Source organism: Labeo rohita, chromosome 5 (assembly GCF_022985175.1).
Source record: "Labeo rohita strain BAU-BD-2019 chromosome 5, IGBB_LRoh.1.0, whole genome shotgun sequence".
NCBI lineage: Eukaryota > Metazoa > Chordata > Actinopteri > Cypriniformes > Cyprinidae > Labeo > Labeo rohita.
This window is the reverse complement of record NC_066873.1, coordinates 27110654-27233545: the sequence shown is the minus strand read 5'-3', so window position 1 is coordinate 27233545 and position 122892 is coordinate 27110654. Positions and strand designations below refer to the sequence as shown.

At 35.6% G+C, this 122892-nt stretch overlaps 8 protein-coding genes across 16 annotated transcripts; 6 read left to right on the top strand and 2 right to left on the bottom strand.

Annotated features, from left to right (window-relative positions):
• The first annotated feature begins 1208 nt into the window (after positions 1-1208).
• On the top strand, positions 1209-4801 carry ungb (uracil DNA glycosylase b). The gene is made up of 8 exons (XM_051110410.1): positions 1209-1257; positions 1510-1599; positions 1817-1986; positions 2084-2179; positions 2262-2359; positions 2474-2562; positions 3501-3679; positions 4320-4801. The coding sequence occupies exons 2-8, from the start codon at positions 1590-1592 to the stop codon at positions 4458-4460; spliced, it is 783 nt and encodes a 260-aa protein (XP_050966367.1). The 5' UTR covers positions 1209-1257; positions 1510-1589; the 3' UTR covers positions 4461-4801.
• Positions 4802-5165: 364 nt separating this feature from the next.
• Positions 5166-27746, top strand: myo1hb (myosin IHb). 3 transcript variants are annotated; one of them, XM_051110359.1, is made up of 32 exons: positions 5166-5349; positions 14725-14886; positions 15321-15436; positions 16717-16915; positions 17043-17123; positions 17200-17379; positions 17459-17557; positions 17659-17772; positions 17944-18015; positions 18629-18748; positions 18858-18925; positions 19336-19441; positions 19596-19676; positions 19754-19845; positions 21750-21844; positions 21932-21978; positions 22084-22164; positions 22806-22911; positions 23007-23124; positions 23301-23414; positions 23520-23596; positions 23715-23783; positions 23859-23943; positions 24663-24825; positions 24931-25014; positions 25097-25190; positions 25310-25365; positions 25591-25726; positions 25994-26064; positions 26248-26345; positions 26460-26559; positions 26722-27746. In XM_051110359.1, exons 1-32 carry the CDS (start codon positions 5329-5331, stop codon positions 26746-26748), a joined length of 3132 nt encoding a protein of 1043 aa, XP_050966316.1. In that variant the 5' UTR covers positions 5166-5328; the 3' UTR covers positions 26749-27746. The 3 variants fall into 3 exon arrangements, with proteins under 3 accessions (XP_050966316.1, XP_050966317.1, XP_050966318.1); XM_051110360.1 differs by lacking the exon at positions 5166-5349 and adding an exon at positions 6486-6515; XM_051110361.1 differs by lacking the exon at positions 5166-5349 and adding an exon at positions 12279-12341.
• A 377-nt stretch (positions 27747-28123) lies between these two features.
• Positions 28124-32712, top strand: ppp6c (protein phosphatase 6, catalytic subunit). Its single transcript, XM_051110407.1, has 7 exons — positions 28124-28244; positions 28846-28941; positions 29052-29117; positions 29251-29392; positions 29486-29565; positions 30641-30850; positions 31767-32712. The coding sequence occupies exons 1-7, from the start codon at positions 28170-28172 to the stop codon at positions 32013-32015; spliced, it is 918 nt and encodes a 305-aa protein (XP_050966364.1). The 5' UTR covers positions 28124-28169; the 3' UTR covers positions 32016-32712.
• A 237-nt stretch (positions 32713-32949) lies between these two features.
• scai (suppressor of cancer cell invasion) lies at positions 32950-67389 on the top strand. 5 transcript variants are annotated; one of them, XM_051110366.1, is made up of 18 exons: positions 32950-33208; positions 33597-33668; positions 45989-46100; positions 53904-53999; positions 54210-54296; positions 54392-54490; positions 54650-54746; positions 55108-55206; positions 57033-57185; positions 57366-57506; positions 57655-57756; positions 60349-60427; positions 61618-61717; positions 61827-61908; positions 62309-62381; positions 62548-62721; positions 62815-62915; positions 64577-67389. In XM_051110366.1, the coding sequence occupies exons 3-18, from the start codon at positions 45994-45996 to the stop codon at positions 64721-64723; spliced, it is 1737 nt and encodes a 578-aa protein (XP_050966323.1). In that variant the 5' UTR covers positions 32950-33208; positions 33597-33668; positions 45989-45993; the 3' UTR covers positions 64724-67389. The 5 variants fall into 5 exon arrangements, with proteins under 5 accessions (XP_050966323.1, XP_050966327.1, XP_050966322.1 ...); XM_051110370.1 differs by having other exon boundaries at positions 45986-46100; positions 57366-57467; XM_051110365.1 differs by having other exon boundaries at positions 45986-46100.
• A 3146-nt stretch (positions 67390-70535) lies between these two features.
• On the bottom strand, positions 70536-76209 carry arpc5lb (actin related protein 2/3 complex, subunit 5-like, b). Of its 2 annotated transcripts, XM_051110420.1 has the most exons (4): positions 75837-76205; positions 71569-71641; positions 71299-71475; positions 70536-71203 (listed from the first exon to the last, which is right to left on the bottom strand). In XM_051110420.1, exons 1-4 carry the CDS (start codon positions 75974-75976, stop codon positions 71141-71143), a joined length of 453 nt encoding a protein of 150 aa, XP_050966377.1. In that variant the 5' UTR covers positions 75977-76205; the 3' UTR covers positions 70536-71140. The 2 variants fall into 2 exon arrangements, with proteins under 2 accessions (XP_050966377.1, XP_050966376.1); XM_051110419.1 differs by having other exon boundaries at positions 71299-71641; positions 75837-76209.
• Positions 76210-78772: 2563 nt separating this feature from the next.
• Positions 78773-82860, top strand: zmat5 (zinc finger, matrin-type 5). Its single transcript, XM_051110421.1, has 5 exons — positions 78773-79061; positions 79149-79211; positions 79321-79401; positions 79587-79698; positions 80195-82860. The coding sequence occupies exons 1-5, from the start codon at positions 78935-78937 to the stop codon at positions 80334-80336; spliced, it is 525 nt and encodes a 174-aa protein (XP_050966378.1). The 5' UTR covers positions 78773-78934; the 3' UTR covers positions 80337-82860.
• Positions 82861-84002: 1142 nt separating this feature from the next.
• On the bottom strand, positions 84003-92946 carry cabp7b (calcium binding protein 7b). 2 transcript variants are annotated; one of them, XM_051110416.1, is made up of 6 exons: positions 91959-92946; positions 90559-90702; positions 90086-90198; positions 89551-89698; positions 85626-85799; positions 84003-85243 (listed from the first exon to the last, which is right to left on the bottom strand). In XM_051110416.1, exons 1-5 carry the CDS (start codon positions 92065-92067, stop codon positions 85672-85674), a joined length of 642 nt encoding a protein of 213 aa, XP_050966373.1. In that variant the 5' UTR covers positions 92068-92946; the 3' UTR covers positions 84003-85243; positions 85626-85671. The 2 variants fall into 2 exon arrangements, with proteins under 2 accessions (XP_050966373.1, XP_050966372.1); XM_051110415.1 differs by having other exon boundaries at positions 84003-85799.
• Positions 92947-115321: 22375 nt separating this feature from the next.
• On the top strand, positions 115322-121326 carry tescb (tescalcin b). The gene is made up of 8 exons (XM_051110414.1): positions 115322-115605; positions 116424-116493; positions 116780-116860; positions 117852-117991; positions 118108-118169; positions 118281-118388; positions 119722-119769; positions 120370-121326. Exons 1-8 carry the CDS (start codon positions 115542-115544, stop codon positions 120445-120447), a joined length of 651 nt encoding a protein of 216 aa, XP_050966371.1. The 5' UTR covers positions 115322-115541; the 3' UTR covers positions 120448-121326.
• The last annotated feature ends 1566 nt before the right edge of the window (positions 121327-122892 follow it).

Sequence of the window (122892 nt, the reverse complement as noted above, 5' to 3'; positions counted from 1 at the left end):
TCATTTAATTAAGTTTTCCAGAGGTATACACACACTTTACCAGTTATTCTATGTCCAAACAGGACATAAATACTGTAAATGAGAAGATTCAAGCACCACAGAAGTAGCATAAAACAACTATGGTAATAGTTATGCATGGTAGCCATATACAGCTACGTGAAAAAAAAAAAAAAATCAAGGTGGGTGAAAGAAATAGTGTCTTCCCTGTTGAAAAAGAAAACAGCATATGTTGGTTAGGAGTATTTTGAAGCATGGCAGCTGGTTTGAGCTGGTTTAAGCTGGTCCTTAGTTGGTCATGAGCAACTAGCTCCTGCTCAGGACCAGCTTAAACCATGCTTCAAAACATACACTACCAGTCAAAAGTTTGTAATGCAAGATTTTTATTTGTTTATTTATTTTTTTCTTAAAGAATTCTTTTCTGCTCACCAAGCCTGCATTTATTTGAGCAGTAATATTGTAAAATGTTTTTGCTATTTAAAACACCTGCTTTCTATTTAAATGAATTTTAAAATGTAATTTATTCCTGTGATCAAAGCTTAATTTTCAGCATCATTACTTCAGTCTTCAGTGTCACATGATCCTTCAGAAATCATTCTAATATGCTGATTTGCTGTTTAATAAATATTTTTTATTACTATTATTAATATTTAAAAGAGTTGAGTACATTTTTTAAGATTTTTTGATGAACAGAAAGACCCAAAGATCAGCATTTATCTGAAATAAAAAGCTTTTGTAACATTATACACTATACCATTTAAATAGAAATCAATACTTTTTATTTAGCAAGGATGATTTAAATTGATCAAAAGTGATGATAAAGACATTTATAATGCTGCAAAAGTTTCCTATTTCTGATAAATTCTACTTCTGAAAATTATATCAGAATGATTTCTGAATGATCATGTGACTGGAGTAATGCTGCTAAATCGTTAAAATGAAATCGCAGGAATAAATTACATTTTAGAATATATTCAATTTAAATAGAAAAAATATTTCAAAATGTTACTATTTTTGCTGTACTTCGGATCGAATAAATGCAGGCTTGGAGACCAGAAGAAAAAAAAAAAACATAAAACACCTTTTGACTGGTAGTGTAGCATATGCTGTCCCAACATGCTTTCCAAGCAGGATTAAATCCTAAATCCATTTTTTTTTTCTCTCTTGCTTTCACTTTGAATATTTTTGTGGAAGGGGGCCTTTCAAACATTTTCCTGGATAATAGGCCTTTGAGTCAAAAAGGATAAACTAGGGTCAAAGGTGAAGTAAATTTCTTTTTTTTTTCTTTACCTTATGTTAATATGTCAGAAATGTTAATGTTTAAATAATATCTATAGCTAAATAAATCACAAAGGAAATACCACCATATTTAAAACTTAGTAATCAACACAAGATCATGTCATATCTCTGGTTAAACGTTAACGGTTACAGTTACAGTCATGGTTTAGAGTTGAAGTTTCGCTTTCAATTTTGCTCATAGTTGAGCAAAGCTGCATTTGCATGACATGGCAGGATAACGGTGATGCAGCAGTATTTGTGAAGTGGTCTCAGAAACAACAACCAACACATACACATCTTTTCTTACTTTGGAGATGTCAAAAGGTAAGTCACGTTTTTTAATACTTTTAACAAGTTCTGCATTTATCTGTCTCTTTTAGGTAATTACTGTAAAAAAATAATATATTTTCAAACTTTTCTTGCATTTCCTGGTATTTCACTATGTGCCATACTTAATACAGTCATTTCATAAACAGTCCGGAATATAAGTGTATGTTATTCCTATGATTTCTTCTCTTAAATGATAATGCATCCTGCAAAGAGCAAGTTAGCGGTGAGAACATGCAGCTCAGTGAGGAACAGCTGCATCAGATAGAGCAAAACAGACGCGCTGCACTGGAACGACTGGCCAAACGAAATGTACCTGTACCCGTTGGTGAAAGCTGGCGAAAAAAAATTGGGACTGAATTTACGAAACCTTATTTTACAAAAGTAAGTGGTACTCAGTGAGACATCATCAAAATGAAAATAAAAAGATGAAGTTAACTAAAAAAAAAAAAAAACTTCCTGTATTGCTTCTTTTTTCCAGCTAATGTCTTTTGTTACAATGGAGAGGAAATGCTTTACTGTGTATCCCAGCCCTGAGCAGGTGTTTCATTGTACAACTCTGTGTGCAATTGAAGATGTAAGTTCCTTAATATGTAAAAAGGAAGAGATATGAGAGATTAGCGCATTTAAATATACTCAGTTTGTATTTGTGTTGACAGGTAAAAGTGGTCATTCTTGGACAAGACCCCTATCACCATCCAGGTCAGGCTCATGGTTTGGCCTTCAGTGTGCTGAGGCCTAAACCTCCTCCTCCTAGGTACCACATTGTACTGAACTGTGAAAATATCTATCTATTGTTTATCACACGACAGTGATATCTTACAGTACTCTAATGACAACTCTGTATGTTCACCTGCTTTACTTATTGCAGTTTGGAAAACATATTTATGGAGCTGAAAGAAGATATTGTTGGCTTCCGGCACCCAGGTCATGGAGACCTCACAGGATGGGCTAAACAGGGTAGACAATCAACATAACATTACTATTCAAATGTTTGGGGACACTAAGTTTTTTTTAAGAAATCAAAACTTTTATTCAGCAAGACATTCATATTATTAAAAGAAATGACATTTCAAATAAATACTGTTCTTTTGAACTTTCTATTCATAAAAGAATCTTAAAAAAAGGTGTCACACTGGAGCTCAACTGTTTCTAACATTGATAATAAAAATGATTTATGAAAGATCATGTGAAACAAGGCTGAAGCCGTCACACGTATAAATGCTGGTCACATTTATACGCTGATCCTTCATAAATAGCACAAAACCAGTCTCAAGTAGCACGGGTATATTTGTAGCAATAGCCAACAAAACATTGTGTGGGTCAAAATTATTTTCCTTTTGTGCCAAAAATCATTAGGATATTAAGTAAAGATCATGTTCCATGAAGATATTTTGTAAATTTCCTACTGTAAATATATCAAAACTTAATTTTTGATTAGTGCATTGCTTGAACTTCAATTGGACAACTTTAAAGGCCATTTTCTCAACATTTTGACTTTTTTGCACCCTCAGATTCCAGATTTTCAAATAGTTGTATCTCGGCCAAATATTGTCGTATCCTAACAAACCATAAATCAGTGGAAAGCTTATTTATTTACTTATGTGTAAATTTCAGGACTTTTAGGAGTGGTTTTGTGGTCCAGGGTCACACATTTTATTTTAATATACTATTTAAATAGAAAACAGGTATTTTAAATTGTAACAGTATTTCACAAAATATCAATTTATTGTATTTTTGATCAAATAAATACATAGAGTTCTTCAAAAAAATCTTACTGACCCCAACCTTTTGAACAGTAGTGCATGTATATAAGTGATTCATCAAGGTTTTATGAGTTATCATTGTAAAGCTACCTGTTTAATTATGTTTAATGTCAGTGTTTTTTCTATTGTCAGGTGTTCTGCTGCTGAATTCTGTGTTAACAGTGAGGGCTCATCAACCCACCTCTCATGAGGGTCAAGGCTGGGAGATCTTCACAGATGCTGTGGTCCTGTGGCTCAGCAGGAACCTCAATGGCCTGGTCTTTCTGCTTTGGGGCTCTTATGCTCAGAGGAAAGGCAGAGTGATTGACAGAGTAGGTTAATAGAGACAGAATTATGAACTGTAAATATATTTCTGTCATTACATCTCTCAGAGTATGTACATGAAATAACCCCCATATAGCAAACATGAATCACCTTGTAGCAGATCTAAACAGGTGGAGCTGGGGAAGGTGAAGGGTTTCTAAAGCACGCTGCAACTGCTACAGCAAGCACTAGTCATTTATTTGAATGTTGAACAGTGAGCTCATTGGCTACCGATACAGGAGAGAACCAGTCAGCTGTGCCATGTGATAATGATGTCATCATGCCAGATTGAGTTAGACCTATCAGATTGCGCCATCTAGAGTTTCATGCCAGAACTTTGTATTTATCAGTAATAAAGGTGCACTTAGTATTTTTTTGACTAAAGCTTACACAAGAGATAAATAGAACATTTAAAAAGTATGTTAACATTCATGTAGATTCACTGAAACATTAAAGCAGTTTTATTTTACATAGAGCAGATGTCTTGTGAGGGCCACTGTATTTTTGTAATCAGAACGTTACTGTTATTTGACACTTGTGTGCTAGTGGTAAGAATAATCATGATTACTGTAAATATTGCAACTAAAAAATGCACCTTATGATACGGTAGTTAAAAAAATATATGATGGTCTGTTTTTTCTTTTCCAGAAACGTCATCGTGTCCTTGAGACTTCACATCCATCACATTACTCAGCACATTTAGGCTTCTTTGGATGCAGGCACTTCTCTAAAACTAACACGCTACTTAAAGCATCCGGAAAGAAGCCGATTGATTGGACAGCTCTCTGACATTATGTTATTTATTTTTTTAAACTCTTTTTTTTTTTGTAAAACAGAGAGGCTGTGAAAATTAAATATTATACATTAAATGTTTTGTATTGCATAGTGCAGTTATGGTGCAAATGGGTCACAGCCACCGGCTGAACTTGAAATCATCTATGTTGTTATATCTACATGTTGACCTTGTAAACATGTTGTGAAATATATTCATAAACGGTATTCATATTCATTCATTGTACACCACATATTTCAGCTAAACGTTAAAAACTAAAAAGTGTTGTTTGATCATTTTAGAACTATAAGTTAAGAACTAGCGACATTAATCCCTTTAAAGAGGTTTAAACTACTGCCACAAATCTGTGAATGTGATTTTAGGTAATTTTGCACAGATAGAAGTAGTACAGTGTAGAGAAATATGTAATATTATTAAGCACAGCCCTCAAGTAAAGTTTAAAATGACAGCACAATCCTGATTTACAATTAATTAATTTGACTTTTACAAAAATAAATTAATAAAATAAAATGAATTACAAAATGACACTGTATATTTAGATTACAACACTGTGTAGTCTGCCTTGAGCATTTGGGAATGAGGCCAATCTCAAACTAAAAAAAGAAAAGAAAAATAGGACACTACGACAGCCCATGTAGAGCATGTTTCATAGTGGGATGTCCATAAATCCAGGTGATGCAGCCATAATAAGCAGTGTCCCACTTCAACTCTTCTTGGACCTTGCCTTTTTTCTAATGCTGGACACCAGCGCACATACAGTGCTCTACCCCTCTCTGCACCACTGGCACTGCCCCATTCTCTCTCGGGACTCCCAATTGAAACAAACCAAACAGGACGCAAATTTTGTCTTGCTCTCATCAAAACATGTACTGCCTGAACTCAAAGGTAAGATCTATCAACTGTGCCTAGTAATGATTTTGCTCTGGAGACAGTTTGCAGCTTATTTCTTGACGCTGGGCTGTTGACCTTTACCTATATTGGATAAGTTATACATAATAATTTGTTCAGTAATGCATAATTAAAATTATATTGGTTTGTTATTATATGTGATTATATCTATCTATATACTGTCAAACTAATAATTTTAATATTGCTAACAGCATGGCATTTGCACTTGTAAGTTAAATTACAAATGTAAAATACAAATGAACAGTTCTTAAAGTCGTGGAGGTTATATAATTCTTGAAAACTAAATAATTTCTTCCAATGTTTATATTATAGTCTAATAAAACTTTAAGCTGTGTAACACCTTGTAATCTTTGAGGGTCTTGAGGGTCAGTTTAGTTCCTTTTTATCTTGAGTATGTTGTGTTTGGTTACACGAGGTCATCTGTTTTAGCACTGTATCGACTTGCACCACTAACGTATAAATTAGGTTAAAGGTGTAGTCGGGGACACTAATTAGGGCTATGAATATTAACATGGGCATTTTGTGCTGCTGTGGAATTTCCGATCTCTTGGGCTGTGCTGTGATTCCACGGATCATTTTACACCATGATGTATATTTCAGAATTAATTTTTCATAACTATCTGTGTGTCTTTTTCACGTCATCTGTTCTTTTATATTTAGTCTTTTATTTATTTAAAGGAAATTAACTAATCAGCGTTGTGTAAAGCTAAATGATTAGTAATCAGACCAAGATTGTGGGATGTTATAGTTTACCTTTGGAATCTTGTCTACTGCGCAGTCATTGGAGAAGTCTTGCTTAAAACTCCGAACAAAATTATGAATTTAAAATAACAAAGACTGTGTATGGTATAAATCGCCCAACGCTGCAACGTCAGTTTAACCAATGGCGTGAGCTCTGGGGTGGGACTATCTATTGGCTTGCTTGAGATGATCAGGAAACTTTTTTTTCTTTTCTTTTTTGGAAACATGTTTGGAAACAGGCAGGACTTAGGACTGCAGTTGTGTTTGCTGGTGCTATATTGACACAAAAACTACAAATTTTATTATTTTTTTTTAAAGAAAACTTGATAGATAGATGCTTGATAGGAATCTGGCTGATTTGGAATTCACAAAGAAGGGCAAAATGGATGATATGGCGCTTCGTAAGTAAATATGATTTAATATGTATGGTACAAATACATGTAACACATGGAATGAAAGTCTGATTATTGTCTGCAAACCAGTTAAAATTGGTTTATTAATCAGTTATTTTAACTTCTTCACATAATTCTGACAACATTCATGAGAACAAAACACAAATGTTGTTAAGATTCTTGCTGAAAATCCTGGTTTAGTTTGGGCAACTGCAAATGCCTTTTGTTCCTCGGACAGTTTTTTTTTGCACTCTTCTCCTTGATTTGTTATAACTTTTGGCAGTCTATATTACTCCAAATATTTTCTCAGTCAGACTGATTAGTACAGCCCAAAACATGACAATAATTGATCATTTTCAGCAGCAATAATTGGCAAAATTTGCAAGTTACATTTGGTTCAGTGGCAGTGTTTACATTCTGTGCTGCCAATATGGCCGACTGATGATGCGTTATGAAAACACTCAGTCAGTTACATGATTTCCTTTAGAATCTTTGGATGTAGGCACTTCTCTAAAACTAACACACTACTTAAAGCATCAGGAAAGAAGGCAGTTGATTGGACAGCTCTGAAATTACATCAAATGAAAAAAAAAAAAAAAAAAAAAAAAGCTGTGAAAATTAAATATTATACATTAAATGTTTTGTTTTGCATAGTGAGATTATGCTGCAAATGGGTCACAGCTGCCCTCTGCTGAACTTGAAACATCTATGTTGTTATATCTACATGCTGACCTTGTAAACAAACTGTTGTGAAATTCATTATTAACTGTATTCATCTTCATTCACTGTACACCACATATTTAAGCTAAAAGTTAAAAACTGTGTTTTTTAAAAGTGTTGTTTGATCATTATCTAATCATAGGTTAAAAACTAGCGACATTATTAATTATTGTCCGCAAACCAGTTCTTTTAGACGTTTTGATTAAGCGAACCAGTTAAAATTGGTTTATTAACCAGTTATATTTATTGCACTAAGTTCGAACTGTTTTAAAAGACTTAGTCAGCTTTGGTCAACTGGTTCAACTGGTTCAATGAAAAAAAAAAACGGTTCAAAAGAACGATTCGTTCATGAATTAGACTGTTTACGCAATGGCATTGACAATAGAGGGTTTGCACTTACCTCAATTACTTGGATGTGCGGCCATATTGGAGATACTCAGATGTAAACAACAGCATGGATTGCACGGTTAATGTACTACTTTTGACAAACTTAAGCTAATAGGTGGTAAAGATGCGTACGAGCGGTATTAATTAAGATATTAGCTGATTTCACCTACCTGACCAGAAATGATAAGAACAAACATGAATGTTGTTAAGATTCTTGCCCTGAAAATCCTGGCTTAGTCTGGCCAACCACAAATGCCACAGTCCTCAAAATGTTTTTCCCGGCCCAATTAGTACAGCCCAAAACATAGTTTTTAGCTTTAGACCATTTCCAGCAGCAGAAATCAACAAAATTTGCAAGTTCTGTTCAGTTCAGAGAGATTGTTTACATTTTGTGCCACCAATATGGCCGACTGATGACGCGTCCTGTAAACACTCAATTACATGATTTCCCTTTAGATTCAGCTGATTAATGGAAATATATCTCAAGACATGAAAGTTGAAACTAAGATTACATGAGTGAAGAAAGTGGGGCAGCTGAACCTATACATTACCTGAGGAAGGCTAGTACTTACACACCTTTACAGTAATAAGGTAAACATCCGCTGACTCAGGTTCCATCAGTCAAAGTGATTACACATCTATCAGTTTGTAAAAATAAAATAGAGGCAATTTTACACCAAATGGGCTAAGAGCCACGGGCCTCGTATTGGTGAGTGGGTAGTAATTAGCAGAAAACAGATCCACCTAATCAAAGATCAGTAACTAGACTCCAACAATGTAATTTTGTGCAGAAGAAGACAGGTAGGAAGGGAGGGAGTAGGGTGTTAGCTCAGGTTTCCACAGCCTTGTGTTACACATGGTGGGGCAGCGGCCTCTAAGGAGAGGCGCTGAATGAGATCTTCTCTTGCTGCCCCTCCATGAATCATTCAGCATCTTGGAGCAGACCATAAGCCGAGTTTAGTAGTGGTGCTTAAACTGAAATAAATTCATGAGAACAAGGGATAGAAACATGTGCGATAGAGACGAAGAGTGAGAAAGAAAAAAAGAGTTGAATTGATCAGGACCGAATGTGAAGTGGATCCGTCATGCCAGCGCAAACTGGACGCTAAAGGCCCTTTAAACTTCTAAACCCTGGACAAATAGTAGGAAAATTATAATTCGTCCCTTCTGGAAAAGCAATGGATGCTGAGGTAATTCAGGAATATTTTATTTGCTTCTTTGTCTGCATTTGTCATGTGTTTAAACTTTAAATACTTATAACCTGTGCAGATTTTTGTCTGATTTGGCCTAGCACACACACACACACACACACATTTATATATATATGAAGAGTTCAGATGCAAAACCAGCTAAAAGCCATCTCGGTCAAAAATGAGATAATGATACTGAGTGAATGCTCGCGACACATATTATACGTCCATCAAATATTTTTTCTTTAAACTCGCTAAAATACCAGCCTCAGCCCAATCAGAAGTACCGGTACTTACATAGAAACCTATGTATCTGAGCCTGATAAAAATGCATTTTTTAAAGAAAGACGTCAGATGGATTTAGCTGGTTTTGCATCTGAACTCTTCATATATATATATATATATATATATATATAGTTTGAATCAGATAATAAACAGAAAAACTTAGACAATATCAGAAGCATATTTTATACTTATAATTAATTATAATAATATTACTTATAATACACAAACTGACAAAAAGTGTTATATATATTTTTATGCTATATATTTATGTATAGTATATATATTATACTTATATATTTATATTTATTCCTCTTTGTTTAAAAAACAGATTTATGAAATTTTATGAAAATAGGACTCAAAATGGGACTACAAAATGAAATTTGTCAGATTTGTGAGATTGGACAGATTTTTTAATTAATTAATTAATTAATTTCCTTTTTGGAAAAAGTTAAATTGTTGTTTTGCAGAAAAATTGAATTCTCTCAAAGACTTTAAAATTTAAAATATTAAAAATAGAGCAGATAATTAAAGATAAAAGGCATAAATAGTAGAGGTTCAAGAAGGTAAATTCAGATTTAGCTTTTATACAGCAAATATTTGTCAGGTCTTTGTGTAGTGGCCGTTATAAAAGAATGTGGGCCAGTGACCAATGATGAGCTCCTGCTCTTTCCGAAGTCTCAAGCCATATTGTGAGCTGAGCACTGGGATCCTGTGACATACCGGAGTTTTGGGACAATAGAATGGCCTCTCAGATGATGGTCAGTTAGCCAGATAGACTTTCCTTCTCGGTTAAAATCAGCTTTAATGTCTCAGTGACTCACTTGGAAATACAGCAGGATGTATCTAATAACAGTGACACCAAAGTGGAAATCTAAGTCATCATGGAAATTAACCTTTTGGGTTTTTTTTTTCTAATTCAGACCTGATCGGTTTTAATTATAAGAACTCTACACAATGATAGTAAGAATAATATGTTTATACATAATATATAATGCATCATATTGTGTGTGTGTATTATTATATTCAATTATTATGATATACGTTATATTGTAGTTTAATAGTTTTTGCAGTTTATATACATATTCTGATGCAGCTAACTAATGGTAAAGCTAAAAAAGTGTGTCAGTTGGGTATCTGTAACAAGAAATGTCCTAAAGTTTAAAGTTGAGATCATGATTGTCTTTTAAACGGATGCACTACATGACATACTGTGTGTAATGAGAGAAGAACATTGACAGACTGCCAGAGACTTGGCATCCCCTCTTGGCTTTAGTTTGAGCGCTCTATGCCAGCTGATAGACAGGACTCAAGTGTAATGCCAGCTTTATCTTTCAGAGCATTTCCTTGTCTTTGCACTTTCGCTTTTGTGGTGCACAACTGACTGACAGCTAACTTAAAGCGTTTTATCTTAGTAATGTTGTCAATAACTGTTTAACCCTCTAAAGCCTGACATAGAATTTTTTTTCCATTGAACAGTTTGTTGAACATTTAGACCAAATACTTACTAATACATAATATACCAGTAAATTGTATATACCATAATATACAAGCCTGCATTTATTTGATCCAAAGTACAGCAAAAACAGTACAATTTTGAAATATTTTTACTATTTAAAATAACTGTTTTCTATTTGAATATATTTTAAAATGTAATTTATTCCTGTGATCAAAGCTGCATTTTCAAACAGTTGAGTACATTTTTTCAGGATTCTTTGATAAATAGAAAGATCAAAAGATCATTTTTTGTAACATTATACACTATGCCTTTCAAAAGCTTGGAGTAAGTTTCATTTTTTTTCTTTTGGGAAAGAAATTATAGAAATTAATACTTTTATTTAGCAAGGATGCTTTAAATTGATCAAAAGTGATAATAAAGACATTTATAATGTTACAAAAGATTTCTGTTTCAGATAAATGCTGTTCTTCTGAACTTTCTATTCATCAAAGAAACCTGGAAAAATTCTGCTCAGCTGTTTTCAACATAATAATAATAATAAATGTTTTTTTGAGCAGAATACTAGAATGATTTCTGAAGGATCATGTGACTGGAGAAATGATTCAGAAATAATTCTGCTTTGAAATCACAAGAATAATTTACATTTTAAAATATATTCAAATAGAAAACAGTTATTTTAAATAATAAAATATTTCACAATTTTACTGTTGTTGCTGTACTTTGGATCAAATAAATGCAGGCTTGGTGAGCAGAAGAGACTAATTAAAAAAACATTTAAAATCTACTGTTTAAAAACTTTTGACTGGCACTGTATATATTTAAAAAGAAAGTAAAATAAAGGTTGATATTATATTTGATACATCAGGCTTTTATGGATCATATAGTATGATGTAGGAGAACATAGATTTCTTACTCAAGTTGAAAAAAAAACTGGTTTGTTTAATTCATAGGCCCAAACTAAACAAAGCTTTGCCATTTGGTGCATTTGCTCATTTCTATATGGCCAAAAAGTAAGATGAAATTTCAGTAACTTGTAATGTAAATCAATGAGATCTTTAGATCTTTAAAATGAGGTCTTTAAAACAATATAGCTAACTACTTGAAATGCATTTAATATACTGTAGGTTGTCACTCTATATTTCCAATTAATGTCTTAGTAAAATGATATTTAAATGTTACGTGATGATTTAGAAATGTACAAATAAGAATTCCCTAGATGGTCATTTCTGTATCAAGTATGATTCAGTATGGCTTTACAAGTAATCCCAACTGGTCAGTTTTATGAGGTATTATTAGTCATATTTGTGTGTGTGAGTAATAAAGAGAGAGGGAGAGTATGTTTGCCATCTGTTCTTAGAGGTAAATCAAGCATCGGTATCACCAGACAGGAATAGTTCATTTATTGGGAGTTTTTGTATGTCCGTGACCTTGGCCCAAATTCCATCCCATGACAGGAACAGAGAGGAACCGTGTAATCTTGGATAGAAATAGATTTGCCCTGAGGTTTAAGGGAACTAAGATAGGACAAACCTATGCTGAGCCGAGCTTTTCAGGATGCTAGACAATAAATCCATAACGATTTCTGTTTCGGACAGATGTTTCTCGACACACACATGCACACAGTCCCCCGCTTCCTTAGCAAACTTTTTATTAATGACTTCCCATGGTGGAAGTGGTGAGTGTGATATGACATTGTTTCCTGTTGTACTTGAAATAATCACAGATGCTCTTTACAAAACTGGATAAGATCACACAATTCCCACATCAGTACACAGAGAAACATTCACTGCACTAAAGGTAAGGGCTCTCACTTTACTTTGTGTAAACTATCTTTTAAAAACCTTTTAAAAAATATTCCAGGTCCAAAAATGACCTATAATACAAGAGAAAGCAAAATGTACACATTTTGTTTGTGTAAAATATAATGCAGATGTTGATGTAAATTTATTCTTGTAGTGATACTGATTAAAGCATGTTGATGCAGCTGGACTAATGGTGATATGATGTGCCTCTCAGCAAATTAACTCCGTAACTGTCTCTCAGTTTTTTTATGTAACAGTTAAGAAGTAGAATGACTCAGGAACAGAGTGTCAAACTGAGAATTACAGTGTTTCAGCAGCTAAAATGTATACTTTTCTTTAAAGGAGAAGTCCACTTCCAGAACAACAATTTACAAATAATTTACTCACTCCCTTGTCATCCAAAATGTTCATGTCTTTCTGTCTTCAGTCGTAAAGAAATTATGGTTTTTGAGAAGAGCATTTCAGGATTTTTCCTCCATATAATGGTATGGTGATATGGTGATAAGTTTGAACTTCCAAAATGCAGTTAAATGCAGCTTCAAAAGGCTCTAAACAATCCCAGCTGAGGAAAAAGGGTCTTATCTAGCGAAACAATCTGTAAATTTTTTTAAAAAATAAAAATTTGTATACTTTTTAAGCAAAAGCTTGTGTAGCCACTAGGCAGAACCTGATTTTACCAAGTACAACGTGTTCCTGGATCAACATATTTGTTGACCCTGGAACAACATTGTGATTAACAAATCAGATTTGAAAAAACTGTTTATAATTTTTGTGAAGTTTAGGCTTACAAGCAGTGTTTAGTGGTTGTACATCAGTGTCATTCATCTATCATTTCCTCTGATTTTAGGGATTACTCATAGGTAAGTTTAGGTTTAGGTGTAGGGATGTGGTCAAGATTAAAATTTTGGATTAAAATGTTGTTCCAGGGTCAACAAAATATGTTGACCCAGGAACACATCTAACTCAGCAAAATCAGGACGTGCATATAACTAGCTCTGGGATGCGTGTTCATGACGCTACGAATCACGTCTAAGTTAGGTAGATTATGGCGAAAAACCTCCATCTTATTTTCTTCTACAACTTCAGAATCGTCCGACATCGTTGTACCTTTTTTTGTTTGTAAACAGCGTTTGACTTACTTGCACTCTTTGCACGTTCGCTTTGTAAACACTGGGTCTGTAGTCCTGCCACGTTCCGCGTGACCTTTCGACGTGATTCAATAGTACGTAGTGTTGTGGACGTGCATCCCAGAGCTAGTGCTACACAAGCTTTTGTGCTTGAAAAGTATACAGTTTATTTTTTATTTTTTGAAAAAAATGAGTGATCATTTTGCTAGATAAGACCCTTCTTCCTCGGCTGGGATCGTTTAGAGCCCTTTGATGCTGCATTTAAACTACATTTTGGAAGTTCAAAATCGGGGGATCAATGAAGACCATTATATGGAGAAAAATCCTGAAATGCTTTCCTCAAAAAACATAATTTCAGAACAGACAGAAAGACATAAACATCTTGGTTGACAAGGGGGTGAGTGAATTATTGGAAATTGTTGTTCTGGAAGTGGACTTCTCCTTTAACAAAACTTTTTTTCTTTGGTTAATTTTTTTTTTAATTATTTAGACTTTGAATGTATTGTTAACACTTGCAATATTTGTACAATATATAAAAAAATCCCATAACATTTTCATGGCCATTTATATGATAATAGTATGGTTATAGTTTAATAGTTTTTGCTTCCAAAACCATACATTTCTAAAATATTTGACAGTAAAAATTTCACCAAATATGTTAAGGTATGGTTAGGTAACCACAAAAAAAAATCCTGTAAAAATTACATTTTTTGTTTAGGTGATTATAATTTATATTATGTTAATTTTTAGGGCTATTTACTACTTTCAAAAAACTTTTCAGAGGACTTATGATTTTATCAACACACAAAAATAATATCCTTCCTGTTTGTCAGCCAGGGTGGACCCTGCCGTTCTTAGTCTTGATTGATGAATGTCCCTTTCGACGGACTGTGCAGACAGAAAAACATTTTAGATTAGATAAGTAAGGCTGGCTCAGATAGTTCATGACGTATTGTTGACAGGATTTGTTCAAGGCCACATCTAAAATTATATATTACTGGATGTAGGGTGATGTAATAAAGCCGGAGTAAAAGAAAGTTGGTGATGTTTGTGAGTGATTACTGTTAATCAAATACAATTACAAGACTTTTTATTGTGATATTTTGAAAAATATAAAAAGATCAAATAAGTAAAACAAAAAGGTGTGTATTTTTTAAATATGAAGAACTTGTTTCAGCCAACTTCGAGTGAATTTCTGGACAAAAAAAAAAATCAACTCCTTCCTTTATTTTTCATGTTTGTGATTAACAGAGTTTAGAGGAGCGCTGCCAGCGGATCCTGCAGGGGATGGAGGGGTCTTTGACGGCTCGGGATCGGGTGGGCATTCAGGACTTTGTCCTCCTGGACGCCTACACCAGTGAGACAGCATTTATGGACAACCTCAGAAAGCGGTTTAATGAGAACCTCATATATGTGAGTCCTGCATCCACTCATATGACCTCTTAGAATAGACTTTGAAAAAGGCAGGCAATGCAATATCCAGTATCACTGTTACTTTCATTATTGAGATGGGGGAGAGAATAATGTGGACTCCCATGCTGACCACAGGTCAGTGCACACAGGTAGGCTACTAAGGGAAAATGTTCTCTATACATCTAATTTGCCTTGTCGCAATGACTGGAAACTCACTTTGCTGATGATTCAGCACAGAGAATGTTTTGTTAAAGGTTATCAAGGGCACCTTACAGGGATAAACCTCCTAACTGAAACTGCTGAGACAGTTGTATTTCTTTATGATCCTTGTTTAACCTATGATAGTTCATATTTGTAACTCAGTACTCTGTTGAGGGAAAATACTGGCTTTTAGCTTTTTTCTGAAATGTTCTTTTCTTTGTTATTTCTGTTAGACCTACATTGGGACCCTCCTGGTGTCAGTTAATCCATATAAGGAGTTGGGTATCTATACCAAGAAACAAATGGACATTTATATGGGAGTCAACTTTTTTGAGCTGCCTCCTCATATGTAAGTTTGCATATATGCACCAGAAGTGACTCTGGACCACAAAACCAGTTGTAAGTTTTTTTTAAAATTGAGATTTATGCATCATATGAATGCTGAATAAATATGCTTTTTTTATGTATGGTTTGTTAGGATAGGACAATATTTGGCTGAGACACAACTATTTGAAAATCTGGAATCTGAGGGTGAAAAAAAAAAGTTGTCCAAACGAACTTCTTAGCAATCTGTATTACTAATCAAAAATTAAGTTTTGATGTATTTAGGGTATGAAATTTATAAAATATCTTCATGGAACATGATCTTTACTTAATATTCGAATGATTTTTGGAATAAAAGAAAAATCGATAATTTTTACCCATACAATGTATTTTGGGCTATTGCTACAAATATACCTGTGCAACTTAAGACTGGTTTTGTGGTCCATGGTCACATATACACTGTAGTTCAAAAGTTGTTGTTTTTTTTAATTACTTTTATTCAGCAAAGATGCATTAAAATGATCAAAAGTGACAGTAAAGACATTTATAGTGTTACAAAAGAATTCTATTTTAAAGAAATGCTGTTTTCTAAAATAGAAATGTTATTTTTATTTATAATAATATTTCATGTTTATATTCATATTTCAGTTTTTCTGTATTTTTAAATACATTCTTTTTTTAATGTTCAAAAACATAAAAAAAAACGTACTGACCCAAAGCTTTTGAATGGCACTGTTTACGTACACTGTTTATTCCCATTTACTTTTTTTTCTTGTTTATGTTCTTTTTTAAAGAACATTGATATAGATACATTTTACATTTTTATATTTATTTTACGTTTTACATATGTGAACCTGGACCACAAAACCAGTCTTATGTTGCACAGGAATATTTGTAACAATAGCCAAAAATACATCGGATGGGTCAAATTTATCGATTTTTCTTTTTTGCCAAAAATCATTAGGATATTAAGTAAAGATCATGTTCCATTAAGATATTTTGTGAATTTCCCACTGTAAATATATCAAAGCTTAATTTTGATTAGTAATATGCAATTCTATGAACTTCGTTTGGACAACTTTAAAGGCGATTTTCTCAGTATTTGGATTTTTTTGCACCATCAGATTCCAAATATCGTCCTTTCCTAACAAACCATACATAAATGGAAAGCTTATTTATTCAGCTTTCAGATTATGCATAAATCTCAATTTCAAGAAATCTACACTTATGACTGGTTTTGTGGTCCAGGGTCACATATATGTTTATTTTACATGGAGTTTAAGCATTATTTTTCTGCCCTCTCAGCTTTGCACTTGCTGACAATGTTTACCGGACAATGATTAGTGAAACCAACAACCACTTCATCCTCATCTCTGGTGAAAGTGGTGCTGGCAAGACGGAGGCCTCCAAGAAAGTCCTGCAGTTTTATGCAGTGTGCTGTCCCAGCACTAGACTCCTGGACAACGTGAGAGATCGTCTTCTTCTTTCCAATCCGGTGTTGGAGGTCAGAATTCAAGCTTTTTGTCTGGAATGAGCTATTGAAAACATTAGTACCTTCTGAAAGCACATGTTTAAAGTGTAGCACAGTATCAAGTAAAAGAATGTTAATGCTGAGCGTTTTATATCAACAGGCTTTTGGTAATGCCAAAACCCTGAAAAATGACAACTCAAGTCGATTTGGAAAGTACATGGACATACAGTTTGACCATCAGGTAAAGTCAGCTTTAAACAGAAGTAGAAGAGCGGAAAGCATTTGTTGCAAATGTAAATAAATACTTTTTCTTTCAGGGAGCAGCAGTTGGTGGCCACATCTTAAGCTACTTACTGGAGAAGTCAAGGGTGGTCCACCAAAATCATGGAGAGAGGAACTTCCACATTTTCTATCAGTTAGTTGAGGGAGGGGAGGATGAGCTTCTCCGTTGGCTTGGTTTGGAGCGAAACTGTCAGAACTACCGTTACCTTATTCAGGTAAGAAGCGCAGATATTTCTTTGTACTTTTTGAAATTAAAATAAATGCATAGACATATCAGAGCTGTTTTCTGGACAGGGAGAATGTGCCAAAGTGAGCTCCATTAATGACAAGAGTGACTGGAAAACTGTACAGAAAGCTCTTACTATCATTGAGTTTAGTGAAAAGGATATAGAGGTAAGATGCTTTCAGATTAATTGGAGTTAGAGCATGTTGATTGGAGTTTTGTTGCTATTTAGAAAGAGAAATCAGTGTTTAATATGTTTGGTCTTTTTTAGCATCTGTTTGCAATCATTGCCAGTGTCCTTCATCTCGGCAATGTTCACTTTGAGGCCAGTGCTATGGGTTATGCCAAATTAAACAGCAATGCAGAAGTACACTGGCTGTCAAAGGTACTTTCAACTGACACTTCGGTCAAGTTTTCGAATAGTTATGTGTTAGACGTTTTATGGTTTACACTGTAATGCAAATATTGACCTCTTCGTCTTATTTTATTGTTGTTTGTTGTTGTTCTTGCAACCCATTTCTTCTCTCCTTCTTTTCTTTATTCTTTTTCGTGTTAGTTATTGGGCATCCCCTCAAACATGTTACAGGAGGGTTTAACTCACAGAAAGATTGAAGCCAAAGCAGAAGAGGTGAGACTTGTATGACACATTAGTTGTTACATAAAAAGCATGTTTTACATTGCTGTACAGTATGCGTTTTTTGGACAATTAGTATTAAATGGTAAATAAAATTATAGTTTTGTCATTAATTACTCACCCTCACATTGTTCCAAACCCGTAAGACCTTTGTTCATCTTCCTGCATAGACAGCAACGTTCAAGGCCCATAAAGGTAGTAAGGACATTAATGAAATCATCAGTGGTTCAACTGTAATGTGAAAACAAAAATAAAAATTCTTGTGAACGCATGTCAAAGACTGACACGGAAGAGAAGTAACTGTTGAATAAAGTCATTAGTTTTGTTTTCTTTGCATATAAAAGGTATTCTTGTAGCTTCATAAAAAAACGGTTGAACCACTGTTGTCACTTGGACTATTTTAACAATATCCTTACTACCTTTCTGGGCCTTGAACGTGTCAGTTGCGTTGCTGTCTATGCAGGGTCAGAGAGCATTTTGGGTGAACAATACTTTTACATTTACAATGATTTTAGAGTTGTTTTAGAGACGAAATACAAAGTATGATTTTTTTCAACATTTCCTGTACGTTAGAAATCCATGAATATGTAGTATTTATCATTTTCAGGTTCTAAGCCCTTTCACCGCTGAACATGCAAAGTATGCCAGGGATGCACTAGCCAAAGCCATCTATGGCCGCACGTTCTCATGGCTTGTTAATAAGATTAATGAATCATTGGCAAACAAGGTATGCATGGTTACATGGAATTTACAAATTTTGCTTTTTATAGTGGTTTATAAAAATACATGAATTAATTGATGGATTATTGGCTTATCAGTCTATATTATCAATGTAGGATTCAACCAGAAAGACGGTGATCGGACTGCTTGACATCTATGGATTTGAAGTGTTTGATGTGAATAGGTGACCCTGAAGCACTGCAGTCATACACACTCACTAAATACATTTATTGTAATGATTTCCTTCAAGAGAACTGTTAAAAGGGGTTAATGAGTTAACAAAACCAATTAGTAACCTTTTTATCACTTTAGTGTCAGAACAAGCCCTCTAGACATGTCTAGACACAAATAAATGGGCCATCTATCATTTAAAAGGGGTCAGTAAGGTTGCATTAATTTGATTGTAAAAGACAGTAAAGTCATAATGTTCCAGAAAAGTAGAGTTTTTTTAACTTTCTGTTCATCAAAAATGTGTCACCATTTCCACAAAAAATTAAGCAGCACAGCTGTTTTCAACATTGATAAAAATAGGAGTGCTAGATAGACATATGTTTTGATGAACTGGTATTAACCATGTGTATTATTACTCCTCAGTTTTGAACAGTTCTGCATAAACTTCTGCAATGAGAAGCTGCAGCAGCTTTTCATCCAGCTCACCCTCAAATCAGAGCAGGAGGAGTATGAGATGGAGGGAATCGAGGTGAATATTTTCAGTACATACAGCATTTATCAACAGCATGTCCTTACCTTTAGATAGTAATGTTTTGAAAGTGCTTTGGGACACAGATCTGCCTCACCTTGTGTTTTAGCATATTTTCATTAATAAACATTTTTTTCATGTTGGCATTTTTCAGTGGGAGCCAGTGCCATACTTCAACAACAAGATCATCTGTGATCTTGTGGAGGAGAAACATAGAGGCATCATATCAGTACTGGTGAGTGGAACTGATTCAAGCTGGCAAACACATCAAGACATCATAAAGACTTTATGTCATAAATCCTGCAATTAAAGGATGAAGAATGTTTGCGTCCTGGAGAAGCTACAGATTTTACATTCCTGGAGAAGTTAGAGGAGAAGATGTCGGGTCACCCTCATTTTGTCACGTGGGTAGCTTTTCACTTTACACTGATAGTTCACCCAAAAATGAAAATTCTGTTGATAATTACTATCTTAATTTGTGTTCTGAAGATGAAGGTCTTACAGGTTTGAAACGATATGAGGGTGAGTAATTGACAGAATTTTAGTTTTTGGGTGAACTCACCCTTTTAATACCAGTATTTCAATGCTATCATAGTACTAGATGATTTTATTCATTTTATTATTCTGCTGTAAGCATTAAAACAGGGGTGTCCAATCCTGTTCCTGAAGGACCATCTTCCAGCAAAGTTTAGGTTAAGGTCTCCCGGATCACTAGAAACTTCCAAGCTGGTGTGTTGGAACCGAACTCTGCAGGAAGGTGACCCTCCAGGAGTGGAAATGGACACCACTGCGTTAAAATAAATTACTAAAAATAATAATACCTAATTTTGTAGATCCTGAATGTAGATTACTTCCATTTCTGTGGATTTTACAATCATAGGCCTTAGCTAAAAATTTCTGGACCCAGAAAAATGTTTACAGTTTTGATCACAAGTACATTTAAAGGAGTGCTATTATGCTTTTTTTACTTTTTGAACTTTAGTCAGTGTGTGGTGTGTATCTTTGGGCATAAAAAAGATCTACAAAGTTACAAATCTCAAAGTCCACTCCAAAAGGAGATATTTTGTTTTTAAAAAATCCCTTTTCAAGAACTACAATGAGCGGCTCCTTTGGACTACAACGTTTGTTTTCCGCATGCAATGATATTACAGCGCAGTTCATTAGAATATCATTAAATTAAATCCAACGGAAATTCAAATTGTTGGAGGGAGGGTAGGGATGAGGTGGGGGATTAGCCTAACTTTAGCAATGCAGCACTGAGAATCACTTCAACAAGCATTGACTAGAGTAGCTGCTTCAGAGCAGTAACGTGCCGCAGACGTGTGCAGTACAGGGGGCGAAACACATGCCGAAGCTGTGATACTCCGGTTGCCGTGTCGGAGCCGTAACGCACCGCAGACGTGTGCAGTGTGTGGTAAGAGATTTATTCATCATACAGTGTAGATAGCTTCACTTATAACGCGAGTGTTTTTTAAAATGCATAAACTTGCACGAAAATAGGCTAGGCTAAACAGTGATGCTGTTCTTTGATAATGTTAGGCTGCTTTTAGCCTTATGCTGGAGCTGGTTTCAGGCAATGAAACTAAGCATGTAAATAATTAAATACATTAGAGCGATAATATCATGTATCGGCGATTTCACACCCAACACTACTGTAGCGTATTATTTACTCACCCTCCAGGCATCCTAGGTGTATATGACTTCCTTATTTCAGATGAATACAATCAGAGTTATATTAAAATTTGTACTGGCACTCCCAAGCTTTAGAATGGCATAGACGGGTGTTTCTCCTCATCAGTCCAAAACAAGTCCAATACTATGCATCCATCCATAATGAAAAAAGTGCCTCACACGGCTTTGGGGGTTTAATAAAGGCCTCCTGTAGTGAATCGATGCGTTTCTGTAAGAAAAATATCCATATTTAAAAACTCAAGAATCACTTTAATCTAGTTTGCGCTAATAATTGTACACGGAACTTGCTTCTTTGACAAGGTGGTTGCCAATCGCAACGCAGTGGGAGAGCTAACCAATCACAACACATTTCATTTTTCGGATGGCGGGCCTTCATCAAACCCGGAACTAATCGAGCCTTATGTGCCAGGCTGGGAGAGATGTATTGTAATCATGTAAATTATGTTAAAAATAATGTGTTTTTCGAACCACCAAGCATGAAAGCATGTTCTAGTACACCCCCAAAACAAAATCAAGACTTTGTAAAAGAGCATAATAGCACCCCTTTAAAGAATCTTTTATAAAGTTGCTGCAAGGCATTGCATTTACTTATTAATCAAATTCACTTTAAATTCAGGCACAAATTGGCTGACCAGAAAACACGCAAGACCCTTGAACGAGGAGATTTTCGACTCCTACACTATGCCGGAGAGGTTACTTACTCAGTTGTTGGTAAGTTACTAAATGCAAACAGTTTGAAGATGAATACTGTTTTGAAAACAACTGCTTATGTTGACTGATTTGATTTTCTCATATCAGGATTTCTCGACAAAAATAATGATCTTCTGTACAGAAACATAAAAGAGGTAGGAGGTTTTACCACAACATGCATTCTCTTGGCCTGCTATCTCTGAAAAAATGATGACTATGAAATAGACATAAATGCAGAAGTTGTTTTGTTGTTGTTTAAGGTCATGCGACAGTCTAAGAACAGTATTATACAGCATTGCTTCCATACTATCGAACCTGACGGCAAGAAAAGACCTGAGACGGTACACTCTCTCTCTCTTAAAGAATTCTGTTCTGCTCACTGAGCCTGCATTTATATGATTCAGCATACAGCAAGTATTATAGTAATATTGTGAAATATTTTTATACTATTTAAAATAACTGCTTTCTATTTGAGTATTGTAAAATGTAATTTATTCCTGTGATCAAAGCTAAATTTTTAGCATCATTACTCCAGTCCTCAGTGTCACATGGTCTTACAGAAATCATTCTAATATGCTGATTTGCTGTTCAGGAAACATTTTTTAATTAAAGATCAGCATTTATCTGAAATAAAAAGATTTTGTAACATTATACAGTATTCCATTCAAAATCTTGGAGTCAGTATAATTTTTTGACAGAAAAAGGGATGATAGAAATGCTTTAAATTGATCAAAAGTGATGATAAAGACATTGATGATGCTAAAAAGTCAGCTTTGATATCACAGGAATAAATGTAAAAATACATTTAAATAGAAAACAGTTATTTTAAATAGTAAAAATATTTCAACATTTTACTGTTTTTGCTGTAATTTTAGTATAGTATCATTATAGCTGATAACCTGTGAGCAACTCATGACCTTTATTATAACTTTACCTGCATTTAAGCTACTGACCTGTTATTTATTTATTTTTTTTGTAACAGGTAGCCACCCAGTTTAAGAGCAGCCTTGCAGGCCTCACTGAAATCCTCATGACCAAGGAGCCATGGTATGTGCGGTGCCTGAAACCCAACCACTGCAAGCAGCCAGGTGAGCCTTTCACTTCACACCTCTCGTTGGTGGTTTTGTCTGCTGAATGTTTTACAAGACTGCCAGTGACCTCTCTCTCACTCGTCTAACCTCAGACCGCTTTGATGATGTCATGGTGAGACACCAAGTCAAGTACCTGGGGTTAATGGAGCACCTGAGAGTCAGGCGTGCTGGATTTGCTTATAGGAGAAGATACGAGGTCTTCCTGAAAAGGTGTGTTTGCATTGTGTGTGTTTTCAATGGTCTTATTCAGTTTCATGCACTTGCCAGATCTAAAGTTACAGTGCATTTAGTTAGTGTTACTTTGAGCTTATCTTCTCTATCAGGCGCTGCTTCTCACTACTTCTCACCTGCGAACATCTGACGAACCTCAATGCTTATCTTTGCAGATATAAGCCTCTATGTCCTGACACATGGCCACACTGGAAGGGGACACCGGCAGAGGGAGTGCAGAGACTCATCAAACACCTTGGCTACAAACCAGACGAGTACAAGATGGGAAGGTACAAACTGTACAGGCTACTCCTGTGATACTTCTAGGACCAGAAAGGACCCCTTTTCTCCTAGTGTTTCTCGAAGTATGTATTCTTATCCTCTTATTTCTTAAGGACAAAAATCTTCATTCGCCATCCCAGGACCCTTTTTGCCACTGAAGATGCGTTTGAGATCTGCAAGCATGAATTGGGTAAGGCACCAGTAACATCTGACAAAAGAAGCCTGGCATTCCTTTAAGGTGTCGTGATGATTCTTGCAACGCCAGCTTTGCCCTGATTGGCTGGTATCTCAAATCTCTTTTGTTACAGCCACAAGAATCCAGGCCAAATATAAAGGCTACAGAGTGAAAGGAGAATACCAGAGGCAGAGGGAAGCAGGTATTGAACCTTTCTGGTAGAATACAAGAGATACTTTGGAAAAAACATACATCATTCTTATTTCATTTTTAACAGCTACCAAGATTGAGACATGTTGGCGGGGCCTTCAGGCCAGAAAAGAGAGGGAAAGGAGAGCCTGGGCTGTCAAAGTCATCAAGAAGTGAGACAATTATCATGTCAGACACTTCACTGTCAGTTACTTTTGCTTTTCATACAGACACTGAATATTGATTTCAATATTTTATGTAAATGTACACTATTGTTCAAAAGTAAGTCAGTAAGTACTTTTATTCAGAAACTATGCATTAATTTGATCGAAAGTGACCGGGAAGACATTTATAATGTTACTAATGATTTCCATTCCAAATAAATGTTTTTTAAAATAAATTTCGCTTCATCAAAGAATCCTGAAAAAAAAATGTGTTACAGTTTCCACAAAAAATATCAAAGGAATAGTTCACCCAAAAATGAACATTCTGTCATCATTTACTCATTTACATCATGTACATTTAATGTGGTTTCCACATTCTTCAAAATAAATCTTTTGTGTTTTTATTTTTGGGTGAACTATTTCTTTAAGTGTTTTTCAACTTTGGTTTTCAGCTTTGACAACAGTAAGAAATTCTTGAGCAGCAAATCAGCATATTAGAATGAATTTTGAAAGATCATGTGACACTGAAGACTGGAGTAATGGCTGCTGAAAATACAGCTTTGCCATCAAAGGAACAAATTAGGTTTTTTTAAATAAAATAGAAAACAGTTATTTTCAATTGTACTAATTTTTCACAATATTACTGAGTTTAACTGTATTTTTGGAGCAGGTAAAGGCAAATTGTATGATATTTGAGTTGTAAGAGATTTTTTTTTCCAATCCTGCAGGTTTATTAAGGGGTTCATGAACAGGAATCAGCCTGTCAGCATGGACAACTCTGAATATCTGGCCTTTGTCAGACAGAGCTACCTCACTCGACTCCAAGAGAATCTGCCAAAGTCAGTACTGGACAAAACCACCTGGCTAACTCCTCCACCCATAATGCAAGAGGTAGTGCATATATTCTTGGATCGTTTATCATTAAAACCATGCAAAGTTTTGTTTTAAAGCAGAAATTAAAATGATTTTTCACTGTAATGAAATTGAAATTTCTAGGCCTCTGTGCTTTTGCGTGAGTTGCACACACGTCTCCTCGTACGGAAGTATGTCCGAGGGATCACTGCACAACAGAAATTGCAGGTAAAATTGTTATTTCACCTCTCCCTTATCTGAATGTTTATTGGCCGGCTGGAATCCATTTACAGTTCAAATTTATTTTCAGCTGCAAATTAAAGCACTGACCAGTGACATATTCAAAGGCAGAAAAGAGAGCTACCCTCAGAGTGTATGCCAACCCTTCGCTGACACTAGGATAAGTAAGAGTTTATGAATTTTCTTGATATTCTGCAGTTTCAGTAGACCCTTCAGTGTGTAAATGCAAAGATGAGGTTATGAATAAATATTACCGCACTTTATTCATTCTTTGTCTATTAAGGTGAACAAGACATAAACATCAAAGTCTTGCAGCTGATTTGTCCTGAGGGCATTAAGGTACATGAAGCTAAGAGTGGTTTAATCCCTTTAAACAATAAAGGCCATATATATATATATATATATATATAATATGTGTGTGTGTGTGTGTGTGTGTGTGTGTATATTATTTTGCTCGTATAACTAAGAGTACAGTAGATCTGTCTGAGCTTTATTTTTCAGTCAGACAGATGTTTATATCACTGGCATGCACAGGAAACTGATGTGATATCTCCCTCTATACAGTACAGTGTTCCAGTGATTAAGTATGACAGGAATGGCTTCCGGCCACGTTTCAGACAGCTGATCTTCACTCAGGCTGCTGCATATCTGGTGGAAGAGGCCAAAATCAAACAGAGGGTGAATTACAGCTCACTCAAAGGTGAAATCTCAGTTGCCAATAACTAAATTGAGTCTGACTGTGTGAAATTTGCCATCAAGTTAGATTTACACAGGCATCTTTATGTAAAATAATATTTTTATATAGTATATGCACTACTATAAATGATCCCGTTTCATCAAAAACAGTTAACAGTTACCTTTTCTTTTAAAATCTCTTGTTACAGACCATTACTAAATTAGTCAAGTTGAGTCCAGTTCCATATAATACCATACCTTGTTTACATGAGCAATATTTGCTTTTTTACAGGGGTGTCTGTTAGCAATTTAAGTGACAACTTCCTGATTCTCCATGTCACCTGTGAGGACACAAAGCAAAAAGTAGGTGTTGAACAAATATTCTTGTCAGGAGTTTCTATATGAAATTACTGTCACGTGGTAAATTGGAAGAACTTTTGTTTACATATGTGTATGAAGTTTCTTTATGATGTTTCTGCCGAACTGTATTTGAACAACCTATCACTGAAATATATACATATATGATTGTTATATATTCTGTATTAGGGGGACCTGGTCTTGCAGTGCAGCTATCTATTTGAGGCATTGACAAAAATTTGTGTAGTGACAAAAAACCACAACCTCATCAAAGTTGTTCAAGGGAGGTAAGAAGTAATTCTATCTGAACAGCCTTGGATACTCAGTCCTGCTCACAGAGACTGTCTGTCGTATTCAACAAGAATGCATTATACATATACTGAATTGTTGTCATTTTGTAGTGTGAGGTTTGACATCCAGCCTGGCAAAGAGGGCTTTGTTGATTTTAAGAGCAGCAGTGAATCCATGGTCTACAGAGCCAAGAATGGACACTTGATGGTGGTGGGTTCTCACAATAAAATGCATGCAGCAAAATGAATACATTGGAAACAAAATGTTTAAAGTGTAATTGTAAACCACTGTATTACTATCAAAATGATACTAATGTAACTCATCTCCTGTATTTACATTTATTTTGAAGCCATTTATATTTTTATTTTGCAGGAATCTGCACGGACAAAATCTCGATGATGAAGTTTTACCTCACAAACCTTCTCAACAATGGCCTAATTAATGTACTTCAGTCAAGTTTTATTAAACACTATAACTTGCCCCAAAAGAACCTATAGAACAATGTTTTCCGAATGCATAACTTATCAAACATGCCTCATTCAACTCATCAGCTCATTAGTAGAGACTCTAAGACCTGAAATGAGTGAAAAAGTGTACTTTTGGGCAACTCCAGAACCTGGGTTGGGTGAAAAAGTGTGAATTTAAGGGACAAAACATAAAATATCACTGTAATTTATTTACCAAGATAAAATGAAAACAAGTCCAGCTGATGTATTAAAGCTGAAATTTTACTTGTTTTCTTTGTATATTACATTTAAATTCTGTATCTTAGTCTGTGTATTTGTAAAACTATGTTTTATTATAAATATATTCAATGTGTCATGAAAATGAGTGTCTTGAATCTTGCTCACTGTGCATTTTTTTTCATCTTTGAAAATCTTAAACAGTAACTGTTCATCAAAAGCTTGCGTGTTCATCATAAATTTTGTTGTCTCCCATAATGCCAAAACCTTACAACATACTGCATGCCATTTTTTGCTTCACACTGACAAACATACTAAAGATGGCTATGTATACCCAGAACACATGAACAAAACAGTGTAAACATACACAACATTGGTATATACATTGAAATATAAAATGCCATTTGATATGAGACACAGAACCTGTCATACATGTAAAATCTGTATTAAAGCTCTAATAATCATAATTTCTCAACATCCTAATGTGTGTAGCTGTTGTGGTGGTGAAATACAGCAAACATTAGCATCTGTATGCTCAATGTAATCAAGACAGTGATTATGTAGTCTGTTAATTATTTCCCTCATGCAAATTCAGTTCAGCCATTGTGTAAACTATATTTGTATTATTAATGCAGTTGTAATCAGAAGTAAATACAGTGATTCATTATTGTAGTATTTAGTGGACATTTAACATGATTTGCTGATTTTTTTTTTTTTTTTTTAAATAAAAGCTTAACAATAAACGAATATATGATGATTAATACATGTTCTGTTTTAAGTATGTGTCCCGAATTTAGTTTGGATTTTATTAAACAGTAACTTTATGTTGCCACCTCGTGGTGAATGAATGGAGGATGATTTTAATAAGTGACTTGGATGTCGACCCGCAAACTACTTAAACATTTATTCAAGTTTTTTTCTTTATATATATATATACTCGTACGCCTCTATTTATTGCTCAACGACTTTTTCAAGTTTATTTCGAGAGCGTGATGACCACCGAAACTATTCACTCTGCAAGTGGCGCTCAAGACCGTATCTAAGTACTGATTGGCCGATCCCCACGTCAATCATTACCTCCCTGCATGACGTAGAGAGACTTCCTCTTTGCTTCTTCTATCGACTGTTGTTCTTAAAATGGCGCCGTTGGACCTAGATAAGTATGTGGAAATTGCGAGACAGTGCAAATACCTTCCAGAGAACGACTTAAAGGTAATTATTATCAGCAATTCTATTTTTTCCTCAGGATATTAAACATAATAGATGTCGATGTATTTATCAAGTCATGTGGCTCGCGGTAAAGGCTGGTAAACTAGCAGTGTGTCAGTGCAATGCAGTCGTTAGCGCTGCGTATGAATCCAGTCACTGTGTTCCGGGATTTATTTTACACTTTGTATCAGAAATAACAGGATATATGACCATAAAGCAGTTAGTCCTAATAAAGGTGTATAACAGGCGTATATTTCATGTAGATACCTGGGGTGGCTAACTTATGTTGTTGCTATCAAGCGCACTAATTTGAAACGCCCATCTAGTTTTCATCATCAACCTTTTAGTTAATCTTATTTTATGTTATTTGCTTATTAGCTGTTTTTAGTCTTGACTAACATCCGTCATTCTCTTAAGACAGAGCTTATGTGCGTAAACAACTACGCTTCTGAATTAGCCCTTTATATAGCAATGCAGTTCATAACAGTATCAACCAAGCCACTAATGTGTGATATTGAAAAAATGTGAATTAAATGAAATTATGCCTGTAGATCTGTCATATTCAGTGATGTCATTTTCTTTGCAACCTTGATTGCTTTGACAGAGATTGTGTGACTATGTATGTGACCTGCTGCTTGAAGAGTCAAATGTACAGCCAGTATCCACTCCAGTCACTGTATGCGGGGATATTCATGGACAGGTGGGAGCAGGCCCTGTGAATGCATCTCTGTTATGCACAGATGTTGTGACAATGTCCTTTTTTGATATAACAACATGCATATTGACCTAAACCTTTTTTTAAATCTCTAGTTTTATGACTTATGTGAACTCTTCAGAACTGGGGGCCAAGTACCAGACACAAATTACATTTTCATGGTATTGTATACATAGATTTATATTATAAATCATAATATTGTTTTGTAATTCATATTTGGTAATTCACTGCAAACAAAATGTTTTCCTCCGAAGCGTATATTGAGGAGACTTTGGTATGTTTTCTTTTCTCTAGGGTGACTTTGTTGACCGAGGATACTACAGCTTAGAAACGTTCACATATTTGCTAGCACTTAAAGCAAAGTGGCCTGACCGCATCACACTGTTGCGTGGCAATCACGAGAGCAGGCAGATCACACAAGTCTATGGCTTTTATGGTGAGACTGCAGAAATCGAATGCATGTGTATCATAATATACTTTTTGTGTTGTTGTATTGATTTTCATTTCCATTCTGTTCCTCCATTTATAGATGAGTGCCAAACAAAATATGGAAATGCAAATGCCTGGCGATACTGCACTAAAGTATTTGACATGCTCACTGTTGCTGCCGTAAGTATTGTCTTTAGAATGTAATTTATATACATTTTTAATAGTAATGATGTTTTTTTTATTGTTTGTATAATTTATGTATACAAATAATGCTGTACATATATTAATCCATTATGTCGGTAATAAAATCAACATGAAATGTTTTCTTCAGATATTTTTAATGTGTGTTTATATATAATGCTTAGTCATTCGGATTGGCACTATATAACTGTCTAAAAGACTCTTTAAAGGAGTAGTTCACTTTCAGAACAAAAATTTACAGATAATGTACTTAACCCATTGTCATCCAAGATGATCTTACTTTTTACGTCGTAAAGAAATTATGTTTTTTGAGGAAAACATTTCAGGAATTCTCTCCATATAGTGGACTTCTATGGTGCCTGTGAGTTTGAACTTTCATAATACAGTTTAAATGCAGCTTCAAAGGGCTCTTAATGATCCCAGCCAAAGAATTAGGGTCTTATCTAGCAAAACGAAAAAAAAAAAACCTTTAACCTCAAATGCTCGTCTTGTCTAGCTCTGCCATGGGTATGCGTAGTCTGTGTATTCTGGTTTAAGATGGAAAAAACTTCCATCTCATTTTCCTCCCCCAACTTCAAAATCATCCTGCATCACCCTACAATGATTTTGAAGTTAGGGGAGAAAATGAGATGGGGAGTTTTTTGACATTTTGAATTGGAATGCATAGAATACACACAAAAATATGAGACGAGCGTTTGGGGTTAAAAAAATAAATTTTATTTATTTATTTATTTTTTTTAAAGAAAATATCTGATTGTTTCGCTAGATAAGACCCGTCTTTCTCGTCTGGGATCATTTAGAGCTATTTAAAGCTGCTTTGCATTTTGGAAGTTCAAACTTGCGGAGAAGTCCATAGAAGTCCAATATATGGAGAGAATTCCTGAAATGTTTTCCTCAATTTTTTTTATAACTAAATAAAGAAAGACATGAACATCTTGGATGACAAGGGGGTGAGTAAATTATCTGTGAATTTTTGTTCTGGAAGTGAACTTCTCCTTTAAGGTTACCTTTTTCTTCTACTTTACTTATTGCAATGTTGTGATTTCTCCCGCAGTTGATAGATGAGCAAATCCTTTGTGTACATGGTGGCCTTTCACCTGACATCAAAACTCTGGACCAGATACGCACCATTGAACGCAATCAGGAAATCCCTCACAAGGGAGCATTTTGTGATCTTGTCTGGTCCGATCCAGAGGATGTGGACACCTGGGCTATCAGCCCAAGGGGTGCTGGCTGGCTGTTTGGTGCTAAGGTTACCAATGAGGTAAGAGCATTCTCTGAATGTACAGCCAGTTTTGTATAGGTAATGTGTTTAACACTTAGTCCGATAAACAGAGTGTAAACAACACTTCTGCATTTCTGTAATTACAAGTGAAAATGTGACCCTGGACCACAAAACCAATTGTAAGTAGCATGGGTATATTTTTAACAATAGTCTACAATAAATTGTATGGCTTAAAATTATAAATTTTTCTTTTATGCCAAAAATCATTAGGATATTGAGTAAATGTCATGTTCCATGAAGATATTTTGTAAATGTCTTAACGTAATGTTACAACTTAATTTTTGATTAGTAATATGCCTTGCTACGAACTTCATTCGGACAACTTTAAAGGCAATTATCTCAATATTGAACATTTTTTGCACACTCAGATTGCAGATTTTTAAATAATTGTATCTCAGCCAAATATCGTCCTATCCTTACAAACCACACATCAATGGAAAGCTTATTTATCAGCTTTTTATATGACGTCTAAATCTTAATTTCGAAAAAATTAACTTATGACTTGGTTATGACTGGTTTTGTGGTCTAGGGTCTCAAATTTGCATTTTGTCTCTCATTGTATGATTTGAAATGGTGGTGTAGTTGTTGGCATCCTAATATACTTTACTAATGCAGTGAAGTTTCACAAAAATGTGTGTTAATCAAGAGCTAGAATAAGATTAATGTATTTGTATTTAGTTTTGTGCCTTCTGGATTTTCTTGGATGGATTAAATTTTGGTTAAACATGCTGTGAGCTAAATATTAGTCTGACAATGAAGTAAGCAATTAATTAAAATATTTAATTCAGCATATTAGCTGTTTGATAAAAGTATGACATGCTAGTAAAACTTTTAGCAAATGTTGCTATTCATGCAAAACCTAAATTGTTTCTTTCCCACTCTCTTTCCATTAAAGTTTGTTCACATCAACAACTTGAAGTTGATTTGCCGTGCACATCAGTTGGTTCACGAGGGCTACAAATTCATGTTCGATGAAAAGCTGGTGACCGTCTGGTCGGCCCCAAATTACTGCTACCGCTGCGGTAACATTGCATCCATCATGGTCTTCAAAGATGTGAACACACGGGAGCCCAAGTTATTCCGAGCCGTTCCTGATTCGGAAAGGGTCATACCACCTAGAACGACAACTCCCTACTTCCTCTGAGGTCTTCAATGTCGCCTGCGTCCAGCCCTCTCGTTTTCATTGTTCCGTCAAGCGCTCTTCTATGGTCTTTAATTTCTCAGTGTTGCATCTTTTTTTTTTTTTTTTTTTTTTTTTAAACAAATATTTTTGTAAAGATCGAAATGCTCTCCAGAATAACAACCGTAAACTATGGTCAGGATTATGAACTCTTTTGACTGTGTTTAAATGGGTCATTATTTGGTCAGTACAACCTTGTTGATGTGAGCATGTGACCGTAATAAGTGGACGTCCTCATGCTGTTCTCAAAGCCGCTCTTCTTACAGGGCTTTAAATGTAGATCCAACAGACCATTTAATGATAAAAGTTTATGGTGTAACAACTCGCCTGATCAGATCAATGTGATGTTTGTTTTTCAGAGAACAAATCAGAGAGAGAGTCACTTACACATCTGTGTGCTGGTCAGTCTGCTCCTAATTTCTCCAAAACAAAGACACTGTTTGTTTGTTTGTTTTTTTTCCGTTGCTTTTGAGATGTAGGAAAGGGTTGAGGCGATGACCAGACAACAGGAAAGAGAAGGCTGTGATTATTTTGTACATTAATATAATTGTATTGATTTAATCTTCTTTTTCTCAGATTTGTTGTATTTTATTATTGTAGAAAACGGCAGCCCATTTACCAATTAAATATTGAAAATAAACGCCTTTATTATTAAGTTACATTTCTGGTGTTGTCTCCTAATCAATGGAATCATGAAAATGTTACTTCTTTCACAAGACCACTACAATAAAACGCCGCAGAGCGGCGCACGTCTCTTTTAAATCCATCGGCCTGTGCCATAGATGGCAGTACTACGCTAGTCCCGCCTCTATGAGTAAGTTGTAGCCTGACTGACACCGCAGCCAACCAATGGAATTATCAAACGTCACTAACACTCCGGTGGGGAGCTGACAAGCATGTTAGTTTGAGGGTTGCCACAACAGTCAATGAAAATTCAACTGGCCAGACTGAACCGTCGACCGCAGTAGATGCCGAATGGCAGATACTCCCTGCTCTTCCCTGGGAGGGTGATTTGAATGAGCTGGATGTAAATGACGGTGCGCCACCGCACTGGACGTCTAGATTTGTGTCGGGGCGAGATTCACAGGCGACCTGGAAACGCGGTTCTTGAGGAGCTGAAACGGAAGATAGCTGCACTAAACTACACCAGTGCTCAGGTTGGGTCTCAAATCAGTGACTTTTTGACAGATATTGCTCAGTGGTGTATGCGTTAGGCAAAAGAGAAACACGACTTGAGTTAACACGTCTTAGATAGTCAAGCATCAGTCAGACACACCATCACAATGATTTTAATTCTGCAGCTTTCATAGAAAGGTGTACGTGTATCATCCCCGTATGTGTGTATGTATATGTAAAATAAGTCTAACGGAGCATATCAAATCCATTCAATCACAGCTTCTGCTAAAGCCACAGTTTTGTCAACTCTGATGGTCATTTTGAGGACAAGAACGCTCTTGCTCTCTGAACGCACTAAAAGCGTGTTACCACAGCTCTGTCGCCTCAATTGCCGTTACACCATCCAACCTACAGTTTCATCTTTGACAGAGTCACACAGAGTTGTCGTGTATTACCGCATCCTGATCTGAGAGAGAGAGAGAGACAGCCGTCGTGCGAGAGGTAAGTCATTATAGATGAGATGCACTTGAGTAAATGCATTTAGCTGTGCTGGATGGCTTAATGGTGTGAAGTGTCAGAGAAATGACGGTCGTTGTTCTTCACACTGATAATTGATGTAGAACAACAGCGATCAGTCAATCAGTCCGCGTTCCTGGTCAATGAACGGAACGAGCGCTATTACGCAGAGATGCACGCTGCCAAGCGCTTTACGTTTAGTTTGGATTTTCACCCTTTGTCTATTGTTCATTTTAGTCCACCCAGATGTTCGAATCGGGGGTGATATTGTGAATGGAACCCGAGCCAATAAGCATCCCTGTATCATTATTGAATGAAGACGGTTGAAAAATCATTGGCTGTCGCAAGAATTACTGTATGTGCAGCCCGGGTTCATTCTGTCCTGCAACAGCACGGGATTGAATTTTGCAGAGCGCTCGCTGTCTGCTCCTTTTTATTGTTCACGATCAGACTGCATCGGCCGTGCGTGCATAATCTAACTGTAAGGGCAAGTGCGAATTGTGTAATATTGTGTAGGAAGCTTATAATGACTGTCTTATGAATATGCATTGAACTTCAAATGAGGTCCTACAATAATCATGCGAGAATGAATGACACACAACAAAAGGAGATTTGTTGCAGGCAAGTATGTTTTCTCGGCAGCAGCTCTCACACACATCATCTGTGAAAAGAGCCACCAGGTTGCTTAGTTGAAATGACGTCATACAGACTGGCTTGTTATGGAAGAATGAGCTTGTGGGAGAGAATTCTTCTTCTGATACTATAGGTAATAGCATATGGGTATTTTCTTATTCAGCTGTCGGCAATTATACGTGTAGTTTATTTTAAAATCGTAATTTTATTTTGATTTTAGTTGTCTGCACCCCATTTATCAGTCACGACCGTGATTCGGGTACCTCAGGTAGTGTTGACACTGAGTACAACACTTTGAGTCTTAAAGTCCACATGAAGTCCAGATTGACCCCATTTACTGTGTTAGGCACTGGGCACAACAACTTTAACAGCTCCCCTCAAATTGCTAACCTGCTGCGATCCAGAGACGCCATAGAGGTGTGATTAAAATCAAGCCACTCCCACTATTTTTTCCATTCAGTATTGTGTTTCACTTGGGAATGCATCATAATAGTGAATTCGGTCAAAACTTGTGGTTCATATGGACTTGAAATCACAGTTAGTTTGTGTGTTTTTTCCGCCAGTGAAAATGGTCTGGAACAGCATATGTGAGTGTAGCAGAGAGATGGTGATTTTTCCCTCCAATGCTCAAAACGTTTTGTGGGATTTTCACAAAACTAATGGTGCATTCCACTTTGCTCTTAGACAAACACTCATGAACTTTCCTAAGCACTTGACGCATGGGAAACCCATCGCTTTTTTTGAAGGGTGTTTTACTTTGTCAGGTGGTTGATGGAAGTTTATAGATCAATTCGTTGTTGTGGGCGGAGCCTATCTGGAGGCAGAAAATGACAGTTTTTAAGTGGCAGTCCATGGAAACCACAGAATAAAGGAATTAAAAATTATAAGTTTGAGTTTATATTTTAAAATTCTGACTTTATTGCAATTCTGAGATTATATCTCTCAATTCTAATTAAAAAAATCAACGTGTCATTCTCTTTTTTGAGTTTATATCCCACACTTTTGGCTTTTATTCCCACAGAATGGACCAACTTGCTATTGTTGCGTTAAAAAAAGTCAGAAATATGAGCTGTGAATGTGCATTTGTGAGAAAAAAAAAGTCAGAATTGTGAGATAAAATATGTAAATGTAAAGTGTTATAGGTTGAATAGTATTTCATGCTGTAACTGTAGGGCTAATATTATGTTCCCTATTAACTGCGTATGTGAATATTATGTAGACCTATTATTTTGCGTATGTGAATATTATGTAGACCTATAAACTTATGCTTTAAAAGTAGAATAATCATGGAAGGTTTCATCCATTAGCCTGTCCGTTTAAACGTCAAATGGCATATTTGCATTTGCAAAATGATTTGCATTCCGATTCTGACATCCAAAGTCACAACAATAGATTTGATCCTTTATTCCGTGTTTTTTCCTGTTTCACTCCACTTGTTACCAGTGTTTGTCTGCCACCACAATGCACCCGCAGCTGCAAATGGTGTAACTGTGATGTCTACTCCAAATTTGTCTGTATGAACTTGTATGTAAACTTCAGGTAGCCTGATATATCTCAGAGCAACACAACTGTGACGTTACAGCAGATTGTGCTTAATTTACCCACACCTCACAAAACTCCGGTGTATGATATATTATTTATTTTGGGATTTAACCATAAAATATTCATTTACACATTAAGCTGTCTGTTAGTTACACACAATCATAATTTATTATATTGATATGTTCTTAATTTGTGTAATTGTATATTGTAATTGTTTTGTATTTTATATATTTTCTCTCATTCCAAGTGATCCAGGGCTTAGGGTGTTCCATTTAAACCCAATGCAGGACTTTCCTCTGTCATATGCAACATGACGTACATCCGAGTCAATAGCTGCGTTTCCATTACCCTTCAAATTGCGCAAATTGAAGTTGCAAATTAAAAAAATATGCCTAATGGAGACGTGCCAATTTCATAAAAACTCCCATATATCGCAAAAAAGTTTTTATGCTTGTATGATGTGATTTTTCAGGCAATTTGAAAAAGGAATATTTTGCAAAACTGCAATGGAAATGTTTTTTTGTTTTGTTTTTTCGCATTTACAGGTCACATGGCATATGTAAAAAGACATATGATTATTCTTCAACATACTATAACCTTCAAGAAACACTTCACACGTGGCCGCTCTCAAGTATAAGGCGCTTTCCCTGGCATTAATTTTATAAAGATACCATCATACGTCTCCTTCAGTTAAATTTTTTTCAAAATTCCCACCAAAATCCATTACTATGACTTATCGCGAGAGTAAAAAAAATGTTTTAGTCATATAACATGGGTTAACGGAAACTCTGTCATTTCGGTATACTTTTTTGCAAATATGTAATAGAAATGCGTCTACTAGCTGTGTTTCCATTACCCTTTAAATTGCGCAAATTGAAATTGAGAATTGAAAATACACCTAATGGAATCACGCCAATTTCGCAAAAACTCCCATATATCTCATAAAAGTTTTTACACTTGTATGAGGTGGTTTTTCATGCAATTCGAAAAAGGAATATTTCACAAAATGGCAATGGATGTTTTGCATAGCTTTTTCGCATTTACAGGTCACCTTGCGTACGTGAAAATCACATGATCATTCTTTAATGTACTGTAACCTCCAAGAAACACGTCATATGTGGTCGCTCACAAGTATAAGGGGCTTTCCTTGCCATTAATGCTTGAATAACCCCTTATGTACACTGCACACATCTGCAGTGCATTACAGCTGCAACACAGCCACCGGAGGTGATCGCGGCCACTCTAGTGAATGTTTGTGTTTATACCAGCCGCGCCGCAGTTTCAGAAGCGCGCCAGAAGCAGCTCTTTACAATACAAAAATTTGCACAGATCTGTAATAGAAATGCTCCTAATGAGATGGAGGGACATTAGAGAAGGAATAGGGGAAAAAAACAAAGTGGCATTCAGCCTAGTAGCGAGAGAAACCCTGCTCAAAGCGATCATAGTGTGTCCTGTCAGCCAATCAAATGTGTGGACTGGAACTAACTGTTGCGTGAAGCACAATGAAAGTTATTTTGTTTTTAGGTAGGGGAGGACTGCAAGCTAGTTCATAAGCATAGGAAAGGCTCTTGCTCCCTCTGTTTGTGTCCTGTGTTATATAGGACACCTGTCCTATTTTCTTCTGCGTTTACTTCTTACTTCTTACTTCATTCCTGTGAGGATCTGAATACCTTTAGGGAGACTTGGGCTCTTTAACCACCAAGTCCATCAAGTTTTCATCCCTAACTCGCTTCACTCTGTTCAGTCCTGACATTTCACAGTGACTGTATTCCATTAACATGAGCAGTCATGTAGTCCTTTGCGTTAAGGTTAGATGCATTAGTCAGCATATGTGTTTGTGTGACCTCTTTAGCTGAGAGAGAGATTGCAGATTGTGGCTTTAATTTCATGTAATGACTGATCTTTTGTAGTATTATTTGTTTTTATTTGGACTGTGTGTATCCAAGTAGGCTGGTCTTTTAATACTATTTTTAACATAATATTTTAGTGTGTCAGTGAAAGTCATTACTATTAATAGAATGTCTTTGGTGATGCAGTGAGTGCAAAAAAAGTGATATTTAATAGGATATTGATTTAGCATAGATTTTCTGTTGCATGCGTAGGTTACATACAGGACATACATACACATACTGCCTCATCCTGCAGTTCTTTTGCTGCAGATGCATAGCTCATGCATTTTTATGGAAGGAAAGGATATGTGGGTCAAGCACACATCTCTGTGCAGAAGCCTTTTACCACTGCTGGCTTTACAGAAAGAGCATGCATGCGTTTCTTTCATGAGACAAGGAGATCGTTCTTGTACATGCCTCCACATCCTCTCATCATCAATTCTCTAAAGCCCATCTTCCATTCATTCCTAGATTGCATCCATGGGGTCTTAGTGGACAAGTTGTTTTGTTTAGCGTGTGATCTCACATCCTTTGGTCTGAGTCTGTGTCTTTATATGTACATCCTGATCATTTCAATTACCACTTGTTACAATCAGAAAATAGAGCTCTTTCAAGCTCTGTGTCAGTATTGATCTGGGTATTGATCAGCAACAGTTATTTTAATGTACTTGCTTATTCTCAATGGGTGCCAGTTGTTGTTTGAATGTTATATAAATGCAGTTTGTCTGTTGAGCATCATCTGGCCAAGATGAAGGTATATAAAAACCTGTTTAATTAAGCTTTTAGAATACCTTTGTTAAATGAATACTTGGATTTGTGGTTCAGAATTTTCATATTTAATAATACTACTAATAATAGATCAATAGAACACTTATGTAAAATTTCTAGAATGCATTTTGCAATTGAAAATAACAGTTTTCTGTTTAAATATATTTTAAAATGTATTTTTTTTTCTTTAATGTCAAAGCTGAAGTTTTAGCCCCCATTACGGTGTCACATCATCCTTCAGAAATCATTCTAATATGCTGATTTGCTGCTCAGGAAACATTTTTATTATTGTGTTGAAAGCAGTTGTACTGCTGCTTAATATTCTTGTGGAAACTATTAATTCTTCAGTATTCTTTGATTTAAAAGGAATTTCAAAAGAACAGTATTTATTTTAAATAGAAATGTCAATTTAATGCACCCTTGCTGAATAAAAGTATGAATTTCTTTAAAAAAAAAAAAACAACAACACACAAACAAAAAAAACTTATTGACCCCAAACTTTTGAATGGAAATGTGACATTTTCCTTTCCTTTTTTTTTTTTTAAGGAACACATCACACACTCATTTACAATCCTTAATCTACTCAAATAAAAAGAAATAAAAACACATAAAAATCAACCTTTATGCTAAAAATGTTTAATTTTGCCCAACTACAAATCAAATAATTTAATACCTTTGTATTAACACAGTTAATATTTTCATTGGCCTGTCAGTCGAAAATGTTGAATCTAATTAATTACATGATGTGTTGAATAATTAATCAAATTAATGGCAAAATAAATGTTTTATAAGGTTTTTCTGCGGGAGGGCCAAAGAACCCTGGGTTGGGATTCGAACCCAGGTCGGCCGGCACTATCTGACATTGCAGTAATAGTAGTAGTAGTAGTAGTATTGTTATATATATATATATATATATATAAAATTTTATTTTATTTTATTTTTTTTTTTTATAAAATTATACTCTAAATAAGAATCTGCCAGCAGGTGCTGGTAAATGTCTTTATGAGTTATTCACTCATATTCACATTTAAGTAAATATGACTCACAAAAATCACATTTAAGCTCTTGATAGATCGGGACAAAATTAACACTTTGTCTCTTGTCATATTGTTCTTGCTGCCCCTGTAATATCGTGTGATAGGCTGTGTGATATAAATATGAGACACACACAGCGGCATTTTTTTGCACCAGTATTTTAAATTTCAGGGCAAAACTGCATTTATGGAGTTGTTCTACAAGAACTTGCATAAGGTTATTTTAATATTAAAAACATTTTTCTGGATTTTCTTGTATTTTCCTGTTCTCCTGGCACATGGCAGCTAGTATCTATCTCATGCTGAAAAAAAGAGGATGAATTCAGTTGAGAATCACTGCAGACTTGAATGAATGGCAGCCTCTTGTAAAACAATGTGTACGACAGACAGCTTTTCCATTCAACAGATTTCTGTTTTGTATGCAGAGGCTGTGTAACAGTAAACAACTATGCTATGAAACGCTGAATGTGCTTCCTTAATACAACCATATTCAAAAGTTAGGTGTCACGTAAAGTGAAGATGCACACATTCTTGTAACATCTGTGTGCACAATGTGTCCTTTTATTAAGTATCTCACATTCCTGTGATCTATCATGCATGCATGTCACACTAAAAGTATTTATTAGAGTTATTCTTTTTGATGTATCAACTAATGAGAAATGCTTGTTGACACTTGACTGTTATTTCGTTTGGACTGTGGTTGAGTCAAGAAGGATTATAATACCTGTAGAAATCTATGGAAAGCTTAGGAGCTTAATTTAGCTGATTTTTTTTTTTTAATAATAGATCTACAGAGAATTATCTGCTAATAAAGTAAAATATTAGCAATATATGTCATAAATGCATACAAAAGAAACATTTTGTCAGAATACACTGCTGATTTTCAAATGCCCCTATTATGGATTTTTGAAAATTACCTATCATACAGTGTGTACCGACCCAGTGTTTACAAAGAGAACATGTAAGGAGGGTCAAACACCCAAAAAAAGAGCGAAAAACAGCGATGTAGGACAATTTTGAAGTTGACATACCCTAACTGTCTTGAAACAGTGCAGTGATCACATGCGCATCGCAGAGCTAGACAAGACGAGCGCTTATGGCTAAAAAGTTTATAAATATAATTTTTTGCTAGATAAGACCCTTATTTTTCAACTGGGATCGTTTTGAGCCCTTTGAAGCTGCATTGAAACTGCATTTTTAACCTTCAATTCGTTGAACACCACTAAAGTCCACTATATGGAGAAAAATCCGTTCCGTTTTTGACATGCGCTGCACGCAGTAGGCCAATCACAACAGACTGGGTCATTGGACCAATCGCCACAGATTACTTTCACGCAAAGGAGAAAATGAATCGCTGAGCAAACCGTTTGGGAGTCGTTGAGCAAATAAGGTAAAAATAAATGCATATTATAAGATAATAGAAGTGATTTTTGACCCTGCATGCATGTCAAACTGTTGTTGGGGACTCCCAAAAACAAAATATGAATTTTTCGTAATCCATAGTAGGAGCTAGTGTTGCGAAATACTCAATTTTCATATTGTCCTATCGTCAGCCTGTGAGATCGCCAATACATGATATTATTGTACTAATTAATTTAATTATTTACTTAATTATTTTCATTTCCGGCAAATGAACAAACACCAGCACAATGCTGAAAGCAGCCTAATGTTTTCAATATGACTTAATTTGTGTTTAACATAATAACAATTTAATGGAAACATTGTAAGTTACTAATGCTTACATTTCCTTAGTTATTCAAAAAGCAGCTACAGAAAACGTGCAAAGAACATTTACATCATTGAAGAGCATCATCACTGACTAGCCTAGCCTAATCTAGTGCGAGTTTATGCACTCTTATAAAACCCTTCCGGTACCATAAGTGAATACAATGCAGTTACATCACTGTTTGATGAATATATTTCTTACCCTTTATTTACTTTAGTCACTGCGCCTCCCTTTTCCATCCTCTCCCCTCCTTGCTGAATGGGATCGATTTTGAAAGTGAAAGTAAAAGCGGAAAAACAGTGCACATAAAGCAATTGCACGCTTTCGTAAGCGTCAGCAACTGCAGGCAATTACAAATTGCATGCTTCCCACCAGAAACACCCCCTCCCACTCACCCTGATTTGTGCTATCTCTGGCAAGTTTCTGAAGTGCCCCAGAAGCGGATCTCTGCACTGCATTGCTAAAGTTAAGCACCTAGTCTATTTTTGACAGATAATAATAATAATAATCATCTTGCTATCGTCAAAGGCATCAGCAACAGGCGATATCTCTGACTGTCGTTGATACGCAATACTATCGGCACAACCCTAGGGGCACTTTAAAAGGCTATGGTGCTTTTTAGAACCAGATGGTGTCATTACCAGCAGGAGATAACAGGGCTTTGGTAACTAGCTAAATCGTAACCCCTTGGGTAGAGTTGCATCCCCCCCCCCATTTGTACGCTAAACTAAATTCAGCATCTTAACATCAGCGCTTTACAAATTTGAGCTGCTTTCCGTTGCGATGTTCTTTTTTTTGATAGAGTATGCACTATATTGTATATTATATTATTTTTTTGTATTTTGTCCAGTCTAAGAAAAATAAGGGCTTGCTACTGTGCTAATAATTTAATTATTAGTTGTTTTAATCTGGACATTCTTTTTTGTTGATGAAAATGAAATATCGCCAAATATTCTCTGAATCTGTCAACAGCACTTGAAAGGTGGGCTGAAACGGTCCATACGTGGACCATGGTGAGCCATCTGGAAGCTGAGCAGGGGTGATGGACATGCTCAGGTCTTTTCCATTCAGGCCACCTTGGACTGACAGCTGAATGTTTGTCTTACTACCCACTGGGCCTGACCACATGCATGCACGCGCACACACACACACACACAAGCTGACATTGTACACCGTTTCAGGCAATAAATGATGTTTCTCCCTGCAGAGGCTTCCAATGTCAGCGCAATACATCATATGTTACTCTTATTGGTGAGAATAGGACTTCAACATATCACTTTTCCATTCACTCTTACAAAGCCTTTCATGTATATAGACATGATGCTTCATTCAAGATCATCTGTAAAGTTGAAGTGTTGATTACATTGAGTCAAGGCTATTCAAGTTTCTTAACAGTTACTAAACAAACTTGCACTTCCTAGTTTTTCACAAATAAATTCATGCTTTGAGTTTACATATACATTATGGATATTTTTCAACGTTCATCCTCTTGTTTGGGTCTCTTCCCCACTCTGTCCTCAGCTGGTCCGATTTAACATCTGATCCGGGCAGTAAACACTGCACATTCAGCCTTAGGCATGTGTTTGTCACACTCCCCCTTTCTTACTGCGCCTTTGACGTCCCTTGCTCAAATTCCCCCCCCCAATCCACCCCACAGACACACACACACACACACACAGTGCCCGGTTCCTCTTGGTGCAGCCAGAAGAGGTGCACATGTCCTCCCTATGACACATCTACACCACATGAGTTTATCTCTTGCCACCACAGAGAGGCCATGTGTGGTGTTGTTTGGTTTGGTTGACACCATATAGTCTCACACAAACACACAAGCTAAGCCATATTCACAAAATAATGTGTAAATACACAAATGGAAATTGTGCTGTAATGTTCAGCATTTAAGAGTAGTGAATTCATATTTTTCTTGTTGGTTAATGTGAAAACATACAGATTAATTGGCCCTCTGTAAGAGCCGACCTTCTTCTGTTTGCACAAAGTAGACTATATGCTGTCTTTATAGTCCATTAAAGCTTTGAGCTTGTTTCTGAACAGGAGAAGCCTTTGAGATATCCCATTCTTCAGCCAGAAAAGATCAGTGGGTGATGGCATATGTAGCAGGCAGTTGGCAGGACTTGAACCTCCTCTGTCCTTTAGCGGTTTATTTATTTATAGTGGTAAGCAAATGAAATGAAGACTTAAAAGTCTGCATGAAATCAAAATAGATCTTACTTTCTACGTTCTTAGTCTTCAAATCATTTTAAATGCTATACATGAATTTATATGCTATAATGTACAGTAAGAAAAATAGCTGTTCATTTTGAGGTTTAAGATTACATTTCAGTGTTATTAAATTATTAGCATTTAAAAGATTAACTTAACACTGTGTTCTAATCAAATACATTGCGATAAGATTCAAGCAACACACGATTTTTCTTTCCACACCATATGCATCACAGCTACAAGATGTGACAAAATTAATCACAAAACACAGCCAATGAGTGGGCTGTTTCTGCAAATGAATTAAAGGGGTCAGTTCACCTTTACATGCTGTTTGAACATTAATGTATGTTGGCAGTGTATGTACAAATCTACCCTGTAATGATAAAAATCCATGCAGTGTTTTTTAATTAATCTGTAAAAATAATATCCCCTTTTTCAAATCGAGCCATTCTCAGATGCCTGTCGTTGTTGCGTCACACCCACAGAGGCCGCTCCCACGATAGTTGATTGACATGAGCGTCTTATCTCAGATCTGTTGTAACAGTCCAACCTCCATGTTTTGATGCCAGAGCAGGGATGTAAGAAAAGAATTGAACGATTGAGGTGTTGTGTTGCTGGATGAAGTAATGAATGTAGTGGTTGTCATTTAGTCCCGACATCTGAGCTGCTGAAGATGCAGTGGGTTACGTTTGTTTGTGAAGGGAATGCGGCTCCCGATCTACGAAAATCCCGAAAATCTTCGATTTTTAAAAATCCTTGATTGCGTTTTGCCCATGTCTAGTAATCGGCAAAATACCAGAAGTAGTGCAGTCCACATATTAAACCCATTTAAAAATCATAATAAAGCAACAATTCAATTAAATAAATATATGCGGTGCAGGTTTAATATATCTGCTTTAATTATTTACATGTGTGTAGGTTACGTATGTGCATCTCAGAGCGGCTCCGTTCACAGTAAATGCTGCTCCACACAAACTGTTATCATTTACATGTGTGGAGCGTCCCAAACGCCATCTCTGCTTCTTGTTGCGCTATTTCATCAGATTTGTAAGGTAAATTATTTTTTAAACCTAAGCAAACAAAGGAGAATACATCATTATCTTTCTCAATATGCTAACTGTTTGTCGCGATTTCAAAATAAAAGCTCAAACCTTCACTCTGAGTTTACACATTTTGATGTCCACATATTCAAGAAATTACGATGGCTGTTGCTTTAAGATTAAGTGGACATTTTAAATTAAATGTTAATGAGTCAGTATTAAACACGGTTAGATTGCACACACAATCGTGCAATCGTGCAGCCTTCTGCAGGCTTGCATTATGTAGATTAGCTCTGTTTATAATACATTATGTATTTTAACAGTTTTGTTTAATAAAACCATATGATTTCTTGCTTTTGGTACTTTATTTGAACTCATTATTATTGCCTCGTTACTATTATATATGTACTTTAAATAATTTTAAAGGCTATTGTTCACTTGGGTCTATTTGTATTACTACAAAAATTGTTTATAATTGTTCATAATTAATTTTAAATTAATTCAAAAACAAATTGCATCAAAAATAGATTAAAATAATCCGATTACTCAATTAATCATCAGAATAATTGACAGATTACTCGATTACCAAAATAATCGTTAGTGACAGCCCTAGTGCTAACTGTCACACACGTGTTCACCAGAAAGTGGCGGAGTTCCAGCGGAAGACGTAGGCATAGCATAAGCTCTGGTGAGAATATGCTAGTCTCACGAGAGCCAAGTTTTGTTTACCACAAAGGAAAACCAGTCTCCTCTTGGCTTATATCAAAATCCGTAAACATTTTTCTTTACAAATCCTCATTTTGCACTTCTAATTCGTGACCTGTGTTTTGTTCTTCTCTCTCCTCTACGCTTCCGTGCTCGTCATTTCTCACTGGAGCTTCTTCTTAGCCTACATCTGACGTCGTCCACTGGAATGCCTATCTCTTGTGAACCCAATGCTGGTCCTGAACAAGTCACAAGGGGTCTTGGAGTCTTTACTGGTGCACTGATGAGTAGTGCTTGATTAGGGAGACATCTAAAATATACAGTTTTGGGGGTACTCCAGGGTCAGGATTGAAACCACTGAATCAACAAAACATAAAAATGACTTCCAGCTAAATATATCTTGGTTTATTCATCTCCATGAAGTTCATAGATTATTGGATTATTTTGAAGGCTTCAGTGAAACTTTTGTTTCAACTCAGATGCAAATTCGTCAGAGCGTGGCAGTTGGTTTGGAGGTGGAATTAGTCAGTTCTCGTCAAAGCTGATTCAACATCTGCCCACGTCACTGATGCAGATTCTTATACCCACAATATGTCAGTTCAGAATTCTGCGGTGCTCTTTTAACTGTGATTCATAAAACTTGCTTCCGCCACTGATGCCTGCTTCAGCAGTGTGCTTGTGCTGACAACTCTGCCGACAGTCTGTTTTCAATTCACTTTTTTGTTTTGTTTTGTTTTGTTTCTAGCAGCTGCCATGACAGGGGTGGGGGCAGAGGATGACATCCCTCTCTGTGAGAGGAAAACTGTCACTGACTTTTGCTATCTCCTGGACAAGTCCAAACAGCTTTTCAATGGCTTAAGGTCAGTCTCTTCTCAGTGTCTAAGCATTTTGCTGTTTATTTGTGGTCTTGTTTGCCTTCCAGATTGCTGTCTGGGTCCAATCCTGCAGTGACCTTATGCACACTTACGCTCAGCTCATCTTTTTCTTTTTTTCCTTTTTTTCTTTTCTTTCTTTTCTTTCTTTCTTTCTTGCCTTTGTTTTTCTTTCTTTCTTTCTTTCTTTCTTTCTTTCTTTCTTTCTTTCTTGCCTTTGTTTTAATTTTCTTGTTTGTTAGCTTTTTGCTCATTCATTGTTTATTTCTTTGTTTTCATACTTTTGCTTTAGTTTTCTTTTTAATGTTTGTTCATTTTTTGCTAATTTGTTGTTCCTTCTTTTTCTAATTTTAAAAAAGTATATGTTGTTTTTCTGTATGTTCATTCTTTCTTGCTTTTGTTTTAATTTTCTTGGTTGTTTTTTTTATTTGCTCACTCATTGTTTGTTTCTTTATTTTCATACTTGCTTTTGATTTCCTTTTCTTTTTTGTTTGTTCATTCTTTCAATTGGTTGTCAGTTTCTTATTGTTTTAATTTTTTTCCTTCTTTCGCTTGTTTTTTGTCTCATGTTTTGTTTTTCTGTAATTGTTCTCTGTTGTTTTTTTAATACCTGTTTTAATTTTCTTGTTTGTTTTTTGCTTATGGTTTGTTTCTTTGTTTTAATACTTGCTTTTGCTTTCATTTTCTTTTTTAATGTTTGTTCATTCTTTTATATTTGTTCCTTTTGTTGTTTTTTTCTGTATGTTCTTGATTTTGTTTTAATTTTTTTGTTTAACTTTTTGCTCATTTATTGTTTCTTTGTTTTCATACTAGCTGTTGCTTTAATTTCCTTTTTAATGTTTGTTCATTCTTTTGTGTATTTGTTGTTTATTTCTTTTTTTGTTGTATTTTTTTTCTTTCTCTCGCTTGTTTGTTTGTTCCTTGTTTTGTTGTTTTTCCGTATGTTCTTTCTTTCGTGCTTTCTTTCTTGCTTTTGTTTTCATTTTCTTGTATGTTTTTTTTTTTTTTTTGCTCATTCATTGTTTGTTTGTTTTCATACTTGCTTTTGCTTCAGTTTACTTTTTTAATGTTTGTTCATTCTTTTGTTAATTGGTTGTTTGTTTCTTATTGTTTTCATTTTTTTCTTTCTCTCACTTGTTTTGTTGTCTCATGTTTTGTTGTTTTTCTGTATTTGTTCTCTTGTTTTTTTTTTTTCTTGCTTTTGTTTTAATTATCTTTTTTTGCTCCTGCATTGTTTATTTATTTCAGTTGAAATTCCTTCCTTCAAATTTTTTTTCATTCATTCTTTCTTTTATTTGTCTTTTTGTTTATCTATTCATTTGTGTTTGGGTAAAAATAAGTCAAACCTATTTTCTATTCTTGCAATAGCCATAAATCACAGCTTTAACCATATAGTGACAGTGACTAATGTAAGTATCAAATATGGTGACTTACGTAACACTGGAATGTCTTATCACAGTTGAGACAACGTTATTTAATAACTAAGTCTAGTCGAGGCGGCCAAATCTTAATTAACCGACAGCAGCTTCAAATGCTTTTTAAATTTACAACAGCATTGAGCACATCGCTTGGATTGCTCTCAGACCACGAAACGGATGGGAGCACAAGGGACAGAATCTAAAACCTTTGGCTGACATAAAGCTCACATTGCCATCACTGTGATTCCCATATGAATAAAAACGCGAACGGCAGTCATGTTTAATGATGTGAAAGAGGATTGTCCACTGCGACCCAGTTTACATAGTGCAGGTTTACTGAAGTATAAAGGGGTAATTCACCCAAAAATAAAAATTCTGTCACCCTTGTGTTGTTGCAAACTTGAATGTCTTTTCGTACATACACTGAAAGTCAGTGGGGTTCGGTATGTTTGGGTGGGTGAGCTATTCGTTTAAGTCAGTGCAGTTTGTAGAATATGGGTGTCACTCTCTTTTATAGCTGAACTGTGTGTGAACGTAACCGCTTTTAGCACTCTAAAACAGGGCTGACTGTATATTGGCATGTATGAACGTAGCCTATTTTGTAGGTATGGTTGATTCTCTGTATCTCTAAATGAGCAGGTTTCTACCATCTCATCTGTGCTGTGCTTTATGTATGTGTTGATGTTTGCCTGTTCATCCGTAGGGAGCTGAGAGCCCTTTATATTTTCCAGTGTCTGGGTGAAGTGAGCTCAGTTTTACATCTGAATGAATCTTCAGCGCTCCTCTTCCACCCCCTCATATCTGCCAGCGTTTGTCTCTGCATTACACACACTCTTAAAAAAATGAATCACGTCACTCCGTGTTTATCACCATTTCTCAGTGGCCAGTAGGTTGCGTTTGAGTTAATCAGTCATTTTTAGCTAAGACTATTTATAGGACAAGTATGTCAGTAGCTGTGGGCTCTATCTCTCTCTCTTTCTCTCTTTCTTCCCCCATTCTTTTTTCTCTCTTTTCTTCTTGTCTTCACAATCTGTATTCCTTCCCTCCTCTCTCATCTCTGTTTCCATGCCCTGTCCTTACGTACAGGGTTTGTGTTTGTTACATTTATATTGCATAAGCGACCGAGACTACTACAGTCCAGGAGGTTCGTTCATAGACTAACCCACACGTTCTGACATTAGTATATTCATGCAGTAGGTTTTTTGCGCATTAAGGAAATTTGTTTGTTAAACTCATCTGTAGCCAAACTGGAAAAAAATAAGGTAAATCTGGAAAAACTATATCATATGAGATGGGACAAAAACGCATACAGGGGCTTTTTTTAGCCTTCGTATCTTGAATATTAGGTAAATAAAACTGCATTCATAAGCTACATCATGTCAGGTCATCATTCTGCATAATGTTCAGGAACTGCGTGCAATGTAAGATAACATGCAATTCTGGGTGGGGCAGGATGCATTAGAATTCGTTAATAATTTTAATGTATAATTTTTCCATAATTACTCACACCAGAATAACACATTAAATCAAAAGCACAGAAAAAAGATGTTTTCTAGCCTTAATGCTTCTAAATTTGATCTGAAACCCCTCTGGAATTGATACGCGATGCACATGTCTTTCCTGCTTTTCGGTTTATGTACCATATTACCAAACAGAATCGGCTAATGCTAAGATAAAATTGCTTCCACTGACTTTTTTCAGCATTAGCATTGTAGTATTAGTCCAAGCATAAGCCCTTAATTACTTGTTACTCCTGCATGGAGGATTCATATTATGCTCAGTACATATATAAATATGCATGTATATTAATTTCTGTGTTTCATACCTTAATGATAGCTTGTGTCTGCCCAAATACAGGACTACATGCTTGTTATGAGGCCACGCCCCCTTGCCCTGTTTCTCCATGCTAATTAGGCTGTCTAACCAGTAGCGGCCTACTTCTGCATTTGACGCTTAGCAACACCCTGTAGAGTTCAGTAATGAAATGGCTATTATTAATTGGTCTCATTTCCTTACCTAATACTTTCACTACTTGGTAGCTCTCACTATCTTTTACCTCTTTGGTATCTCTTTATTAAGCAAGCTTGACTCAGTAGAGACATTTATAGCAGCTTTGACATTTTCATTTTTATATTAACATTCATATTTTTCATCAGCATGTAACAGAGTTAAAAAAAAAATGGTAGCAGTACAGGTAAAAAGTTTAGAGTCAGTAAGAATTTCTTTTTTTTTTTAAAAGAAAGTAATATTTTTATTCAACAAGAGCACATTACGTGGATCAAAAGTAACACTCTCTAAAAATGCTGGGTTAAAAATAACCCAGTGCTAGGTGAAATATAGACAAACCTAGCGAATGGGTTGTAGTTTTTTTTTTTTTTAAGATTTATTTTTGGTGTTTTTATGCCTTTATTTAGATAGGACAGTGTAGATTGACAGGAAGCAAAGTGGGAGAGAGAGATTCGAACTCGGGTCACAGCGCAATGACGCTTTATGTCGACGTGCTAATCACAAGACTATTGGCACCGATGAATAGGTTGTTTTAACACAGCAATTGGGTTTAATGTTTAACCCAAATTTCTGGGTAGTTTTATTTAATTCTGATTAATTGCTTAAAAATGACTATATTTCTTGCTTAAAATGAACCCAAAATTAGTTAATTGGTTAACTAATTTATTAATAAGTTGAATAAAAAATAAAGAAATAATAAACATTTTAATTGCTTATTAATAAATGTTGACCTTTTAATTTTATTGCTGTTGTCTCTAGCAGTTATGTGTATGATTTTTAATTTACAGCTTCTGGATTTATTTTAAGTCAGCCATATAGTAATTTTTAAACAAAAACTGAGTTAAATAAAATTACCTAGAATGCTGGGTTAAACATTTAAACAATTTGCTGGGTCAAAACAACCTAGTCACTGGGTTTGTCCATATTTTATCCAGCGCTTGGTTGTATTTAATCCAATATTTTACTGCAAAATAGTGAAGACGTTTACAGTGTTGTTTCATTTCCAATTTCATATAATTTTATATAAATATCTATTTATTAAAGAAACCTTAAAAAATGTATCATAGTTTCAACTGTATTCAACAATGATAATAATAAGGAAAGTTTCTTGAGCATCAATTCAGCGTATCAGAATGATTTCTGAAGGATCATGTGACACTGAAGACTGGAGTAATGGCTGCTGAAAATTCAGCTTTGCATCACAGGAATATATTATATTTTATAATATAGTACTATAGCATATAGTTGTAATATTTACTGTATTTCTAAAGAAATAAATGCATACTTGGTGAGCATAAGAGACTTATTTTAATACCTAGAAACATACAAAGAATAAGGAGTATATAGGAAAATTATAACAAATTTCAATATTTAAATATTTTAGATAACTAATATTTTCAGATTTAGATTTTTTTTTTCAATAAATAAAAAAATATCAATGTGATTACTTACTGCCTTATAGTGTTAGTAGACTTACCAAAACTTTTGTTTATGTCAGTTCCAGAATATATTCCAGAATAACAGAATCATCCAGCATGCAGGTGTAATATTGTTATGCTACTAAACTACACCACATCTGACCCCATCTGCACACACTCCATCCTAGTTTCCTCCTTTCCTGCCTTCCCTAATTTACAGGTCTGTCCCTGGCTGTGCTCTGCCAGTGAATCTGTCTTGTGGGTATTAATACTGTCAGAGAGGATGGGAAATTAATGGTGCATGTAGTGAAATTAAAGCCCTGCCTAATGACTGCACCTATCTCCTTCCTGACCTTGTCTATCGCAGCCCACAAGGGCACCGGGGTGAACCGTAAATCTCACATATCCGTCTCTATAACCTTAAAGTGTATGTGTGAATGCACTTTATCAATGAAAGCTGTGGAAATAAAAGTGCGCGTTCAGTGCGCTACAGTGCTGGGTTTAACCGAATCTGCATGAATGAAGGGAGGTGTGTCTGTGTGCGGGTATTGCATGATGTGTGTGCGTGTGCATGCATATGTGTATTTGCCAACTCAAGGTTACGCCTGGATATGATTTATTTTTCGGTATTCATGTTTGTCCTCTCGCCTTTCTCTGAATGGCCCGTTTTATGGTTTATAAAAGATGCATCATCTACTGTAATCATGTGTGAGCATGTGTAAATGAGGGCTTTCGCATTTACCTGCTGTATTCGCAACCTCCCTTCCTTCCCCGGTCCCTGCTTCTGTTGTCATAGCAACCCTCTGATGATAACAATAGGGCCTAGAGGTGTTTTGGGAGGGTTCAGGGGGAAAAGGACGGAAAAGGAATAAAGAGAGAAAGAGCGAGTAGAGGCGGAGGAGGCAAAAGAGCTACTTCTCCAGCTGATTGCCATAGCTCATCAAATTCCTTCACATCACCGGCACTATGACTCACCACAGCCCTGCCCAAACACTCTCACCCACTCACACTTTTCTGACTCTCTCTGATTGCTCTGTTTTTGCTGTCTCCCACCACCGATGTCTTCACATCATCGCCGTGATGATGCTAATTAAGTGCATGACAACCATGACCATTTGTATATTTGGAAGGCTCATCTGCTGTTGTCCACATGACGTCCTGCAATAGCAGTGTGTATAGGCAGAAATGGCTTGTGCAGTGATATGTGGGTATCAAGGTTGTAGGGTTGGTTTGAACACAAACTTGATATTATAGTTATTAAAACAAACCGGTGATTAAAGCAATGAGTCACAGGACCTTGATCATATTCACAAAGCAAATTCATCTGCATAGAAGTAAGTCTGGTAATATAGGGAAAATAACACTTACCCCATATCCCAAATTTTCATTTTCTATGTAGTATTAAAAATAAATGGTTTATCCAAAAATGAAAATTGTGGCATTGTTTACTCACTCTCATGTCATTCCAAGCCTGTATGACTTTCTTTTTTCTCTGAAACATAAAAGATATTTTGAGAAATGTCTCAATGGTTGTTTTTTTTGACTCTGCAATGGGAGTCAGTGGTCACCAAAACTGTTTTTGATTATTTACTACATAAATTTGTATCAAATTGCTTGTGACAAGATTTTCAAGTGTTCCAATGACGTTCCAAACCCATAAGATGTTCGGAAATTGAATAAAGTCGTTCATTTAGTTTTCTTTGCGCACAAAAAGTATTCTCGTAGCTTCATAAAGTTAAGGTTGAACCACTGATGTCACCTGGACTATTTTATCGATTTCTATTTTATACTACCTTACATTTAACACATTTAACATAATCAGTACCTGAGATTATCACTGTCATTAGTTAGAATGTTGTTGTTCCAACCGCTAAGTTGCGGAAATAGAAACAGTTTCTAAAATAGAAATTTTACCTGTCGTTGCCATGGCTAGTTAGGACAAAATCTCAGATTAACATGGAAAAGATACCTTTTATTGCGTGTATTTATATAGCAGTTTTTGAAATATGTGACCCTGGACCACAAAACCAGTCATAAGTAGCGCAGGTATATTTGTAGCAATAGACAACAATACGTTGTATGAAAATCATTAGGATATAAGTAAATATCATGTTCCATGAACATGTTTTCTAAATTTCCTACCGTAAATATATTAAGATTTATTTTTAGATTAGTTATATGCATTGCTAAGAACTTCATTTGGACAACTTTAAAGGCAATTTTCTCAACATTTTGATTTTTTTTGCACCCTTCCAGATATCCAAATAGTTGTATCTCAGCCAAATATTGTCCTATCCTAACAAACCATACATCAGTGGAAAGCTTATTTATCGATATTATAAATCTCATTTTAAAAAAATTGACCCTTAAACAAGAAAATAACAGTATTAAGGTTGCAAAGTTCTTTCATTTAGGAATTATATACAATTTCAGCTGTAAAACTGTTATTGTGGTTATACAGCTATCGTGAAGGTCTTGTTTTCAGTTATTCGTTCATATTTTTCTTGTTTGAGACACTTTAAAGTCAGCATGAAATTACATTTCACCACATCTATTTTTTTAACGCATGTTATTCATCTTCAATCAGTTAGTCTGCTTAAACCCAAACCCTTTCTTACAATTAGCTCTTAGCTTACATTCAGACGATCTGCCTCCATCCAATTAACAACTGATGAAAAGAACCAAATCCACCCTACATTTTCTGATTCGGATGTATGTCACAGTATAGAAGTAAAGATCTGTCACTTCTTTCATTACGTTGTGACTTTAAGTTGCCGTATGAACAGGACAATTCCGGAGCCGCTGTTTTCAATCCTAAATACTGACTGTATATGTTGACATATTCCTTAACTGATAAATTAATGCTTGAGTACCAGTGAATGGGGAGAGTGTTTTAATAAACTGAATTTGGCTGTGTTTCTCTTGTTTGTTCTCTCACACTCCTGCAGGGATCTGCCTCAATATGGACACAAGCAGTGGCAGTCCTATTTTGGCCGAACATTTGACGTATACACCAAGCTGTGGAAGTTTCAGCAGCAGCACAGGTCAGCCCTCTAGATGGATCTATTTTTGAACAGAAAGGTCTGTTTTTACCAAAAGCACGAAAAATAAAGCAGGTTTTTTGGCTCAGAACTACATAAGACTGAAGTTTTAACATGCTTGATCAAACTTCCCTCTGATAGCTCGTCTGCACCAATGATGTCAACATTAATGACAGATGATTTCTTATTTGGTTTTGCGTTTCTGGAAAATAGACAAGTCCTGGACAACCGGTATGGTCTCAAGAGGTGGCAGATAGGTGAAGTGGCCTCAAAAATTGGCCAGCTGTACTACCATTACTAGTAAGGTTCTTTTTAACACAGCTCTTTCAAACAGTGTATTTAAGTTTTTTTTTTTTTTTTTGTAAACATTATTATTTTTATTTTATCTTCTTCAGCCTCCGCACTTCAGAAACAAGCTACCTAAATGAAGCCTTTTCCTTTTATTCGGCCATTCGCCAACGATCATATTACCACCAAGTCAACAAAGAAGACAGGTGAAAACAAGCTACAATCAACTGCGATGAGCAAAGTTGATACTTATTTGTTTTTATTTACTATGTTCTGGAAAATAACATACTTTTGAGTGACAAATTTCAGATTTATGTGTTTAACAGTCGTCAGTTTATTAATCTTGCCCCGTGTCCTTTGTGCAGGCCAGAGCTTGTTGTAAAAAAGCTGAGGTATTATGCTCGGTTTATCGTTGTTTGTCTGTTGCTCAACAAGATGGACCTGGTTAAAGTGTTGGTCAAGGTAAGTCATGGACAGCAGACTAAACAGAGCCAGTTACACATTTGTAGTCCATGGCTCACTATTGATATTCAGTTGAGCAGAGGTTCTTGCCAAAAGATCATTCAGCGCAGACAGTCTGTTGGCCACTTATGCAGCTGAAATTAAGACAAAATTCATGCCTCATCAATTTTGGCACCGTTTAAGTAAAATTACACACTGTCAGCCATTACTCATATACATTTTGTAGGGTTTTTTGATGTTATAATTGGTTTTACAAAGGACTAATCCATATACTGCCAACAATGTACTGTTTATGAGAAGAAAAACACAGTGGGGTATATATGGGTGTGTCTGAGACCATCTGTGGTGTCTTTTTCTGCAGGAGCTGTCTGAAGAGATTGAGGACTACACCCAGCGCTTCAACACAGAGGACCAGTTAGAGTGGAACCTGGTGCTGCAGGAAGTTGCTGCTTTTGTGGAGGTGAGGTTATTTTGTTTTTTAAGTCTCTCGCAGCGCATAAAAATGCTCAGTATTGTATGATTAAAGTCACCATGAAACACTAAAGTTCTGGGGAAAATTCTGCGTCTGATTTACTAACAATGCACACATTAAGGAACACAGACGCAGCCAGATCATTTCCATAATGACCAGCGCAATCTTCCAAGAGCAGCGCAAATTACCGCCTGCTTTAAGACGTGCTTTTTTGGGCGTTAAATAATGGTGCAAATGCAATTAATTTGACGTGCACAATTGTTAGTAAATTGTGTTGTGAAATTCATTTTAATACTCTTCTCCCATAAATTTTGTGTCTGAAAGGGAAACACCTACAAATGCATATTCAATAAGGTCAGATGCAAAAATAACTGTCCATGCCTTTTCAGCGCTAATTCTTCACTGTGCGTCTTTAGTAAATCCTGACAGTACTATTTTAACGTCAAAAGACAGTTTGTGTTGACGCAAGCTGTTAGTAAATTTGGCCGTAAAAGTGTTAAATCTGAAATGATTTTAATTACATTACCAGAATATATCTAATTACCAGAATATATCAAATATATCTTAATTTGTGTTTCGCAAATAAACAAAGGTCTTATGGGTTCGGAACGACATGAGGATAAGTAATTAATATTTGAGATATTGTGAAATTGAAGCTTTCTGATCCTGCATAGACAGCAGTGTAATGTCCATGAGCAGTGTTGCCAGTGTCACAGTTTTCCCACACAATTGGGCTATTTTGAAAATGCAGTCGCAGGAATAATTACAGAGCCACAGGTTGCATTTTTTTGGACTACTCTTATAATGTACCACAGCCGCCCCAAGTGTATCTATGGACGTATAAAAATAAAATAGATCTTTTTACTGATGTGTGTTATACTTTCATCCATGTTTTAATATCAAACACTGTTTTGTCGTGCATTATCTTATTTGACAAAAATAAAAATGCAATATTTTAGTTGTAAATTAATTGTTTTATATTATATTATATTATATTATATTTATTATATTAAAAGGTTGATTAAATTGTTAGTTTTATTTACCAGTTTAGTTTACCAGTATTAAATCATAAAACACAAAATAAAATGTGGGGGTGGGGGGAATATAATACATATTATATGTCTATTTATATCTCTCTCTCTATATAATACAGAATATACAGAAATTATACAGAAATATAATACTGTAATGCAGAAAAAGTCTTGCTAAGATTCAAAACATAGAATAAATAAAATCAAAATGTTTTTTTAAAGGACATTAATGGAATAAAGCAGCTGTCCGCTGTGATCAGACAGGGCAAAAATTGGGCTAGTTTTCATTCCTTTTGGGCGGGTTTTGAGTAAGCTTTGGGCTGGAAATTTTTCTGGGACCTGGCAACCCTGTCCATGTGACATCAGTGATTTAACTTTCATTTATAAAGCTTCGACAATACTTTTTGTGCGCAGAGAAAACAGAAATAATGACTTAGCAGCAGAGACTGACACGGAAGAGAAGAAATTGTCAAATAGAGTTATATTTGTTTTCTTTGCGCACAAAAAAGTTTTCTTATAGCTTCATAACATTACGGTTGAACCACTGATGTCACATGGACTATTTTCACAATGTCTTTACTACCTTTCTAGGTCTTGAATGTGTCAATTGTGTTGCTGTCTATGCAGGGTCAGAAAGCTGTCAGATTTCATCAAAAATATCTTAATTTGCGTTCTGAAAATGAACGAAGATCTTACGTGTTTGGAACGACATAAGAGTGAATAATTAATGATTCATGTTTCATATTTTCTTGACATTTGTGTATTATTGTTCTACCTACACAGGCAGATCCCCTTATGGTCCTAAATGATGACAATGCCGTGGTGGTAATATCCAATCGGTTGCAGGAGGGCGGTGTGCCCCCTCTTGAACAGGGCATGGTGGTTGGCCAGCTCACCTTGGCAGATGCGCTCATCGTTGGCAACTGTAACAATCAGGTGGGAGTACAGTACACCAAACACCTAGCAGGCTGAACAAGTTACATAATATGTCAAATTCAAGCAGTGCTTTCTTATGTAAATGATTAGGCACTTCAAACTTGTCATGTAGGTTATAATAACTAAAGTGTTTTATTGTTGTCCGGTTTTTGTAACGGATGGATTTTATCTGGTTCACAGGTGAAGTTTAGCGAGCTGACCATCGATATGTTTCGTATGCTTCAAGCGCTTGAGAGGGAACCAGTGAACCTGGCCACACAAAGCTCCAAGCCAGGGACACTTGTAAGAGAAGACTCTTACACTCTTCCAGTCACTCTCTATGTTGAGTGTTTCTGAGTATTTCCACCCTTCCTCCCTTGCTATTTCAGTACTTCACCTTTTCCAGTGGCTCTCTCACTGTTCTTTCTCACTCCGCCTGCTCCCGGTGTCTCTCTATTCCTCTCTCACTCATTTATCTCTCTCATTATAGGAGCCCAATGAAAAGCCAGCCAAGAGAGAGAACCCTCATAAATATCTCCTCTACAAACCAACCTTCAGCCAGCTCTACACTTTCCTGTCTGCCTCCTTCAAGGTTTGGCTGATGTCATTGCAGTTTTTAGCACCTGTCAATTTATTGTCACTCTAGCCTGTCATTTACGTCCTGGTTCGACTCTATATTGCATCAAGACCTTGTACTAGGCACGATGATTAATCTCAAATCAAATGCGCCGTATATTCTGAGCTAACATACTCCTAAATGACATTTTTACTTTTAGCAAACATTCACTATCGTTCAAAATTAAAATAATTTTTTACTTACATTCATCATGGATGCATTAGATTGATCAGTAAAGACTTTTACGTTGTTTGTTTATTTATTTATTTATTTATTGGTTTATCCACAAAAAAGCAGCACTACTGCTTTCAACATTGATGATAACAGTAGAGAAATATTTCTTTAGCATCAAATTAGCATATTTGATTTCTGAAGGACTGGAGTAACAACTGCAACAAATCATCACAGGAATAAATTACATTTGAAAATGTATTGAAATAGAAGACAGTTATTGCAAATGGTAATAATATTTTACAATATTATTGTTTTTAGTGCATTATTAATCAAATACAGTTGAAGTCAAAAGTTTACATACACCTTGCAGAATCTGCAAAATGTTAATTATTTGAGCAAAATAAGAGGGATTGTACAAAATACATGTTATTTTTTATTTAGTACTGACCTAAATATGTCTTTTATGTGAAATGTCTTTTACGTATAGTCCAGATGAGAAAATAATAGTTGAATTTATAAAAATGACCTTGTTCAAAAGTTTACATACACTTGATTCTTAATACTGTGTTGTTACCAGGATGATCCACAGCTGTTTTTTTGTTTAGTGATAGTTGTTCATGAGTCCCTTGTTTGTCCCGAACAGTTAAACTGCCTGCTGTTCTTCAGAAAAATCCTTCAGGTCCCACCAATTCTTAGGTTTTTCAGCATTTTTATGTATTTGAAACCCTTTCCAACAATGACTGTATGATTTTGAGATGCATCTTTTCACACTGAGAGACCCATATGCAACTATTACAGAAGGTTTAAATGCTCACTGATGCTTCAGAAGGAAACACAATGCATTAAGAACCAGGAGTGTAAACATTTGACCAGAATGAAGATGTGTACATTTTTCTTATTTTGCCTAAATATCTTTTTTTTTTTTTTCATTTAGTCCTGCCCTTCAGAAGCTACAGAAGATACTTAAATGTTTCCCATTAAATTTAGTCTGATCTTTAAATTCAAAAGGTTTTTAAATTCAAATGCATTTTGTTTCCTTAAGAAATATCAGTGAGAGGTTGAACCTTCTGTAATAGTTGCATCCCTCTTATTTTGGTAAAATAACATTTTGCAAATTCTGCAAGGTGTGTGTAAACTTTTGATTTGAACTGTAATTAGCATAAGAGACTTCTTTCAAACCAACCCAAATTTTTAATAATGTACTTATTTAAAATGTAAGTCTTTCTCTTAAGCAAAAACATGGTCAGATTTTATTGTAAAGCCCAGTTCTCACTATTAACTAACTAACTATGCCTCAATAAACTCCTAATTGCTGCTTAATAATAGTTACGTTTAGGTAGTTGATAAGTTTAGATATTGGGTACGATTAGGGATGCAGAATATGGTCATGCAGAATATGTGTCTGGTAAGTACTAGTAAACGGCCAATATGCTAGTAATATGCATGCTAATAAGCAACTCATTTATAGTGATAATTGCTCCCTATACTAAAGTAATTATCTCTTGTACTACACAGATTTATATCCAATCAAAAATGCTCACTCGAATGAGAATGTTACTTCCTCTAAAATGTAAAACTTATAGCTAGGCTAAATCCTTTTGGCTTTTTAAAAGCTATTTAAAAGCCCCTCCATATTCCTCGCCCAAACCTGTTTCAATAGGAAACATGTTAACACAGCTCATCGAATAATTTGATGGGGCTTTTAAAGCCTCAGGATCTCATTACGATTCAAGATTCAAGGGCAAAGATAAATAAAACTGCTGTGTTTCTATGCTGTTGCATTCTGGTTGACTATCCTGTGCACTAGTTTGGGTTCTGTTCTCGAGTGGCATCTCATGTGTGAGTGTGCGTGTGGCAGCATGGCATGCTACCGGGGTGTTAGCGTGTTACTATCTGCTCTGCTGTAGCGTAGCACCTCAAGAGTGTGAGGAAAACCCACACGCACACATGACTCAGATACTTGTGTGCATTTGCTATGCTGCAGTTCATTTTTAACTCTCAGACGCCCCTATTTTTAGGTTGTTTTCTATCTTGCTTCTTGTTTTGTTTAGATAAATAATGACAAGTAATTGTCACAGGCACTTGCATGTGCACGTTTTTTTTTACAATTTCCCGTCATTAGCTGTTCTGTGTGTGTGTTTCTCTATTTGCAAAGATGAATACTACCTCCTGTTATATTTTGAAATGTGTTATTAGTCTTACAAGCGCTACGGAGATGCTCTGGCTGCGTAGCACTTAGCGTGCCACTGAAGTTAATAATTAGCTTGCTATGACACTGCTTTACCATTTGTACTATTGTGAATGTTCTGATTTAATTAGCTGATTTAATGGATTCATTTTTCTGTTCTAGTCATTAAAAGTTTTCTTTTCTTTCTCTGATTCTTTTATTGCTAGGAGCTGCCAGCCAATAGTGTCCTGCTGGTGTATCTCTCTGCCACTGGAGTGTTTCCTACTGGACGCTCAGAGAGTGAAGGTACGCCAATGTGTTTTAGCACACTGCTGTTCTGACTGGAATATTTTTCTCGTAGTATTTACATAAATATCTACTAAATATACACTACCAGTCAAAAGCATTTGAACAGTAAGACGTTTTGTTTTTTTAAAGAAGTCTCTTCTGCTCACCAAGCCTGCATTTATTTGATCCAAAGTACAGTAAAATGTTTAAATATTTTTACTATTTAAAATAACGTTTTTCTATTAGAATGTATTTCAAAATGTAATTTATTCCGGTGATTTCAAGGCTGAAATTTTAGCATAATTACTCCAGTCTTCAGTGTCATATGATCCTTCACAAATAATTCTAATATTCTGATTTGCTGCTCAAAAAAAAAAAAAATATATATATATATATATATATATATATATATATATATATATATATATATATATATATATATATATATAATTACTATTATTATTAAGTAGATTTTTTCAGGTTTCTTTGATGAACAGAAAAAACACATTTATCTAAAAAAAGATTTTTTTGGTTACATTCTAAATGTCTATATCATCACTTTTGATCAATTTAAAGCATCATTGCTTAAAAGTATTCATTTATGTAAAATTTTATGTAAAATTAAAAAAAAATTATACTGACTTTTATACTGACAAGCTTTTGAATGGTATAATGTTACAAAAGCTTTTTATTTCAGTTAAATGCTCATCTTTGGATCTCTCTATTCATCAAAGAATCCTGAAAAAATATTATATTGATAAATATTGATAATAATGATAATAAAAAATGTTTCTTGAACAGCAATCATTAGAATGATTTCTGAAGGATCACGAGACACTGAAGACTGGAGTAAAGATGCAGAAAATGAAGCTTTGATCACAGGAATAAATTACATTTTAAAATATATTCAAATAGAAAACAGTTATTTTAAATAGTAAAAATGTTTCAAAATGTTACGGTTTTTGCTGTACTTTGGATCAAATACATTTCTTAAAAAACATAAAACTTTTGACTGGTAGTGTAAACACTTTTGAAAAGCTCCTCAGATAATCAAACAGAACAGAAGTTGATCCACCTAGAAAAGTAGTCCCAGTGCAAAACCAAGATTTAGACTTCCATTATGCTTCATTTTGATGAATGATCCACACAGGAAGGAATCAGATCTGTCATATCATTATTATTTAACATCTCATTTTCCTTACTTACAGGACCTTATGATTTTGGAGGTGTCTTGACCAATACTAATCGAGATGTGGTAAACGGCGAGATGGTGCAGAAGAGAAACCAGGCACAAAAAGAGATGCACTGGTGAGCTTTCACTGATATCCATTCTGTGTTTGTCTACTGTACATAACACTTGTTTGAGACACTGAGGTGTTATTTAACATGCATGTATGGGCAAATGTGTGTTTTTCAGTCTCCACCCAGGAGACCTTTTCCCCTTCACCAGGAAACCTCTGTTTATCATTGTCGACTCATCCAACAGCACAGCTTATAAGGTGAGACATCAACTCTCCGTCTCCCTTTATTTGTCACACGCTCACATTTCTTCCATCATTGCAGCATTCTGTGACATCATAAGGCCATTTATTATTCAACAGCAGCCATGTGGTTGCTCTATAAATAAGACTTCTTGAATAGAATAAACATGAGAATAGTCAACAGTAGTAGGGACACAGTTGTAGTTTTTGTTTTTACTCACAGGCTGATTTGATCACCCTTTGTTTTCATTTTTTTCCTCCTCAACTGATTTTCTTTATTTGGCTGCTTAGTTCAGTAACGGAGCGCCCCCTTGTGTACATTTGTAACACGTTCGCATTATGTACTACTAGAGCAAATTTACTGTTAAAAATGATTTTTCATGTAACTCTAGTTTAATGACTTTCTGTCTTTCTACAGAATTTCTCCAATCTGTTTGGCCAGCCACTTGTTTGCCTGCTTTCTCCGACAGTGTATCCGAAGAGCATGCAAGGTCTCCTTTTTTTTGTTGTTTTGACACTGTGTTAGCAAACAGAAAACATTTTTAATATTTGCGTAACAATTTTTTTAAACTTTTCTAAGCAGTAGGATTGTCTGTTATTTATATTGAGAATCTATTGTATTTTTATACTGTTGTTTTGTTCTTTACTCACTCGCAGATCAGTGTCAGCGTGGGAGTCTGTTTACTCTTTTCCTTTACAACCCCCTCATGGGCTTCCTGTCTGTGTGTGGACTGAGCAGCATGCGCTTTGGATTGTGGGAAAAGGCCCAGGAACTCCTACGGAAGGTTTTCCATGACATTGGCCAGATGATCACGAGTTCCCGAGCTATAGGTAATGCCAATATGTGCCGTCATCCCCTTTTTACGCTTGCATTAGTTTTCGTACATTATATATGACTCTGTTTTCTTGTTGACTGTCTTCCAGATCAGGCATATCTGCAGTTTTATGGTGATGAATTTCTGCGTTTGCTCATGATCCGTTTCGTGTTCTGCTGCGCCACGCTCCGACTACACAAGCTCTTCCGGGTGAGACTAAACTGAATACATTTTGTCAGTATAATTCAATATAATAAACACAATTTGATTTAATAATGATAATGTTTATCGATAACAGTAATATTTTTCTCACAAATAAATAAATATTAAATATTTATACCTCTTATTTGTGACCCTGGACCACAAAACCAGTCATAAGTAGTGCGGTTTTATTTGTAGCAATAGTCAACAATACATTGTATGGGTCAAAATTATCGATTTTTCTTTTATGTCAAACATCATTAGGATATTAAGTAAAGATCATGTTCCATGAAGATATTTTGTAAATTTCCTACTGTAAATATATCAAAACCTAATTTTTGATTAGTAACTAGAGCTTTATTTGGACAACTTTAAAGGTGATTTTCTTGATATTTTGATTTTTTTGCACCCTCAGATTCCAGATTTCCAAATAATTGTATCTCAGTTAAATATTGTACTATCCTAACAAAGCTTATTTATTCAGCTTTTAGATAATGTATAAATCTTTGACCCTTACAGTTGGTACAGTTGTGGTCCAGGGTCACTTTTTTATTTTTCTTTTAAATATGTGGACTAAAATGATGGTGCACTTATACTGATCAACAGCTATTTGTGCACTGTGTTGTTAGTGTGAACTAAAACTACAACTATTTTTATAATGTTTTCATTACTTGAAATGAAATATAAATAATATATGAAACTTAAAACAAATTAAGTGTAAATTTACAAAATATACGAAAATTTGAAATATGAAAATTAGAAAGTGAAATAAAAGCTGAGGTGCTAAAATTACTAAAATTAAAACTGAAAAGAAAAAAGCTAAATAGAAAAAAAGCACATAAAATGAATAAACAAAAAGTTAAAGCTTTTTCAAGATATTAATGGATATTGTAATAGTATACAAATGATTCTAAAATAAAAAGTTCAAATTCAAATGTTCTTATACAAATAGTACTAAAATAAAACATTTGCATCCCACAATCCCAAATAGTTACAGTGGCATGCAAAAGTAATAGAACCCCTTGCAGAATCTGTAAAAATGTGAATATATTTAACAAAATAAGACAGATCATACAAAATGCATATTATTTTTTATTTAGTACTGTCCTGAATAAGATATTTTACATCAAAGATATTTACATATAGTCCACAAGACAAAAAATGGCTGAAATTATTAAAATAACCCCCTTCAAAAGTTTGGGAACCCTTGATTCTTAATACTGTGTGTGGTTACCTAGATGATCTACAATTGTTTTTTTGTTTGGTTTTGTTTTGTTTTTTTGTTCATGAGTCCCTTGTTTGCTCTGAACAGTTAAACTGAGCACTGTTCTTCAGAAAAATCCACCTGTCCAATGTCGTGCAGATTCTTTGGTTTTCCAGCATCTTTTATGTAAAATATCTTACTCAGGACAGTGATAAATAATAAAAAATAATAATATGCATTTTGTATGATCTCTCTTTTTGTTAAAATTATTAATATTTTCACAGATTCTGCAAGGGGTTCCCAAACTTTTAATTAAAATGTACTTTTTTATGATTTCATGTCGTATATCTCCTGGTTGCACTATACACTCCACAATTTGAGGACCACTGACTGAAAACTGCTACCACATTTACAAGATATTGTCACAAAGCAGCTGGATGAGAATGTTTCTATGTGCATGTTACAGGAAGCAAGGAGCTTTCCAGAATCGTACCCGCCGCTGCCGAAACAGGAGATGGTGGAGAGCAGCCTTCTACAGAAACATGTGCTGGAGCTGGCGGCCATGTTGGACGTGCAAAACCTCTTCTCCGATGGCATGTTGGATAACTATTGACCACATGGTGGCACCATGCCAACCCGCAGACACACACACACACACACATGCTCACGCCCAAACACACGCATACACAAGTTGTAGGTAGTTTCTTCTGAATAAGCTAGTTGTTTAACCTAATCTCATTAGAGCTAGATAGTTTAATAACTACTCAAGAGAAAATATCTCATCTTTGTGGGCAGATATTTACGATTTGTCGAGTTCACATGTATTTTTAGATCTTAAGGAGCTACACACACCCAGCGTCGCTCCCGACATACAGGAAAATTTACTACATGCATGTACCGTATGAGTGTACGAGCGCAGGCACACGGGCGTTCAGACCTGTCGAGGGCAGCTATCGCCGCTTCTGAAGGCGATAAGAGAGCACAAGATGACAATTGAGAAGACTTGGAAACATTTTTTATGCGAATTGGTGTAATTCCAAGGAGATTCTTCCAAAAAAAGATGAGCCTACGGCTTTGGCAAAACGCATTTTGCAGAAGGACGTTTGTTTTCCTTCTCAACACTTTGCCTCTGCAACGTTTACACAACTTTTTCCATAGGGAGCGTGTTGCATGTTTGCATTTTTTTGCTCCGTCTTGGCATTTTGTTTGTTTTCGTTCATTAAAACGTGTTTGTTTTTCAAATTCCGCTGACTTTCGAAGGAGGTCCACCGCGCCGTGCCTCTTCTGGGTTACTTGGGTCATCAGCTAAGCGGTCCTTAATTAATTAACGCTACGTCGACACCTGAATCTCCGTTTTTATCGAGCGTTTCTTCAAAGAGATTCTTTTTAGCATGCCTTGGTAGTGTGGTAAGCCCATACTCGCATAGCTGATGTAATAACCTAATGTCTTATTCCATGTGTGCAGTGGACACCAATAGCCAACAGAGTTCTCTTTTATAGTGTCACAGAGACGTACAGGCGTACTCCTGTATATAAGTACAAATTTGTGTACATATCTATATATAAATCTATATAAATATATGTATAGTTCTATAAGAAGTCAATGTGATGCAGAGAAGTGTGTCCGTCTGGGTTGTTCGTCGTGGCAGATCTGTGAAAAGATGACCCTCTGCATGTGACAGGGGCAGTGTTCTTTTGTCTAATCTGTGAACGGACCATGCCACTGTCTCGACTGCGCACCCTCCCGCTGCTTCACGCGAGTGCAGTCAGCTGACATTCCAAGGATCACGGCATAAGAGCGTCCCTCTTTCGCAACCCCATCTGTCTCAAGGACAAGTGCACTGCGTCGGTCTAATACGAAGTGATGTGATCAGTGTTTCGTTCGTTTCATTTCGTCATGATGTTGATAACGGTTACAATAATAGCCTTGCACTTTACTTGCACTATTTAAGTTTGATTCTGATGTTATTTATTGTGCTGTTGGCAAGAGGCATGTCTGATCATTCCGTTATGTCGTGCTTGGCAAATAGCTTATCATTTCCTCCATCTGTGATCTGTGTTAGAAAACTGATTGATTTTTCAATGTTTACAGACCTTCTCCCCCGAACTGCAGGTTTGATCGTGGCCATTCGAATGGGACCAAAAGATTCTTGCATGTGGAGAGCACAATGTCCCATACAATTCTAGTACCCTGTCATCTCTCTGTCTGTAGTTTAGATATTTTTCGCACATAGCTGCTTCTGCTCGCGTATCTTTTTGAATAATCCTCTTGTATAAAAAAGAAAGAGGTTTGCTATCAAACAAATCACTGCCAAACAGAATCAACCTACACATGGAATATCCACTGCCCGAATTAAGCAGACAACTGAGTTGTCTTTGCTCTCGCAGGCACAAATTGTTTCACAGCCTAGCTTTTTTTTTATTGTGTCGTTTTCGTTTGCCAAAAGGAGAAGGGCTGGATGGAGATGAAGAGGGAAACAGATGGTGGATGTCACTGTTTCCTTTCTGTCTAGTTGTCTGACCTTGACTGGTGGACCGTCGAATGTTTTTGCCTTATTTAATTTGTATTAGTAACTTTCCAGGAACCTATAAATTAACCCTGTAAGTTCTCACTCGGACTGTCCCGGTATAGTGCTGTATTCACACCACACCATTTAGCTGAGAGCACAGGGGTGAATACAGACTTGAAGCACTTACACGTGAAACTTACCGACCTAAAATTTAGGGGGAAATGCAATACCCTTTTTAAAATCATTTTAACAAAGTGCTTTCTTACCAATTGCCCGAATTTCTGTAGTGGATGCATGTTAATTAGCTGATCTGTTATTGTTAATGTCGTTGCCCCCGCTCCATTTTAATGCGATCTGTAAATGCATTAGCGGCCACGATTGGAAGGAACGGAAAGAAAACCAACCGCATTTGTTTTCTATTGTAAACACGGGGCCAGATCTAAGGTGTAGTACGGGTGATTTCTACCAGTTCCTACTGTTGTGGGAGGGAACATTTTCAAAAGTGATGTAATGGTCAGAATACTCTTTCTTTATAAGTTAAGGGGTTCTAGAGTTGCTAGTTGAACATACTTGCATTGTCCAGTTGTCATGTGTTTTTAATCACTAAACTGTTTTGTCTTATCTGTTGCCAAATTATATTTGATGTTTGTTGTTAAATGCAGAAAAAAAGAATACAGAAAAAAAATGTGATGATACCAAAACATGCAAGCTTTTTGTTTTTAAGAATGCTATTTAAGAACATTAAAAAGTTTATGACTGTTTTGCTTAATTCGTGGTGTTCCTTCATCCGTTATATGTGCTAATCGCACTAGAACTGATAGTTTGATTATATTGTGATTACAAAGTGATTACATTGGGGGTGCAATTGACCCTTCGCAAACAGCTTGACTGACATGCGATCTGACCAATCAGAACGCTAAATCCGCCATTTCATCCAAGAATCAAATCAGACAGGAGAGTAGATAAACTTTGGTGGACTTGGAAAATTTTATGTATTGACGTCTTTCCGTGGTTGAAATTAAATATGTTCTGATGTTCATTCATGTTTATTTCGTGCTTTGGTTCAGACGATCGGTTCATGTGTCAATTGATCTAATAAGGCAATACAGTGATCTGTCACGACACATTAAAGAGCCTCAAAATGATATTTATTGTTTGAACTACTTTAAAAAAGCTAGCATTTTAAAGCTGAGACCTTGTTTCATACCAGAAGTAACCTGCTTGTCTTGTCTGTTGTGTGTTGTCAGTTTCCTTTTTGTTCCACAATGTATTTTTCACTGTGTGAGAGCATGATGTGTAGTGTGAGAGTGGCATTGTTTGTCAGACATAGCAACAGTAACTAAGGAGGGTGGGTTTTTGCGTCAATTTGACCCTTCGCAAAGACCCACCCCCCCTTTGTTACTGTTGATATGTCTGACAAACCATAGCACTCTCATGCCACACATTATGTTTCCACAGAGTGAAAAATACATTGCAGAGCAAACAGGACACTGACAATACGCCAACAGACAAAACAGAGTAGGTTACTTTTGGTATGTAATGGTCTTTGCTTTAAAATTGTCATTTTGTAAGAAATTCCAGCAATAAATACTGTTTTGTGGCTGTTTAATGTGACATGAACCAGTCATCTCTTCTTCTTTACTAGTTATAGCACAAAATAAACACGAATGAACATCAGAAGGTACCGTTTCAACTGCGGAAAAAACAATACACACCATTTTACAAGTTGAAATTCACCAATGTTAATCTACTCTCCTGTCTGGCTTGCTTGTTGGACAAAATGACAGATTCGGCGGTATGATCAGATCGCCTGTCAATCAGTCTCCCACAAAGGGTCAATTTAAATATTTTCTTTTTATATTAGGTTATCTTTGCAATCATCCAATGCTCACTTAATGTACCTTTAAATCACTCTAAATATAGGTATAGTACACCCAAAAATGAAAATTCTGTCATTAATTACTCACTCTCATGTCGTTCCAAACCTGTAAGACTTAATTTGTCTTAGGAACACAAATTAAGATATTTTAGATGAAATCTGAGAGCTTTCTAACTCTCCATAGACAGCAAGGATCCTACCACGGTCAAGGCCCAGAAAGGTAGTAAGGACATTGTTAAAGTAGTCCATGGAACATCAGTGGTTCAACTGTAATTTTACGAAGCTACAAGAATACTTTTTGTGTGCAAAGAAAACAAAAATAATGACAGAAGATGAAGAAAGGTATTACGGGTTTGGAACAGAATGAGGGTGAGTAATGACAGTTTGGGTAAACAATCCCTTTAAAGGCTTTTTTTTTTTTTTTTTTTTTTTTTTTTTTTCTTTTTTTTCCTCATCAGATTACATTTTCAATATTAATTTTTAAAAATCCAATTTCCATTATAGTGCGATCAGAGCTGGGTAGATTACTTATAAATTGTAATCAGTTACTGATTCCAAATTACATGACAAAAATTTTAGTTATTAACATAATCCATTACATTTCACATTTTAGGTAATATAATCAGACTACTTTTTAATTACCTAACTCATTCATCACAATTTACACAGGACAAGAGTAAGAAAACACAAGCCATTTGTTGTAATTAACAACATGAAGTGCATTAAACATTATATTACATGAAGGTTTCATAACCTAGGGTTCATAATGGAACTGCAGGGAGTTTGTGAGTTTAATTAGTTAAATAAAAAATAAGTCAAATTAAATAATTTTAAAGTAATCGAAATAAAACATGCTAAAAGATGAAATATTTTGTTTACCTGCACATCATAAAAGCGTGAACATGCAAATGTAATACGATTTTAATTTAAATGCTATTGTGTAAATAACATGTATTCATGTAATCAATAAAAAAGTAACTGTAATGTGATTACAAGTATGTTCAAATGTAAGATTTTTTCTTTTTAAAATCTGGTTATGTAATCCAAATGACATGTAATGGATGCTACCCAGCTCTGGTTGCGATACTTGTTGATTATTGATTTTTGTCTGATTTTTGACAGATTTTATTTAGATGCTTTAACAGACCATTTGTGACCTTGGCCTTTTTTTAAATTGAGATTTATACATCATCTGAAAGCTGAAATAAATAAGCTTTCCACTGAAGTATGTATGGTTTGTTATGACAGGACAATATTTGGCCAAGATACAACTACTTGAAAATCTGGAATCTTGAGGAAAATTGCTTTTAAAGTTGTCCAAATTAAGTTCTTAGCAATGCATATTACTAATCAAAAATTATGTTTTGATATATTTATGGTAGTAAATTTATGAAGTATCTTCATGGAACATCTTTACTTAATATCCTGATGATTTTTGGCATAAAAGAACAATCGATAATTTTGACCCATACAATGTATTGTTGCCTATTGCTACAGATATACCCGTGCTACTTATGACTGGTTTTGTGGTCCAGGGTCACATTTATCATAACATAAATAATTATCAGCCAGATTTTTTAACATCAGTGCATCCCTAATTAAGACTGCATTGCATAACTCCTCACATTCTCCAATTCTCAGGAGTACAAACACAAATATTAGATTCACTGAAAAACATGTTATTTTTATATGCGCTATATACACAGCTCCTGGTCCTTGTGCACGCCCAACAGTGAGATTACAGTGCTCTGTTCCTTCAATGGTATCCCAGAGGAGCCATTCTTGGCATGATAGAAGTTATCAGTAGCACATCCTTCAGAATACTATAAAGACCCTTTATCTTCATTTCCTGATATGTATTATCTTAATTACCCTGCCCTTCCTGCTTCTGTAGGTCACCGTCCCGATAGAGCTGTCAAACGGGGTAGGCATGTCTGTGGTACAGTATTACAATCTCATTATAGGCCTGGTGAGGTAACATGTTCATACTCTACATGAATACTGCGTTAAAAGTAAATCAAACACAGATCACGACATGAAGGAGATCCATTTACTTTATTGTAGCAGGCACTTTACAATGATCCCCACTCTACCCCTTTGGCGTACATCACTGGTTCCATTATTAAATCTCTGCACAAAAACAAAACAAAAGAGCATGGGACCAAAGATGTGAAATAAAATAAGAAAATAAAACATTGATTAAATCTAACTTTTGTTTTTAGCACAGAAAACACCTCAAATCCAATGACAACCTCATATGTACTAGCTCACTTTTGCGGCTCTCATTCACCTGATCTTAAATATGCAGTATCCTATATTCACCATGTTACTCATAGCACATACACTGGGAATGTTTTGTCTTCCACAGTACATTTTCCCCCCCACTCAAACCCATTTTAAATCTTTTTGATGCCAGTATATCATAGAATAATTTATGATATACTGGCATATAACGTTACTTCACTTTTACACAAGCAAATTTTTTCCATTATTTCTCTGCCGTTTACAGTTCTTTTTTTTTTTCTTCAAGGCAGTAGCATTCAAAACGAAGGTCTTTTCTTCTCTCCTTTAAGCAACAGGCAAACCTGCCTTGTGTCCTCGGCGTCTCTTAGCGTCACTGTTTCCAGGTTCGATCAGGTAGTCATACAGTCTTCCTGGCTGTCAAAACTCGAACAATAGAGCCTAGTCCTCCAATAGCAAATGCCTGTTATAAAAGACAGAATTTAAAAATTATTATCCCATGGTTTGTAAAACAAAATAATGCCTCTTTACACCTCATTCCTGACAGCTTGGGTTTACCTTTTCATGCCACTGCAGCAATATGGCACTGCTATTTTCTGTGGGTCTCTCAAAGCCTTTGTAGATGTACTTCATGAGAAGATCGACTCCATTCTTGTCGAGAGATTTAACGGCGGGCTCTATATCGCTGCTCCTAAATGATGTCAGAACCTTCAATACCACAGCCTGAGCTCTTTCCTGAGAGAATGAAAGACAGGAAAGATGCAATTGTGCAATCTGCGCCCAATATGCTTCATTCTGAAAAGAAGTTCTTGTTAAAACGCTCTGTACCTTTATTGCTGGGTTCTTGCTGTTGATTGGAGGGTTCCGAAGAGCAATATGAAAGGCTGCCATCATGTCCCCTGTGCATTAAAGCTGGTTAAGGAAAACATCAATAGCTCTAGCTCATATCATACCTGCATTGAACTGAACAAGAAGCTTTAAACCTGACAATAGGACGAATAAAGTTTTTTGGATGAAGTTGCCTCAAACATATACACACTCAAGCCCAAGAAGGAACTTCTCAAAACAAATGAATCTTTCAGACAGGACTAAACTCTTGGGAACGTGGATGATTGATTGATTGTTTGGTACACTGCAGCTGCCTGCCTGTCACACGCTTAATGACACTCTGCAGTAATATGAAGAGAGACACGGCTATCCCAACTAGACTCATTTCAGTCTCTGAATTAGATGAGACATTAATATCAACCTTTAATCGAAGTGTTCAAATTTTAGACGCCGTGACCTTAATATTAAAAATAGAAGGCCTTAACATAGAAGCAAAACAGAGAAAACTCTTGAGTCTCAAGTTGCTCATCTTCAGCGTCCTAGTGTTCCAGAAAATCTTAACTTCTTGTCCCCAGATGTCCTTTTCTCATGCTGTGCCGAGGATGTTCCACTTAAGTTTGAGAATGTATCCAACAAGTTTTTTTTTTTTTCAAAACGCTGCGATACTGCAAAATAAGGATGAAAGATTTTACAAGTTGAATGTCCACATGTTTTGAAGTTGTCAGAGATACCCTTATATTTACATTATTGCTTGATTACAAACACGTCCAAAATAACCAGTCTCAAAAGAGCATAAATGAGCATTAAAAAAAGTTCCAATGAACTTTCTACTCTGGGGAATTTATACAGAGCACATGCCGACACATATATACACACACACAAGTACATTAATATACATATTATATGTACACATTAAATTTATTTCCTTTATCCCATTTTAGGACACATTAAAGGGATAGTTCACCCAAAAATGAAAATTCTGTCGTGAATTATTCACCCTCATGTCGTTCCAAACCCATAAGACGAAGTTCATCTTCGGAACACAAATTAAGATACTTTTGATGAAATCCTATCGTTTTCTGAGCCTGCATAGACAGCAATGCAACTGACATGTTCAAGGCCCAGAAAGGTAGAAAGGACATCATTAAAGGGAACCCTGGGCATTAAGACTTGTATAGCTTAATATAACAAATGATGTCTCTGAACTTACTGAAAATAAGTAGTAGAACACAAATGGAAAATTTACGTTATTTAAAAAAATCCACAGTTTTATACATATTTTGGACTATAGCTGGCGCCATTATGTGTAAAATGTTTGCACTGTGTGAGCTACTGGCACTGTTGCTATTTTTTACCACATCTCAAAATACAAAATACCGACACTATGACCACAGTTTGTGAAAGAGCTTATAGGTGGCGATAAGTAGGCTTAAACCGAATGCTGTACCATCGTTTTTTCCCCACAAGGAGTCTAAACGCCTCTGGACATCTGCGCTGAGAAACTTCTTCAGTGGCTGCAACGTCATGGCAAGCATCGCTATGTTTACATTCTAGAGTTTCTTGTCTCTGTCGTTTGTAAGCTCTTTCAGTAGCTGTGGACTACTAAAAAGCTCAAAGGCATCAGGGCTAAAGTCGAGAGAACAAAGACGCGAGTCTTGGAAGTTTTATTTGTCCACAGGCATCTTTCCATTTTCCTCTTCTTATTGCTAGGAAAAGCAGTGAAGACTTACATCCCTTCTATTGTTGCCCTTCGAAATTACAACCAAAGGCCGCACAATATGGTAATCGTGTTAGTATTTTATTTTCCAAGTTGTGTTGCAACAGGTAGCGCCAATGCAAACGTTTCACATTATTGAAATAATGGTGTCAGGGTCAGAAAACTCTCGGATTTCATCAAAAATAACTTAATTTGTGTTCTGAAGATGAAAGTCTTACAGGTTTGGAATGACATGAGGGTGAGTAATTAATGACAATAAAGACTTTCATAACTTTACAAAAGGTTTCTATTTCAAATAAATGCTTTTCTTTTGAACTTTCTATTCATTAAAGAATCATGACAAAAATATATCACACTTTTCACAAAAATATTAAGCAGCACAACTCTGTTCAACATTGATAATAATAAGAAATGCTTCTTGAGCAGTAAATCAGCATATTAAAAATTATTTCTGAAGGATCATGTGACCCTGAAGACTGGAGCAATGGCTGCTGAAAATTTAGCATTGCCAGCACAGAAAAAAAACTATAAAACTATAAGAATTTAGAATATCATGAATGTGGTAAAAACATGTACTGCTTTGGATTTATTCAAAACATCAACAAACTCTACAGGGACCAAGTAAGGCTCCTGTGGGACTTCTTGTTTTTCAAAGTGCAGCTCAGTGTTCTATAATAACACACTGTGGTTCAGCAAGATCAAGCTCTTTGCATTCTGCCCCATTGCACTCAAGTGCTGCTAAACAAGTCAAACGCTGATGCCTACTACAGCTGGACAGACCATCACACTCAAAAGCTCCACATCTAGCCCGAGGGTCTCAAATTATAAGATAAACATACACTACTGTACATATAGAAGGTTAAAGAGTGCTTATTACAGGTTTGTGGTTAACAGTAAATCTTCTATGGGAGGAAAACTTTTGAAAAATAATTTGACCTCACTGGCTTCAGCTGCTTCAACAGATACCATCAGCAGGAACTTACTAAACCAGGTACCATGGTAGAGCAGAGAGGAAAAGGAAGCCTGATGCAAATCAGAGGTCTCTGGGCACAATGGGGGTAGAGAGTCCTGAGGTGACTGGCCTCAGATATGAAAGTCAAATATTTTATTTCACATCCTGCCAGGGCCAAATCCCAACCTGTTACACAACGCAGAGAGAGTAATAACAGCAGAATGATCACATCATTGGCAACAGCCATTCATCCAAAAACTAAAGGAGTGTACGTTCAGGCATATTTCACCTGTGAGCATAACTAGCACCATGGAGAATATAAACAAATAGAAAGATCACATAGACAATCACACTATTATACACCTCAGCCTATACAGTACAAGGAAACGAGAATGGCAACGTGACAATAGCGTGTGATTCACAACCACCTTAACAGGTTTATTACGCTGAGACAATGTTGATGACTGTTTGCGTCGAATGCCTATGATGAGTCAAACCTAATTGGAAAACTGTGACAGAACGATGTATCTGAAATGTCAGGCCGCTCTTGTTCTCAGCGAGACAGCAAAATGCTCTCGAGGACAGAAAGAGTACATTATACTATATAAAATAAAAGTTGAAATTCTGCCTTAAACGTCACTTCAAATAAGAAGAAATATGTTTCACTTCTCCTAAAAACAAGCTGCTGCAACAGCAAGCATTTCCAGATCTGACATTTCTTTTTTTTTCCCCATCAGGTGTTAAATGCAAATGAACTTTTTTTAAACCCAGTGGTTACAAGCATGATCACATTTTTTTAATTTTTTTATTTTAATGGTCTAAAAACAATTTCTGATATACTATTTCATGCAGAGCTGTCAACAGTAAGTGAAAGCACAGTCTGCCTTGATTTCATTTTTACACAGCTGTTGTAAAAAGTCACATAACCCAAGCTGTTTAATTCAAGTTCACCTCTCTAAAAGATCATTCCTGTCCTAAAGGTTCATAAAAAGCATTTAAAATGGTACAATTCAAATCGTGTAATATTATAAGCGCTCACTCTTATAAAAATCATGTTTAAAGAAATCATAAAAGTCACAGAAGGAAAACAATCTCATTATGAATAAGTAACTTATTGATTCACCTGATGAAATTTCACATTTCAAAGTACTCTTACATTAAACTACCCCTCTCACAGCTGCCTAGTCTAACAAGTTATTATTATAACTATTGATTGCGCCGTTCTCTTGGGTCTCATTTAGCAAATTCAGCATTTACAGTTGTGATTAAGAATAAACACACTTTCAGTAACTTTGTCAGACTATGTAACGTTTGGAATAAATGGGTTAGTAAACTCAACTGCTCAGGAAACATTATCTGCGTTATAAACAGTTATGCTGCTTAATATCTTTGTGGAAACCGTGATACATTTTATATCAAGTTATAAACTAAACCAAAGTATCGCTGCTGCTAAAAGCAACACGAAACAACTCGCTGTTTAAATCTTGTAAACAAAGCCGCACAATCATCACGTCATCGTGCCCAAGTACTGTACAGACGCGCACTCATGTCACCCGGGCTCACGTTCACGTCTCAATCCCCGTTCACATTAAAGGATATTGCCTGATAAGGTTGTCGACTTCCACCGCATCAGGTCCTTGCTGGTCGGCAGCCTCGTCGTGATCGTCCACGAATTTATTCTCGTCGAATTCATCAATGTCCACCTTTCTGAAGCGCGAAGACAGCGTGTTCTTGGCCATCGGGGCCAGTGTCACTCACCAGCGGTCCCGTGTGCTGTAACAGTTCCTGTGCTCTGATGGGAGATTTCAGTCTCTGGTTTTAGTCGGCGTCAGGGACACCACATTGAAGCACATCCAAAGATGGACGAGTTGATTAGTCAAAGTGGGCTGCGTTCAGTGTGTTATACCGCCACACGCCAGCACATGAGCTGCTTCAGTGTACCGATGCAAAGCCGCATATTTAATATGAAAGGTGTCATAGCAAAGCTTGAGTACTACTGCCACCTGCTGAGTGGGAGTGTATGAAAGGATTTAACAGTTAAAGGGACAGTTCAAACGAAATTTCTTTCACTTGTCACTTTGCAATCTTTCTCAGAAGCAAAGACATCGTTTACTTTCTTTGTATTTTTTTTATATTTCCATAAAGTGAATTCCGTCAGTTTGTCCTTAGGGCATCAGTCTTGTCGAATCTTGTCGAAGACTGACACGGAAGAGAAGAAATTGTTCAGTAAATTCATTATTTTTGTTTTCCATGTGCACAAAAAGTATTCTTGTAGCTTCTTATCATTACGGTTGAACCACTGACGTCGCATGGACTATTTTAGTGATGCCCTTACTACTTTTTATAGCCTTAAACGTGTTTATTTCTGTATATGTGGGGTCAGAAAGTTCTCGGATTTAATCAAAGATATCTTAATTTTTGTGTTCTGAAGATGAATGAAGTTTTTAGGGGATTTGAACGACACGAGGCTAAGGAATTACTGACAGTGTTGGGGTAATGCAAGTTACGTAATATTATTACTTTTTCCAAGTAACTAGTAAAGTAACGCATTACTTTTTAATTGACAAGAAAATATCTGAGTTACTTTTTCAAATAAGTAAAGCCAGTTACTTTACCCCCCATTTATTGATTAAAAGCTCTCCTGTCCCCATGTTGAGAGAAATCATGAGTAATATGTTAGTTCTAGAATAAATGTGAACATGCATTAATTTGTTTCACTCACAAAAAACAGATTCAGTATTCCTCAAAATGAATAAAAACAGTGAAATTGAACTCAGAATATATGTTAAATAATACAAATATCCTTTATGCATTTAATCCCTTTTTATTTTATAAACCGATGTCTCTGCTGCCGACCTTCGATGATCCAATTCAACCATACTATTAAGCAGAAATTACTCAAGATAATCTAACATTTTTTTTTTTTATTGCTAAAGAGTTGACTTTTTTTTTCTTCTGCGGTCTACTGTACAGACGTGAATTTACTTTTCTCAAAGCCTGAGGCTTTTGGTGTGAAAAGGCTTTTACGTTTGCCAAAAACAGAACTTTGTATATTAAATACAAACAAGCAAGCCCTGCCCAGATTTAAAAAGTAACGCAAAAGTAAAGTAACACATTACTTTCCATAAAAAGTAAGTAAGTAATGTAATTAGTTACTTTTTTAGGGAGTAACGCAATATTGTAATGCATTACTTTTAAAAGTAACTTTCCCCAACACTGATTACTGACAACATTTTTGGGTGAACTATCCCTTTAAGTAATGCCAATAGCTAGATTTCACCTTCCTTTTTCACAGTGAAGAATTTTATTTATTTATTTATTGTTAGTAAGCAAACAAAACCTTTTGCTTTTTTCTTTCATTTACTGCAACATTACATAAAATTCCAAAATTGCATAATTAAAAACAAAAAACAAAACAAAACAAAAAAAAAACAGCAATTGTTTGAATTCATTTAAACATTATATTTATCAAATAGGGTAGTTATATGTGTATTATGACATCTTTTCTAGATAGAGCTTATTTGAGACAGACATAAATATGTAAACATGAACGTCTGTACATTTATGTACATTTATACACTACCAGTAATAAGATTTTTCATGTTTTTAAAAATTCTCTTCTCCTCACCAAGCCTGCATTTATTTGATCCATAGTACAGCAAAAGCAGTAATATTGTGATTTTTTTCTTTACTATTCAAAATAACTGCTCTCTATTTTAATATATTTTAAAATGTAATTTATTCCTGTGATCAAAGCTAGTCTTCAGTGTACACATGATCCTTCAGAAATCATTCTAATATGCTGATTTGCTAAGAAACATTGTTTATTATTATCAATATTTAAAACAGTTATTTATTTAATTATTAACATTATTTTTTCAGGTTTCTCTGATGACTAGATCCAAAGATCAGAATTTATCTGAAATAAAAAGCTTTTGTAACATTATACACTATACCATTCGAAAGCTTGGAGTCAGTATAAGTTTTTCTTTCTATAAGAAATTATAGAAATTAATAATTTTATTTAGCAAGGATGTTTTAAATTGATCAAAAGTAATGATAAAGACATTTATAATGTTACAAAAGAATTCTGTTTCAGATAAATGCTGTTCTTATGGACTTTCCATTCATCAAAGAAACATTCTACTCAGCTGTTTTCAACATAATAATAATAATAATAATAATAATAATAATAATAATAAATGCTTTTGAGCAGCAAATCAGAATATTAGAATGATTTTTGAAGGATCATGTGACTGGAGTAATGAAGCTTTGAAATCACAGGAATAAATTACATTTTTAAATATATTTTTAAAAAAGCAGTTGTTTCAAATAGAAAAAAATATTTCAAAATTGTACTATTTTTGTTGTACGTTGGATCCAATAAATACAGACTTGCTGAGCAGAAGAGACTTCTTTAAAAAACATAAAAAATCTTACTGTTCAAAAACACTGTAAAAACACTCAAAATACATGTCAGTCTCAAAATGTACACGTGTGGTAAGGTGACGTTTGACCGCTAGAGGATGCTATACGTCACTTAATTCTGAGTCTGCGCAGCCAGTGTGTTGTGTCCGCCATATTGAACTGCTCACAGAAGTAACATGTCTTTAATCGAAGACGAGTTCTAGAAGTCATATTGATATATGTATGTTTAGTAAATGAACGTAAGTTAAGTCTGATTTATAGAGATTCCAATGGGTAAGAGGTATTACTGCGACTACTGCGACCGCAGTTTTCAGGACAACCTGCACAACAGAAAGAAGCACCTAAACGGCGTCCAGCATCACCGGGCGAAAAAAGCCTGGTTTGACAACTTCAGAGGTACTCAGAGAAAACTTCACAAAGCAGTAGGAGTATGTTAAACAATTCCTTTGAAAATAAAATCACGTATTTAATATATATTTTCAGATGCTGCCACAGTTTTAAATGAAGAGCGGACAAAGGAGCCCTGCAGAAAGTTTCTCCAGACAGGTGAGAAATTTGACACAGGAAGCCACACTGCTTTGTTTCTCCTTAAATGTAATGTTATCTTATATTACGAATCTTATAAGTTTGCCTTTTCCTGTTACTTGTCTTTCAGGACAATGTGTATTTGGCACAAGCTGTCGTTTTTCACACATGTCTGAGAGACATATGAAGATGCTGGAGCAAAAGATTGATGGTGAGGTGCTACAGCAGTGAGCAGCTGCTTTCTTGGACCTTCATATTATGTCTTTTAGATGTGTCATTGATCTTTAAGTCGTAGTTTACTTTGAAGGCAAGCCTAATGCTGAGAGCTGTTATGTGGGATACGCATTGAAATTTTCAGTTTGTTAAACTGAGCACATTGTGGCAATTTCCTGTCAGATGAAAAGCGGCAGAAGGAAGATCCTGACCAAGATGGATCATCTGCTAAGCGCAGCGTTGATGAATGGCTCTCCAGAAGAGAGAAGAAGCTGGCTGCTTTGACATCAGGAAGGTACTTAATGTGGGATACTGCACAGAATGATAATTTGAAAAAGCTGGAATGTTTCCAATAAGTGTTTCATTCACTTAGATATGTTATTTTTACTTTGGTGTTGGCGAATGATCATTTTTCCTACTGGCATGGAGCTCACGATTCACATTCTACCATGAATGAGGGGGCTTATGTTACCTGTTGTTTGGGGTTTAGCATTATACCAATTGCAGGGACACTTTTTTTTTTTTATCTTAAACAACTATGTTATGATTGAACGTGTTGCTTAACTTAATGTATGAAGAATTCCAGCTGCTTAGGTGCAAGTGTGTTTCAAAGCATTCAAAATGCATGAAAAGTCTCGTTTTAGAGGTCACCCTGACGCACATTAAAATGAGATGCCTGCAGCCTACAGCTGTTCCATTTGCATAATTACCTGCATATAGGTTCCAGTGGTAGAGAAAACATGCATATGCTCTTGAGCTCAGCAGTGACCTGTTACTCCTTTTATTTTCAGAGTTTTAAAGATGGAAGAGGAAGAATGTTCTGAAAACATTGAGATACCTCCGTATTTGCTGTCTATTCCAGATCTTCCTCCATCTCTTCATCCCCCACCAACTGGTGGTTGGAGAGTGACAGTACACAATGAATGGGGTTAAAATGTAATTTATAAAAGTCCTTTTTATTATTCCTTTAAAAAAAACAATGCTGCTAAATCTAATCATTACAAAGCCTTTTGTGTAATTCTATAAAGGAATAGTTCACACAAAAATAAAAAAAGGTAGAACATTTACTCACTCTCGCCGTCTATGATGTAGATAATTTAGTTTGTTCCTTGTAATGCCAAATTTCTCCAAATCTCTTCCATCGCTTGCTTGCCAATAGATCCTCTTCAGTGAATAAGTGCTGATCCATTGCTTAAGCAAGTGATAAAAGGATAAATTTCTCCAAATCTGTTCAGATGAAGCAACAAACTCATCTACATCTTGGAGGGTGAGTGCATTTTCAGCAAATGTTCCCCGTTTGGGTGAACTGTTTCTGAAAAGGAGAACAAATTGTGCATATTTGTATCAAATTATAATGCAGTACAAGTCCAGGTGCATGATGAAAAAAAAAATGCAATGAACTTGTATAGTTTAAAAATCATGTTTTGCATGAAGTAACAAGTTTACATTTTGAACAGTTTATAGGGATATTTTAAATAAATCCGGTGCAGTGAATTTCATAATGTAGAGTTGTGTTTTGTGTGTGTGTCTGGAAAAAAAAACGTTATTTTTCTTCAAAAGGTAGGAGTTAACATAATTGATTGCTTTTATTTCCTGTGTATCAAGAAGCTGACAATGTTCCCAAGCTGAATGCTAAGACTACTGAGAGAGTTATTGTTTTTGTCTGCCGTCTGTGTCAGTGGTTTGGATTGAAATTCAGATGAGGGAAGCGTTTTCAATTTAGTCCTGATTGCTTGTTGCAGGGATGTTTTGTGCTGTTAGCTTGCATGGCCTTAGTGAATTCCTCTTGTCTGCACTGATGAATGTTACACTTGACTGGGATGCATTACATTTACAGGCCTGGTGATGAAAGGTCTTATTGGCCATGTGTTAGAGTAAAGATAAGTAAATTAAAAATATTCAGGTAATAAAGTGGTCTAGTTGAGTTTGGTGACTTAATACCAGGTATACATAGCTCATTGAATTAAAAAAAAATGTTAGAAGACCTGTTATACCAAAGCATGTATTTTGAATTCATACTAGTGTGGAAATATGGAAATATGTGGAATAAATTCAGCCAAACCAGCATGCCTTTTGAAGTGCTGCTTACAATAGTAAGATGGTTTGCGCTCTCAAATGCAAAACAGTAGGTGGGAAAAAAAAGAAATCAGTGAGAAAGACCAAAGAAGAAGCACCACTTTTTAATTCATTTGTTCACATGGTACAATTAAATGTAACATTAGCACATGTTGGCACATCATAGATTCAGAGTTGTTTTCTAGGGCTACATTGATGCAATATAAAGTTACATACATCAGTTGGATATATTAGTTACATCACTACATTAATATAATTAAGTGAGCTAATTTGTAACTGCCAACGTGTTTCAGCCGTTATGTAGTTGAATGTAATAGATGTCATTTAAGTAAATGTGCTGTAATATTTCCATGTGGAGTAAGATGAATTTATATAAATAAATATTGAAAACATACAAAAATAAAACTATTTTTCCATATAATCCTAAGAGGTTTATCCATTTATTATTCTGACTGGAAAAAACAAAACATATTGCCATGTTAAATAATAAAACCCCTATTAGTGTGTAAAAACAATTTGCACAGCACATCACATGCTTGAGCTTTGGATAATCGAGAGCATGATATGTTTCTGATGTCCTGAAATCAGTATATCTCAATTTGTATATGTATAGATATATAAATCGTAACTCACAGTAAATTGTCATCAAATAAGCATAGATTGCATATTTTAACAACAGAGGCTGACCTTGACATTACACAACATGTCAGAAAATTACAAATGCATGCAACTGCAAAGAAACAGGTTTTCATCATTGCTTATATATTTTGCGCAAGGGTTGTTTCATCATGTCAGCATAATCTTCATGATCTGAAGTCAGAATGTCTGAGCTTGCTGACTACAAATAACAGAAATATCTTCTGTAATATTAATATTACTCTGAAAAAATCTTGTATATTGATATGTTTCACTCTACACTATCATTACAATCATATGCAGTTGCAGATCAATTTAAATAATTAGTCATAACAGACTTAACTTACATGATTGTTTTTCCAAATTAAGTCATAGAAATGTTAATGAACAGCTTATTTGTATCAGTTAAGTGTCATCTGTGATAAAGCACAAACATGTGAATTAATTACTGGGAAAGTGCACAAAATATAGACTTTGGACTTCAAACCTAAGACACACAGAACAACACCATCCAATTTACTGTTTAGGCACTGAGATTACTGACAAATGCATAAATTACAGATAGATGCTGGATGCATACATTTATTTCAGAGTATGCATAAGCCAAATATTGCTTGTTACCGTTAACTCGCACCAAACTTAAAGCTATTAAGTTCAAAACAACACTTTTGAATAATGTGCACTGGTTCATTCCATTTGAGTTATGCTATGAATGCATAATTTAAAGCAACTGTATGTAGCTTTGTGTATTTTTTTGCAACTTTGGGGCCCCCTGCAGTTAAGTGAGTGGAATTCACTGTCGTAATTACACTGGAAGGCTTGAAAGAATCAGACCATTCTGTCAAATGATTTTGAAACTGATATTTCAAGGTAAAACAAAAATACATACAGTTGCTTTAAAAGCAGTGACAGCCTTTAAACTTAAAGCTGCATTCCGTAAGTTTTGAAACCTGCAGTTGCATTTATCTGAGGAATTATCTTTTTTTGGTGGGTTGTGCATCGGCATGGCTCCTCAGTGTGGATGAATCTAATGTTTTGAGGTGAAAATGCCATCTAAACAAATAGGCTAAGTAACAAGACTGACAGTCTTCGTCAGACCAACTGAAAAACAAACAAACAAAAAAATGCGAATAACCCCTATTGTCGTACCATTCAAATGTCATCGAAAGAAATTGTTCTTTTAAAGGATAAGTTCACTTTCAGAACAAAAAATTACAGATCATGTTCTCACCCCCTTGTCATCCAAAATGTTAATGTCTTTCTGTCTTCAGTCGTAAAGAAACTGTTTTTTGAGGAAACCATTGCAGGATTTTTCTCCATATAGTGGACTTCAGTGGTGCCCCGAGTTTGAACTTCCAAAATGCAGTTCAAATGTGGCTTTAAACGATCCCAAATGCGGTTGTAAATGATCCCAGCTGAGGAAGAGGGGGCTTATCTAGTGCAACGATCGGTTATTTTCATTTTAAAAAAATTGTTTATATATACTTTTTGATGTCAAACGCTTGTCTTGTCTTGTTTTTTTACGGTTCAATACAGTTAGGGTATGTCGAAAAACTTGCATTTTTATGTTCTCCCTCAACTCGTCCTACATCGCTGTTTTACAATAAAGTTTTTCAACATACCCTAACTGTCTTGAGTCAGAATACACATAGTTTAGACAGAGCAAGACGAGATGAGCATTTGAGGTTAAAAAGTATTTAAGTATTGTATTTTTTAAATGAAAATAACCGATTGTTTCACTAGATAAGACCCTTCTTCCTCAGCTGGGATCGTTTACAACCGCATTTGGGATCGTTTGAAGCCGCATTTAAACTGCATTTTGGAAGTTCAAACTCGGGGCACCATAGCAGTCCATTATGTGGAGAGAAATCCTGAAATGTTCTCCTTAAAAAAAAAAATGAATTCTTAACATCTTGGATAACAAGGGGGTGAGTACGTTATCTGTAAATTTTTGTTCTGGAGGTGAATTCTCCTTTAACCTCAAAAAGCAATTTAATGTTCCTTATAACTCATTCTCTTTGAAATACAAGTTTTTTGGAAGTACAGTGTAATCCCATATATATGTAATCTGATGCACCTTTAAAACTGGAATATAATCTAATTTCAGTCACTTACATGTGTTTCATTATCATCATGTAATTTGTTTGTGACTAGTTTTAACTAGTATTTTTCCAGCTGCTGTAGGTAAAGGCTAGAAATAATCTACCAACTGCCACATCTAGACGTGACGTAATGATGTAAAGAGGAACGATATGAACCATTTAAAAAAGAAAACGTTATTACAAGCTTACCGTCATGAATTGGGCTCAGATGAGATAGTTTTGAACACTGATTGGTTGTGTACTTGCTCAGTAATTGATTTTGGATCATTTTAAACAAAAAAATTACGGAATGCAGCATTAACCTGTAATTTTCCAGTTGACCAAAGTGTGGACACAAACTCATTTACGATGAGAGAATGTTAATGTCAACTTAAAAATGAAAAACTGACCATTATACAGACCACAACACCCCAGAACAATGAAATCCACAAGTTGTTAAAGAAAGTAATGATAATACTGATACAGACTGATTATTCATTGACAACACTGATGTTATCAAAATGCTAGGAAACACATCATGCAAATATGTAATCATATGTATTAACACTCAGAACAGTTATATTACAAGATATCGACAAAAAACATTTAGTCTCACGTGGCACACAATACGAATAGCCTGTAATATTCAGTCATTTTTCACAATAGTTTTTCTCACACAACCAGCAGACAATTTAATAAAATACCTGTCAACAAACAATCCTGAGAGTCAAGACTGGAAGAAATACTGTTTTTGCCAGTTAACAAGACAATTGCACAGGTTAGATTCAGTAACACTTTGGATTGTCACCAAATTTATACTCTCTTTTCCATCACAGTTTATAACTGGTAAATTTCCAGTACATTCATTTTCTTTTTGAATAGCTCGAAGCCTAACTACTCGTGGTGATTTACACTTGGTGTTGACACATTTGTTTATTCCCTCTTTTCATTCTTTATCCACAAATATCCCCAAAGATCAAACCGGTGATGTTTGAGACCATGTTTGTGTAGTTTCTACTGGACCTAAAACTGTGTAACGTACATGACCTGGTCACACAGCGTTGTTACGAAATGGGGAAATAATTTTGTCAATGTCATAGTGTCATGTTATATAATAACTCTGACATGATGTTGATATAAAGTGGATTACAACCATACATTACAATACTTTTAAGTGCTACATTATAATAGATGTCAACTTTGTAACATAAGCCAAAGAAAAAAAAATATTTTATAGGACAATGACCGTTACTATAGTATAATGATAAAGACACTTTAAAACTATGTTGTTTTGGGCTAAATTGTTCTTTTGTCTGTCTAACAACAGTCTGTCTTCACCTTGAGTTTATGAAAGTGCAGCCTTTGGTGTTTCTGTAAAACTGTGATCATTAGAAATTAGTAAAATTGGTGGACTTTTTTGCATTTTTACCTTGTTTCCTTTTGTCAGTCATTCATTGTCTTCGAAACAGAACTGTTCATTTCATTCCTCTTCGAAGCATCTGATTGGCTGCGATGAGCATTACGCTGATGATGAATGCAATGGCGAAGGCACAAATCAAGCTCTTGCGCACACAGGTGTGCTTGACTTGTTGCATGGGACTTGCTTTAAGGACAGAAAATAGAAGAGAAAGGTAATTACAGATAATACTGAATTTTTCCAGTAGACATACTGTGTGTGTGTGTGTATATATATATATATATATATATATACACACAGTGCTGCTTGAAAGTTTGTGAACCCTTTAGAATTTTCTACATTTTTGCATAAATATAACACAAAACATCAGATTTTCACACAAGTCCTGAAAGTTGACAAAGAGAACCCAGTCAAACAAATGAGACCAAAAATATACTTTGTCATTTTTTAACTGAGAAACATGATCCAGTGTTAAATATTTGTGAGTTGCAGAAGTATGTGAATCTTTGGTTTCAGTATCTGGTGTGACCCCTTTTTGAAGCACTAACCGCAGGTATTTTGTAACCGCTGATCAGTCCTGCACAACAGCTTGTAGGAATATTAGCCCATTCTTCAGCACAGAAACACTTGAACCCTGTGGTATTGGTGGTTTTCCACCTATGAACTGCTCGCTTCAGGTCCTTCCACAACATTTCAACTGGATTAAGGTCTGGATTTTGACTCAGACATTCTGAAGCACTGACTTTGTTTTTTAAACATTTTTTGTATAATGACTTGTGCGCTTGTGGTCATTGTCTTGCTGCATGACTCACTTTCTTCTAAGATTCTGTTCTTGGACAGATATCCTGACATTTTCCTTTAGAATTTGCTGGTATAATTCAGAATTCATTGTCCCATCAATGATAGCAAGACATTCTGGACAAGATGCAGCAACGCAGGCCCAAACCATGATACTACCACCACCAAGTTTCACAGATGGAATACGTTCTTATGGTGGAATGAAGTGTTTTTCTTTTTCCAAACATAACACTTCTCTTTTAAACCCAAAAGTTTTATTTTGGTCTCATCTGTCCACAAAACATTTCTCCAACAGCCCTCTGACTTGTCCACATGGTCTTTAGTAAACTGCAGACTGACAGCAGTGAATTTTTTTTTTTTTTTTTGGAGAGTTGTGGCTTTCTCCTTGCAACTCTACCATTCATACCATGGTTGTTCAGTGTTCTCCTGATGATGGACTCATGAACATTAATATTAACCAATGTGAGAAAGGCCTTTATGTGCTTAAAAGTTACCCCAAGGTCCCTTTGGTCTCCACCTTGCAGACTGTTACAAGTCTAGCTTTGGAGTGATCTTTGTTGGTCGACCACTAATAGTGGTCTTGAATTTCCTCCATTTGTAAACAATCTGTCTGACTGTGGATTTGTGGAGTCCAAACTCTTTAGAGATGGTTTTGTAGCCTTTTCTAGTCGGATGAGCAACAACACCTCTTTTTCTGAGGTTCTCAGAGATCTACTCTGTTCATGCCATGATTCGCTTTCACAAACATGATCAGACTTTGATAGATTCCTGTTCTTTAATTAAAACAGGGGATACACTGGTACCTGATAGTCATCCTATTTATTTATAACACATCTGAACAAATGAATCATTCATTCAACTGATTCACACAGTGAAATAAGCACCTGTTTTTTGAGTGAGTCAATGAATCATTAATTCGACTGATTTGCACAACAGCACCAATTCACTCAATAATGAAGCAAACACCTGTTTTATGAGTGAGTCAATGAATCATTCATTTAACCTATTCACACAAAAGCACTGATTCCATCAGTAATAAAACAAGCACCTGTGCTATGACCAAGTCAATGAATCATTCATTCAACTGATTCACACAAAAGCATTGATTCAATCAGTGAACAAGCACATTTTGAGTGAGTCACTGAATCATTCATTCAACTGATTCACACAATGAAATAAGCACCTGTTTTTTGAGTGAGTCAATGAATCATTCATTCAACTGATTCACACAATGAAATAAGCACCTGTTTTTTGAGTGAGTCAATGAATCATTTATTTAACCTATTCACACAATAGCACTGGTTCCGTCAGTAATAAAACAAGCACCTGTGTTATGACCAAGTCAGTGAATCATTCATTTAACTGATTCACACAATGAAATAAGCACTTGTTTTTTGAGTGAGTCAGTGAATCATTCATTTAACTGATTCACACAATGAAAAAGCACTTATTTGGTCAGTAATAAAACAAGCACCTGTGTTATGAGTGGGTCAATGAATCATTCATTCAACTGATTCACACAATGAAATAAGCATCTGTTTTTTGAGTGAGTCAGTGAATCATTCATTTAACTGATTCGCACAAAAGCACTGATTCAATCAGTCATAAAACAAGCACCTGTCTTATGAGTGAGTCAGTGAATCATTCATTCAACTGATTCACACAATGAAATAAGCACCTGTTTTTTGAGTGAGTCAATGAATCATTCATTTAACCTATTCACACAAAAGCACTGATTCTGTCAGTAATAAAACAAGCACCTGTGTTATGACCGAGTCAGTGAATCATTCATTTAACTGATTCACATAAAAGCACTGATTCAATCAGTGATAAAACAAGCACCTGTCTTATGAGTGAGTCAGTGAGTCATTCATTCAGCTGATTCACACAATGAAATAAGCACCTGTTTTTTGAGTGAGTCAATGAATCATTCATTCAACTGATTCACACAATGAAATAAGCACCTGTTTTTGAGTGAGTCAATGAATCATTCATTTAATCTATTCACACAAACGCACTGATTCTGTCAGTAATAAAACAAGCACCTGTGTTATGAGTGAGTCAATGAATCATTCATTCAACTGATTCACACAATGAAATATGCACCTGTTTTTTGAGTGAGTCAATGAATCATTTATTTAACCTATTCACACAATAGCACTGGTTCCGTCAGTAATAAAACAAGCACCTGTGTTATGACCGAGTCAGTGAATCATTCATTTAACTGATTCGCACAAAAGCACTGATTCAATCAGTGATAAAACAAGCACCTGTCTTATTAGTGAGTCAGTGAATCATTCATTCAACTGATTCACACAATTAAACAAGCACCTGTCTTATGAGCGAGTCAATGAATCATTCATTCAACTGATTCGCACAAAAGCACTGATTCAGTCAGTGATGAAACAATGAATAATTCATTCAACTGATGATCTGAGATATTTGTTCTAAAACGAATGATTCTGTGTTGCCACAGTCCTGTTGTGAATGCATTTGGAAATATTTTTATTGTCGTTGCAAAACAGACAACTTCCAATATTGTGTCTAATATGTAAATTACTTAATATTAACTTTTTTAATATGACTTTTTCCAGCTGCTGTGACTGATAAAACAACAGCACATTTTTTGAAAGACTAATGTTACATTTCTTAACTTTCACCTCAAGTGTGTATTCATATTTTGCTTCATTTAGACACAATATGTGTATAAGCTTCTTACGAAAGGGGGGGGGGGGAAGCTAGCGGCTGTTATTCAGTGAAAAGATATTTTCTACCAAAGAGTACGAGGTGTTCGAGTGCTCATCAGTATTGCAAATACATTCCCCACTGTCCTGCTTCAAACAGATTCATGAGCTCCTTTATTTCCCCAGGACAATCAACAGAGTATGTTTCAGCTAAAAATAGAGCATTTTTCTACACTGCAGCAATGGCCTCTGTGCCTTGGGTTTTTAATGGAGTTGACAGACAATTTTGATTGACACGATAATGCCGAGACACTTCATAATGAAACGGATGTGCGGGCACACGCAGGGAGCGAATATGCTAGAGACAAACAGCCAAGGTCAATGTATCGTGTTTGTCACAAATTTGTTATCCTTTTTGCTTTGCTGTTGAGAATTGTTAGCGTATGAAGACTTACTGTCAATATCTACTTGGCACTCGGCGCTGTTTAAGTGACTCTCCTCAGTCATGATGATGTTCTCGATGTCTTTCATAGTCAAATGGTCACAGAAGGTGTCATACAGGAGTCTCTTCAGCTCATCCACAGTCAGTTTTTGCATGTCACACTAATGACACAAAAAGAAAGGAGAGTAAAATTGACCTTTTTTAGTAACAGAACAAATGTTCCCTGTAAATGATGATATAACTGCTATAAATGATCAGCGGCTAATGCACAGATGAGGTATGCTAAATAGCACATTTAAGAGAATATCACCTTTTAATGGACTGAAACGGTGCTTTCAACATTAATTTTAATTCAGTGCTATTACTACCAAAGAAATGTCAGCAAGTTAATTGCAGAATGTGAATAATGTATGAATAATCTTCTTTTCCACAAGTAATCACAGCCAGTCACAGAACAATGGGACAAAGTAAAGCTGAAGCCAGACAGAACTAATCATTGAGACTATAGGGGGAAAGAATTGGGATTATTTCAAAGAAAACCTCCACACCTTCCAGAATATGGAGTCAAACTCGGCTCCGTGGAACCTGTCGGGCATCCCGGCTGAAGACAGTTTTGGTCCGAGAAGTGCTACAAATTCTTCAAAGTCAACCTGACCGTCACCTGCAAAATAAATAAAAGATACGAAAACACAGGCCAGCTTCACTGTAACCTCTTCTTGTGGGAGATTGCAATCTTATGCTGATCCAGCAGAACAGCCAGACTCTAATCTTTTGAATCGTTATCAGAAACATCAGTCCTTTGTTCAGTGATTTACAATAACCATTACAGTACTGAGTTGCTGTTGCAGTTGTTTTATGTTGAATTTGCAATTCCACCATACCCCTCTGATAAATGCTCCCATAGCAGGGCTTACATGTAATCAAAACCATACAAATGAATTGGTCTAACATGCTAAAATACACAGAGCATGTGTGTCTAAAAATATGAATGTTTCTGTAGTTTTTGCGAGGGCTGATATACCATCCATGTCCAGTCTCTGAATGATCACCTCCAGCTCCACTTCATTTGGCATGTAACCAAGAGACCGCATGGCGACTCCTAGCTCCTGTTTTGAGATGAATCCGTTCCCATCACGATCAAACACCTTGAAGGCTTCACGGATCTCTGCAGATGTGCCAGACGTGCCGGCATGTTACAACATACAATGACACAAACCTTTTTAATGTTAAACATCTAGATATATATCGGTATACTTCATTGGAAATTCAGACTACTTTGTGACTTCCTCCCAAATAATTAGAGTGCCATAATAAGTGCCATGATTGATTGCCCTTTAAATATCAGGAGACAATAAAATAAAACATTATTAATAACTGCCATTAGAAGTAATTAAGTGTCACAAGGAAATGTTATGTCATTCTGAAAATATTTAAATTTCCCAACCATATTTTTATTAGACACGACATGATGTAAAGTAAAGATCATGTTCCATGAAGATATTTTGTAAATTGTCTACCACAAATGTATCAAAACTTAATTTTTGATTAGCAATATGCATTGAAAGAAGTTCATTTTGACAACTTTAAGGACGTTTTTCTCAATATTTACATTTTTTTGCATCCTCAGAATCCAGATTTTCAAATAGTTGTATCTCGGCCAAATATTGTCCTATCCTAACATACCATACATCAGTGGAAAGCTTGTGACTGGTTATGTGGTCCAGGGTCACATAGATGGTATTTATTAAAATAAAATTAGTCTCTTTTCATAAGAAAAAGAATATGATAAAGAATTTCCCCACATCACTACATAATTAAGCGGTAGGCCTCTATCTCTCAGGAAATGCATGAGTGTCAGCTAGATGTGTGTCACATGCATGCACATACATATTGGAAAGGCTGTATATAAAAACAGTATGCATTAAATAAAAAAAGAAGAACAAATATGGCATTGAATCTATGTATTTTGGTGAGAATGAACGATTTGTTTTATATGGTTGTTATCAATTAATGTAATTTAAATGTGTCTTTGCCAAAGGATTTAGTATTATTTGTAATTTTTGAATGTAATTAAAATATTAAAATACTACATATATTTGCGGCTGTATTAGTGTGTGATTAGATATGAACGCCCACCTTCACCCATCATCTTGTAATCTTGAACTCCATTGTAGATTTAATCTGATGGCGTTTGTTCATAGCCTTATCTCTAAACCAACAAAATACTTTTTTTTCCAAAATGATCTGTCGACCACTGGTAATAGTAGTGTATAGGAAAAAAACAAGCAGTATCTTCATAGTGGACAGTAGAGGCTGCCGCAGGGCGCTCTCCATGGTGCTGAAACCTACATTCACAAAGTACTGGCAGCACTATCGCCACCGATAAGGTCTCTCTTCAACTCACAATGAAATATCACTTACCCTCCACTTCATCCTCGGGGAGGCTGACGGGAGCCTTGTAGGAGAGGATATCTGGAATTGAACAAAGTCCCCTGTACATGAACCTGGAAGTCACAGCACGCACTGGCATTTCTGCGAGAGCAATCTAACGATTGTGTCCTGATCTTCATATAGCACCTGTAGTTCGGCCACTGCAACTTTACTACAGAGCGCTTTCCGCTAGCTCAAAGCCAGCAATCAAAACGCGTGTCTGATTCATATCCGTCCTGTTTTACTGTGGTCCAGGTGCGATTAGTCACTCTGCACACTCATGCAGGAATGATCATTCATTCGATCGATTGCGACAACTATTGCCATATGATTTTACGAATTCAAACATTCAAGTATTGCCATTCAGACGGAGCTGGTATGGTACAGGTACGCGTGTATTGCTGCAAATGTCTCCGTGTTCTGTACATCTTCAAATGGGTTTGAAGGATAACCGTAGAGCATCCCAACGCCTCTTCAAAAACAACGTGCCGTCGGCTCTCCTTGAGATTACGGTGGTTCCATTAGCTTATATTCACCTGGTACAAATGTGCACGATGTGCACAGAAACCTTCGTTCGAGTGCAAAATCCCCCGAATTGTCTCACATTATACTAATGCGCATTACCTCCTGGGCATCACCGCCTCCCTTACGCGCTTGATGCAATCCTACAGGTAGTCGAACGGTCTCGAGTTGTACAAATCAGAACATGGTGAAGCATTCCAACCACGGAGATTTCTAACATTTTAATTATCTTTGTCCATTAGGCATATCGGAGAAAATGTGGCATGCTCTGAAGTAAATGACACAGCACACGAGAAACATACATCCTCCGTTACAGAACGATAAATGACGCGTTCATTTACTAGAAATGTCTCATTGTAAATGATTTGCGCAATCTCGAGATGCTAAACTGAAATCCAAGAAATCTGTGCTCCGCTGCGTCTTCGGTGAGGTCTGATCCACGAATGCGCGAGCGCCTGATGCGTGTCCCTTCAACCAAAGTCACTCGCCTACAGTATATGCGCGCGCTCAAACGCGCGTAACACACCAATGGATAATTTCAGTCAAACACTTTCAGTTTTTCCAAAAGCTTTTATCTTTATTTTGTCTGTAACTCAGCGAGTGTGAACTGAGCTGAATAAGTAGCTCCAAGATCAGTGTATGATTTCCGTGTCTCTGTGGATGCGCATCGGGCCTTATCATTTAATAAATATATTCTAGGCTAATATAATACACTTTATAATAAATGTTAAAATATTACATGTGCGAGGTGTAATTTATATGAAGAAAATCATTACATATTAGGTCTACAGTAAAAATGTTACTGTATTAAACTATAAAACGGTTCTAATAACTTTAGTCTCAGTATCCGTTGCATTTTTGTAACGCGTATTAATTTCAAAACGCTATAGGTAAATTTAGGTAGAGTTTTCATGTTATTTAAAGAAGTCTTTTCTGCTCACCAAGGCTGCGTTTATTTGCTAAAAATACAGAAAAAAACAGTAATATTGTGAATTATTATTGCAAATTAAAATAGTGATTTTCTATTTTAAAATAGAACTTATTCCTGCGATGCAATGCTGAGTTTTCAGTATTATTACTCCAGTCTTCACGATCCTTCAGAAATCATTCTAATATTTATTATCAATGTTGGAAACAGTTGTGCTGCTTAATTTTTTTTTTCAGGATACTTTGATGAATAAAAGTTAAAAAGAACAGCATTTATTTAAAAATACAATATACACTACCGGTCAAAGTTTGGGGTCAGTATTTTTATTTTTTTTTTAAATAAAGTAATACTTTTTATTCAGGAAGGATGTGTTAAATTGATAAAAAATGTGATAGAAAAGTATTTTATTTTGAACAAATGCTGTTTTTTTGAACATTTTTCATTCATCAAAGAATCCTGAAAAAAGTATCACAGGTTTCAAAAAAACTAAGCGGCTGTTTCCAACATTGATAATAAATCAGCATATTAGAATGATTTCTGAAGGATCGTGTTACACTGAAGACTGGAGTAATGGCTGCTGAAAATTCAGCCTTGCATTACAGAAATGAATAATATTTTAAAGCATATTTAAATATAAATCTGTTATTATAAATTGCATACTACTTTTTGTTCTGTATTTTTGATCAAATAAATGAAACTTTGAGCATAAGAGACTTCTTAAAAAAAAAAAAAAACATTAAAAATCTTTCTGATCCCAAACTTTTGAACGGCAGTCAATTATGTTCGTTTCGGCTTTCCGTGGTCCAGCTCACACCGCATACAGGTGATGTTGGGTTTGGGTTTGGCAGTGCTTCGGCTTCGTTTTCAGAGTTATATCTCTGTTATTCGATATTTATTGCATCTGGATGAACCAAAGTTAACAAAGTTTCCAAAGTTGGCGTACTGTCGGTGTCGTCTTCAACAAATGAAATTAGCTTTTACTCTAGGGCAGAATAAAAGACTCGAGGTTACAAAAATAGGTCAAATGTGGCTTGCAAAACTACGTTTGATTTATAAAGCAGAACTGCAGCTCTGAATGATTTCAATGAGGTAAAATTAACAGGCATGAAAATAGGCAGTAAACGCCCATTCCTAGCGCTGCACATGACAAGTGCTGTATTTCTTCTCATTTTTTAATACACAAGAAGGTCAGATACTATTATAAAAATGTATTATCACTCTAAATCCAGCCTTTTAAGTAAAGAAAAATGCTGCATACGTCTTTCCTATGTATATGAATATGTTGTTTTGCATTTGTTGAAGGCTTGCAGCAGCTCATTATTCAGAATGTTCAGAATGTGCCGCCCTGTCTAAGCTTTCAGCTTGTGGTGTTGGACTGTTTGACAGCTTGTCTCAGCACTGGTCTCTCTCTACTGCACCTGACTCTTTCTCCATGTCTTTCAACCGCCATCAGGAAGTCTGGAAGCAGTTAGCATGCGTTTGAATATGGTGACATTATACCTTAGCAGTAACTTTTTAAATCCAAGTTGATTTATAGTACACTAGTTCCAGATCAATTTCTTGACCTGATGTTACAAGCCTTGGCCAAGGGCGCAGTAACAGTGGGATTACTGATTTAAGCTGGTCTCTAGTGGTTGAAAGTCTAAAACTTTGGGAAAAAGTGTTCTAAGTTTCATGAGCAAAGAGCTCTTATATTTCTCTTCACTCCTTGTAGAGAGCATGTATTGATTTTGTTTAATTGCAAATGCCGTGTTTTGTGTTTTAATTCACAGCCTCTTTGAAATCTCCTAAGCTCTTTCAACCTATAGTCTTTAGTTCTTCTAAAACTGTCTGGTACTATATCAAACTGGATCAAGGGAAAGACAGAACATTATGACTGGAATGGGAGAGTCTGTTGCTCTGTATTCTGTCACAGTGTCTTTTGATTGTACTAAAATGATGTAGCGAAACATTAGCTCATGTCTTTTTCTGATAGATTGGTACTTGTTGACAATTTTGCTTGCATCAGAGAAAAACATCATTGATAAAACAAAGCAGTACCATATTTCAAAGCATGAAAAATGTAATCTGTTAAACTAACAGAGCAGAGAGAGATACTTCAAAAACCTCATAAATGCAACCTGTATCGCACTGTAACCGTTTACTGTCCCAAACGCTATTGGGAATATTGATTGCCTCTGTAATTGCCTAGAGAGGCATTTACACGGATGACTGTTCATTGGCGCTTTTTCTTTTTTTAATAGAAATGCACATGTGTTCAGAATATAATCAGTTTATCAAGAGAGAAAACAGCTTAAGGTCTACTGAGCAGAAGGTGTCTATAATATATGATAAAACTGGACTGACTGGTACTCCGCATGTGTATTTTTATATAAACTTAATTTTTACATTTGAATCAAATACAGACATTTTTATATCGGTCACCTTGACATTTTCATGCAGAGCGAAAATGATAAGCATTGCATGTCATGCACTGCCTCAAGAGCATAAAAATAGTTTTTGTCTCTGCCTGTGCATCCTATTCTGGTCTAATGTCTTTTGTCAACAAAATTTTTAATGTATTTCTTTAAATTAAATTTCCTACTACAAACGGTTCCACTAAGGCATATTTGCTTGAGATTTATGACTTAGATAGTGTCATGTAGAGGGCAATGATTCATTTCAAGCCAGTAATGATTCGGGTTATATCAAACAAAGGCGACTCAGATAAATTAACCCATTAAAGAGGCTCAGCGGGTCTTGATAATGTGAAATAAGCTCCAATAATTTAAGCTCTCTGATAGTTTGACCTGATTCTTCTGGTTTGACGCTGGTGAGTTGGATTTTAGGAGACATGTTAAAGTTGTTTTCTCAATTGAACACAGCTAGAATAAACTCACAAATCAATTTCAACCTGCTCTGTAACTAGCACCTCAGTAATAAGGCCATTTAAATGCTCCTAAATATGCAGATATATCAGGAAGTGAGGTGTTTTATTTAAGAATGCATTTTGCATAAGATTCCTGGTGAATGCATAAACTTATCAACTAATGTGCTCAGCTAAAGATATTTATGCCTCCCAGGAAAGCAGAACTATGACATAATGCAAATAAGTCTCCAATCAGTCATAGCATGAAATCAGTCTGACATGTTGAAATAAGAAATGTTCGTCATGTCTTATCTTCAGGATATTTTTATGAATGTTTTATTAAAGGTCAGTCAGGTCATACATTAATGACATCACTCCTGAACAATAGTAACTTTTTAATGTTAGACTACTGTGAGGTTCTTATCATCATAGAGTATAGGGAAAAACACTAACCTGATTTGAACTTAAATGCAGCTGATTATCCCTCTGAAAAGTTTTTCAGTAAATAATCACCTTTTATGTTTAATTTGTTTAAGAGCAACATAAATATGTTGTGGGTGCATATAAAAATGCAGAAAAGCACTTTGAAATCATTTCCGCCCCCAGCCTCTTCATTCTAAATACTCGACAATGATGCTGTTGACTGGACTAATCTCAACCTCAAGAGGAATTTCTCTGTGAGGTTTTCATTATTTACTATTAACTGCCCTGTAGTCCTTATTGGGGACGACATCAAGTAAACCATAAGAAGATTGTGTTGGTGGGTTGAAATTGTTTCTGTCATCATTACGAGCACTGCCGCCTCATTGCAGATATCACAGCTTGGATGTCGTCCTTGAACGTCCTTGTTTACTGTCGGCTCTGTGTTTTGCTCACATGAGTTCTGAGGTCCTACAGGACCCCCACAGTCTCTAAATGTCCTTATGATGCAATTAGAAGACTTCAACTGTTACAATAATTTATTTAGAGTTGGTGGAGCTGGTGTACAGTTCTCATCAAGCCGATCAGATCAGATTGGCCTTGACTTTAATTTAGCCTCATGTAATCTCTTCACACATCTGGTGCAACCACTCAGTGCTGGCATCGTTATTTGACTTCATTAGTGCTCTCTCGTTTACATGTGGTAGAGGGCAGCTAACCTATACAACTGAGTTAATCATTTATTTAGCTTGATTGAAAACGTTCACCTCAGATATGCTTTACATTTCTAGTCATTTGACAGTGAATCCAAATTTAATTGACTTGATTATGTATTGATTATTAGTATTATTATTATTTTTTTTTAATGGACCCTTTTCACATTTACAGAGTTCTTAGAAGCAGAAGTTGTCATAGTTGGGTAAACCTTTCCTGCTTACTAAGTCCTTCTTTATATGATTTAGCAGCTTCCACATGTTTTTTCCATGGTTTAGCCAGCATAAATTGGCAGAACAACATATTAAGTAGTACATTAACCGTGCAATCCATGCTGTTGTTTACATCTGAGTATCTGAGTATGGCCGTGTATCAGGTAATATGTAAGTATAAACCCTCTATAGCAAGAGGAAAAATCCACAAAAGTGTTTCTATAGCCCCTTTCACACAGAGTGTTGATCCCAGAAAATTGCTGGAAAATTGCCAGAGTGACTGTGCGAATGCAAGCATGTCTTGAGACTGATCTCAGAAGTGATCCCGGGATGGGGAAGTAGTAACATTGGGGATCAGTCCCGCAACGAGCCCTGTGTGAACAAAAGACACGTTATTGTGTGACTCTTTTACCTACACGATCCCAGCCAAAGAATAAGGGTCTTATCTAGCAAAACAATTGGTCATTTTACAAAATTTTTTTTTTTATACTTTTTAACCAAAAATGCTCTCAGTGCACTAGCTCTGCAATGCGCATGCACCTCTTCACGCATTAAAGGGGTCATTGGATGCGAAGTTCACTTTTTCCTGTTGTTTGAACATTAATGTGTGTTGGCAATGTATGTACACATCCACCCTATAATGATAAAAAAGTCCATGCAGTGGTTTTTAATTAATCTGTAAAAATAATATTGCCTTTTTCAAATCAAGCCATTCTCAGATGCCTGTCGGTGTGGTGTCTCACCGACAGAGGCCGCTCCAGTGATTGACATGAGCGTCTTACGCATCTGAGAATGGCTTGATTTGAAAAAGGCGATATTATTTTTACAGATTAATTAAAAACCACTGCATGGACTTTTTTTTTATCATTATAGGGTAGATGTGTACATACACTGCCAACACACATTAATGTTCAAACAACAGGAAAAAGTGAACTTCGCATCCAATGACCCCTTTAATGCGTGAAGATGTGCATGCACATTGCAGAGCTAGTGCACTGAGAGCATTTTTGGTTAAAAAAGTATACTTTTTTTTTTTTGTAAAATGACCAATTGTTTTGCTAGATAAGACCCTTATTCTTTGGCTGGGATCGTGTAGGTAAAAGAGTCACACAATAACGTGTCTTTTGTTCACACAGGGCTCGTTGCGGGACTGATCCCCAATGTTACTACTTCCCCATCCCGGGATCGCTTCCGAGATCAGTTTGACCTCTGTTGTTTCGATGCTGGAGCAGGAATGTAAGTTAGACAGGAATATCTCAGATTAAGAGATTGAAGTGTTGTGTTGCTGGATGTAATAAGGAACATAGTGGTCGTCATTTACTCCCGACATCTGAGCCATTAAAGATGCAGTGGATTAAGTTTGTTTGTGAAAGGAATGCGCCACCCGATCTACATAAATGCGTCTATGTTCGCGCAAATCATTCGTGATCCAGCTTCACCTACAGCAGAAGTGAGTATAAGGGTTTTTTTATGAATCTCTGCAATCACCTTCCCTAATAACATGCTAGTTAGCAAGTTTAGCGGCTAAACACGGCTAAATGCGGCTAAAGTAAACAGGCTCGTCACTCCACAGAGAGAAGAGAGGGGCGGGGCGAGCAGAGCTCATTAACATTTAAAGCAACTTTGACCAGAACAGGATGATTTTTGCAGAGCTGATTTTGACAAGGTAAAAAGGGTGTTGTTTTACACAACCATTGAGAATTTTTAACCAAAGTATATTATAGACTTTTCATTAAGACCTTAAAGAATCATGTCAACTTGTGGAAAATGGGCATCCGATGACCCCTTTAAGTAATCATGTTGGAAAGGTCACGTGTGGTTAGTTCTTTGTCTGTGTACTTAGGTTTAAAAAGGTAAAAACCTCCATCTCGTTTTCTCCTCCAACTTCAAAATTGTTCGACATCATTGTTTTACCTGTTTTCGCAAAGGCCGTTTGACTTTCTTTGCATGTTCGCTTTGTAAACACTGGGTTGGTTCTTCCACCTACGTCACATGTGACCTTTCCAATGTGATTATGTAATGCATAAGGTCAAACTAGTGCAAGACAAGCATTTATGGTTGAAAAGTATATACATTTTATTTGTGGGTTTTTTTTTAGGAAGTGACAGATTGTTTTGTTAGATAAGACTCTTATTCCTCGGCTGGGATTGTGTAGAGCTAATATAAGAATTGAATAAATAAATATTGAATAAATATAAAAAAACTTTCATCATAGTCTGTGAAAAGGGTCCATATATTAAATGACACATAACAGTCTGTACCTATAAAGTGCAGTCAACGATTGGTTAATTTAAAGTTCACTGTTAAATGGATTTGTTGTGCCATTCTGTTTAGAAATTAAACTTGTGGCATTTTTATTATTAAATACTGTAGATGCAATGATTGAAATTTAAGATATTTTTCAAAATGTGGCATTGATTCTAGGCTGTAAAATAAATCAAGGATTTAAGGCGCAAAAGATTAGCGATGCTTAAAGTTGCCACTGTGTAAGCGATCCATTGTTTATAGAGTGAAAACTCATATACTCGGTGTGGCATTGGTGATGTATGGCACGGTGTCCTCCACAAATGAATCACTTCAAAGCAATTCTCTCCTCCAGCTCTCCTGGTGTCCTATCAGGACGGCGTGAAATACCATGCCCTAAAAGTCCTCAGTGTGCCTCAGTTCAATTAATGTTGGATGATAGCTGTACCAGCCGGGGCACAATATGCACCACCCTAGAGAGGACTGGACATATTGACTGTTGTGTGTGTGCCTAAATAATACGAGAAAACCTTAAACCATTTGTTGTGTGCATGTGTGCGCATCAGAATTTGACCTGTAAACATTCAAGGTCGAAAGACTGCGGATGGTCTGAATCACACAATAATTGTATCAGCCTTCCTCCATTTTGTCGTATCTGTCTGCTAATAGCATTTAAGGGAAGTGGCGCTATTCCTAGAGTCTGAAGAGAGAGGGCTGCTCATCCGGCTCTCGTGGAGAGATATCACATGGAAAGGACAACTGCAGTTTGACCCGATTACTCACATCTCCCTGAAGTGACGAACGATCATTTCAAAGACAATACAAGCAAAATGTAAAACAGTTTCATTTTCAAGGATTTATATAGATCCTAAAAGTAATATATTACTATTCAATTTTATATTCATGGCATTTTTACAAAGAAGCTTTAGATACATTTTAAGCATAGCAAAAATGTCAGTTATAAATATTTATAGGGACCAAATGAAACAAAAAATAACGAAAAAGGAAAGAGTAATATAGCTGTCTCATAACTGCTACCTACTACAAAAGGTCAAGAGTATTCTCTGTGGTGACATTAAGCTCAAAGGCCATAACAGATACAAGTTCATAACAGACATCTCAGAAGACCTGCAGCAGAAGTTTGTGTTCTTAGTGATCAAAACTCTAGTTTGTTATTTATAAAATAACATGTCAAGTAAATAAAATTAAAACATGTCCAGTAAAACTTTAGTTTGCTTTTCAAATATAACTAAATTCCATAATGAATCTCATTTTGTGATTACACATTTGAGATTTTAGCAAGGTTCCAAAGGTTCCAAAAGGGTGTTTTCATGCTGATGTCATAAAAGAACCATTTTAGGTGCCCCTTACAGTGGGTCGGTCCTAAATGAAGTATTTTTTTCTAATGTGGAGCACATTTTCAAAATCTAAAGAACATTTTTTCACTGTAAAAAGAATTTAATGTGCAATGCAAAGTTTATGTGAATGTTGAAGTTTCGTCATGGAACCACAGATGCCAATGAAGAGCCTTTATTTTTAAGAGCATAGAGTACATTTAATAGATTTTATATGTTAAAATGTTTGATATATTTCATATGTATCCATATACAACAACAAATTCTACATTGCATTATCTGTTGCACTTAAGAAACATACAGAAGAAAATAAACAAAGGTGTAGCGGTTTATTGAACATCAGTCTTTGAGAAAAGCTCAGCAGCATCTGTCTAATTCTATTTGTTTGTTCTTGCAGACATCTTTGGCACAAATCCATTTTTGGCTCACCGGTATAATGGAAAATTCTCACTAGTCAAAGTAAAGAAGCTATTTACATTCTGCTCTCGTTCCTGTCTGAGGTTTCCAAAACCTGACGGGAGTTTCTCCCAATCCTCTCATGTAGTGAGAGAGGTGATATCTTTGCTCACCCACGGGAGCTGTGTAGCAGGACTGACTTGACAATATGTCCTTTTCAAATTCCTTTGACCTCGTACCTCCAACCCAAGACCAACATAAAAAGTTTTTGCTTGGGTTTGCAATGTTACGTATTATAGATATTTTATATTTGACCTGCACAATAACATGGAAAAAAGAAAACAGGAAATACATTCCTCTTAGTTAGCTTTACATTAACCAGTTTGACATCCTCTAATTCCATGACATTTTACATCTTATATTTGCTTGCTTTCACTTATTCTTGCACAGAGCTGGTTAAATTCATCCATGTAATGAATATCATTTTTTTCAAGGCTTTAAGCAGGGCTCCCTGGTCAGCTGAGACAACAATTTCAAAACATTGAACATTTGTTGGAATTGATGACTGAATGCTGGAAACATTGAATGCTGTATAAGTACTGCCTCCACATGCCTCAATACACTTTACCCTTTAAGCAGACTCAATTACCCGCCTTTAAAAGGATTCCGGATGACTTTGTTGACAGATTAGGTCAACTGAAATTGATAAATGGTTTTTATGAAATACTAGTTACATTTATGTCAGCGTCAGTGTCTGCAGGTCACCCTCAGAGAAGGTGACTTGCCTTTTTTTCAATGTTGTGTTTAATGCATTAGTGGATTAAGACATTTTTATGAATGGATTGATGTTGAATTTTGTGTCATTTACTCGGGCACATCCTTTAGCTCCCCATTCTTAAAGGAGACCTATTATGCCCCTTTTAACAATATACAGTATAAGTCTTAGATCTCCCCAGAATGTATCTGTAAAGTTTTAGCTCAAAATACCCCACAGATCATTTATTATATCATTTTAAAAATGCCCACTTTGAGTGGAAGCAGAAACACATTGTTTTCATGCATGTCTCTTTGAATGCAAATGAGCTGCTGCTCCCCGCCACTTTTTCCAGAATAGGGCTGTACCTTTACAGCTCATATCTCAGATACTCTGCTAAAAACATCTGTTTGGTTTTGATTATCATGTCTATTGTGCTGAAATCATGCATTTTAAAGCCATGTTTAGATATCTGATATAGTGTTTTCTGAGCGCATATATATCTGAAGCACGTGCACAGAAAGCGGCTGTCACACAGCATGTGAGTACTTAAAGGGGTCATCAGATGCCTATTTTCCATAAGTTGATATGATTCTTTAGGGTCTTAATAAAATGTCTATAATATACTTTGGTTAAAAATTCTCAATGGTTGTGTAAAACAACACCCTTTTTACCTTGTCAAAATGAGCTCTTCAAAAATGATCCCATTCTGAGGGATTGTTCCTTTAAATGCAAATGAGCTTTGCTTGCCCCGCCCCTCTCTTCTCTCTGCTGCTCTGAGAGATTGTTTACTTTAGCCGCATTTAGCCGCGTTTAGCCGCAAAACTGGCTAACTAGCACGTTATTAGGAAAGGTGATTGCAGAGATTCACAAAAAAAACAAAAAAAACTTATACTCACTTTTGCTGTAGGTGAAGCTGGATCACAAATGATTTGCGTGAACATAGATGCATTTATGTAGATCTGGAGGTGCATTCCCTTCACAAACAAATGTAATCTACTGCATCTTCAGCGGCTCAGATGTCAGGAGTAAATGACAACCACTATGTTCATTATTACATCTAGCAGCACAACACCTCAGTCGCTCAGTCAGAGATATTCTTGACTTACATCCCTGCTCCGGCATCGAAACAATGGAGGTCGGACTGTTACAGCTGATCTGAGGTAAAACGCTCATGTCAATCAACTATCGTGGAAGCGGCCTCTGTGGGTGTGACGGCACATCTGAGAATGGCTTGATTTGAAAAAGGGGATATTATTTTTACAGATTAATTAAAAACCACTGCATGGATTTTTATCATTATATGGTAGATTTGTACATACGCTGCCAACACACATTAAAGTTCAAACAACATGTAAAAGTGAAGTTTTCTGCTAATTTCTGCTGTGTAAACCACAGAAAAAACATGTGAAAGCTGCTAAATCTTATAGACTTAGTAAGCAGGAAAGGGCGCAATAATTTGACAAACTAAAGTTAATAGGTGGTAAAGATACGAACGAGCTGCCTAATTACTTCACCTACCTGACTGGAAATAATAACAAACAAGATTCATGCCTTGGAAATCCTGGTTCAGTTTGCCAACCACAAACGCCTTTTGTTCCTCAGATGTTGTTTTGCGCTCTCCTCTTTGATTTGTTATAACTTTTGGCAGTCTATAGTACCCCAAATGTTTTTTCCTTTTCCGACCGATTAGTACATTTCAAAACATGACACTAATTGACCATTTTCAGCAACAAATATGTAAGTTCCGTTCGGTTCAGTGGCATTGTTTGCATTCAGTGCCACCAATATGGTGATGACATGTCATGAAAACACTCTATACTTTTTTGTCTCCTGAGGCTGGGACTCTAAATAGGTTCTGTGCTTTTCTGTGCAGCCAACGACGGAACAGTTAGCATGCTTTGCTTGAACTTTTGCCCTGGCGTTAGAGCTGGTAGACGGTTGTCATTTGCAAAAAAAAAAAAAAAAAAAATGAAGGTGCCATGAGTGGAAATGTGCAGATTAAAGGGCGATATTATTCTAATAAGATCCCCTTTCTAAGTCACGGAGGGAGCGAAATCTGACCGGCTCATGTTTTCACACGCTAACAGAAAAATGCTTATAAAAAAAAAAGTTACTGGTTTGTCCTTTTTTTTTACGTTTTCCCAATTATAGCACTTAAACATGGAAAAAGTCAGATTTCAATGATATGTCCAAAGTCTTTAATTGAATAATTACATTATTTGCTTGTTAAATGTGATTTTTTTTTTTTTTTTTTTTTTAAACCTCCTTGTAAACGCTTTTAGCGCTTACCATGGAACATAACACCTGAAATGAATTAAATATTCTGGGTACAGCATTATTTTCAGTGTGAACTTCAATACCTGAGATGCAATGTTAGCTGTGCCAATTTCCCACTCTGCTCTTTTCCATTGCAAGGTTATGTGTGTAATTGACTACATTTTTCAGATGTTCCTCTTTCTTTCAGGCAGGCTATTGTGCGTGGTTTTAGATGCTCTTATGCAGAGACAATGTCAACATAAAACCTTGACCTCATGGACAGAAAGGAAGCCCTTCAGACTCTTGTCTGTCAGGAGGTAAATTGCACTGCGGTATTCTATTATGTGGCTTAAAAACTTTTGGCTAATTCATTGTCCTCAAGGATCCACTATGCTAGCCATTGTCTGAGTAGATTCAGCCCATCCTTTTCAACCAGGAGTTTATACTGGCAGTCTGACCATTATTGTTTCCTGCAAGGTGACCCTGGGGACAAACCTCATGGTTTATTCACAAGGATCTGGACTTGAGCTCTTTGGGCTGTTACACTTTTTTGTTGAAGCAATTATACACTTTTACTAAACGTAACCTTAAATTGGCTACTTAATTTCTCCTGGTTATGCTATAGACGAGCGTCCCCATTATAGCCCCTTCATGCATATAATGAACAACACAGAGCATTTAATTAAATGATCCATTGATATTTTATGGGTTTTGACCTTGAATTAAGCAAGCGAAGGGGACGCTCTCCCCTATGACTGTGTGCACTCATTAATTGTTCTGATGAAATCAATGTAGGGCAGTCTTTATTGCTGTTTGTTTGTACAACTGTTTCAACATCCTCTGTTGTCCACCTTCCTTGTTACATTCATCGTCTCTCTTAAGAGGCCGTTTGGGAAGGGTTACAGCAAAAAGACAGATCAATTGCCACAAAGGCGTCGTAAAAGAAACCTCTGCTTCCCTGAAAGATCTGCAACAGTGGGCCAGTGTGCTTTTATTATCTCTTTAAATGTACTAATGAATTCCCCAAGGTCAAATGTTAGCCCTGAAGTCCAGTCGGTCCCTCTCAAAACACAGACAAGGTTACTCGTCTCCTACTGTGTGCGTCATAACCCACCAAAAAATCAGGCTAAATGTGAGTTTCTTTGGGAAGCAGACGTTTGTCAGGGATTACCATGAGAGAACAGCCTGAGGAAGCTTCCTCTGTATGCAAGTCACAAATGCTTGATTCATGGCACGCAGGGACAGAGCAGATGAGCTCCCCGCTGAAGAATGAAAAGAGGGGGGAGATTAATATGGCAATCCTTAGGAAAGACCAGTTTGAAGGGGGTGTTTCAAGAGCCCCGATATATCTAATTCAGGAAGCTACTGTCGCACGATTAATCTTGTTGCCGCCATGAAACAATGTCACACTTTAATTGGCGTGCGCTGAATGTGAACTTCCTCAGGTTGAAAGGTGGAAATGTTCTGCTTGCTGCAAGTAACTTAATGTGTTTGTGTTGTACTCATGAATATGTGAGGTGGCTGGAAACCTTTTAGAGAAGCGATTGCCGTTTAACGCCTGTCTGATGTCTGCACACACAAACAGAGGAAGAGAGAAACTATCATATAAAAATATACACAAAATAATATTAATATTTTAAATAAAATATCTTAACTTTTATATGAATTTGTATGCTGTTAATGTAATGTAAATATAGCCTTACTGTTTAAAACTGAATTAATCAAATCAAAAAATAGATTTATATTTTTAACCATTTATAATATAAACTTTAGTATATTGTTGCAAATTATAAAGTCACCAAAAAGTTATCATGAATAATCATCCGTACCATTAACTGCAGTCAGAATCTGATTAATAATTTCTTCCTCTCCTATGACCCAGCACAATCTGGTCTTGAAAATTTATTAAAATTTGGAGTATGCCTGTCCCCTGTGGCAAGCTAATGGGATTTACAGAGGAGCTCCTGTCTAAAACTCCACTTAATACAAAAATGTGTGACATGTCCTTATCTCAAGCCTGCATTTGACCTTTAGCGTAGCACATGTTTTAAAAAATTTCAAAATGTCACATTTAAACAGCTTACAATGCAGTTACCGTGAATATATACCAGCAGTGTTGGGAGGTTAATATGGAAATGTTACAGGTTACAGATTACAAGTTACCCTATTTAAAATGTAATAAGTAGTGTAACTATTTCAGTTACTTTATTAAAGTAATGTGGGGACAATCAAACCAATTTTCAATATCTTTCATCTCTTGAATTAAGATTATATTAATTTAATTTTAAAACAGAGCCACCACAAAATCAGACTTTGGCACATCTTACCCCCTTTGTAATCGTTAACATTTTTATAAGTAACTGTAATTTAATTACACATTTTTTGCTCAGTAACTGTAACAGATTACAGTTGCATTTATTTTGTAGTTAAATCACTAGTTAGTACCCAACACTGTATACCAGTCAGGTTATGAGTATTTTTGTTATGTAATGTAGGTGTGTATTTATGTTTTATATATTTAGAATTGTCATTGTTGTATTTCAAATTATGCTACTAGCTGTATTAAATCTGCCGCTTAGAAAATTCTTTTTTGTTCCAAATTGTTAGTGATATCATCATGATCTGTATTGCTTCCTGCAGATGTTCTAATACATAGCATGGTTCCAAGGCCTCACATGTTTGCCAATACATTAAGAAGGAGTTCGACTCCTGTTAAAACGTTTTTGGTGCTGGTCAATGGCGTATTTCTCGCTTATTCTGTTCTCAACTGCAGTGCTCTCTTAGTTTTATATTTTCTACCATGTGTGATTTAAATATTTATCTGGTGTGAGCTGTCACCGTAGGCAGCCTCCAAAACCGCTCATTTAGATCTGACCTATAATGGCTCTCACAATTCCCATGGACCTTCCTTGGGAACAAAAATGCATTAGTAGGTCTTTCCTTTAACTTTTCTAGATGCCTTGCACAATGTTTTGTAACTAAATGTAAATTTTAGTCAAACTTTATCATTTCTTTAAGTGGAAGTGTGAAGAGTGAAATGAATGGGTAGAGGAGAGGTGACTAGGCATGCTCAGAATTAAAAAAGAGCACAGGTTTATCATATATCTCATATGAAGCAGTTAAAGGGGTCATCAGATGCCCATTTTCCACAAGTTGATATGATTCTTTAGGGTCTTAATGAAAAGTCTATAACATACTTGGTTGTGTAAAAACACCTTGTCAAAAATCAGCTCTGCAGAAATCAGTCCATTCTGTTACATGTTCCTGTAAATGCTAATGAGCTCTGCTCACTCTGCTCTGTACACACTGTCACCTGTTGCTATTTTTACCGCAGCACAACTTTGAAAATTAAATACTGATACGATGCAAAATTGTGTGTCTTTTGATTGTAATTTTCAACTGATGGGCAACAAGACAGGCGATGTAAGTCTTCACTGCTTTCCTAATGATAGGGAGATCGTATGGAGAAAAAAAATTGGGAGATGCCTGTATACAAATAAAACTTCCTAAATAAATGTCTTTGTTCTCTCCAATTCAGCCCTGATGCCTTTAAGGCTTTTAGTAGACCACAGCTACTGAAGAGCTAACAAACGGCAGAGACAAGAAACACTAGATGCCGTCCTGACAGAATGTAAACATGCTGACGTTTGTCATGATGGCGCAGCCACTGAAAGAGTTTTTCAGTGCAGATTTCACTTGATATCCGGGGCGTTAAAAAATCGCTTATATCCATCACTATATCACCTATAAGCTCTTTCAGTAGCTGCGGTCATTGTATCAGTATTTTATTTTCTGAGTTGTGTATTCTGAGTTAGTAAAAATAGCAACAGGTCATGCCAGTAACTTACCGAGTGCAAGCATTTCACATCATTGAAAATAATGGTGTCCCCCATATTCCAAAATAAGTATAAAACAATGTGGATTTTTTAAATAACGTAAATATTTCATGGGTTTTCTATTATATATTTCAGTAAGAGACATCTTTTACATTATATTAAGCCATACAAGCCTTAAAACCTGGTGTTCCCTTTAAGGCTTTTAAAGTCTGAACAGATTTTAAAACTCTAAGCATTATACATTCACCAATTTTGTAAGTAGCTACAGAGGAAAGACCAGACATCATACAGTAAACAACTGAGGATCACACACTACCATAAATTTAAAGTTTGTTTAGATCACAGAGACTTATGCAGAAACATATGCATTGTTCCTAGGAGATGCGAGACAAATGAAAACAATGTGTAAATATCAAACATGTTTGGTATCCTCTGACTGAATGAAATCATAATCTGAAGCTAAAATACTTGAGTCTATGATCATCAAACTCTACACAATATTCTACTGTATGAAATCTATCAACTCAAATCTGCAGACTGGCTCTGACTTTCAGTAGTAGCATCACCTTTTCTAGACTGTAAATCAAAAAAATAAAAAATCTTGGCAAAAGTTGTGTAGTGTATTCCAGCCTTTAGTTGACTAGGCATCATATGTTTTGTTCTGTGGATTGAATTTGCTGGAATTATGATATTTTTAATCAAACTATTCTTCACTTGAATTAATGTCAGACCCTGAAGTTTGCATTGCAGTATGGGATGTCCTGTTCACTTCTCCGCATGTATGCAGAGGCTTAGCACTGAAAAGAGTCTTACAGCAGGTGAAGTGAAAACACTGACTATAGTCTGCAATGCAACCAGTTTGTTTTTGATCAGTATTTTCCACCTAGCCAGAGAATCATTCAGTATATGAATAGAGTTGGACATGATTATTTTTAAATAGGTTTTTACACTTATTTATGCATAAGAAATTATAGAAAATGTGTTTTAAAGGGTACGACTCCAATATGATTGTATGATGGAATATGTATGGGTCGATCAGTTAGACCCTCTCATGAGCTTTGAAACATTACACTGTTTACCAAAAGAGTTGGCTGTCTGCTCTAAGGTGTAATGAATTTCTTTTCTTTGGACTGCGGCCTTGCTATAAAGCTCAAGGACATGATGTCCATTCCTATCCGGTAAAAGTTGACATAACTGACAATGAAAGAAGGCAGCTCTCTGCTTCCCGAATAATAACAAAGCTTCGAATAAAAACAATTCCAATTTTTAGATGTCGCATACCTAATACGGGCTGACAGATCAAACAGCGGGGGTCATCGCACAATCCCGTGCCTTCAGTACACTTTTATGGTGATTTAATTGAAGATATTTGCTTTTAATGAAAGTACCATCATGAGAACGTGAGGACACGCTGCCTGCTTGGCATGCAGAGGAGGGGCTCTAAGAGGAGAGTCTGACAGAGTGTCAGAGAGCTGCCTCTAGCTCTCAGACAACAGCTGCTCTGAATGAGAGGGCGTCCTGGGGGTACTGAGACACAGACAGTGACTCTCTCTGCTGGTGAGGGCGGCCGAAGCGTGAGGAGCATCAGAAGTTGGCCTAGAGCCAGAGCTGGGATTTGCACTGGAATTATTCCATTTGTTTTCCCTATAATTCCCTAAACCAATATTAATGTTTGTTCTTTAAGGTGGGCTACGCTTGTCTTGACTGTTTGTGCACAACTGCATGTGAATGCTGTTACTGGTAGCGGGTTTTGTTGATTAATATTAACATTAATATTATGGGCACTAATATAGACAAAATACTATGCAGGTACCGTTCTTTAAAGCAGAACTTTACTGTAAAAGAATATGGTAGCAACATTTTAGGTTTTATAGATTAAATTTATGATAGCCAGGAAAAAACATTTCATCCACTGATATAATGTTAAATTACAAATCTATTAAAACACTAAAATCTGTTTTGTACATAGTGCTGCACTATTAATCGGTAAAAGATTGCGATCTTGATTCAAACACCCACACCTACAACGATTCTACGTGTTTTTACAACGTACCATCAATCGGCCATATTGGCAGCACTGAACGTAAACAATGGCACTGAATTGAAATACAATTGCATAGTTTGGTGATTATTGCTGCTGATAATGGTCAATTATTGTCATGTTTTGGGCTGTACTAATTGGTCGGACTGGGAAAAAACATTTGGAGTACGCATCCCTGGTGAAAAAAACAGCATATGCTGGTAGGTATGTTTTGATGCTGGTTCATGCTGGTCCTTTGCTGGTTCATGCTGGCCATGTTGCTGGTCAAGAACCAGCATAAACCAGCATACCTAACCAGCATCCCAGCATCAAAACATACCTACCAGCATATGCTGTTTTTTTCCACCGGGGATACTGCCAAAAGTTATAACAAATCAAGGAAAAGAATGATCAAAAGGCGTTTGTGGTTGGCCAAACTGAACAAGTATTTCCAGGGGAAAATTCTTGGCAACATTCCTGTTTGTTCTTATAATTTCCGGTCAGGTAGGTGAAATATTAGGCTAATATCTCAATTAATACTGCTTGTACGTATCCTTACCACCTATTAACTTTAGTTTGTCAAATTATTGCACCCTATCCTGCTTACTATGTCCTTCTCTATATGATTTAGCAGCTTCCACAAATTTTTCTCTGTTTGGACGGCATAAATTAGCAGGACAAGGAATTCAGTAGTACATTAATTGTGCAATCCATGCTGTTGTTTACATCTTAGTATGGCCAGTCTGGCAGCGCATCCGGGTAACTGACCAAATCGTGACATAAGCGGACAAAAAAAACATTTATCAAACAGATATCAAATAGCCTGTGTCCAGTTAAAATCTATATTTTTTTGTGCCAGTGTAAATGCAGCCATATAGAGCGGTTATCATGCTTACCTCTGTACCCACACAGTAAGCTATTATTTCTGGCATACAATCATTCATGTTATGACCTAAGTACTGGGGTGCAATTTTGTAGTTCAAATATAAACACTTTAAATATCATCTTCTGAAAGTCATTTTCGCTTCAAATTGGCGTTTCAAATACGTTACATTGTAACATTACATTACATAGCTTCGCCACTAGGTGGCGACAACTGACTGTTAAACAAATTATTTGTCATTAAATCATTCATTCAAGAGATTCGATCAAAAACGCTGATTAATTCAGTAATGGAACAAGTGAAGTATATATGAATGAGTCATTGAAACATTTATTCTTTTTTTTTAAATAATTCATTTAAATAATTTAAACATTTTTGAATAATTCATTCAAATTAATTTGACATTTTTGAATAGAATGAGGCAATTAATAATACACTAACAACCACCAAGACACAGCTGGTAATAAAAAAGCCGCATTATGAATCAAAGCTCATCACAAGTAGCTTTTCCACAAGCTGAAGTAAATAACATAAGGTGCCCACAAATACAAAACACCATCATGGTAACACACATGACTTCTAAATTATGCAATAAACATTAATTTAACAACATATTATGTAGCAAACCCTAAAAACAGAGTTATTTAAATGAAAACCCATCAAATGTAATGTCACATGGGTAATTCTGGGAATGTCAATTTAAAGTTTATCACTGTAAATTATAAGATGACTTACTTATAAGTTAATAGGTTTTACTTTGGCATTTTTTTAATCAGTATTTTACCTTTAAAACTACATCATTTTTTACAGTGAACAGTTTCATGTTTTTAAGTCATTCATGGGAGACCAAATAGTGTCTCGTGAGTGAAATGAATGAGATTCAGATCTAGCAAAGGTTTATAGTCAATAAATAATTAATGTTAAAAATTTTGAATCAGAACATGATTCTCTTCATTCACTTGCATCACACCCTTTATATTTAAATAAGTCACTTCACTATTATGTTTCAGCTAGCACTACATTTAAATTCAAAATGTTTTGTTAGTGCATTTAACACACATTTCACTCTATAGTTATCAAGATTTGCTTTTTAAATGCAGCGCTAAAGTATAAAGAGAAGTATTTCTCTGTTTCACTGTGGGAATATCACAATGAAATTCAAAGAAAACTCTACTAGCCCCAGTCAACAAATAAAGATGATAAATTCTAGTCTTGCCAGGTCATGTAGGTGTTATGTGAACTAATATTGTTCTTTAGCAAAAATATTCAGCACATCACTGACAATGTCTCTGCAGGGAATATTTATCTGGTGGCAGCCTTTGGTCAGCTGCATTCAAAATGTCCTAGAGCTAAGGTGATCCATTCCAAAACACTTCACATCTTATCTAGAAATCGAGAAATGGGAAAAATCTACTTGAGGCCAATTATTAGTTTTATGTAAATTATTAAGATGAAATGATCTTGCCGATTTTCCTTAGATTCTATTGCTGCTCAATAGCATCATGGCCTGTTTTGGTCTTACAGAGAAGGTCAGATCTTTAGTGCATTGGATGCAGCAGCTCAGGAAAAAAGACAACTGCTCTGTTTTTGGCTGTTTGTGTGTTCTGTCTCAAGTGGACATAAATGTACAGCTCAGCTAGAGCAGATCAAGGCAGCTTTTAAGTGTTTTTACCGACTATTCTCCACACTTTGTATCTGAACTGGGTCAGACTGTCAGCTATATTTTAAGGTTTCATAATTCGTAAGCTCAAGGCTCAGTTGGATTCAAATCAGATAGATTCAAATCAGACTTATACACAATGACAAAATTTGCACTTTTATCAGGCAGTTTATTGTCAGTTTATCACACACTTACATTAGATGTCTACATTTTTAACCTTTGTTTCACTCATTCTGACAGCAATTAAAATGGATGCATGGAGGCTTGTGTGACAATGAAAATAAATAAAAATGTACTAAAAGATTAGATAACGGTGTACTTCAGTATTCTAAAACTGAGTGCCTTTACAAATAGTTGATCTAAGAATACTAATATGTAATATTATTATTGTAATATTATTTGCCTCTACTACATAATCATGATTAATCTGTTTCTCTTTTAACCAAACAAAATCTTTAACCCTATCCCTGCTGCTCCACACCCGCACAAGGCCAGAAATGCATGTTAACTCAAATCATGTAAAACGTTTTATTGTCGTTTAATATACATTATGTGCTTAAATGTGTAAAAAAAGGTGTAGCCATCGACTGGGCAGCATAATGATGGGTCGATATCATGATCTTTACTGCCATCGTGTGGTAGATTGTTACATTACAATATTAAATAGATTTAGTAATGCACTTTTGTACTGCTTTTCAGCTAGGCTTCGATATCAATTACATGACTTAAATCAAGTCTTGTGGACACAGTAGCTTTAAATAATAGGTTTTTAACATAAAGTTACATCATTTTCCTTTGTAGTGAGTTTAAAAAGTAGATCACCTTAGCTCATACCTTACCTTTATAATTTGAACTAGAAACAAAGATGTTCTTACTCAATATTTTTGTCTTGTTTTCCAGTATTAATATGTAAACATTCTAAAATCAAGATTACGATTTACTAGAAATTACATAAGACAGTGGGGTAAGAAAAATTAATCTTGTTTTCCTTTTCTTACCCCACTGGTAGATTTTTTTTTTTTTCTTGTTTTAAGTATGAACTTACTAAATTTTAATATTTTTTTTAGACTTAAAAACAAGACTTAAAATAGTAACTTTGCTTAATGTTGAACAACAAGAACAAAAAAATAGTACAAATGGTTTCCACTACAAATACAAAAAATTAAAAACATTACAAATAATCAACTTTTAATAATTAAAACCATTAAAAAATGATTACCTGTAGTGTGTTTTGAGATATATTCCTTTAGGATTTATTGGTTTTAACAAGCCACCAACAGAGGATGACCAATTACCAGTAGAGCTACCCCTGATCCAGCAATCGCTATTTTGGGTTGGTCTGACTCACTTTGTGGGTTCAGCCATCAAATTCAAAAGCCGCCCAATATGGAATGGCGTTAGCTAAAAAAAAATCATCCTTTGTCTGTAAAAAAGGCATCAAAGCCACTTTTTAAATCCTGGTGTTTTGTATTTAGAGAGACTTGGACACAATCTTTCTGATAGCATTGCTGGCTTCAAAGCCAACTAAAGCCTTTTTTAATCATCTGTCAGATGTCAAGGATAACAGTTTAAAGGTTTGACCCTTTCATTGTTTGCAAGAACGCCCTATTGCCTGTCCCTACTGGCGTAGAAATATATGTGTGTGACATTGTTAACCTATCTATAAAAGTGGAGGAACTGATGTAATTCAGTGGTTTAGCACCCCCGCCCCTCCCCCACCCCCTTCTTTTTTTGTCTTTTTCTGTCTCTATAGCAGTTGTTGTTGTTGTTTTGGTATTGTTAAAAAAACCCAAACACAGTACAATTCCCATTATAACCAGTGAAACCATTACAAATTCTGTGATGGTTTCTGTTGTTGTTTTTTACTTTTGTCTAGCTAATCTAGTTTATGCGTTAGTTTTGTGCTTATCCATTACTGTCTGAAGCCGAATACAAATAAATAATGCCATCAGACTGTACCATTTTGTGTTTGTTTTTCCAAAAAAGAAAGTGCTGAGGACACTAATATGAACTGCTCAGGGCAATACTAATTTAGAATATTTGACGTGACAAAATGAATATATATTTCCCTTCTCTTGCAATTATCCCGTCAATTTATCGAAGGCTGCTTTTCTGTGGCCTTCTCAGAAATGTCAGTGTTTCATTTCTCTTTTCCAGAAAGAGCCGTAAGGCAGCTGCTGTCACGGTGACATGTATTATGAATGAGTGCGGCCGAGATGGCTCTGTTCTGTCTTCAGTCTTCATTGTATAGACACAATATTTGATTATATTTTAATATCTGCTTTGGGCGTTCAAAAAATGGATTAGCAAAGCAGGCGTGAATTCTTAGAACAGCAGTCGATGGAGGAGATGTTTATGCGGCGCTAGGACCCAGGGGACGTGTTCTCATTCTCACAAGGCACAGTGCAATTTGCATGCGTTGGTTCTGCAAGGCAAACACGGGTGTATGAGTGAAACGTAAACCACCGGAAGATCGAGGAACAGACTCGCAGACACGCTTATTGGTGTAGGATCACTAACGTGATGGGAATCTTCCAGTCTTTGCCGGATGATCATCAATATCAAACCCTGTCACAGAAGACAGGCTGTGAGTATAACTATTACGAAAGGTTTATGTTTCATGTAACGTTAATTAATAAACCATCACGTAATATTTGACAAACGCAGCACAATTTAAACAGGAAACGTATGGAGATATAAATGATAAATGTCAATATATTTATATTTTCATAACTTAAACATTGAGGTTCTGTAATTTACACATCAGATCTGCTGTAATGTTTATGTATTTACTGCAATATTTAGCCTACCTGTTGGAAACTATGAAGCAGGCCTACCAAATGTTGATTTTTGGTTATCAGCGCTCATATTTGCTTATATGGACAAAGAATGACAAAACTCTATGCTTGCAAATTCTGAAGAGTGCGTCTGGTTTAACAGTGCTTAGTTAGATACCTCTTCAGACAATACTGTGTACCCTATAAATATGATTATTCAGGCCTGTCATCATTTACACACTCATGTTTTTCCAAAGCCATATGACAGATGGAGATGCTTTCTGGCTGCCTTAATGACAGCCTCAATCACCACTTGCTTTCATCTTCTTCCATGTAAGTGCACAATGACTACAATGCTATCAGTCTCTAACATCTACAGAAGGACAGTCATATGGGTTTGGAGCAAAATGCTGAGTAAATGATGACAGAATTTGTATTTTTGGTTGACCGATCTCTTTAAGGTTACTGCGTGACTCGTGATCATTCATAATTCAGTTAGTAGAGTAAGTCAAACAACAGCTATGTGTGTGAGGCATCTTAGAGAGTTTCAGCAGTTGCATTAACTTCACACATTGTGCATGGTGCCAGCTGGTGAGTCATCACCTCCATTATTTTCATTCTCTTTCAGTTTCACTGGAGCAGATCGCAATTCTCCACAATCGTTTTAAGCAGCTCAGCCAAAACGAGGAGACATTACGGTAATCTGCAAGAGTTTTTTTTTTGTGTCGGAGATCATTCTGCAGAATTGTTCCTGCCTGAGTATTGCAACAGAATGACTGTTCAGAATGCCTTTGAAGAATAAAACCAGTTATGCTGGTACTGACTAGTAGAAAATCATTGTTATTGTTGGTTTATGTGTCTGCTTAGGTGGTTTGGTAGGTTAGACCACATGTATTCATACACGAGTATATACAGTACATACAAACAAACCATTATGCCTGTCTTTACTTGTCATATTTAATTGATTTGTGTTCTGATTTAAAGGAGAGATGACCTTAAAACAATCCAAGACCTGGAAAGCAATCCAATTCGGTCACAGATTATAGAAGCTTTCTTCGATAGAAGGTTTGTATTTGTTTATGGTTGGTATTAATTTTGACAAGAGTCACTACTGCCTCAGAGTTTGAGATTGCATTGCACTGGCTTCATTCAAAAAGGATGTGAAACAACAACTTTATAGTAAAGAGAAGTCTTGTTTCACTGTGTGGTTTTTACTCCTTTTTTAAATGGCTAGCATCTTTGGAAAGGTAGCTTTTTTTGCCTTAATAAGTTAAAAAAAAAAAAAAAAAATATATATATATATATATATATATAAATTTGCTGTCTTCTTTAGAAAATAAATATTTAAATAAATATTTACAATTTACATTTGTGTAGGTGTGATTACATTAGGAACTCGCGTTGGTATCATACAGATTACTTTATGAGAGAATATTTGTTTTTTGATGTGACCACTTAAAAGTAGACATTTTTCAAGCTTTCAGACTTTTAATACATATATTTCTCATGTTTAGGACATTCAGGTTGTTTTATTTATGTGTCTGTGAAGAGAGGTGACAGAGACAGAGAATGCACCCAGTTTATTTTCTTTACAAAGCACAGTTGTGTTGTTATGACTATACAAAAATAAAAATATGTGACATGTAGCCCCTGGAAGATGTTGTCCCACAGCAACATTAAAATAGTGTAGATTAATGTACAATGTTTTATTAATTTAACATGTTTAATATTGGGGGCATCCAAGTTCTTTGACATATATATATTTTTTAAAGTAACACAATACTTTCACTGGTAATTAGTTACTTTTATAATGATGACCTATTTGTGAGAAGTAACTAGTAACTATAACTAATTACATCCCCTACACAGGCAATATGTAGATTTGCAAGCTACAATATTGTTTAGTTTTTTTAGTGTGTTTTTTCCAAGTCCCATAGGTCAAAATCATTTGCAAACCACAAACCTGAAGATTAATAGTGAAGTTTAACATTCGGGGCTTAGCAAAACTGTTGCTTTGGAGCAATAATACATTACTATCCCCACTTATTCTTCACAGGAACTTCCAGAAGGATGGTGTGGGATCTGTGGAAGAAATTGGTTTTGAGGAATTCCTTACTATCATGTCGTACTTCAGAGCACCAGCCCATCATATCACAGATGAACAGAGAGAAGAAATGAGAAGGGCCAAACTGCGCTGTAAGGCAATGCGGAAAAAATATTTCAAACATTCTGTGGAATCTTGAGATAAAATACCAGTCAACTGAGCCGTAAAGTACAGCAGTACTGATTAAATACTTTCTCTTTCTTAATAGTCCTCTTCAACATGCATGACACCGACAATGACGGAACCATAACACTGGAGGAATACAGACATGTAGGAAATCATCCTTTTTTGTGTAATTATTTAAGAAAAATATGTTTACATGTGAGTAGTTCATGGTTATCTTCACAGATTATCAGCAGTGTTGTGGTCTGTCTTCTCTAGGTAGTAGAGGAGTTGTTGTCCCGTAGTGGAGCTCTTGGAAGAGAGACAGCTAAGGGCATTGCAGATGCTGCAATGCTGGAGGTTGCCAGTATCTCCGTAGGTCCCATGGTATGTTATTTACAAGCTGGATCACCAACATTGCATGAAGTAACTCAGACAATATATCAATGTTATATCAATATATCCATAAAAAGAATTTTTCCCACATCAAACCCCTAATCATTTGACTTGTATTTTTTGAATCAGAGAAAAAAAATAAATAAATACAAATTATAATAAATATATATACTTGTAAATATTTCTTAAATATAAACATGAATGTGTTTCTATTTATATATACATAATGATTACACACATATATTAGGCAAAAATTAATCATTTGACAGCACTAATAAAAATACACACAAACAAACATACATGCATAACCATGTTAGCTATGGATTGATCTATTGATCCATTCATACATCCATTTATAATAATGTATAATTTAGTCCTTGGTTGAATGTCACCATATAGAAGGTTCAGCTGAGTCCTGGGGACAAATTTGTCTCCAAAGCTTTGAGTATTTACACACACACACACACACACACACACACGTTTACTTAAAGAAGTCCACTTCCAAAGCAAAGACTCACATATAATGTACTCACCCCCATGTCATCCAAGATGTTCATGTCTTTCTTTCTTCAGTCTGAAAGAAATTATGTTTTTTGAGGAAAACATTTCAGCATTTTTCTCCATATAATGGACTGATATGGTGCCCCGATTTTGAACTTCCAAAATACAGTTTAAATGCGGCTTCAAACGATCCCAAATGCAGTTGTAAACGATCCCAGCCGAGAAAGAAGGGTCTTATCTAGCAAAACGATTGGTTGTTTTCATTAAAAAAATACAATTTAAATAACCGCATTTGGGATCGTGTGAAGCCGCATTTAAACTGCATTTTGGAAGTTCAAAATCGGGGCACCATTATATTATACCATTATATGGAGAAAAATGCTGAAATATTTTCCTCATAAAACATAATGCAATCATAATATATTTTCACTGAAATTAATACTTCTCTGAAATATTAATACTGAATAGACAAATCATATTATTAACACTGTGATATAGCAATAGCAATATTTTGTTTTGGAAATCTTTGTTTTGGAAGTGGACTTCTCCTTTAACTATCTAAATAAGGACATTACAAAGACTTCTATTGTTTGTATATACAGAGAGTTATACATTTTCTAACCTAACCCTAACCCTAACTTAAATAATTTCAAAAAACTTTGTTTACTTTATTTTTATAAAAGCTTTACAAATGTGGGGAGGTTTTTGGAGATTTTGTCAGGTTTTGCTCACTTTGGGGAACACATTTGTCCCCAAAATATGATTAAGTAAGTACACAATCTCTTGCTGATCTGTCTGTTTGCTTCTTTTTTTTTTTTTTTAGAAACCTGACGAGTTCTACGAAGGAATAACATTTGAGCATTTTTTGAAGGTTTGTCAATTTGTCCATTTATAAGTCATATGAGACCATGGACCAAAAAAACAGTCAGAAGGGTCAGTTTCATAAAACTGAGATTTATAATAAGCTTTCCATGGATGTATGGTTTGTTATGAAAGGACAATATTTGGTTGAGATACAACTATTTGAAAAATCTGGAATGTGAGGGTGCAAAAAAATCTAAATATTGAGAAAATTGCCTTTAAAGTTGTCCAAATTAAGTTCTTAGCAATGCATATTACTAATGAAAAATTAGGTTTTAGTAATATTTATGGTAGGAAATTTACAAAATATCTTCTTTGAACATGATCTTTACTTAATATCCTAATGATTTTTGGCATAAAAGAAAAGTCAATAATTTATACCCATACTATGTATTGTTGGCTATTGCTACAAATACACCTGTGCGACTTATGACTACTTTTGTGTTCCAGGGTCACATATGGTTTAATTTAGCATTTGTCTATTTTCTTTTAGGCAAATATTCTGTTTTGCATTGCATTAAACATGATCACACACAATGTGTAAACTGTGTAATTTGCCTAACTGCTATAACCTGTTTTCGCTCTTTTTCTTGGGTTTCATGGTCAACAGATTCTTAAAGGAATTGAAATCGAGACGAGAATGCACATTCGCTTCTTAAACATGGACACGTCTGTTTTGTGCAAGTAACATTTTGTCTAAATTCTGCCTGTTAAAATGTAGATGTGAAATAAGCACTTTATTGGATGAGGCTGAATGGTTTGGATAGATCTCTAGTTCTATGAACTGTTTGGAGGGTGCTCAGAATGTGTTTTACAAAAGTTGGAAAGCAATAAAAAAAGTGTGCGTTGATATCTGAAACTCCTTGCTTTGCATGCACTTATTATGTAATTATGGCATGATAGAATTAAAACTATGCAGGCATTTATTTATTTATTAATTTTATGGAATTTTTGTAATTATATCCTCTTTATTCTAAAATAACCTATATACCATACTATTCTAAAAAAAGTTGAATGCTTATAACCAAATGCAATAATTATAATATATTTTCACTGAAATATATTAATACTGAATAGACCAATCATATTATTAACACTGTGATATAGCAATATTTTGTGTGCTTTTTTATGTGCAATCCTAATAAATTAGAACTGAACTTGAATCCATAGTCTCAAAAAAAGAACTGCAGTTACTCCTATCAACCAGCAGATATTGCTAATGTCTTAGCTTTGTTTATGTCAGTCGATCTAGAAATACTCAGGTACTTGTACAACCAACAAGCATGTTTCAGCATGTTCTTGCAAGGGCAACTAGAAGTGTATCAACAAACATTACATTACAAATAATACAAAATATTCTAAAACATTTAATGACACTATGACAATGATAATCTGTAACTGCTAGTGGACACCAAAGACGTATCATTCTCAGCAGCCACGTATAGTCAACAGACTTTGAGACATAGAGCTGAAGTTGTGCATGGATTGTACAGATGTAGGTTAAAATGGTAGAAAAACATTTTGATTGCAAAAATGAAACTGGCATTTACTCTGTGAAGTGCAAAAATGTCTCAAAATGAATTAATGTTTCTTCTTCTAACCTTAAAAAGGAAAAAAAGACTGTACATGCACCAACTGTGTTTTGAATCAACTTGCAACTTGCATTTACCACAATAAAACGGTATCTTGCAACACTGAAAAATTGTGATGCACTGATGTTTTTTTCCCCTGAAACAATTCAAAGCATTTCCCAGATCTCTTCAGTATTTGACGGTAAAAAGACGATGATCACTTTCATATTTCATGTGAAAGTGTCAAGTGAGGTTGCCAGCACTAGACAGGAAAGAAGTTCTCACACAAGCACCTGTTTTGATTGTATGTTATTTGATTAGGGGGTCTTCCCCGCCACAAGCTGCCACTGAAAAACTCTGCGACCCACTACTCTCTTTTTTTCTGTTTCATGAAAAGACATGCCACTCCTTGGTTTGCTAGTAAGCAGGGCACCGCCACGAAAACCCCATCTGTGTTTCTGCAGAAATCAAAATGTATCAACACCAGGATGTTTGATACATTCTTTCATATCAAATATCACTGGGGTTGTTTGCTACCGATGTTTTGCAGCTTTTGTTTTGCACAACTTCAGGACAGAAGTTTCCAGAAAAAATGAAGCTGCTAGAGATTATTATGAAAAATGTGTTGATTAGAGAGGTTTAACAACTCCTGACATTAGACTTAGAACATTAGATATAAAAAAATACTCTATGCATGATGTACTGTAAGAGTTGGGTGGATCACAGGATAATGAATACTTGATTTTTCATTGATAAAAGTCTTTTAGCATCAATTACTGGGTCTAAAGCTTTAGTCATTTACTTTTTCAGCACATATTCTCTTTGCCAAATTGTATGAGAGAATGGAGTCTTTCACAGCATTAAATGCTTAAATGCACTAGTAAGTGCATATGTCTACATCATAAAAAGTTTTTTCCCCTATAGCAAAAATACTTTTAAAATTGTAATTTAAAAAAATATAGCTGCAAGCATTAATTAACTGAGCTTAAGGACATTTTTTTCCTAAGGTATTTAAAGGATTAGGTCACTTCCAGAATAAAAATTTCCTGATAATTATGTCTTCAGTGGAAAAGAAATTACGTTTTTTGAGGAAAACATTCCAGGATTTTTCTCCATATAGTGGACTTCATTGGTGACCAATGGGTTGAAGGTCCAAATTGCAGTTTCATTGCAGGCTCTACAAGATCCCAGCCAAGGACTAAGGGTCTTACGTAGTGACATCAACTTACCTAGTCATTTTCAAAAAAAAAAAAAAAAACATTTATTTGTAAAGGGTCTTTGACTTTCTTTCCACGTTCACTTTGTAAAGACTGGGTTTGTACTTCTGCCTACGTAATGCATGCATGATTACATAATGCGTAAGGTCAAGCTAATGCAAGACGAGATTTTTTTTTCCCTGCAATTTGGATCTTCAACCCGTTGGCCACCATTGAAGTCCACTTTATGGAGAAAAATCCTGGAAACTTTTCCTTAAAAACCTTAATTTCTTCTCGACTGAAAAAAGAAAGACATGGACATCTTGGATGACATCGGGGTGAGTAAATTATCAGGAAATCTTTACT

Coding starts and splice junctions, on each gene's coding strand:
- myo1hb (XM_051110359.1), top strand. CDS start 5,329: ATGTACTGCCTGAACTCAAAG. Junction 5,350..14,724: donor TGTACTGCCTGAACTCAAAG/GTAAGATCTATC, acceptor TGTGATTAACAG/AGTTTAGAGGAGCGCTGCCA. Junction 17,558..17,658: donor TTAGTGAAAAGGATATAGAG/GTAAGATGCTTT, acceptor GGTCTTTTTTAG/CATCTGTTTGCAATCATTGC.
- zmat5 (XM_051110421.1), top strand. CDS start 78,935: ATGGGTAAGAGGTATTACTGCGACTACTGCGACCGCAGTTTTCAGGAC. Junction 79,212..79,320: donor CAGAAAGTTTCTCCAGACAG/GTGAGAAATTTG, acceptor CTTGTCTTTCAG/GACAATGTGTATTTGGCACA. Junction 79,402..79,586: donor GCTGGAGCAAAAGATTGATG/GTGAGGTGCTAC, acceptor ATTTCCTGTCAG/ATGAAAAGCGGCAGAAGGAA.
- tescb (XM_051110414.1), top strand. CDS start 115,542: ATGGGAATCTTCCAGTCTTTGCCGGATGATCATCAATATCAAACCCTG. Junction 115,606..116,423: donor CCTGTCACAGAAGACAGGCT/GTGAGTATAACT, acceptor ATTCTCTTTCAG/TTTCACTGGAGCAGATCGCA. Junction 117,992..118,107: donor GAGAAGGGCCAAACTGCGCT/GTAAGGCAATGC, acceptor CTTTCTTAATAG/TCCTCTTCAACATGCATGAC.
- arpc5lb (XM_051110419.1), bottom strand. CDS start 75,976: ATGGCCAAGAACACGCTGTCTTCGCGCTTCAGAAAGGTGGACATTGAT. Junction 71,642..75,836: donor GTCGACAACCTTATCAGGCA/ATATCCTTTAAT, acceptor GCTTTAATGCAC/AGGGGACATGATGGCAGCCT. Junction 71,204..71,298: donor TGCTGCAGTGGCATGAAAAG/GTAAACCCAAGC, acceptor CTTTTATAACAG/GCATTTGCTATTGGAGGACT.
- scai (XM_051110369.1), top strand. CDS start 45,994: ATGACAGGGGTGGGGGCAGAGGATGACATCCCTCTCTGTGAGAGGAAA. Junction 55,207..57,032: donor AAGTTGCTGCTTTTGTGGAG/GTGAGGTTATTT, acceptor CTACCTACACAG/GCAGATCCCCTTATGGTCCT. Junction 57,507..57,654: donor CTCTTCCAGTCACTCTCTAT/GTTGAGTGTTTC, acceptor CTCTCATTATAG/GAGCCCAATGAAAAGCCAGC.
- cabp7b (XM_051110415.1), bottom strand. CDS start 92,067: ATGCCAGTGCGTGCTGTGACTTCCAGGTTCATGTACAGGGGACTTTGT. Junction 89,699..90,085: donor TTGACTCCATATTCTGGAAG/GTGTGGAGGTTT, acceptor TTGTGTCATTAG/TGTGACATGCAAAAACTGAC. Junction 85,800..89,550: donor GTGCCAAGTAGATATTGACA/GTAAGTCTTCAT, acceptor CTGTCCTTAAAG/CAAGTCCCATGCAACAAGTC.
- ppp6c (XM_051110407.1), top strand. CDS start 28,170: ATGGCGCCGTTGGACCTAGATAAGTATGTGGAAATTGCGAGACAGTGC. Junction 28,942..29,051: donor GCGGGGATATTCATGGACAG/GTGGGAGCAGGC, acceptor TTAAATCTCTAG/TTTTATGACTTATGTGAACT. Junction 29,393..29,485: donor ACAAGTCTATGGCTTTTATG/GTGAGACTGCAG, acceptor CTCCATTTATAG/ATGAGTGCCAAACAAAATAT.
- ungb (XM_051110410.1), top strand. Junction 2,360..2,473: donor CCTAAACCTCCTCCTCCTAG/GTACCACATTGT, acceptor TACTTATTGCAG/TTTGGAAAACATATTTATGG. Junction 2,563..3,500: donor CACAGGATGGGCTAAACAGG/GTAGACAATCAA, acceptor TTCTATTGTCAG/GTGTTCTGCTGCTGAATTCT.